General features: G+C 41.1%; 1 protein-coding gene and 1 pseudogene across 2 annotated transcripts; one reads left to right on the forward strand and one right to left on the reverse strand.

Annotated features, from left to right (window-relative positions):
* Positions 1–41,753: 41,753 nt before the first annotated feature.
* On the forward strand, positions 41,754–43,035 carry LOC311608912 (peptidyl-prolyl cis-trans isomerase A-like; annotated as a pseudogene). Its single transcript has one exon. The product of its transcript is annotated as a peptidyl-prolyl cis-trans isomerase A-like (transcript).
* A 17,725-nt stretch (positions 43,036–60,760) lies between these two features.
* Positions 60,761–121,657, reverse strand: IMPG2 (interphotoreceptor matrix proteoglycan 2; the record flags this gene model as incomplete). Its single annotated transcript, XM_084801564.1, has 19 exons — positions 121,505–121,657; positions 120,397–120,621; positions 109,224–109,390; positions 105,598–105,629; positions 105,480–105,503; positions 100,782–100,831; positions 99,386–99,453; positions 94,777–94,938; positions 90,240–90,298; positions 86,876–86,896; positions 80,061–80,305; positions 78,126–78,211; positions 73,799–74,099; positions 71,402–72,690; positions 70,272–70,491; positions 64,799–65,009; positions 62,691–62,879; positions 61,590–61,779; positions 60,761–60,844 (listed from the first exon to the last, which is right to left on the reverse strand). Exons 1-19 carry the CDS (start codon positions 121,587–121,589, stop codon positions 60,761–60,763), a joined length of 3,708 nt encoding a protein of 1,235 aa, XP_084657690.1. The 5' UTR covers positions 121,590–121,657.
* Positions 121,658–123,314: the final 1,657 nt, after the last annotated feature.

Below are 123,314 nucleotides of genomic sequence, written 5' to 3' on the forward strand. Positions count from 1 at the left end.
CACAGCTCTCAGACTTCAACTAAACAGGGCTCATAGGGGCTCACAGAGACTGAAGCTGTAATCACAAGCACAGAGCCTGCATGGGTCTGCACTAGTTGTCTGCATATGTTAGGATTGTTAGCTTAGGGGTTTTGTGAGACTCCTAGCAACAGGAGTGAGGCTGTCTCTGCCTCCTTTGTCTGCTCTTCAGACCCTTTTCCTCCTACTGGGATGCCTTACTGAGCTAGTCTTATTGTATCTTGTCTTGTCATGTTTGGTGGAGATCCCTGGGAGGCCAGACCTCTTCTGAAGAGAAATGGAGACGGGGTGGCTCCAGGGAAGAAGAGGGATGGGGTGGAGGGGAATGGAAAGAGTGGAGGGAGGGAAAACTATGGTCAGGATATGTAAAATAACTTTTACTCACCAGGTGTAATTGTCATATCAGAGGCTTACTGCTGAATAACTGGCCCTTTTCTAGTTCTTTCTGAACTCTGACTGGCTAGTTCAACTCAACTGTTTTGGCTCAAACTCGTCTTCGAGCTGACTGATTCGATGTGGCTTCTCTCGCCTTCTCACTCGAGTGCTCTGCTTGGAAAACTGGTCCTGAACTCCATGAACTGAACTACACTGCACTGAAGGGAACTCCCCTGCACTCTCTCCCAGCTGACTGTGCAACTCCATTCTACCACACTGAACTGACTGAACTACCCTGAACTGCCAAAACTGACTGAACTGACTGAACTGAACTCAGTTCTCCCAACTGGCTCTCCCTGTACTCTTAAACCACCTTTCCTGTCTGTCCTCACAAGTTGGGCACATCCTATTGTGCCAAATCTTTCTCTGATTGTCACTTTATCTGCACCTCAATTAGATGCCATTGTCTGGGATTAAAGGTGTGTACTAAGGGCATGTCTTGTATTCCAGCCAGAGGGATTAAAGGTGTGTGGCATGTCTGTGTTCCAGTTGCATCACACAGAAGGTCTTTGGATGTTGCTGGATTAAAACTCCTCTACACGAATGAATTGAAAACAAAAGAAAAAAATAAAATAAAAAGCAATGACAATGGTCTCAGAGGGTAGCATTCTACAACCCCTTCCTTAGGATTCAGACAAGAAGTCAGCATCTCTAACCACATCATAAAAGACTTAACATTAATCCCCCAACCTTTTGGGGGCCTCATTCTGTTTTACTCTGTACTTTGTGGCTCTGTCATTACCAGTCCCCACTCCTGTTTTCCTCGACAGAGAACCTCCGTCTAACAGGAGGTCTATGGCAGTGAATCGCCGACTACATTTAATCTACTCAGCATCTCCCAACCTTTCTTCTTTGCCTACTTCATCCCTGACTTCTTTGACTGTCATGTCCACAACCATACCGGGCAAAGCAAGGCTACGTTGTGTGCTCTGACACATCTTTACTGGCCAGTAGAAAACAAGTGTTTTGGGGAAGCGGGAGTATTCATTCTTCAGGCCACCTCCCCATTATTCATTAGTTAGAAATTAGTTTCCAGAACATCACATAATGATCCTTATAGTTCAAATACCCTTCCCTTATTCCACCTTTAAGGGCTTTCTGCAAACACAAATGTCACTCTGGGAGCTACTGGTCCTCTTACAACCTCCATTCTTTTTTAATTTATTTAATTTTATTTCATATGCATAGGTGTGAGGGTGTTAGATTCCCCCCTGAAACTGGAGTTACAGAAAGTTGTGAGTTACCATGTGGCTGCTGGGAATTGAACTCATGTTCTCTGGAAGAGCAGCCAGTGCTCTTAACCACCGAGCCATCTCTCCAGCCCTAAAGCCTCCATTTAAAATCTGTTTAGGAATATTCTGGGTGTGGGCATAGCCTGATGGGCAGGAATAGAAATGGACCATCTTAGCTTCCTATGGGAATGCACGGTAAAAATAAGGTTGAGGGAGAGAGACATGCCCTGTCTCTTGGCACCAACCTCAGAACCAAACCAATACCAAACACATGGAAACAGCGAGAACAGGAAAGTGAGATGGCAGCCTAGTAGCCAGCAAATTGGAGGGTTGTGGTCTTTGTTGGCCATAGCCAAAACATGCTGCACAATTTACCATCACTTCTTCATGTGGATCCCTTTTTGTCATTTTATGCTATCAACGAGTCAGCAAAATGGGCAACTGGTTTCAAGCAGGGTTGAGCAATGAAAGGGCAATGGCCTAGACTTCCTCGGGATTAAATACTAGAAACAGCTTCATAAAAATGGCCAGTTCTCTGTGGTTTGGATGAAGACAGTCAATGGAAAAGGCACAAAGAAAGTAATCTATAAATAATTAAACCAGAACCTCGAGGTCAGTGCTTGCTTTTAACAAAGTCTCCTCCAAATGAACAAGAAAAAGGCTATCTTCCTTTTAAAAAAAAATTAATCCATCAATATCCCAGGCTTTGCACAGCCCTGCTGTCTGTGCTTGTAGTCACAGCTTCCCAAGCAACAAACCAAACAGGAAAACAGCCATTGGCCAGGGTGGGAGCAGAGAGTAAAGGAGATGTCACTTGGTCCCCATCGATGACTGAGCCAGTTGACCATGCTCTTCATAGGGTGAGCCAGCGCACACTTCTCTCAGAGTGGGAACGCCTCCAGAGCAGGGGGAGTATATAGCTATGTCTGCCCAGATTTAGTAAAAGAATTCAGCAAGTTTGACACAGATGGGCCAAGTGGATTAAACAGTGTGCTAGAATCAAGGCAGTCTAAGAGGAAGAATTTTCCACTGACGTTGCTTATAACGGATCCCTAGGACTTAAAATCTCCTTTTCCGAAAGGCTGACTTCACATCACCTGCCTAACAAATAGTAAATGTGGTGAGTGAAATCATTCTGAATTATCTTGTTGATACCGGAGCTCTCTCTGTAAGAATATTCAACTCTCTAAGCTGGCTTTGCCAGGACTTTGAGTGAATTTTGTATTTCAAAAGAAAACTATGTCCCCGTAAGTGAGAAATTTTATGAGGTAGCCTCATACACAACAGCAAGAATGGGTGTCTGTGAGGCCATGGAGCAGTATGCTTAAAGGCAGTGGGCTTTAAGCAATCTGCTTGTCGTAATATTTTTAAAGAATTTCTATTACGTTTATTTAATGTGTATGCACACACGTTCTTCATTTATGGGATAAGGGATGTCGGGCATCGTAATCATATTGCTACTATCCTGCCCACAAACAGAAGGTTTTGTTTGTATTGTGAGAGCTTTTAAGACAAAAAGCTAGTGTTTTCAATGAAATCTCTTGTTTGGGGTTTTTTTGTTTTATTTGGCTTTTTGTTGTTGTTGTTGTTTTGGTTTTTGTTTGTTCGGTTGGTTGTTTTCTTTTCTAGATTTTGGTGTTCCTTTGTTTTGGTTTTTTGTTTGTTTTACATAAAGACAAAAACAAACAAAACAAAGCCATTGGTACATTTTATTTTTTTACTTTTATTTTATTAATTTATTCATATTACATCTCAAAGGTTATCCCATCCCTTGTATCCTCCCATTCCACCCTTCCTCCCATTTTCCCCTTACTCCCCTCCCCTATGACTGTAACTTAGGGGGACCTCCTCCCCCTGTATATGCGTATTTACCACACTGTATTTAGCTTCCACACACTGAAATTTCCTCCAAGTTCACAAGTCTGAGCAGGTATCATTGACTCAAGGTGTGAGCGGAGACAGAGGGGAGCTGTGTGTAAATCAATGTCTGCTCCCAGAAGGGAGAAAGCTCCTTCCTAGAGCAAGGATGGCTGGGGTGCTGAGGCAACTCTCAGCTCTGGGAGCTGGTGTACAGAGGCTTTTGCAGCCTGGCTTCTCTGTGCTTTGTACTATATTCACTTATTCATGTAAAATCTATCTATATATTGTATAATATTAGACATACATGTACACACATGCCACAAACATACACGTGCACATATCCATGGACATTAGAGGCTGGAGAGGTTGTTCAGCAGTTAACAGCACTTGCTGGCCCTGCAAAGGTGCCAGGTTTGGTTCCTAACACACACATTGTGGCTCACAACCACCTCTAACTCCAGTTCCAGGGAACCCGAGGCCCTCTTCTGACCTCTGTGGGCATTGTGTGCATGTGGTACACTTTGCCTACAAGCAGGCAAGACACCCATATACATAAAATAAAAATAAATTACTCTTAAAAAATAAGTAATTGGAGTTAAGCACTGTATTACATGATCGTTTAATATAATTACATTTTAATTCCAAAATATCAAAAATAATTTTTTAATTAAAGGTATTCTAATTAGCACACAGCAATTGTACACATCTATGGAATACACTATACATTCCAATACCTGCATAGATGTGCATGAGCGATGAAAATAACTGGCATATGCATGGCCTCAGACGTACCTTTTTTTTTCTGTTGAAATCATTCCAATGTTCTGCTAGCCATCTTGAATTACACAATTAATTGTTAACAACTACAATTAACTAACTGTGCTATGGACTCTGCTCAATGGTGCTAATATTAAACACAAACTGATATAATTTATAATCACAATTTTTATACTTGTTCTGAAAAGACTGTCTTATTTCTTTATTACAGTATGAAATGTATCCTTTTTGCAAAAAGAAGTACACTTTTATAGGACTTTCATGAAAACAATTACAATTTGTACTAAAAGTCTAAAGCATTACATGCTAACTGTTAAATTGATGACATCTCAGTTTCCACAGTTGGTCCCAAGCACCTATGCTCTCAGCTCCTCATCCTGACACACATGGTGAACTCTTCATGCCCCACTACATGTTTCCTGTAGAGCATTAACTAACCCAGGAAAATAGACTTCATAGGCAGGAAGTCACACCACAGCAAGTACTGATATGGATGAGCAAGTAAGTGTCAGTGACTCCCGGGTCTCAGAGTCATCAGCTACAGCAGAGTGAACAGGGTCCCACCTCATTCCCCTGTGGTGCTGCTCATAACTGAAATTTCAAAACCTTGACTTTTATCGTATTTATGAAATACGAAGGGGCCCACTGGAAGCTCACACCACACAAATGTTGCAGTAATTGCAATGCTGCCTTTGGGTTAAAGAGATAGCCAATAATAAATGAAAATAGCCTGAAGGAAAAAAAACCCTTAATCTTTTTATATGAATTATTTTCTCAGAGTCAAATGGCCTTGAATAAACATTTACAAATTACCTTGCCTTTTCTTCTTTCATTCCAACCAGTGGCTTTAGACAGACATTATCATTTATGTACTTTCTTGGCTGTATATTTTTAGGACTCTCAAGATGGAACCCATAACCTAAGTCCTCATAAAATATAAATGGGCCAAGGTCTTCGGCAGAGGACCAGCCATCAGAGATATCCTTAGGACAAGCCACACATCAGGGGCACCCCCCTCTGGCCTCTCTTGTTTGAAGAACATGAGCTGTGTATGAACTAAGTATGTGGGATTAGGACGGTACTATGGAAGACACATTAGACATGCTACTGAAACACAAAAATCTTCATGTAAGTTTCCCTCGCTGGGTCATTATTGAGCCAGGGTATCAATTACCTACCTCCTGCCATCAATAAAATCTCTTAAGATTCTCCAAGCCAACAAAGCACTGCACTCTCTAAGTTATCCTGGAATGCTGGGGGGAAATGGACACTAAGTTCTGTGGAAGTGAGAGGGGAGCTTCCTCATTTACCACAAAGACTAGCTAAGCGGGGTTCTACACCAAAGCTCCACACCTACCATAGGAAGACCTCTATAGTCCTTTTCTTCCCACCTGCCACAACCACTGGTGCTGAAAGGAGTCACAGGATTCCATTTTATGTCCCCGCCAAGGCACACTTCTGCAAAGTGAATTTGTTCCTATTTCACACAAGCAGAAATTAAGCCTCAAAAGACTCCCTTGTTCTTTCTCACTCACTGACATAAGTGTGCATAAACTTACACCATCTGTGTTTGGGAGACAGATTAACACTCCCTCAGTAAGTAATCAAGCACTGAAAAACTTTCCTAGAATAGAGGGGGAAACCAAGATGGAGTGCTGGCCTTTTTGTGTACAGATATGCACAGGTGCATCAAGCCACCTGCTGCATCTGAGAGTCGGACAGCACACGCAGGTGAGTGGGTGGGCACAGGGCTTCCTACCTGCGCCACTGTCACATCACTAGGTCTCCCAAGCCTTCCGGCAAGCTACCTCTCAAAGACTTGCAGGATGGTGGTTGTTGTTGTTTGGTTGTTGTTGTTTTATTTAGCCTCTATTGCCAACATTCCAGGCCTGCAACTAGTTTTGTACATTCCTGAATAGCAGCTCATAAATTGCAAAGCACTTGGGGACTGTTGTTTCAAAGCTGGGGCCTGGAATCACTTTCTTACCCAACTCTCCCAAGATTCTGGCTTAACCATCTGGGTAGTCGGGTCCCCCAGGTACTATAACATGTGGCGTAGATCGAGACAACCTGGAGGGAAGGGAGAGAAGGTCACAACGCCATTCCTCTTCTCAAATTGCACAGCAGTGTGTAAACCCCTATCTCTAATGAATTGGGGAAGAATTTGAGACACGAATTACTATTACTATTACTATAATTCTGCTCACCTATTATAATTGTTTACCTTTCAACTTCAGCCCAAACCACACTAAAACTTTTTTTTTTAACAATATATGTTCTTCTCCATGTACTGCTTTGGTAGGAAGGTGAATGACGGGGCAGTCACTGGGAAAGAGGAGAAGGTACCACCCTATGGACATCAGGATGTGTTCATCATACCTGTATCTCTAACTCCTGCTCCTTTTTTTCAAACCCAAAACAAGCATCCAAGCCTTGCGCAGCCTTGTGCTATTACAACTATAAACAAGTGTAGATAGTTAGGCTGAGAAGTTTTATTTTCTTTTAAAATAAGTAGTCATAACATTTCTCCTAAAAAAAAATATTAGTTAATAACACCCTGACTTGACACATTGTCATAACCCTGCTCCAAATGAGGACAAGGCCACTTTATCAGATTTTCCTCTGCCTCATAAAATGTTCCCCTCCTTCAGAGCCTGTGACTTAATTACAGAAACCATAAAACCATCCCTTGGAGTGCAGGAGGAAGAATTACCCGTCATCTTTATTTATGAGTGTTCTACACAGAGAGGCTGGCAAACATGGATATAGCCAAGGTCGGCCTGGGCACATGAACCACAGGGTAAATGTACTGACCTCCATCCTAATGCACTCTCCCAGAATTCCAGTGCCCTTATATATACTCAGAGAATCGTCTGACCCTCAAAAGGTCCATACCTTTGCCTGTGTTCGCCATTGCAGCTGTAGAGCACAGGAGAAATGGTGCTTCTTTCAGAAGAATCAAAGCTGTGGGCTGTCCCATCACCCTCTCTAGGCCAGCTCTGTGCCCTCAGGCAGTCTCTATAGCATAGAAGATGACATGTAGTCTATATCCCCAGAGCGGGTCGCCATGTCTGGGAGGCTATTTTCCTTGAAGACCCCTTACCCCAAAGCTGAACCGCGCATCTGAAAAGCATTTGTGCTCTGTAAAACTCATCCCTTCAATCATTCTTCTTTATCCTGGCGAGGTATCCCAGAATCAAGCATGTTCTCTGCATGTTCTTTGATGAAACATGTTGGAGACTTAAATTTCACTTATTCATATGGCCCCTGGGCTTCTAAATATATTTACTCATTCGTTCATGAACGGTGCTACATATTGAGACAACGGAATGTCCTAGACCAACACATGCCTCCTGCCACAGAGCAAAGGCAATGAAAAAGTGTCTTGTGGGGAAGCTCAGGGTGTGAGAGAGCCAGGGCAAGAGGGAGAGAGTACTGGAGGAATGAGTAAACCCACACAGAATGAAAGCCAGAGCCAAGGTGGGGCTAACCAATTCAACAATAAACATTTGCATCACAAATGTGTTAGCCTTCCACACCAAAAACTTGTAGACATGAGCAGTTATGGCTTGACTACCTTAATTCTTGATCTCCAGAGGTTTGAAGACAATTTTAATTCAGTAGAGACAAGCCCTGAGGGCAGTAAGCCAAATATTTTTAGTGTTGTCAGATTAAAAACACTCCATTAAACCTGAATTTACATAACTAATTATAACCTTACAGCACACATACGTCTTCAATATTGCATGGTATACACTTATGCTAAAACGTTTATCTGGAATTCTAATTTAACTAAGTGTACTATATTTTTATTTGCTAAATCTGGCAGCCCTGCATCATGAATATGACCACAAACTTGATCACTCTCACTGGAAAAGCAACTGGAAAAAGTAGAGATAAGATTACAAAAGCAGACATCAATGGTAAAAGCATAAAAATGCAACTCATAGGAAACAGAATTAAAAATAAATAAATAAAGACCACAACAGGCCAAGCCAAGTCCGTTGTCTGAATTCCAAATAGTAAAGCCCACAGAGACTGCTCTGTAACAGCAGACAGAAAGTTGAGAATGGCAGGGTAAGGGCTCCTAACACCGAGTCCTTGTGTAGCTAGCATCCATATGCTTGGGCAATGACCCTGACAGCAACAGAAAGGACCTCAGTAGTCATGGAGCCTCTGGGCCACCATTCCTGAACTCACACACAGTGAAGTGGCTCACTACATCTCAGTTCCTGAAATTTTTATAGTGAATTAAGAATTGTGTAAGCCTTCTAGGTCAGATGAGAGCGGGTGCAGTTAGGAACTCATTGGCACAGGAGACAACTTCTAGAACAGAACACTAATAGCTCACCCTCAGATCAACACTTAATAAATGGGACTTCATGAAGCTGAAAAGCTTCTGTAAGGCAAAGGACACTGTCAACAGAAAAAAAAAATGGCAGCCTAGAGAATGAGAGGACATCTTCAACAACCCTACATCTGACAAAGGGCTAATATCCAAAATATATAAGAAACTTAAGCCGGGCGGTGGTGGCGCACGCCTTTAATCCCAGCACTTGGGAGGCAGAGGCAGGTGGATCGCTGTGAGTTCGAAGCCAGCCTGGTCTACAAAGTGAGTCTAGGACAGCCAAGGCTACACAGAGAGACCCTGTCTCGAAAAACAAAAACAAAAACAAAAACAAAAACAAAAAAAGAAACTTAAGAAACTAAACACCAACAAACCAAATAACTCCAATTCAACCAACAAATCCAATTCAAAAATGGGGTCCAAAACTAAACAGAGAATTCTCAACAGAGGAATAGAAAATGTTTAAGAAACATCTAAAGAAATGCTCAATGTCCTTAATCAGCAGGGAAATGCAAATCAAAACAACTCTGAGATTCCATCTTACACCTATCAGAATGGCTAAGATCAAAAACTCAAGTGACAGAGCATGCTGATGAGGATGTAGAGAAAGAGGAACACTCCTCCATTGCTGTGGGAGTGCAAACTTGTACAACCCCTTTGGAAATCAATCTGACATTTTCTCAGAAAACTGGGAATAGCTTTACCTCAAGACCCAGCTATTACCACTGCTGGGCATATACCAAAAAAAAAAATGTTCCACCATACAATAAGAATATTTGCTTAACTATACTCAAGGCAGCTTTATTCATAACAGCCAGAACCTGGAAACAACCTAGATGTCCTTCAACCAAAGAATGGATACAGAAATGGTGGAACATTTATACAATGGAGTACACTACTCAGCTATCAAAAACAAGGAAATCATGAAATTTGCCAGCAAATGAATGGAACTACAAAAGATTATCCTGAGTGAGATAACCCAGACCCAGACAGACACACATGGCATATACTCACTTATAAGTGGATATTAGCCCAACATAGATACCCCCTGAAAGATTCCACCCAGCATGGGATTAGAACTGATTCTAACACTTACAACCAAATTCCAGGCAGTTGTATGAAAAAATGAGGGCATAGAAGGTCCCAGAGGGGACAGGAGCTCTACAAGGAGACCATCAAAGCCAACAAATCTGGACCTAGGGGGCCCTGCACAAACTGATGCACCAACCAAGGACAAGGCATGGAGAGAACCTAGAACCCCTGCTCAGATGTAGCCAATGGACAGCTCATTCTCCACGCGGATCCCCTAATAAGGGGAGCAGGGACTGCCTCTGACATGGACTCTGGTACCTGCAGTTTGATCACTTCCCCTTGGCAGGTCAGCCTTGAGGGGCCACAGAGGAAGAGGATGCAGGCAGTCCAGATGAGATCTGATAGGCTGAGGTCAGATGGTAGGGGAGGAGGGCCTCCGTCCTCCCAGTCAGAGGACTAGGGGAGGGGGAGGGGGACAAGAGGGAGGGAAGGTGTGAATGGGAGGAAACGAGCAAGGGGGTAACAACTGGGATATAATGTGAATAATTTTTGCAATCGTGAAAGCACACACAGGGCATTGTTGCCCTCTCCCATCACAGCACCTCTCTGTGCTCTTCTTTCCTAGGCCAAGTTCTGATGTTTTTTTAAAGTGGGTGAGATCAACTAAGATAGGGAAAGTAAGTTCACTGGAGACAAAACAAGCCAGGAATGGAGAGGGAGATCTTTGCTGTTCTCTCAATCTTGACCTGAAGAATGACAGTTGTTAATGAAGAAATTGAGGAGAAGATTTATAATTTGAATTTCTAAATAATATTGTAACTAATCCATTAATATTGCCATAGGTACATGAGTGCATGTGTGTGTGTGTGTGTGTGAGAGAGAGAGAGAGAGAGAGAGAGAGAGAGAGAGAGAGAGAGAGACAGACAGACAGAGAGAGAGAGAGAGAGAGAGGAGGAAGAGGAGGAGGAGGAGGAGGGGATGCTGGAAGAAAGAGAAAGCCTAAGATGTCAATATTATAAACAAAAGCAAAAGATTAAGGAAAGAATATTTTTATTATTCTGTTGCAAAATGCCATAAATTGTTGACCTTAAGTGGAAACACACTAAACTTGAGAGCAGATGAAAATAAAACCAATAAATTACCCAAGATTGTAGTGAATGCCAGATGTTAAAAGAAACAAAATTTTACAAAGCAGCCATCTGCTTCCAACTGCAAAAGAGGACAGACATATACAAAATACAAACCGCAAAAACAAGAAACCCTGGGAACAGTGATTCCATCCTCACACCCAAGTCCTCCAACCCAGACCGTTGGGCATCCACAATGGCCCACAGGGCTGAGTTCTTTGTACTCAAGCCAAACCCAAGGTTATGATTTGGCAGCTGTCTCTGAAACATTTAAAATTAAAATGCCCAGAAAACAACTGTATCTTGCTTTGTTTGGGCTACTATAACAAAACACCTCAGACTAAGTAACTTATTAAAATAGAAACTCAGTGTTCACAGCTTTGGGACCAGAGAAGTCCAAAAACAAGTAAATTTGGTATCTGGCAAGGGATCGTGTTCTAAAGATGAGAATTTTCACATGGTGGGAAAGGCAAAGAAGCTCTTGTAGATCTCTTTAGTTCTATTATTATTATTATTATTATTATTATTATTATTATTATTATTATTATTGTTATTGTTATTATGTTGTTGTTGTTGTTGTTGCTTATATGTTTTTTACTGGTATCATTGTAGAGTCTAGTGATCCTTCTGCCTCAGCCTCCCAAGTACTTGGATTTTCATCGCATAGTCCCATACCTGCCCTCTCTAGCTTTTTATAATGACACTAATCCCATTCATAAGGGCCCTATCCTCACCTTTTTATACTATTGTACTAGATATCTGGTGTCCATATATGAATTGGAGGAGACAAAGTATTCAGAACATTGCACCCCTTCCAATTTCTCACTGATTTCAATGATCCAGTTCTCTATGCATCCAATAAATGTAAGTCTATTGCCCCATTCCAGAATGAAAGCAGTCATTTCTTTCCCAGAGAACACAGAGCAACAAAATGGACCGTGCAGGTTGATCTTCCTACCTCATTCTTTATATCATATTAAAAAAGAGATTTTTTTTTTACACATGAGGTTCAAACGGTACCTGAACCTTTTGTGACTTTAGAGCATTTTCCCACATTATGTCGCAGAACTAGAGAATGATTGTATAGCCACAGGCTAGGCACAAATGTTTTTATTTTTTCAAGTATACAATCGTTTCTCCCTTTTATGGTTGAACATCTGAGGATGTTGAATGACTGAATATATATATATACATATATATATACACATATATATGTGTGTATACATGTATTTTAGATTTATGAGATTGTCTATGTACTGATTAAATAAAAGGGTTTTTTCCTATTCTATTTTTATTCCCTAAACAATGCAGTATATTTGCTTTGCATTTATATTATGTCAGATATTATGATTTGTTCATAAGAGTAGCAAATGTATAGTTATGAAGTAGCAGTGAAATAATTTTATGGCTGGAGGGTCACCACAACATGAGGGACTATATAAAAGGACCGCCATGTTAGGAAGGTTGAGAACCACTGCCTGGACGTATTTAGCCAAACCTCTCCCTTCGTTTTCTCTCTCTCTCGTCACTCTTACTCCCTTTCCCATGTCATCATAAACAATACAAAACATAACTCTGTGTTGAAGCTACATTTTTTTCTCTAGTTATTTCCTTTATATTCTAGAAATATACTGAGGCATGATAGGAAATATATTGCGGGTTTTTTTAACCCAGTGTTTCTGTTTCACTCCTAGCAATGTCTGGATATCAGCAAAAACTCTAGAGGGCTCCTCATTTCATTCCTCCAAGCAACAGATTGAGTTAATATTTAAAATCAGAGTTGTTGTTATCTCTCATGCTAGCAGCTCTGGTTACCTCCACATCACCAAAATTATACATTAAAATCAAGTCAATTCATAATAGCAATTTACAAAGTGAACCAAAGGGAGAAGTAATTTTTATTCCAAGTCGCATAGAGGGCTCTTTCAATACCCATAAGGACAATAAGCTGCAGGTACAGACTACACAATGAATGAATTTCACAGCCATTATGCAAAGCAGAAAAAAAGACCCAAGCTAAGCATAATGTCATTATGATTCCATTTATGTAAAATTCAAGAACAAGCTATAATAATCGAGAACAATGCAACAGCAGTTACCTACGGGGTCAGAGAGTATCATTAACTGCAAATCATCCTGAGAGAGGTTTCTGGGGTCCTGGAGATATTAAGCAATTAAATCACACTTAGAAATATGAATGTCACATATGTACATTCATTTGTGGATCGTATTTCTTATATAAATACACAAGATCATGTGTGTATACAAGGCATAAAACTAGAATCTGACTGCGGAAATGAAAGATTATTAACAGGAAGGGGAGAGAATGGAAAGGGAAAGGATGGAACGGGAGTATAGGAAAAATATATGCAAGGTACATTATGGAAAGTCTTTATGAAAGCCAGCACTATGTACAATGAAAATCCATCAATACAAACCCCAGAAATGCATAATGTAGGCATCCATGACTTACTGGGCCATGACATAAAAACACACCAGAAAACAGGCACTTTAAAAATAGTAGGAATCTATCTGAAGGCCAGAAGTCCAAAATCAAAGTACTAGCCCCCAAGGCCTCTAAACTCTGTAAGGAATTTCTCACTCACTCCTCACCTCCTGGCATTAGCTAGCAGTCTGTTTCTTAGTTGATAGCTGCATCACTGCAACCCTCGGTCTTCTCATGGCCTCACTCCTACGAGAACTCCAGTCAACACACCGGGTCATTGGGCCACCTTGTTTCCATAGGACATCAACTAATTCTGTGGCAGTAATAAGGCCACATTATAAAATACTGAGAGTTAGAGCTTTGTCATCTACTTTGGGGAAAGAGAATTCAATCCACAATATTTTATAATCGTGTTTCTAAGTTTTCTTTCCTCAAAACTTTGAATTCTACAAAGGAAACCAGAAAACAACACTTTTTTTTTCTTCCCATGCAGAATACAGACTTTAACAAATGGAGCATAACAGTAGAAGGGGTCGACTTGGGAAACAGGAAAGGGGCCAGTTGCAGCGGGGAGGGCGATGAGAAATGAAAAGTGGGGCTGACTAGGATCAAAGCCCATGATGCCCATCTGTGAAAAATCTCATCACTAAACTTATTTTGTGCAATAAATACATGCTAATAAAGAGGTTTAAAGAAAACCAAAAGCAAGAAAGTGGGATGTTGGGGAGGCTTTCAATAGGGTCCACACAGACTGGAGTGTACTTGCAAGGATTACCATCAAGACTACAGACTTGTCATTAGTTTTCAAGCCAGGATGCAGCAGAGGGAAGAAAGACACTCGGAAAAACTGAGGCAGCAGAATCTAACAGATAGTTCACTCGAACGACAGGCAAGGTGGCTCACGACTCTGAGACACTCGGCCACACCGTGCTTTCTGTTTTCCCATCATCAGACCAGTAGGCCACCTAAGGAGAGCTTTCAGCAGGGCAGAAAATAAAATTTAAAAATGATCCTCCTGACTTTTGTGTTCCAGGGTAGGAAGATGAGGGCTGTGGCCCCGATGTCTTGGGCACTGTTTGGAAGGAGACTATTACTTCTGTTGATTAAATGTAAGCAGGAGGCATTATACCACAGATGAATGGAAAACATCATGTGCTTCTTAATCTACAGCAGAGCTCCATGGGGAAGGGAGGCAATTGGAACCAAGAGGAATAGGGTGTCATGAGTTTTCCTGCATCAAAGACATGGCATGTGGCCATGCAGAGCATGTGGTGCTGCAGAGCCCACAGGAGCCACGGGGATAGCCAACAGCCACCTAAGCAGAAACCCAGAAGGAATGTGGCCCACATGAGCTCCTTACCCACTTCACAAACCAAAAGAGAAAACCTTGACTCATTACATTGATATAATCTGATACCAAAATGTTTGTCCCATTTATAAGGCATTTCAAATAAATACATGCACAAATCAAAAAATACAGCCTTTGTCAGAAAAGACATTCTATGTTTTGGGATCAAATATCATCATCCTTAAAAAAAAATATCCAACAAAAGAGAAAATACTAACCATAGTCTTAAGGACACCAAGTAGGGTCATATCTTAAGCCATTTTGTGCAGCTATAACAAAATGTCTGAAGCTGGATACTTTATAAAGAAAAAGGTTTGGTTAGGTCAAAGGTTCAGAGATCAAAAATTCAAAATGGAGCTTCTAACAAGCACTGGATGAGGCAGACATATGTAAACAACACACAAACTAATCCTGCCCTTTTTGACAGAGTTTCCTTGCAGCCATTTTTGTACTTAGATCTGCACCATTAAGTATGTCAGCACCACTAAATATTTCTGTTTCTCACCAGGCCTTTAAGAGTTGTGATAGAAAATTTGGGAAATCTGACCTGACAAGGAAGGCTTTCCTCCAGTTTGGGAGTGGATTCATGTCTGTGATATATGTTGAGAATGCGCATAACGAAGTGCAGTTGTGTCAGGCTTCGTTAAAGAGTTTCCATTCTACCGAGATGAACAGAGTTGGGCACAGTCTATAGACTCGAGGACACGTGGTCATCAGAGGACGTCGAGGCGGCTTCGGCAAGCCAGGACGCAGCAGTCATCTGGAAACTCCTTGCGTCTGGCAGCCCAGGAATCTGCTTCAGGAAAATTGATGGTTGTGCAAGTGCAGGTCTCTCATGAGCCAAGGAAGACCTAACTCATTGCCCATGATAATGAAAAGAGAGCGATTTCCCAGGCTGAGGAGAAGCATTTGCTGAGATCCAATTTCCTTTAACTGCCTTTCTTACAGGCCTGATCTGCTGTCAGCAGGTCCCAGCATCCTCTGCGCGGCCATCCCTGGCTTAAGCATACTTGTGCTATCCCCTGGATGTCAAGTTTCATTCCAAGAGACAACCTTTTTTTTTTTTTTCCGTGTTTGTTGATTCTGTTAGTTCCATCTCATACCGTGCATCTCAAATTAATGCATCAGCAGACAAACATTCTGGCCAGAGTAAGGAAGGGAATATTTTGTTTCTAAATAGCAGGAAAATCATTACAAAAAAATAAATAAACGTGATTTCCACTTGCTAATGACACTACACCACACTCCCAGTGCATTTAATCCCCACCCCCTATGCATTCAGTTTTTAAAATGGAAAATAAGCTGTGATCTCAGTTGAAAGTAGGTGCTTGGCCTCCATAACTTTGATTGAAGGTAAATAGTGAAAAAATCAATTGAAATTTATTCTTCTAAGGTTTGTTCAGGCAACCTGGCAGCATCTCATAAGATATGGATGCAGTAGAGGAAGAGGAGGGGGTGAATCATATCTATGTATGGACTTCTCAAGGAATCAACAGAAATATACTTTTTAAAAATTGCTTTCTGAGTTACATTTCATTTTTAACAACAGGCAACATGGTTTGGGGTGTGGCATAGCCTAAACTGTCTCCTCCCACGTTCGTGTGTTGAAACCTTTACTCCGTGCTACTATCTTTGGACACAGGGCTTTATGAGAAGTCAATAAAGCTAAATGATACTGTAAGGCCCTAGTCCTATACTCACGATAAAGATGACAGCCTCTGAGCTAAGAATGACCTCGCCAGAACATGTAATCGTTAACACATTGATCATGGACTCCCAGGCTCCATAGCTGGGGTGGGGGGAAGGAGGGAAGAAGTGGCCATTGTTGAAGACTTCCTATCCATGCTATTTTATTTTGACAGCCTGAGCAAACCCATACACAGTGATGGTTAATTTGTCCTGGAAGGAGACCTGGGGATTCTCTTGGAGAGCAATACCTTCATATGCCTTCATTTATAACTTCTTGAGCTCTACTTTAAAATTCATAGTCTTTGAGTTGAATATTTAGAGACCCAAAGTTGACTCTCAAAAAAAAAAAAAGAGTACATTCTGTACCCTTAAGAAACAGCCCCTCTACAGCCAACCATGCTACTGTCAGCACTTACCTCAGTGCCACCCACTACCTAGCTGATACAAAAGACAGCTGGGAGGAGCGATTTTCAAAGTCTGGCTCAGCCTGTAATAATTGATTTAGCTTTTTCTACCCCTTTGTGGGTGGGAAAATATCTTGAAGAAACCAACAATATTTATAATATGTAGATTTACTCTAGCATTTTGAAGTCTTTTATGCTGTGGTCTGGGGCATCCTGGGTATCTTCAAAACACTTTCCAGCAGTTCTAAGCATCAAAACTGGTTCCTTAGGACTCTTAAGGCATCATTTGCCTTCTGTCTGCACTGATATTTGTATTGAGGGTACATAATTAACAGAGAATAAAACTACCATGCCTGCTCACAAGAGCATAAAACTTACTAACAGTCACAGTGTTCTTCACGGCCCTGCTTGCTGGAAAAGGGGCGAAGGTCCCAAACAATGTCCTTTATGAATTAGTAAAAATAGTTCATTTCTGTTTATTCTGATTAGATGTCTATATTTCTGAAAGTTGGTCAATGAGAAAATGCATTCAAAGCCCTTCATAAGGCATTTGTGCTGTGTCTTGTAGTAAAGACCATGTTGTTATCAGGAAAAGGGCTTTATGTTTGGGTTAGGGTAGGAGTAGCTATTTTCAAGAAATACCATATCCCTTTATTGATATTGTAACAAACCAATGCAAACATGATGGCTTTTGGTGACACGACTTATTTTGAACACCTAATGGTCACAAGTCCAACATGAGTCCCATTAGGCTAATACTAAGCAGGACTGTGTTCCACTAAAGACCTCTGGAAAGAGTTTATCCCTTTGTGTTTTTATGTTCAGGAGGCTTCCTACGTTACCTTGGCTCATGGCTACTTCCTCTGCCTCCCAAGAGAACTACGACAAAGGAGAGGACATTCTAGTGGGATTCTAGATGAGAGAATCATGGGAGAAAGGCAAAGTAGAAGGACCCAGAGGGTCCAAGAAGCCTACAAGTAGAACATTATGATAGGCAGATTTGGGCACAGGGGTCCCGCTCAAACTAAGGCACCAGCCAAGGACAATACAGGCAGTAAACCTTAAGCCCCTACCCAGATCTAGCCAATGGACAGAATACTCTCCACAGTAGAGTGGAGAGTGGGATATTACTTTCTCACATACTCTGGTGCCTCACCTTTAACCATGTCCCCTGGACGGGGAGACCTGGTGGCAATCAGAGGAAGGACAGCAGGTTACCAAGAAGAGACTTGATACCCTATGATCATATAGAGGGGGAGGTAATCTCCCTCAGGAACAGTCATAGGGGAGGGGAATAAGGGGAAATTGGGAGGGAGGGAAGAATGAGAGGATACAAGGGATGGGATAACCATTGAGATGTAACAAGAATAAATTAATAAAGGAGGAAAAAAAAAGAGAGAAAGACATAACATCTTCAATTCCCCTGCCCCTTGTTTGAGTTATTATAAGCACTGCAGTGATCACAATGGACCAGCCAACCCTGTAACTTAAGATAATCTCATGCTCCTAAAATCCTTAGCTGAAGTTTAGCTTCCATGTCTCTTTTGCTGTATGAGAAAATAGTAGCAGGTCCCAGCTAGGACAGAGCCATTCCTTGGCTTACCGTAAACACCGTCTTTGCTTGAGAGAATGAATAACAGACAAAAACTAGTTATTCAGACTTAGGGTGTTGCCTTTTTTTTTTTCCTCAAAATCAACACCACTGTAACTTTTAGGAAGTCAGATCATAAATTTTGTTGTGAAAGATAAGATTCTAGTTTTGAAGTGAAAATTAGAACATCGGAAAATTTGTGTGACCGTAATGAAGTTGAGAGATTTCTCATCCTCAGAGACCTTCCTGGGAAGATTGTGGTGTAAAAATCTACAAATCATGGTGGAGGAATGAGATGTGTTCACATTCAGAGCATCTGAGCAACTAGATGAAGCAATATTTTCTGATACTGTTTGATGTTACAAAATCAGGCATGCATAGAAAATGACACAACATATAAAGCGGGCGAATGGGTTTAAGTGCAATTAGGAAAAGCTCACAATATGGTTTTATAGTCTACAGTACTACCAACCTTTAGAAACTATCACTTGTTCACCAGTTGTGCTATAAAATATCCATAATCCTTGTATCAGGGGAGTTTGGAGACAGTCTGAGCCACAGACAGAGAAAGCTGGAGAGGTTGGGAAATTAGTATCAACTTTATGGTATTGGCTTTACCTTCTTGCTTTTTATCCCAAAAGCTAGATTAAAATAATCCTTTGAAAAAATTAATAATAATAATAATAATAATAATAATAATAATAATAATAATAAAAACAATCCTTTGTGTGAAGTAGAGAATAAGGTGTGGTGAACCCTGGGAGGCTGTTTAAACACATGTCCTAGGAACAGAGCTATTTCTGTTGCTAATCTCTTATTAATAGTGTCAACAACGTATGGAATTTGTCACGAGCTTTCCACAAAGAAAGTTCTCTAGTGATGATGACTTCACAGTGTCTGCCTAGAGAATCCTACTGGGAATTCTGAAGCTACTCACTGGCTCTTTAGAAAGGTATGGCGATCTATCAGGAAGATCCGTCGATCCGTCATGGCTTAGGAGGAAACTAAGCCTTCCCGTCTCCCGCCTCTTGTTCTGATCTTACTATACTTACTGAGCTTGGCTCAGACTCTGATCTTTTCTTAACTTTTTAAGGTAATTATTCAGTTTATATCCTGCTCTTAGCCCTCTCCCTCCTTTGCTCTTTTTCCCACCCTCCCTTCCTCTTCCCCCATCCTCCTCTCCTATTCCACAGAAAAGGGGACCCCACCCACCCACCTCAACTCATCAAGTCCTATCAGGACTGAGCATGTCCTCTTCCTCTTTGGCCTGCTGAGGCAGCCCTGCCAGGGGGAAGTGACCAAATAGCAGGCAACCTAGTCTATGTCAGAGACAGACCCTGCTCTCCTACTAGGAGACCCACATGAAGCCTGAGCTGTTCATCTCCTATATCTGTGTAGGAGGCCTAGATCCAGTCCATGAATGGTCCTTGGTTGGTGTTTCAGTCTCCACAGGCCCCTCTAGGCCCTGGTAAGTTGGCTCTGTTGGTCTTCATTTGGAGCCCCTATTGCCTCCAGGTCCTTCGATCCATCATCCCACTTTTCCACAAGACTCCCTATGCTTCACCCAATGTTTGGCTGTGAGTCTCCCCATCTGTTTGGATCCACTGCTGGGTGTAGCCTCTCAGAGGACATCTATGCTAGGCTCCTGTCTGAGTACATAGCAGAATATTGTTAATAGTGTCAAGGGTTGGCTCTCTCCCATGGGGTGGGAATCAGGTTGGGCCAGGCATTGGTTGGACATTGCCTCAATCTCTGCTCTGTCTTTATCCCTGCATGTCTTGTAGGCAAGGCAAATTTGGGGTCAAAAGTTTTGTGTGTGGTTTGGTGTTCCCCTCCCTCCACTAGGAGCCCTGTCTAGTTAGAGGCTGTCCTCTTCAGTCTCCATGACCACTGCTACTAGGAGTCTCAGGTAAAGTCACCTCCATATGGGAAACTGGACCACTTAATACCTTCAAACTAAAGACCTCAACCTTTTATTCGTGTATCATTCGATGGCCAACCTATCAATCTCATTTAAAATTCTTTTTTAATTAATTTATTTATATTACATCTAAATTCTCAGCCCTTCCCTTGTTTCCTCCTATTCCTCCCTCCCTCCCACTTGCCCCCTTCTCCCCTCCCCTATGTCTATGATTGAGGGAGACCTACTCCCCCTATATATGCTCTTAGAGTATCAAATCTCTTCTTGGTAACTTGCTATCCTTCCTCTGAGTGCCACCAAACCTCCCCATCCAGGGGAAGTGATCAGAAAAGGGGCACCAGAGTTCGTGTGAGAGTCAGATCTCACTCTCCACTCACCAGTGGAGAATATCCTGTTCGTCGGCTAGGTCTTGGTAGGGGTTCGAAGTCTACTGCCTATATTCTCCTTGGCTGGTGCCTTAGTTTGAGGAGGACCCCAGGGCCCAGATCCATCTGTCATAAAGTTCTTCTTGTACGTTTCCAGGACCCTGTGGATCCTACTATTTCCCCATTCTTCCATGCTACTCTCACCTAAAGTCTCAATAGGATGTCCTCTCCTCTGACCCATTTTCCTGGTAAGTAAAGTTTTTCAGGGGATGTATCCCTTGGACAAGTGTCTCGATATAAGTGAGTATATACCATTTGTCTCTTTTTGCTTCTGGGTAAACTCACTCATTATGATCATTTCTAGTTCAATCCACTTGTCCACAAATTTCGGCAATTCCTTGTTTTTAATAGCTGAGTAGTATTCCATAGTGTAAGTGTACCACAGTTTCTTTATCCATTCTTCTACTGAGGGGCACTTAGGCTGTTTCCATGTTCTGGCTATTATGTATAAAGCAGCTATGGACATGGTTGAGCATATGTCCCTGTTGTGTGGTAGGGATTTCTGGGTATATTCCAAGGAGTGGGATAGCTGGGTCTTCAGGAAGCCCTATTCCCATTTTTCTGAGATAGCACCAGATAGCTTTCCAAAGCGGTTGGAGGAATCTCCATACCTGATCTCAAGCTGTACTACAGAGCAACAGTAATTAAAACAGCATGGTACTGGCAAAGGAATAGGCTGGTGGATCAATGGAATCGAATTGAAGACCCAGAGATGAATCCACACACATTTGCTCACTTGATTTTTGACAAAGAAGCCAAATCTATTCAATGGAAAAAGGATAGCATCTTCAACAAATGTGCTGGTCTAACTGGATGTCTACATGTAGAAAAATGCAATTAGACCCCTAGTTGTCACCATGCACAAAACTCAAGTCCAAGTGGATTAAAGACCTCAACTTAAAACCAGAGACATTAATTCAGTTAGAGGAAAAAGTGGGGAAAAGTCTGGGACACATAGGCACAGGAGACAACTTCCTGAACAGTATACCAACAGCCCAGGCCTTAATGTCAACAATTAATAAATGGGACATCATGAGGCTGAGAAGCTTCTGTAAGGCAGAAAACACTGTCAGTAGAACAAAGCGACAGCCTACCAACTGGGAAAAGATCTTCACCAACCCTTCATCTGACAAAGGTCTAATATCCAAAATATATAAAGAACTCAAGAAATTAAACACCACCAAACCAAATAACCCAATTGAGAAATGGGGCTTGGAACTAAACAGAGAATTCTCAACAGAGGAATATCAAATGGCTGAGAAACACTTAAAGAAATGCTCAACCTCCTTAGTCATCAGGGAAACGCAAATCAAAACAACTCTGAGATTCCATCTTACACCCATCAGGATGGCTAAGATCAAAAATTCAAGTGACACCACATGCTGGAGAGGATGTGGGGAGAGAGGAACACTCCTTCATTGCTGGTGGGAACGCAAACTAGTACAGCCACTTTGGAAATCTATCTGGTGCTGTCTCAGAAAACTGGGAATCGGGCCTCCGCAAGACCCAGCTATTCCACTCCTTGGAATATACCCAGAAGATGCTCCAGCACACAAGAAAATTTGCTCAACCATGTTCATAGCAGCCTTATTCAAAATAGCCAGAACATGGAAACAGCCTAAGTATCCCAGAAGAATGGATAAAGAAACTGTGGTACCATGCTGGCGAGGATGTGGGGAGAGAGGAACACTCCTTCATTGCTGGTGGGAATGCAAACTAGTACAACCACTTTGGAAATCTATCTGGTGCTATCTCAGAAAAATGGGAATAGGGCTTCCTCAGGACCCAGCTATTCCACTCCTTGGAATATACCCAGAAGATGCTCCAGCACACAGCAAGAAAATTTGCTCAACCATGTTCATAGCAGCCCTATTCATAATAGCCAGAACATGGAAACAGCCTAAGTGTCCCTCAGTAGAAGAATGGATAAAGAAACTGTGGTACATATACACTATGGAATACTATTCAGCTATTAAAAACAAGGAATTCCCAAAATTTGTGGATAAATGGATTGAGCTAGAAATGATCATAATGAGTGAGTTAACTCAGAAGCAGAAAGACTCAAATGGTATATACTCACTTATATCTGCATATTAGCCCAACGGGCATGTCCCACGAAAGCCTTCACTTACCAGGAAACAGAGACAGAGGAGAGGACATTCTAGTGGAACTCTAGATGTGAGATTCATGAGAGAAAGGCAAAGTAGAAGGACCCAGAGGGTCCTAGGAGCCTACAAGTAGAACATTATGATAGGCAGATTTGGGCACAGGGGTCCCACTCAAACTAGGCACCAGACAAGGACAATACAGGCGGTAAACCTTAAACCCCTACCCAGATCTAGACAATGGACAGAACACTCTCCACAGTAAAGTGGAGAGTGGGATATTACGTTCTCACACACTCTGGTGCCACACCTCTGACCATGTCCCCTGGATGGGGAGACCTGATGGCACTCAGAGGAAGGACAGCAGGTTACCAAGAAGAGACTTGATACCCTATGATCATATAGAGGGGGAGGTAATCCCCCTCAGGAACTGTCATAGGGGAGGGGAATAAGGGGAAAATGGGAGGGAGGGAAGAATGGGAGGATACAAGGGACGGGATAACCATTGAGATGTAACAAGAATAAATTAATAATAAAAAAAAAAAAAAAAAAAAAAAAGAAACTGTGGTACATTTACACTATGGAATACTACTCAGCTATTAAAAACAAGAAATTCCCGAAATTTGTGGACAAATGGATTGAACTAGAAATGATCATAATGAGTGAGTTAACCCAGAAGCAGAAAGACTCAAATGGGATATACTCACTTATATCTGCATGCTAGCCCAAGGGGCATGTCCCATGAAAGTCTTCACTAACCAGTTAGGAAACTGGGACAGAGGGGAGGACATCCTATTGGGACTCTAGATGAGAGAAGCATAGGAGAATGGCAAAATTGAAGGATCCAGAGGATCCTAGAAACTTACAAGAAGAACATTATGATAGACAGATTTGGGCCTAGGGGTCCCGCTCAAACTATGGCACCAGCCAAGGACAATACAGGCAGTAAACTTCAAACCCCTACCCAGATCTAGCCAATGGACAGGAGATTCTCCACAGTTGAGTGGGGTATGACTTTCACATGTACTCTGGTGCCTCATATTTGACCAAGTCCCCTGAACGGGGAGACCTGGTGGCACTCAGAGGAAGGATAGCAGGCTACCAAGAAGATACTTGATACCCTATGAGCATATACAGGGGAAGGAAGTCTCCCTCAGGCACAGTCATAGGCGAGGGGAGTAAGGGGAAAATGAGAGGGAGGGAGGAATGGGAGGATACAAGGGAGGGGATAATCACTGAGTTGTAATATGAATAAATTAATAAAATTTTTTTAAAAATAATAAAATTTTAAAAAAGAGAAACACTTAAAGAAATGCTCATCCTCATTAGTCATCAGAGAAATGCAAATCAAAACAACACTGAGATTCCACCTTACACCCATCAGAATGGCTAAGATCAAAAACTCAAATGACACCACATGTTGGCGAGGATGTGGAGAGAGAGGAACACTCCCTCATTTAAAATTCTCTTATGTATGCATATGAATGTTGATGTGTGTATATATGTTATATGCAAGTATGCATATATGTGTATGCTTGCATGTGTGGAAGCCAGGGTCATTTCTCAAACGTCATCCACCTTTTTTTTTTTAAGGCTGGGTCTCTTGCTAGTCTGGAACTTGCCACATAGGATGGATTGGCTGGCAAATGAGTCCTAGGGACCCATAGCTGTCTCTGTCTCCCACCACTGGGGTTGTAAGCACATACCAACATTCTTGGAGATGGTTGTTGTTGTTGTTTTCTAAGTGAGTGTGTAAACCAAATTCAGGTCCTTGTGTTTATAAGGAACTGTATCAACAGCTATCCTCTCGGCCTGAAAATTATCTCTTGACAGTACTGTTTAACTCCTAGTGACCCAGAGACCTCCCAGAATCTAGCAGTTGCCACTGGATCCACAGCAATTGTGACAATTGTTCCTTAACAGTTGTATTTCATGCCAGTTCCTCCCAATGTCCTAAGCACATGAAATCTCAAATAAAGAGATGACAGAAGACGACCACTCTAATCCTACTAACCCAGCAGAATTACTGTTCCAATCAAGATAACAATGACATCACCAGCAGTATCACTGTCACTAGTGAGTATATGCTATGTGCCAGATAGCATACCGGGCACTTTTAGAGTTTGTGGTAGCTCTACAATTTACAAGTAGTTGTCTGCCCTGTTACAGAGAAAGAAACTGAAAGGTGAAAAGGTTCAGTGACCTGCATAAAGTCAGCAGGATTGTAAGAGGTGAGTCTGGAGGGTCTTCTAAATAGACCATTAAAAAGGTACCACATACGGTATTGCTTTGTATTTTTAAAGGATTGTTTTTAAACAGATTATTTCTTCTGTTTTACAATAAGTCTATAGAAAGTATACTACATCTTGAACAGCTTAATAATGTTGATATTCCCATAATACCCAAAGGCTTTGGTAGCCTCCTTGAGGCACAAATACAATTTTTGAGAGAAACTGCATCAGATCATTGGATTTTGCTCCACTGAAAAGAAAAACTTCCTCAGTTTATTAGGTTATCTTCCATACAGGTTATCTATGTGCAAGACTGAACAATGGCAGACAGGGTTTTAAATAGAAAGAAGGGCTAGAATTCTAGGCAAAAAAGAGAAAAATTAACATAGATTGACAGCACTTCAAAATATTTCATTGCTCATTTCTCTAAGGAAATCAAAAATTACGATTATTAATTGTAAAAGGTCCATTTGGTGTGCTTCTGTATAAATAGTTGCTACAGCTTGCACATGTGGATTCTCTCTGAATTTCATGTAAAAACTTTGTAACAGCGTTAAGAAGTGGATCCCACAAGGGGTGACAAATCATAGGGAGCTTCTCACATGTGAATCAATTTAAAATCTCTCTAAAAGAGGCATCACACAACATTACAAAGCCTCTCTGCTTTCCACCATGTCCTTCAGAGGACACAGAAGGAAAATGTCATCTTGGTGCAGAGGGCAGCTCTCATCAGACAGCAAACTTCCCAGACCCCAGAACTGTAAGCAGATAAATGTCTATTACCTTAAAATTATATCATCTTGAGGATATTGTTAGAGCACTATACACAGACTAAGACAATGGTTCTGGAAATAAGTATATCTTTTAAAGCTTGATGCTCCACCTTTTCCAAATTCAAGTCCACAAGGTCATTTCCTGACATCAGTGACAGATTTTACTTCTAAATGTTTAGAAGTAAATGTTTGGCAGAAATTTATCAGATCAATAGAAACAATGCATCATATAGCAGGCAATACAAGCATAAGCATGACACAGCATACATCAGCAACATGTTCTATACTGAAGCCAAATTCAAGAGAAGCCAATTCTTTGTGGATAGCATATGATATATATATATATATATATATATATATATATATATATATATATATATCATATATTATGTGTGTGTGTATGTATTGACATATATCATGTGAAAAACATTGCATATTTCTAGCTATATATCACCTCCTAAGGTATGTAAGATTAATCTTCAATATTGATGCGTGACCTTCTGAAATGATGTAATTAATTCTTAACATATTGTGGGTGGGAAGTTGAGCCAGCCAATATAAACTCAAAACCTAAAGCATCTTTTTACTCAACATTGGCAGATGACATTCCATAGGCAAAATAACTGCCCAAACAAGTCATCTTAGTAAATTTTCCTGCTGCTGCAATAAAATATCCTGGAAAAAAAGCCACTTAAGGAAGAGAGAATTTACTTTCGCTCATAGTTGCAGAGCACACCGGTCATGGTGGGGAGGTCAAGGCAGTGGGAGCTTAAAGTAGCCAGTCACATTACACCCACAATTGGGAAGAAGAGAGAGATGAAAGTTTAGACTCATGTAAGAGGAGACTAAAATGGCACATAGAAAATCTGCTCCTAGCCTTTGATCAACTTTAGACGCCAGGCTTGAAGGCTAGCTAGCCATTGGCTTTACCCACTCACTTGTACTACTGCCTAAAGTGGCCAAGGCAAGCCACTGTTGAGGGAGAGGAAGAATAAGGAGAGACAACATCATTACTGACCAGGTCAGGCCCAGGCAGAAGTGTAAGTCTTCCAGCCAAGCCTTCTTTCAGGCCCTTCTATTACGCCTCTCCCCAGTGTTATTGACTAATCTCACTCTAACAGCCAACAACCATTTCTTGCCTACTTATATGTGACACGTTAGATGTGAGGGTCAACAAATAAAGTAGTATAGACTAGTATCACAAACAACAGAATTGTTTGTCCTACTATTTTTTGGAAGTAGAAGTCTAAAATTGAGCATTAGCACAATTGGTTCTTCTAGAAACCACGAAGGAACCTGCCTCACACCTCGCTCCTGTTTCTCATGGTTCAGCAGCCAATCTTAGCACTCCTTGGCTTGTAAATGTACCACTCAGAATCTGCTTTCATCCTCCCATGGCATCTCCCTGTGTGTGACGGTCCAAATTTACCTTTTTTATATGGACACCAGTCAAACTATACTAAACTTCAACCTTAATGATGCCATATTAACTTGATCATCTGATAGACCCTATTTCCAAATACTATTACTTAATTCAAATATACACAACTTTGTGCATAGGGGAAAAAGACAAAAACAGGAAGAAAAAAACACAATCGCTCCATCCAGTGTGTGATTCCAAAGTGGTTCCCTGGTTCCTTTTGCTACAAGTTGCCTATAGGACAGTTGCTGGAAATTAAAGGAATCTGGGAAGTACTGTTGTCAGTGAAAATGTTCTGATTCCAATGGGAATGTTGCCCTTGTGTAAGTGGGATACACTGCTTTATTGAAGATGCACACTGAAGTATCAACAATGATGGAGCACACATTCATCAACCTGCATTCTGTGCTGTACGTCCATCTTTACCATGAAGTTCGTGATTATTCAATTTTTTAAAAATCCTTTCTATGAGAACTTTGATTTCTATTTCCCTCTTCTGTGTGACTCCTGTCTTTTATTTGTTTATTTATTTACTTACTTACCTACTTTTTACTTAATAAGGCCTTGTACGCAGATGGCCTCTTTGTATCTTCTATAACAAACATAAGGGGATTGGCATGCAGATAGTTAACACCAAACTTACTGATTTAACCAATGTAAAAATCTTTACTCCGTTTTAACATATTGGAAACTTTGATGGGCAAAGGCATCTGCCCAATTGATTAAATACCATGTGATTAAAACACCATGGTCATTACTCCATCACTATGGGATGTAGTTGTACATGGACCAATAGTTTCATTTTAACCTTAGCAGCAATTTCATTTGCATTTGGCTACTAGAAATTGGATTATGGTCATCAGATTCCATTTTGTTCTTGTTGGCAATCCAGTGAGATAAGCAAGGTAGATGCTATACCTGTCCCGAAAATAAAGACAACCACTCTCAGTCAGGAGAGTCATCCCAAGCCACCTAGTTAGAAGGCGGTACACTTAGCTCCTCTGGTTTCAGACTTCCCCTGTCCTAGTTAGGGTTTAATTGCTGTGAAGAGACACCATGACCAAGGCAACTCTTATAAAGGAAAACATGTAAAGTGGAGCTGGCTTACCATTTCAAAGGTTCAATCCAACCATTATGATCATGGGACAAAGCATGACAGCATGCAGGTGACATGGTGCTGGAGGAGCCCAGAGTTCTACGTCTTGATCCTCAAGCAGCAACAGGAGACTGGCTGTGGTTCACACTGGCTGTAGCTTGAGCACTTAAGACCTCAAAGCCCTACCTCCACACTGGCACACTTCCTCTTAAAAGGCCACACCTCCTACTGATGCCACTCCCTATAGTTAAGCATTAAAGCACATGAATCTGGGGGAGGGCGGGGTTCATACCTATTTAAACCACCACATCAACCATACATCTTTGAGCCTAGAAAGAGGTAGAAATGGGGCGTGCCTATAAGGGGACTCACTCAGATACTTACACCAAAAGAGATAGATGTAAGTCAATGGCACAATCCCATCTATCTAGAGCCTTGTATCTACATAATTTATAGCAACTACATGCTAAAGTGAGTTCTTTCTCTAACACAGAGTTTGGCTATCAACTTAGCAACACACATTTAAAGGCCTCTAGGATAATGCAGGCAATGACACATTTATACATATCTGCACTATAAATATACACAGACATCAAAAGTGGAAATCTGGAATGATTTTTTTTTTGAGGAACTAAAAGACTTTTAGCCAACAAATGTTTTATAAATTAAAGGGGGACCAGATCAAGAAATATAAACACTATACTTGATAGTGAAAGATTGTGGCTACATAAATATTTATGTTTTGTTAAAAAATATGCAAGAGAATAAACACTTAGACTAAATTAGGTCCTGTTTGCATTTGGTGTGCTCTCCAAAGTTCTACAGGGAGTGTCTTCTATTTAACCAGTTGTTTTGTCACTGTGTTAGCAGGCATTCAAGCTTCATTTCTACTGCTGTGGTAAAATACACATCTTGGCAAAGAGCAACTTAGGAGGGAACCATTTTGTTTTAACTCACAATCCCAGGTTTTATATAGCCCATCATTTCAAGGAAGTCCAGGCAGCTGGTCACATCGACATCAACACATAGAACAGATGCTTGCATGTTTACTTATGCTCAGCCCTTCTCTACACCTATACAGCCCAAGCACTGGGAATGGTGCTTCCTAGAGTGGGCAATTCTCACTTCAGCTAAAGCAATGAAGGCAATTCCCCTCAGACGTGTCCACAGGCCAACCTGATCTAGACAGTTCCTCAGTAAGACTCTCGTCCCAAATAACCACAACCAAAATAAAAACCACAACAAAAATGCTCTCTCCCCAAGGAATTCCATATTGAATCAAATGGACAGCTAAAAGTAACCACCACACCAAGTCAACAGTTAATAAACAAATAAGAGTTTTTCAAAATAGAATAAACTAAAAATGTAAAGTCTAAGCCGGGCGTGGTGGTACACACCTTTAATTCCAGTACTCGGGAGGCAGAGGCAGGTGGGTTGCTGTGAGTTCAAGTGAAGCCTGGTCTACAAAGCAAGTCCAGGACAGCCAGAACTACACAGAGAAAGCCTGTCTCAAAAAAAAAAATTTATACTCTATGTGTAACACCATGTTTTAATTTCACATATTTTTCTTCATTTTTACAGTTTGAAAACCAATATTGGTTCAAACTATGACATTCTAATAAGCAATAGCAAAATTACTAAAGCTGTCATGTTAATATTTAATGTAACATTGAATACCTTTACTCAAATTTTAAAAGCAGTAAATAAAAATTTGATTAGTGATGGTTAATGAGTTCAGGTTCTAGATATCCAAATGTAGATATGAGAGCGAAGAGGGGGGAGTTATTTAGAGTAAGGTACCTACGTACTGCGCTCATCCTATTTCCTATTCTTTCCAGTGAAATCAAGACCATTTCCCAGAGCGTGTAGGTTCGATCTGGACCTCCGTGAGGTATTTCACAACCCACACAGTTCTCCAGTTCTGCAGCACTAAATCCAACAATAGGAAAAGGAACATGGAAGAAGAATGACATTTTCCTCTGGGATATATTTAGGCAGCAGGAGATATTTTACAACTCAGTCTGCTAGCTGCATTGGAAGGCAACAGAGAGTTCTGTAAGGCCATGTCATTCAGGCTTTCAGGTGGGAGGAGGTGGAATAAAGGGCTCATTTTCACGCATGTCCTTTAAGACCATATAAAAGAAAATGCTCTTCAATTAATGCAATAAACCATCGAACCAAACTCACATAGCTTTACACACACACACACACACACACACACACACACACACACAAGAGTGGAGACAGATTATGGGTAAACATTTTACCTATCAATCAGCTATCTTTTTTCTTCCACATTTAATGAACAAGATCAAATTAGTTATTAATCTTTATTATTGATATTTCTGGCGCTCATTAACCACCTATAAATCTCTGCTGCTCTCTGGTGGCAACAGGAAGCTGATGGACAATATTCCTGATGAGTTCAGTCCTGGGGAATTCAGGGTCCTGAAATTCCAAATTCTTTGGGACAGAAAAGAACTAAGTAAGAGTGAGCAAGAGTGTTTTCAAAATTAATAGACAGAATCACAAGAACCAAATCCCTAAAATGCTTCTAGAAATGGCTTCCTACCATCCTAAAATACTCCTTTCTCTTTCTATCTCACACACACAGTAGTTTTTGGTGATATTTGAAGGGGCTTGTTTTCTACACACGCCACAAAACAGGAACGCTATAATGGAGGAGCAATGCCTCGCTCAGAAAGGATCTATTTCTTCCAGAACTTTGGCGCAAGAAGATGAAACAGAGTCGGCAGAGATTGAGTGTCTACCTGGCAGCAGGCTGACAGCAAAAGAATTTCTAGTGCAAATTGCAATCCCAAGTGGTGTGTGCAAACAGAACATCAGGAGGTTTCACGTCTCCCATCAGTGGTGAAAAAAAAAAAAAAAAACCAACTTCCTCATCCTACTGCTTCCGTCACATCAAAGATTCAGGGAGCTTCAAGTTTGGTTTTCTCATCGCTGAAAGTAGCGCTCCAGGGAAGGACTGGCAACTGTCTTTTTACTGCTGGGGCTTGTCTCCTGATGCACACCAAACAAGGATAAGAGAGAGTCCAGAAACCAGAGCAAGAGAAGGAACTAGTGACATAGAATGAGCTCTCGGCCCAGGAGCCTTCTGCACTGTGATTCTTTTTGGCTCCCCGTGCAGAGGCCAGTTCCTTATAGAAACTCAGTAGGAACTCACTGTAAGATGGATAAAGCATGCAAACTAAACATTGGTGCTGATGAGAGAGATTTGAAAACTATACGGCACTCTAAAAATGGCCATTTTATTCATATTGGCAGTGTTGAAGCGGTCAACTTCAAATCAAAAGATAATGGACGGGAATGGAGTGTTTAACATGGGAAGAGATCTTTTTAAACTTGAAATTCCGTTATCTCCTTTCTTGGAGGCCACAGCATCACAGACCTTGCAGGTTGAAAGAGATTTTTAGGCTTCTCCCTAACTAAGAATCCATTAATTCAGAATTCTTCAATACCTGCTCAAATGATGGTAACCGACCTTTAGTCAAACAAGTCCAGAGACAAGGGACTCAGCATCTACGAAGACATTAGTCCTCTTAGAAGGAGTTGAGAAAAATGAGACTCTAACATGGTGCTGCCCTTAGGGCTGCCCCTAAGCTGCCCATGGCTATGAGCATTTGAACTGTATTTAGTCCTCACTGAGGTAGACTGTGACTCTGAAGACAATATAAAAAGAAAATGGGGTTATGAATATTCATTTTGATAATGATAACATGCCAAAATCTTAATATATTCACTAAGCTAAATAAAACGTAATTAAAATTGACAATACCTGTTTCTTTTCTTTTAATTGTGATTACTTGAGAAAAATATATGTATATATGAGCCTAACTTTGAAGAGCAAACCTGTAATCCTAGCACTTAGGAAGCTGAGAAAGGTAGATCATGAATTTTAGGTCTACCTGGCCTGGTAAATTCTGGACCAGCCTTGGACACAGGACAAGACCCTGCCTCAAAATCAAAACAAAACTTTATGATATCTTCCTAAAGAAGTGCTTTAGTCTAGAAAACATGTCTCTTTTTTTTTTTTCCTTCCCTCAAATTACCAAATCAAATCCAATGTCTTGAGGAGAAAGTGACTTAGGAACTCTGGTCTACGTTTGGAATGGAAAGCAACATGCTTTATAACTTGGATACTGTCTCCTCTACTTGGTGCTCTGTCTGTGCCTCTGTTCCTGGCTATGAAACAAAACTAATATTTTCTTCTCTCAACCAGCACAGAGAGCAACAGCCGCATTATGAATCGCTCATGAGAAGGACTCCTGCTGTCATGGAAACAGTGCATACACAAGGACAGCTCTTAGGGCTCAGGCATGGTCAGCTTGTTTGGATGTACCCCCCAGACAGCAGGCAAGCCCTACAACTTAGCTTATGTGTATCAATCACAAACAATAACTCTTGAATTGCAAGCTCCTAGGATATTTGGGACAAGCATATTCCTTAGATGACACAGTGACAATTCCATTCTTAAAAATATACCAGCGCATCATGTGACATTGTATCTGTCCTTGAAGAGTTTGAGCCTTTTTAACTGTTTGTTGAGCAATCGCTCTAAATTGTTTACTGTTTGACAGTTTTATATATTTATATAATAAATTTTAGCCATTTTCACGCCCTTTTTCCCTTCTCTCATATCATTCCTTTCCCACTAAAACCCTCTTCCTAACAAGTCCCATGTTACTTTCAAATCTCCTTTTCTGTGACCCACTGACTTTAATTGGAGTTTCTTGCCTGAGTGTGGGTTGAAGGTTATTAACTGGAGCAAAGGCAGCTTACCTGTAGTGACGTCACTGAAGTAAATAACAAAAGTCTCTGATCACTTGTCATCTTAAGAATGGAGTTTCTCTGAGTTCTTTTACATAAGAATCCAGCCACACAGTATCGAATTATTCCACTGGCCTGGAAATAATCTAGCTCAGTAGTTCTCAAGATTAACAAGGATTACAATTACCTAAACAACCACGCTAAATAGGGCTGGAGAAATGGCTCAGCCATTAAATGCTTGGCTCACAACCGAAAATATAAAATGCAAAATATTTGAGCCCATCACCTAGCTTCCAACTCTTAAGCCTTGAGTGAGATCTGGGACTATGTGTTTTGGGTGTAGACCTGGATGATGGGCGTGATGGTGATGATGATGATGGTGGTGGTGGTGAAAATGATGATGATGGTGGTGGTGGTGATGGTGGTAGTGGTGATCCAAGAATCACATGTGGTGGACCCTGATCTAGATGCAGATTGTTCCAACAGAGTTAAACACAAGCAGGAACTGTTCTTTCCAAATTTAACTTGTCTTCTCTCTTAAAATCTTTTTTAATTTTTTTGAGGAAATATGATCCTACTATTTCTTTCTCCTTCCCAACGCCCCCATATGCTTACCACAGTGCCCCCTCCCAACTTCATGTCTGTCTTGTTTTGTTGTTTGTTTTGTAACCCACTAGGTCCAGTTAGAGCTACTCATACATTCATGAGCGTAAGGCTATCCACTACAGCATGAGAAATCTCCCAGTGGCCACACCCTCAGTACAGAATGATCCTCTCTCCCCGACAGCTATGCACAGCCATTAGGGGCTAGAGCCTGGAGACTGTTTACCCCATTGCTGTTCAGGTAACCACAGCCACTGAGTTCACGGGGACAGTAGTCATGTCCTACCCAGCACGCATTGAGCAGCAACTGCTCCCATCCTATCCATCTTCTCCTCTACAGTGTTCCTTGAGCCTGAGTGAGGGGGACTCATCTCCAGAAAAGCTTTTCAAACAACTTAGTGGGGTTATTTTGCAATATGTTAAACTTAAACATATGGCTTGAGTTCAAAATGTCTCAGAAAGATGATGTGTCTCGGCCTAAATGGTTAAACTGCCAGTGTGAAGTGCAGCATTTGAAATACAGGCTTTGGCCATGGTGATCACTCCAGCTGGGAAAACCCTGGAAAGATGCACTCTGGTCCTCGCAATTAAAGCACTATAAAAACTAATTCCTGTTTAGTCATTCAGTGCTCTGTTGTTGTTGTTGTTGTTGTTGTTGTTGTTGTTCTCATAATAAATCTTAGACTTAATACTCTTATCTCTAAGTGACTATAAGAAAATAATGTTATAATATCAAATGTACCTAGAATTTATATTTAAAGTCTGATTAACCCAGAAAGCTAATGATTTCTTCTAAGTTTTGCAGTGATCCTTGGAACTAGAATTTGAAACATTTGTAAGGCTCTGAACTTAGGGCTTGTGACTTTTACTAGACTGGGTAATAAAGTTTTCAAGTCATGAACCCCCTAAAACATTTACATAGCATAAAATTGTGCTAAGGTTACTAATATCACAAAATAAGGCTCTAATTATGAAATAAGCCATCATTCTAAAATGATATTTGGAACACAGCATTTCCACAGCACATGGCCAAGGTCCTCTACCAGGAAAACATGACCCAACGTTCTTAAGGTTCTGTCTTGGAATGCTCTATTAACTAGAGCACAATGAAACATTCTTCCTGACCTCAGATGACCTGATACCAGAGGTTACATTGATGCCTCATGTTAGACACTAAAAACAATTGTAGTTTTCAGATGGTGAGATGGCTCAGCAGATAATGGTGCTTTCTGTGAAAGTCAGACCATACAAGTTTGGTCCCCAGAATACACATAAAAGTAGAAAGACAAAACAAACCAACCATACAAGGTTGCCCTTGACTGCCACAAATATACTGCAGCATGTGAAACACACACACACACACACACACACACACACACACACACACACACACACACACAACTAAGTAAAAAAAATTTTTTTATTACTTTATTCTTGTTACATCTCAATGGTTATCTCATCCCTTGTATCCTCCCATTCTTCCCTCCCTCCCATTTTCCCCTTATTCCCCTCCCCTATGACTGTTCCTGTGGGGAATTATCTCCCCCTGTATATGCTCATAGGGTATCAAGTCTCTTCTTGGTAACCTGCTGTCCTTCCTCTGAGTGCCACCAGGTCTCCCTCTCCAGGGGACATGGTCAAATGTGGGGCATCAGAGTACGTGAGAAAGTCGTATCCCACTCTCCACTCAACTGTGGAGAATGTTCTGACCATTGGCTAGATCTGGGTAGGGGTTTAAAGTTTACTGCCTGTATTGTCCTTGGCTAGTGCCTCAGTTTGAGCAGGACCCCTGGGCCCAAATCTGCCTATCATAATGTTCTACTTGTAGGTTTCTAGGACCCTCTGGATCCTTCTACTTTGCTATTCTCCCATGCTTCTCTCATCTAGAGTCCCAGTAGGATGTCCTCTCCTCTGTCCCAGTTTCCTGGTAAGTGAAGGTTTTCATGGGACATGCCCCTTGGGCTAGTATGCAGATATAAGTGAGTATATACCATTTGAGTCTTTCTGCTTCTGGCTTAACTCACTCATTATGATCATTTCTAGCTCAATTCTAAGTAAAAAATTTTAAGTACTGTACATAACCAACTTGAAAGAATGGAACATTTATTTTGACTCATGGTTTCAGATTTCTCTGTCAATGGATAATTGCCCGTTGCCTTTGGGCTCATGGCAAAACCATATATTATGGCAGGAGATAATGGTAGAGAAAGCTGCTTACCCCATAGATGCCAGGAAACAAAAGGCAAAGAAGGAAAGGGAAGGGCCAGGCATCAATATCCCCTTCAAAAGCATGCCATCAACCACCTAACTTCCTCTAAGCTGTACCTCCTAAAGACTCAGCCACTCACAGTAGCATCTTGTGACTAAAGGCCAAGTCTCCAATGACAGGTCTTTAGAAGCATTCACGATCCAAACTATAGCCAAGGATCAGGAGAAAGACTGCCTACAGCAACTGCTTAGAAACCTGCCTCCCCAGGGTAAACCCGCCACAGCTTCTAGCTGTACGTATTGTTTATTCTTTTCATTGTTGTGACAAAATATGATACTTAAGGAAGCAGTGGGTGGTTCTGGCTCACAATTTAAGGAGATACTGACCACCAAAGCAAGGAAGGCATAGCGATAGGTAGCTCCACCACTGTGTGAGCATGAGGCAGCTGCTTGCTTGTATCTCAGTGGCCCATAAAAAGCAGAGAGAGCACAGGAAAGAAGCCTTCAATATAAACCCCAAGACCCGTCCCCATGTAACCCAATGCCTCCTGCAAGGCTTCCCCCTAAAGATACTATGACCTCCCCAAACAGTCAACAACTAGGGACCAATGTATTAATTAATAGTTATGTTAGTTAAGCATATTTCTCCCAAATAGCCATAACTCGGGCATAAATGTACTAAGGACAAAACTTTAAAGATGTAAGACAGACCTGTGAGCTTCAGTGACAACAAACTAAGCAAGCCAGGAATATGACGCCAAGTGCTGCTCACAGGTACTTCTTTTCAGCTAGAGGATGTCACACCCTTTACTCATGCTACACAGACCAGGTCGGAGTGCTTGTCCACGTTAATTCAGTAAGCCACATCTTAGGAGCATCATCTATAAAGACAGGTTGTCCAAAATGGTGATTAGTTTGAAAGTACTGTTTCTGAGCTATTTGTAAGAGTTTTAAGTAAATGACTAACAAAGAGCTGAGTGTTGGACGTGAGGGTCACTAGACCCATGAGTGGCCACTTGTAATATCTGGAACAATTGAGAAAATGAAACTGAACTTTCTCTTTTTCTCTACAGATGTTGGAATAGGAACCCATGAGAGCATTAAGGAGAGTAAGAACACTCTTACTAGAAAAAAAAGATTAACTTTTTTCTAGTCATTTTAGAGATCTTAATTTAAACAAACTATTAACTTCTATGAGCTATAGGTCTTCATCTGAAAGGACATAGGAAATATTTACTGTTAGGAAAGGATCCAATAGGATAACAGGATCAGTAAGATGGCTTGGTGAGTTGAAAATCTGTGCTGCCACGCTTGATAATGTAATCAGCTGAGTTCAATCACCAGGACCCACATAGTGGAAGAAAAAAAAGCTAACTTGTGCAAGTTGTCCTCTGCCTTTCACATGCATTACAACATATATACACAGAAACAACACACACACACACACACCAATTATTAAATTTTTATTGAGATATCAGATTCAATAGCTTGACAACAAAGCCTAACAACAATTCAGATAACTTTAGTATAGGTTAATTTAATAGAAGTGCCTAAGAGGAATGGAGCTGGCATACTGTAAATAACCATCTTCCAAGTATGCTGTGGTATACTGTAGCAGAACCAGGTAGCCAATATGACCCTCCAAACTCAGAAAGTCTTGCTGTTGTTAAGTGCTTAACTTTCTCTCTTCCTTGTGCGTGCACTATCTGTTTTATACCATAATTGCAGAACTAGTCACACTTCGTCTTTACTTATGAATATTTCAGTCTCCCAAACACACTGGGATTTTGTGACATTTGAGCAAATCCGTGATCCCTGTACCTGAATGCCTCTGCTCAGCACAGGCTATGTCTTTGAGTTGAGGTACACGCACTCCACAGTACTGCTCTCAATTAGTTAAGTGCTACCTAACTACTTAAAATAAAGTAGTTCGATTCACAACCATAAAAGTCTGCATATACATCTTCTTTTTTCTGTTCCAGAAGCATTTAGATGCAAGTGCCATCTTGTAGTCCAGACATAGTATTCAAATACAAGACACCTGCTCTTCCACCATAAAAAAAAACATGCTCACATAATGACCAACCCAGATTCTTCCTATGTCTAAGTTCTTTCCTGGATAAAATTAAGGCATTTTTGAAATCCCCAGACATATTAACTTTTAATATGTTTGTTCAAGTGCTTAAAAAATATGAATTTCCCTTGGTCATTCAATAAATACTTGATGAATAACTACAAACATCCCAGTGACATAGCAGAGGTGGGAAGACGGCTTTCAGTGGTCCTTAAATTATAGCTATGAAGTAGTCAGTGCACTTAAGAGAAAGTGGTTCAACTATAATTCAATGCAGAAAATCGTTAATACTTTGTGCTCTGAGTTGAATCTGTTTTTAAAGAGCTAAACTCCTGACAGGCTTGGTACACCTATAATCCCAGCACTCAGGAGACAGAGGCAGGTGGATCAGTGTGAGTTTGAGGCCAGCCTGGTCTATGAAGTGAGACCAGTACAGCCAAAGCTACACAGAGAAACCCTGTCTCAAAAAACCAAAAAGAAAAAAAAAAGGAACCGAACTTGAACTACTTTAAAGTTAGATTGGAATGCGAATGAAAGCATCTGCCACTTGCCAATCCTCTTGAGTATAGTGTGCAGTCTTGTGACTCTAAACACACACAAGGCCTGTTCTGCACCAAGTGCCTCTGGAACACAGTGAAGGAAATATCTGAAAAGAGAGCCAGTCTTGGCAGAGACCTGAAGGTGTTCACATATTCCAAAGACGAGAGGCTTGGGAGCACTCAAGTCCTCAGCTCCGGTATGACGATAGTGGACTTTTGTGTACTTAAGAACACTTCCCCTTCAGTGTCCAGGAGTACGTGCAGCTCTGAGAACACTGAACCTACCCAAGCTGCAAAACAAGAAAGCACATGTTTTCCATCAGGACTAATCTCTGCAGCAACAACCTGAGATTTTTATGATTTTTTTTTTCTTAAAGTGCTCTCTCCCATGAACAATGCATAATATGGTGAGAATAAAGGATGTTTTCTGTAAGCCAGCTTCATCCACACCATTCCCTAATTGCCATTTGTGATGTTTGTCCCAATTGGGTTATTATCTACCCCTAGAATAATACATACACACACACACACCATGGGAGGTGGGGAGAGGGAAAAAGAGGGGGAGAGGGAAAGAGAGAGGGAGAGGGAGTCCATTAGCTTTGCAAAGAATGAATGAAAGGATTTCCAATACTTTAATTATTAAGAGGCTGCATGAGAAATGTGAGACATACCAGGATTCCTGCTGATTCTTGTTTATTCCTTGTTATTGGTGCATGCAGTGACTGGTGGTCAGTAGAACAATCATATATCCCTGTTCAGATACAGTAAATTTGAGCTAAGTAATCAGTACAAATATCTAATGGACTTGCTTGGACAACATTACTAATGAGTTATCTTGTACACCAAGTCCATCAATAGTGATATTTGTGATATCCCAAGAAAAAAAAGTCAAATGTTTTAGGCCTCAGAGAAATTAAATGGCAAGTCCTAAGATGAATACTACCTACAAAATCCAGGGGAGTTCTTTCAGTAGAGTGAACACCACGCAGGAGCAATAGAGCATTTGAAGACAAAGTATCAGAAGCCTACATCCAAACTGAACAAGGTCAACCCAATGCTCTCCTTACAAAGGCAAGCACATTTCAAGAAATTTCCCAAAGCATTATAGGAGGAAGGCTACACCCTCAAGATAAAGAAATGACATGGCATGATGGCTGTACACCTGTCCTACCAGCTACTGAAGGGCTGGGGCTAAAGGATCACAGGAGCGCATGAGTTCAAGATCAACCTGAACAACATACTGAGGCCATGTCAAAAAATATGTACATGTGTGTACATATACATAATATTTATGTGTGTAATAACATTTATTTATATATTGTATAATATATAGTTATTTTATAATTAATATAAAATATTTATTACATATTAAAATATGTATCTATCTGTAGATACAGATACAAGAGGAAAATTGTCAGCCTACTTTCTTTTCAACTTACTAAATTTTCTTTAAAACAACAAATTCAACTACAAAGCCCGATCATCAGTTTTGTTAGCTGATGCTCACACTGGCCATGCTGTCAACAAATAAAGGTGGTGAGCAACACTGAGGAAATGAGGTATACTCTGGGAGTGAGCCCCTTAGGTAGACCATGTTCCAATGCAGCAAATCTAGATTGTTCTTCTTGGGAATCACTGCAAAGCTTGGCCATTCCAGACAGATAACAAATAAGGGTGTTGTGTTGAATAAACAAACGCTTATTCTGTGAATTGGGTTCCCAGTCAAGGAATGCTTCACTGGGAAATTATTTTCCCCTTCAAAATCCCATTGCTTTGCACCAACCTTGTCTGTCGGGATTCTAAATCTACCAGTGAGTAAGCATTAAAATAGCATACTTGCAGTTTACACGGGTAAGGTTTGATATGCCATTATTCCCAATTAATAACAAAGACGTAGAGGCTCAGAGAAGTACATTATTTTCCCCAGCATAACATAGTCTATGAGGAAACTAGGATTTGAATTTGCCAATTTTTAGATTCTTCTGGTCTTTTCTTTACACTACATTGTTCTCATCAATGATAATATTTGGGGGGGGGGGCACTAGAGGGATGGCTCAGCGGTTATGAGCACTGGCTGCTCTTCCAGAGGACCCAGGTTCAGTTCCCAGTACCCATAAGACAGCTTACAGTCATCTCTAATTCTAGTACCAAGGGATTCAATGACCCCTCCTGACCTCCATGGGCACTAGGAATGCATGTTGCACATGGACATGCATGCAGACAAAACCCCCATGCACATAAAATATTAATAAAGGAAAAACATTTAAAAATTGTAAGGGTTTTTTTATTTGAAGCAAGCTAAAAATAGGCATACAATAGTTTTAAACGTGCTGAATGTGAGATCATAACTCAGATAACTGTATTCATTCGTTGGGGCAATTCAATAGTTTCTAGGCTTCTTGCCATTGCTTGATTTCCAGTGTGTGTCCTCTTCACAAACACTGTGCCTAATGGGGAAAGCTAGACAGACCTAGCCAGCCTCGGCCTCAGGACAGCTTCCAACCTGTCAAGTGATTTATTTTTAATTCAAATTCTGCACTAGCATTTTTAGCATGAAAATAAATTTCTACATCTTACCACTGGCATTTTATCTAATAATACTGGAATTGAGCTCAACTACAAAATCCCAGCTGTCATGAGCTGCTCATTCTTACTACTCATAAATAACATCTCATCTGAGGAAGAATTGCACTCAGATTGATGCAGCAGCTTCTGTGGCTATGATGGGAGGCAAGAATTTCCAAAATGATCCTAGTTTCAAATCTTGACAGTTCTCTCATTGAGCTGTCTGTAGATTTTTTTTATAACAGTAATCTATTCCCATCACTTTGTTACCTTGTGGACTGCCTTGGATAAACCTCACTCAGAGCCCATAGGTTTTTGCTTGCATATAAGCCCAGGCTGTCAGAACTGCTAGCTGCTGCCAACCACGTTGTCATAGGAAGCCCAGTCTCTGATGGACAGGCTTATGTAAGAGCCCTTTACAAGCTGATCATGGCTGGCTATCTCACATCCTAAGCTGAGTCTGGTTGGAGGAGTCCAGCAGAAACAGTGGTAGAGAGACTTATGCTGTTACAAGTAAGAAACACAACTCGTTTGTCCCTTAAGGGGAGACTCATGAAGAACTGCGCTGTTACATCTAGAGACCGGACATTGATTTCTATACAAAAAGACTCAATCACCCAGAAACACAAGGTCCCTCACTGTATTCTATGAAGGAGTTCATACAAGTTGGCAAGGTACATACATTCAAGAATGTGCTACTGGCTTGAAAAAGCCTCCCAGAGGGAGAAAATTTTTGTTGCTAGGACACCTTAAAACAGTTTGAAACATCCCTAACTTAACCTTGCAGAATTACGTAGCATAGCACAAGATTCTGAAATAAATGAGACTTTAGCACTTTGCTCAACCTCCTCCAGTGAATAGAGGTGAGATGGAATGCCATATTTTAGTTTTATAGACATTCCTCCTTTTCTTTGCCTTTTTGGTTTTTTTTTTTTTTTTTTTTTTTTTTTTGCTTTTTTTCATGGATAATTTCAAACATATTCACTGATGGCAAAATGAGCACCAGTCATACCAAATGAATTACCAAACTTCGAATTCCTTTATTTCCCATAAGGAATGCACAATCCCAAAAGGCAACCTAGCCATGATTAGTTGGGTTATTTTCTGGCTGATTCATGACTCTACAGCTGAAAATTTATTCTTAACTGCCCACTTTTCTCAAATAGTGCTTTTTTTTTTTCCTGCTCTGTCTCATGGTGTTCAGAAACTTCATTCAATCTGTCACTACTGTACAGTTCCACCATCTAAAGGGCAATTATGAATGAGTGGTGCAAAACACTGAGGACGTCCTGACAAAGACTGGAGAATGTTCTGCCAAGAACATTTTTCCAAACACTTTTCCATGCTTAGCAACAGAAAGTAGCTCTGCAGACACGTAGAAGGCTCCTAATTATGTTCTAAAGATGTGCAACACTGACCGAAATGTATGTTTTGGTTGGGTTTGTGTCTTTACCATTTTTTACTTACTTTTAAAAAGTAGATCAGGAGGCTTTGCAGATGCCACCGTCCCCTCTCACTGCTTGCTGCAGCCATGGTCAACTCCACTGCATCCTTCTTTTGAGCTCTTTGAAGACAAAGTTCCAAAGACAGCAGAAAATTTTCATTCTCTGAGCCTTGGAGAGAAAGAGTTGGGATATAAGGGTTCTTCCTTTCGCAGAATTATTCCAGGATTCATGTGCCAGGATAGTGATTTCACATGCCATAATGGCACTGGTGGCAGGTCCATCTATGGGGAGAAATTTGATGTTGAGATCTTCATCCTGAAGCAAATAGATCCTGGCATCTTGTCCATGGCAAATGCTGGTCCAAACACAAGTGGTTTCCAGCTTTTTATCTGCACTGCCAAGACTGAGTGGCTGGATGGCAAGCATGTGGTCAGGAAGGTGAAAGAAGGCATGAGTATCATGAAAGCCATGGGCACTTTGGGTCCAGGAATGGCAAGACAGCAAGATCACCATTTCTGACTGTGGACAACTCTAATTCTTTCACCTTGAGGGCATCTTACCCAGCGGACCATTCCTTCTGTATCTCAGGAGAGAGCCCCCACACCATCTGCTCTTAGTACCCTGTATACCCTGTAATCTCTGCCCTCACTGAAGTTCTTTGGGTTCCATATTGTCCTCATTCCCCTCCAAGTTTAGCTGGGTTGCAGAGTTAAGTTTATGATTATGAATAAAAAGTCAATAGGAAAAACATTAGATCAGGAACTATGAAAATAAATCAAAGCAGTTTCATATAACTAATAATTTAGGGATTTTTTTTTCAGTTTTATTGTCCATCCCATTTTCTACATCAAGCCAAACTATACAATGCAGAATTATTCAGCTAGCAGTCAAGAGCAAGTCATGGGCACCTCCTACTCCATAAACCTGAAGTCCTTTCTCTTTGTTCCAAACTGTACTCTTCTTCCGTTCTTAGTTCAGTCTGGTGTTCAACCTATATCTTGCTATCTGTACTCTGTGTAGTGGTGGTGTTACCGCTTTGATATCTTGGTTGCTTAAGGTACCAGCTTCTAGAGTTGGGGGATAGAAGGACCTGGAGGGGACTGGAGCTCCACAAGGAGACTAATGGAGCCAACAAATCTGGGCATGCAGGCGGGGGTGGGGGCGGGAGGGAGATGCTGCAGAAACTGATGCACCAACCAAGGACCATGCATAGTGAGACATAGACCCTCTGCTCGGATGTAATAGATAGGCAGCAAGGTCTCTTTATGGTTCCCACAATATGGGGAGCAGGAACTACTTCTGACATGGACTCTGGTGCCCACTCATTGGTCACTTCCCCCTTGCCAGGCCACAGGGGAAGAGGATACAGGCAGTCCAGATGAGACTTTGGAGGGAGGGAGTATAAAGTAGTAAAAGTAGGACCAGGAGGTGACAAGGGAGGGGGCTACAATCAGGATATAAAGTGAACAAATTAAAAAAAGAAAGAAAGAAAAGAAAAAAAGTACTAGCTTCTAGAAGCTTCCTTCCTTCTGCCTAGCTTTCATAACAATACCAGAAGTTGGTATGTAGAAAGCCGGAAGAAAAAGTTAACAGTAATCTTTCTCAGCTTTAGACTTTGCATGCTATAATACCAAATGCCAGAGAAGATAAGCCTACTGGAGTAATAATGGCATGGCTGTTCCTGGGATAGCCAGTTGATTGCTAATTGGCTCTGAGGGAGGGCTTCTCTACAGGAGAGAATCCATGCTTAGTACTGGGGACCTGATCAAAAGCCCCTGGCTAGAGAGGTGATAGACACCAAAGGAAACATACAACTTTTGTTCTGCTAAATGGTGATGTTGTCACAGACTAGTGCTGCCCATGACCTTAATGAATGAAACTTCTCATTACAGTGAATGGAAACAAATGAAGAGATTCATAGCTTGTCAAGACGCTGAGAAAAATTGGCTGTTGAATTTTCAACCTTAAATAGTACACCTCTTTACCATCTCTAGGGCTCAGGGAACATTTCAGAGAAGGGAGTGTAAAGAATATAAAAGCCACACTAAGAAGAGAGCTGTAAAATACTGTACTGTTCATATGACAAGGCTGTGGCACTCATGAATTCCCATCGGTTATGGTCACCTACACAGGGTTTCCACAAGACTGAGCTCATAAACTTGCATAAATGGACAAAGGACTTCCAGGGTCCAGCCTTCCCTAAGGAGTTATTGGCAGCCTCAGACTGCTGAGTACACAAAGTCATTGTCACCGGTGATGTAGTCACTGGTGTGTTACTCATACTCCGGTGGATAGGTCCACACCCATGCCCATCCAGGCAACACTAGCTAAACACAATGGGTCACAAGTCAAAAGCAAAACAAAACACAAAGACATGGGAGTGACATAGAGGTAGAGGGAGGGAAAGGGTTAGAGGGAATAAGAACGGATGAAGGAATGTGTATCACCAGAATGTATTGTATACATGCATAAAAACATAAAAGAAAAAGGAAGTAAACCAGCAGAGTGTTTTATCTCTGAAGATGAATAGGCATTATCTCATGACCCTCAGTCCTCACTCACTTGGCATTTGTTTGGACCTCAAACCCTCTCAGAGAGGAATTTATGAAGACATTATACATGGCCAAGGCTGCAGACAGACCAGCATGTGGCAGTGCCAAGTTTATAACCTGTGAAGTCATCACGCCCTCCCAGGGAAACTTGGCTGCCATTGCCAGTTAATGATGTGTTTACACTTAGGCTAAGCTCATTTGTCCATAAAAGAGAAAGAAACTGTCACTTCCCCCCCCCCCATTTCACAACTGCTGAAGGTAATAGAGGTAAGTGAGATATTGACGCCTCCTATACTCAATGATAACCTAGGAACAGTCCTGAAAAATGAATTCCATATGCTGATTAATAGAAATTGCTCTTATTATTCACCAAGGAATTAAAATCAATAGCTTTGTTCCTCTGAAGTGTATGCAATAGTATGCTACTATGGCTAAAGGTAATGCCATCCAGAATAAGGCCAACAGTAACAGTTTACACTTGCTTCCACAGCTATACCTACCTAAAACATGAAGAGACATGAACTTAATTCATTTTCAGTCATTTGTTATCTCTTCTTTGACATCTATTATTAAAGACTGCACTGGTCAATGAAGAAATAGTAAACATCCTAAAAACATATATTAATCTATTGTGGTCTCAGGAAGGCATGTGTATGCATGCTGGTGTGTTCTGGTACACATGTGCATATGTGCATGTTTTAGAAACACACTGATTTTTCTCATCCTATTCTCTCAAGCTCTTGATCCCCCACACCCCCACACCCCTGCATCAAAATCATGAATTGTAGACTGGTGAACTCTCAATTAGAAGCAAAGTCTTTTGTCAAAGAACAGCATAGGATAACTTATCCAGAAAAAAAAAAAAGAAAAGAAAAGAAACCGTGGTCTTTCTTTTAGGGACAGCATGCTAGCCAGCTAGACAACTGGGCCAAAACATAAATGGTTCATTAATCTTAAAATAAAACCTGAGATCCTTTGAAACTAAACCAGTATCCCATCATTCAACTCTCACCTCATTCATAAATTTTTGTCATCTAGCATCCAAAAATCAAGAAAATAAGCTGTGGCAGTAGAAATGGTTCAGCAACTGACAGTACTTCCTGCTCTTCCAGAGGACCTGAGTTCAGTTCTTAGAACCCATGTCATACCTCATAAACATCTGTAACTCAGATCCAGGGCATCTGATGACCTCTTATGGCCTCACAGGAATGCATACATATGGCATGCACATGTACGTTCCCAGAGAGAGAGAGAGAGAGAGAGAGAGAGAGAGAGAGAGAGAGAGAGAGAGAGAGAAGAGAAGAGAAGAGAAGAGAAGAGAAGAGGTGAGAGAGAGAGAGAGAGAGAGAGAGAGAGAGAGAGAGAGAGAGAACAGCATACACCCATACATGTAAATAAAAATCAGCACTATAGATATTTTCAATTACAATCAAAAACGACCCATGAAAAAGCAGAAAGCTCTTCTAAAACTAGACATACATCTTTCTGCCACAAGTTGAGGCCCCATCTAGGCTTCTGTTTCTTGCCGGACTCGTTCACGCTCTTTGGAGCCTCTAATGTGAGTTATTTATTTCCCTCGTCTCTTACTTCCAGCTACTTGTCTTCAAGTTCTGTCAGCTCCCCTCTTATAAAATTCCCTAAGTGCACTCTTGTCCCTAAAACCTTACACTTTCATGTCCTCAGCACATCATCCTTGGAACGAGGACATTAACTAGTGTCCCTGGTTCCATTCTGTCCTTATTCTAACACTGCAGGTCACCGCACCTATAAGGAAAAATAGGCAGTTCAAGCTCTGCCCATCAGCACGTTTCTAGCCAGCAAAACCTCCCCCTTACCTATAAGAGGAAGATGAAAGTGCTAGCTTGTGAAGGAAGGAGGAGGATCTGGGGACAGTGACGGAGCTGTGGGAGGAGGGGGACACAGAAGGTAAGGGGGGGGGTGAACATAGCAAAGCACCTGATGTGCATCTGTGAAGATGTTAATAATTATCTCTTATGCTCATGTTTTTGAGACAGCGTCTCTCTATGTAGTCCTGGCTATCCTGCAACTCCCTCTGTAGGCCGGGTTGACCTCGAACTCTCAGAGATCTGCCTGCCTCTGCCTCCCAGTGCTGATATTAAAGGCATGTGCCGCCACTTTGGACATTTGTGCTGATCTTAAAAATTAAACAAAAATAAAAATGCTTTATTGCTCCTCATCTGACAGCCATGTCTGTTCCTTCCTTGCTAACTAATCCCTGCCACCACGTTCCACCCTGTAAAATGAACACTCAGCCCAGATACCTGCAACAAACCACCGCTCCCTCCAGCTTACCTATAATGTCCATTAAAACCTAGGCTTAGGTGGAGAACCTGCCCTCTCATCCAACCTGTTGGCTCTCTTGAGCATGAGAGGCGGTCTATGTCCCCCTGATACATTACTTAGTTTTATTCTTGGAGTCATTTCACATATTGGACCCCTTAATCCCATCTAGATTACAAACCCTTGTTTTATTGTGTTTTTATTTTTGTATGTTTGTGCATGGACCTAAAGCAGGGAAGGAGCATGCATGTTGTTGCATGCACAAGGTGGTCAGAGAACAACTTTGTGAAGTTGGTTCTCTCGTCTACCTTCATGTGGGTCCCAGAGATAAACGCGAGGTCACACGGCTTGCACAACAAAGACTTCGCCCGTGGAGGCGTCTCATCAGCTCAAACTGTAAAGCCTTAGAGAGCAAGGATTGTGCTCCATCCATCTTTGACTTTTCAGCACAAGGTGCTGAGTTGGAATCGGGCTCTTTATAAACAATTCTTTATAAAATTATTTTCTCAAAGCAATGAGTTGGAAAAAAATTCTAAAGGAACACAAGATGTGAGCTATGACTAAATTAACAATGACAGAGACCTCCTCTATACAAATACATTTATAAATTATGGATAACTTTTCCTTTTTTTATAGTGTTTAAGAATGTCTGTTCAATGAGGGCTTAATTCAAATTGTAAAGGAGCTTCTAAGCTTTACGATCTCATCATACACTGAAACAAAACCCAAAACCTTACATTAAAACTAAGACTCTTTTAAAATAATTGAAGTAAAATTCATTTTGAAATGAAATTATATACAAGAGTAAATAAACATTGCAAAACTAATTTGTTCTAACTTACCTTTGATTTCAAAATGAGTTAAAGAAGGCTTAGGCCTCTCAAGTCACTGCCAAGAGCCCATCTATGCCAGGCAGGCCAGAGGCACTGCGTGGTTGACGCCTTTGCAGCGAGCCTGAGAGTCGCTTTACTGACATAGGCAGATTGGCCAGATGGAAAGAACAGTTTGAAGTGAAATTCAAATGTGTGGTAAGAAAAAAAACTAACCACAATAAACCTATTTACAAATCTTTCCTAAGGAAACATTCAGAGGTACTGTGGAATTTCCAACAATATTCACTTACAATTAAAAACTGTAAATAATATAATTCATAATAATGGAATAGAAAATATTACTTCTAGTACATCTCTCCCATAACTATCAAAACTATGCTACCAAGATCATACCTGTCACCTAGATATATAAAATGAGTGAGGTAACATGAAGTCTGATTGTAAAATACTGACAGGTAATTCAAATACTTGATGATACTTCAAAGGCCCAGCAAAATACGTCTATAGTCAGTATTTGGCCAACTTTCTACCATGTTCCCTGTGATAAAATGTTTTGAAAAATTATGAAAATGTTCTTTGATTGATAGTAACATAAAATGAATATAACTCTGATTTCTTAAAATATCTATGTGTATTTTAGTTTTGTTGTCACGTTGATAACCAAGCCTCTAATCTTTGGTTCCTCATGAAGAAGAAATAACAAGAGTAACTCTTTGTGGAAAAGTTAAATACTGGCCAGACGCTTTTTTCAGAATTTGAATATTCTTTGTTTTGTTCTCTTTTGTGCTTCTGGGGAGCTAACTTAAGACCTTGTATATGTGAGGCTGTGAAGTTGAAAATATTCCATTTCAAACCCCTCCACATCCAGAGACAGTGGGGAAATGCACCTACACTTTTCTCTGTGAGTCTGCCCCAGGCCTCACCCAGTGCTGTCCATCCATGCCCAGGCCCAACCAGGAACTACATTTGTACACTTTCCTGGTTAATACTAAATTGGAATCAAAGTCTTTCCTATCAAAAATTAACATTGAGTATTTGAAGGACTGACCTGCAGACTCCTCCTCTCTGAACTCAAATCAACAGAATTTGGGCAACAACAAAAATAGAGCCAAACGTCCACTCAGCAGAGGGATGATAAACTACTCTCATGTCAGACGCATCACCAGTTAGATAAGTCCACACACCCAAGCCTCATCACAAAAGCACAAACAATATGAAAAGGCAAAGAGCTCTACTCCTACAGAAATGTTCCCTGGTGAGAACTCCAGGATACAGAATTTAAAAGATTATATAATATCAAATATAATATAAATTATATATATAGATATAGATATAGATATACACAAATTCAAGAAGTTTAGGGAGAGCATGAACAAATAGCTGAATAATCTAAAAAAGGACAGGAATAAATCCCAGATTGAAGTTTAAAGGCACAATAGCTGAAATTTCACAAAAGTGAAATTATAAAGCCAATTCAAGATTTTAAAAGTGAATGGATGAAGAAAATATTTCAAGCAAATTGGACAAGGAAGCAAATAATGCCACAATCCTAAAATATGACAAAATAGACTTCAAACCATAATTAACCAAAGGACATAAATAAGGACCCTTCATTCTGATCAAGGGAACAGTTAGGCATATCCTCACAAGACTCTGGGGCAGCCAGTTTCATAAAAAGCATACTGTTGGACCTCATACCACAGATTAACCCCAATTCAATAATAGTGGGTGAAGTACCCCACCTTCTCAAATTGATCATTTGTCTGAACAAGAAATAAACAGAGAAGCACAAGAAATAAATGATATCACCTATCAAAATGGACCTAGCAGATATGAACTGAATGTTAAACTCCAAAGAAAATACACTCTCAGTAGCACATGAAAGTTTCTCTAAAATAGACCATATAAAATAGACCACATATTGAAATATAAAACAAACCTCGAAAACATGGAAATATTGAAATAACTCTCCTATCTGATCACAAAACAATAAAATTCGAAATCAATAGCAAACCCATGGAGATTAAAGAATACACTACTGAATAATGAGCAATTCGAAGAATAAATTTTTTCAAATCCTGGGAAGAAATGAAAATGAAAACAGAACATGCCAAAAGAAAAAACAAAAAACCAAAAACTCTTTTGAGTTGCATCAAAAGTAGTCTTTTGGGGGCCGTTGAGACAGAGTTTCTCTGTGTAGCCTTGACTGTCCTGAACTTGCTTTGTAGACCAGGCTGGCCTTGAACTCACATCGATCCACCTGCCTCTGCCTCCCAAGTGCTGGGATTAAAGGCGTGTGCCACCATGTCTGGATAAGTCTTAAGAGGGATGTTTATGTTGCAAAAGGTACAAAATTGACACTTAGATCTTGTGAATAACCAATAGCTGTCTAAGACTTAAGATTCACTCAATAGGAGAGAACTTATATCTGGAGAGATCACTGGCCCTAAATCAGAATCTACTACTGCTATTTTGCTGAACTAAATCAGTTTCCAGCTGTGCTTTCAATACTTGTTCTTATACACATGGAGAAGTGCAGCTCCCACTCTTCATCACAGAACTTCCTTCTGCAGCAAACAGAGGCTATTACAGAGGTCTACAACCGACCAGCGTGCAGAGGAATAAGTGACTGTCAGGTGTTCCAAACTAGCTGGGGCATCTACAGCAAAGCCTCTACACCCAAAACTCAGGGAGCATCACAGAAGATAAGGCAGAAATACTGTAATAGCCAGGGCACCAGGATGACTCCTGCTGGACAGTGACTTCTAGACATGATAGGAAAGCTGTGCCAAAAACTCCCAGCAGTGTGGTTGCCTAACAAGGCTATACTACTCACCGTGCTAACATAAACGAGGAAAACTTCAAAAGGCCTCACTCCTAAATGAGTAGCTAAGACAGTCAATAACTGCTGAGAGAAGGAGAAGCCATTATTTCAAGGGATATGTCCCCTCATAGGTTCTCAGCCCTGAGTGATCAACACTAAACACATGTGCATTGGGTAACACTAATTGGACTCAATAGGGTGTGTGTGTGTGTGTGTGTGTGTGTGTGTGTGTGTGTGTGTGTGTGTGTGTGTGTGTGTGTGTGTAACAATAGTTACAGAAGAGGTCATGTATTTGACAAGGGCAGGCCAATGGAAGAGTAGGAGGGAGAAGGAATATGCATGAGTACATGAAATTCTCAAAAAGTTAGAAAAGAATTTTTAAACTTTCCATTTCAAATCTTGGCACTACATATGGCCTCACCAATGATTAGCTTTGGGTACTAATTTAACTTAGCCGTCTATTTTAAATCAGGCAGTATCAAGGGCATAATTTTCAAAGACAGTTAAATGGAAAACAGTAAAGCAACCGAGTTTCAAGCCAATACACTTATCTCTGCAGGTGGATGATGAAGTGGGAAGCAACATGGCTAAGACATCCCACGTGGGGTCACTGTAGGCACTGACGTGAATGTGTCCTGAAGAACATGTTGTTCAATGTATCACAGCTCAGGAAATGATTAGGGGCAACCAGTTAGCATGACTCTTGCCTGGATACTGCAAAAATACTGGCAAAGCTACTGTTGAGCGTTACCATAGTCTGTTCGTGGATATATGATGCTTTCACCTTCTTTAGTAAGAGACAAGAGAGTTGTACAATTTGAGGAGAAACCACAGAGCCTTGCCCTCTCCAGCCTGGAGTAACATGCTGAGAACAATAACCTGGGCTTATACATCTGTCCAAATGGTCAGTTTTATCTTTCAAGGACCATCTTCAAAATCAAATAATGCTTCAATCTGCTATGGAAAGTCCACTTAAGCTTACAGCCTTTCCCCTCCAAGTTAAAGTCCGACTTTGAGACATCACTGGCAAGTCATTTACTGAAAGTAAAATGGGAAGACTGAAGCACTGGAAAATTCTCCCCCGGATCATGTGTCCAGCTGAAGGAATTTGCAACCTGCAACATGTGTTTTGGGGCTGTCTTCCGTCGGGGAAGAAAGGTCATTCCACTGCTGTGTCATGAAGACTGTTTCATAAAGAAACAGATTTCTCTAGAAGTGCACGATCTTTACTTCTACATTCGTAAAAGGCAACAGCAATGTTACCCACCACCTGCGAACCTTACAAATTACAACAACAACCTGCCAGGCAAGAGGGGCCCATAACCAATTGCTCTCTGATTGAAAGTGAGGCCTAATCTACAAGAGGTAGAAACCTGGTACTTTAAATCTGATCAAAAACACATGTCTGGGGAAGCCATAGTCTCTAAGAGGGGGAGGACTTATTACTGTTGTTTTGCTAAATTGACATAGCATGGAACATTGCTATGCTAAATGTCTATTTGCAACCACAGATAAATGCTATTCTTGCCGTTAATCAGAGAAGCCTTTCTGTGCAGTTAAGGGATATTGATAAATTCTGGTAGAAAAGGAGGTAACGTTTTCATCCCACACCCACTGAAGAGGCCATAAGTTTCTAGTGGGTAGTTCCAAGGCCCTGGGCACAGCAAAGAGCCCTAATTAAGCTCCATATCATAAAATAAAACGCATGAAGATGGAAAACGGACTTGTAGGGAGGAATCTAGATAGAGGAAAGAGATAATAGTGAGATAAGAGTAATCATCAGAGTGTGCTACATACATGCATGAAACTGTCAGTGAACAAATTTAGCTAATAAAATAATTAGTGGAAATATAAAAGTTGTATCTTTGACAAAAGAATAACAGTAGGGCAGGCTGGGCAACTAAACCAATTATCTCTAAAACCCTGTATTTGTAAGTAATTCTAACAGCATTTTTTCACACTGTGAAAAATTCTATATTTTTTTGTACCTTTCAGGAAAGAACCATTTATAGTCTGAGTCACTCATTATAGAAAACAGTGAACATCTGTCTCATCAAACAAGGTCTGACGCCTTCATAACAGGAGTTTTGCCCCTGTCTTAGGGTTACTACTGCTGCGATGAAACATCATGACCAAAGCAAGTTGGGAAGGAAAGGGATTGTTTGGCTTACACGTCTGTATCATGGTCCATCACTGAAGGAAGTCAGGAGAGGAACTCAAACGGGAACCTGGAGGAGGGAGCTCGTGGAGGAGTGCTGTTCATGGGCTTGTTCATCATGGCTTTCTCAGCCAGCCCTCTTATAGAACTCAAGACAGCTAGCCCAGCTATGGCACCACCCACACGAGCTGGCCCCTCCCACATTAATCATTAAGAAGATGCCCTATAGGCCAGCTGGATCTTATGGAGAAGTTTTCTCAATTGAGTCTCCCTCCTGTCTGATGACTTTAGCTTATGTCAAGTTGACATAAAACTAGCTAGGACCATCTTCGTTGGGATTTCCAAGAATCTAACATTGAGGCGAGCTAACACTTCTTTTCTAAGAAATGCAGAACAAAACAGATGTTTCCAAACACCTGAGTGGCAACAGGGGCAGTAAGTCCTGGAGGAAGCCAGCGTGAATGCCTCTCTCTTTAGAGTCTTCCCCTTGACAGAGCGGGATGCCAGTGATTCTGCACACATTCAGAGAACCAAGAATCCCCTCATGAAAACCTTATGGACCCAAACTAGCGGCTGCTATGTACAGTTCAACAAATTTCAGGCCATATTCACCCATATCCTTTCACTGACATCTGTTTTATTCTGCAAAACACAACAGAGACATTAAGATATAATCGCATCTTCTTAGAAAGAATTTTAAGATTAAGCAAGTGCCTTCTATGTGCATCATACAATTAATTTTATCACCACCTGTCCCCGTAGTGCCCCAAACTTTACCCCTCCCGTCTACAAGCATAACGCTGGGATCTTGGCCCTATTGCCCACACTAGTCATCTCTCCATCTCTATTTCCTTCTTCAGTCTGTGGCGAAGAAACACGGGAAGGTGAGTTACTTAATCTGGGTGTTATTGTCCAGGGCATTCTGTTAGATCTTCCTAAAATACCATGTGTAGGATTCATCCTTTCCCAGACCTACTTTATTTGGGGTTCTTTGATGCTTACACCTCCCTTCCAACCCACCTACCCTAGATAGGAGAGAAAAGAGGTTCTTGGGAACAGGAGAAGTAGTCCCTTTTGGACTCAGTTTCTGGGACCAATTCCCCACAGCCAGAACCCAGAGCCCCGAAGCATTCTCTGGCATGGTTCTCTCTAGGAGTGTTTCAAAGTGGAGAGATGAACAGCCAAATGAGCAAGAGAGCGCGAGAGAGAAAGAGAGAGAGAGAGAGAGAGAGAGAGAGAGAGAGAGAGAGAGAGAGAGAGAGAGAGAGGAGAGTCTGTACTAAGATGTGTGTCAGCTGACAAAAACCCAGCCCCCACACAAAGTGGTTCGTCTTCTAGTGGATAAACATCACCTGTTCTCTCACAAGCCCGTTCCCCATCCCACACTTGAGATCAAAACAAAAACAATAAAAATACAACAGATATAAATGTGTGAGTCTTAGTTATTAAAATATTTTTAAATCTCTGCGAACATGTTCTTTAAAGTGTCTTACAAACGAGATCATAGTTTATAAGAGAATCTGGTTCATAAATCATGACTCACCAGTGAGCTCCTTAACTACAAATTAGTAATTTGCTTGCTAGTCATAAAACGGGCATCTACATACGACAGACTATTTCAAGATCATTGAAATGATCCTTATGGTAGACCAGTTCTTCACCGAGTGCTCTCAAGTCTTCAAAATAAACAGTAAAAAAACATGACCACAATGTCAAAATGTTCTGTTTAGTGGGGAGCCAGTGGTGATAGCTGAAAGACCACAATATAGTCTTGATGAACAGTAAAAGATAAAGCATAAGAAAATCATAAGGCATCTAATAGCACACAAACATATGAAAGGAACTTGGGAAGCTTGTTGCTGGCTCACTGGAAGGTTTATGCACTAAAATTTCATGTTCTTCCCCACATTTGCCAAGATGAAGTACCATATTGACAAGGAATCTTGTCTTTTAGAATAATGAAAAATTTCCCAGACCCCCGCATGCAGTTTGGTATTGCTTGTAAAAGATTAATTCTTTCAGATCTATTATGTTACCATAGAGTAACTCATTCTAGTAAGAAAGAGGAGGAGGACATGATATAGGGTATAGGATGTTTTGGTGACAAGATAAGTTCAATGTTTTTTTTTTCCATGGGCCCAGTCGGCTGTGGACTAGCTTCAATGGGATATGACAGCATAAAACCCAGAAAGCCGGCCAGCTTGGTGAGGTGTGAGCTAAGAGCGATGGGCATTTCCAGGCCTTAATTGGAGCTTAAAGTCAGGCTATTATTCACTATTTCTCCTAAAAGTGGGTCACAACTTAATAAACCAGAGGATTGTTTATTGGGCCTATTTCTCTCATCTTGTGATTTTTCGACGTGGAGTTTGAACTGTAACCAAAACCACCTTCCCTCCTTTTTTTTAACATTTATTTAGAATTTTCTCGTGTCCTCATGCCAGCAAGACATTATGTAAATACAAAAGAGAAAAGGCCTGCAAGTTAAGGTTACTGATGGCCAGCACATTAGAAATTAACTGCCCATATAACTGTTAACTGATTCCCCCCACTTCCCACCCCCCAACCTCTCCCATGCAGCCATATTTGTGTCTCCTGCTCTCTTTAGATAGTTCACCAACTGCTCCTCTCCTTGAAAGACTGGTAGCTAGCCAGCCCACCTCATCTTTCTTTAATCATAAATCTTCATTCCATTGATGTTTTAAAGATGCAAGGAAAAACTGAAAGTGTTTAAAAGAGAGAAGAGAGGAGCCAAGGCATGACTCAGCATCATTAACTATCAACAAAACTCAGACAGTAATGATGCTCCATATTCGTGTCTGGTTCTCCTAATCTTCACTCCTCAAAGAATCATTTTCACTTCCACAGGGCATTCACACAATAGGTATCTTCAAGTGGTGCATGCAGTCCAGTTGTTGCTAAGAGACACCACTGTTTTTCTAATTGACAAACAAAAGGCAAGTTCTTGAAAGACATGTTTATTGCTAATGGACACATCACAGTTATATACATGATATTTAAAGGACCCTTATACATTTATAAAGACTTAAGTTTTATTTCTACTCAACTAATATTAAAACTAGAAATGTTTAAAAAAAATAGTACAGTAAATTGAATTTGTTTGATCCTATGTTGGATAAACTGCCATAAATAAAATAAAAAACAATAGAATGACATTAACAGTACTCCATATTCAGTATATTATTAGGATATGTACATTACTACTTCAGAACCATCAAGTAGTCCAGGCATATATTTATACCTCTTATCTCTTATACCCTGGTTTTCCCCAATTATGCCTTTAAAAAATTTCAGGATTAATAATCATTTGGCCTAGGCTGTAGTCGTAACTATGTAGTTGAGAGAAGTGTATTAGCCAGTGGCTTACTATGTGGGAGGATGGGGGGGGGGGTAAGGGGTCGGCGGGGGGTGGGGGATTGGGGAGGTGGGGGGTGGCTTTTCTTGTCTCTTACTGACTTATACAAACCGTCATTTTCAGGCAACTTTGTAACATCATCAACTGTTACAGCACCCTCCCGTCTTCCCCTCTCTAAGCAGAGTCCTTTGCAGTACACAATGCTCTCAATGTAAGGACTGTAACCTTTACATCACTTTTCTGTGTTGATTGCACACTAGGGAATAGGATGAGCTACATTCCTGGCTCGCTGCAGCTGAGTTACTAAAGAAGGCTGGCCCCACCTATTTCTACTGGGAAACATTTGGGAGGGGGAGGGGGGCTGACCCATATTTTTCTTGGCTAAAACCTCTCAATTTAGTAAAGATAAGTTAGTCTCCTAAATCACTGTTTTCTTCTACTAAGTTGTCCATTCTTCCTGCTCAAGTTTCTGCTGATCTCATAATTAGTGAAACTTAGCAATCTCCAATTTAAGAAAAATAAATGAACCAGGTGTTTTATCTTGTGGCCATTTTATACCTGGTCCAAAATAAATAAATAACTATAAGATGGCTTTTGCAAACATAAAGGTATCCTCATAAACTGCTTGAATTAACGACAATGCTCTGTTGCCTATGCACCTTTAAATTAATCATCATAATTAATTTGCCCAAATTATCCATTCAAAATAACCATAGGTAAAAAAAAAAAAAGAAAGAAAGAAAAAGTTTTCATTTCTAATTGCAATTTATAAAGTATGGATTTTTCCAACCTAGACAATTATAAAAATGTCTTGCTTTGTCCTGCTATGGTAGGTGGGATTTCATCTAGGCAACAAGCATTATACAAAGAAGCAAGAAATGAGCTCACTGACATTATGTGAGGTAGGTAAGTGCTGTTTTCCAAATCCATGCGGCAGGAACTATGGAAGGTCCTAGAATTGCCCAAGACACTGTCCCACCTCAGAAGCAGTGAGGGAACATATCTAAGTAATGACTTCGTCTGTCAGTCCATCTGCAGAGTGTCTGTTGTGGCATTTACCGAACACTCGCCCCTTCACGGCCTACACGATTACTTTAGAAACCAGCTAAACTTCATTCGTGGGAACTATTCCTGAAAGCTTAAAGGATATCATATCCATTTGCTTTCTCTGTTGCTGTCGTTAAACAGTGACCAAAAGCCACTTTGGGAAGGAAAGAGTTTGTTTGGCTTGTAGGTTACAGTCTACCACAGAAGGAAGCCCAGGCAGAAGCTTAAGAACAAGCCACAGAGGAAAGTGTTTTCGGGCTGCCTTCCTCTAGCTGCTAGGCGACCTTTCTCCTGCAGTTTACCTCCCCAGCCCCCTGCCCAGTGACGGTGGCACCCATAGTGGGCTGGGCCCTCATCCATCAATTCATAATCAAGAAAAAGCTCCACTGATACGCCCACAGGCCAGTCTCGTGGAAGCAACTTCTCAACTCCCTTCCTCTCACGTGTGTCAAGACGATGACAAAACTGTAGTGCATGCTGACAAAACTACGGTTGGGGTAGAAGGACCAAACATTACCAAGACGTACTAGACCTTAAGATCGCTTAACTCTGCAGTTTGTTCCAAAAGCCTACTTTTTATTTGGGTGACTATTTGACTTGAAGCTATATTAAAATTACTTCAAGCCTCCTCTGTCCCATTTGACTTTAACGAATATGTCACCACATAACAGTAGCTTACTAAGCGTGACTCTCTCTGTTCTCTTACTTTATGTTCCTACGAGGAAGCCTGGGCCACAGTTCTTAGGCTCTCAAAGAGGCAGAGGGAGGTACGGCAGCCCCAGCTCCTAGGTCCGGTGTTAGGCTTTTGGCTCGGTTCTGTTTTGTTTCTTTGCTTTTAGAACCGTTTGCTTTTACCAAATCAGAATTTACACCACCTTAAATTTCTTTAACTACATCTCTTGATCTTTGTAGAAATGAAATTTGTCACTTTTTTTCCCCCTACATTTTAAAACCTTAAGCTGCAGTGGGGATGAGAAGTGTGTCCAGAATTTATTCTTTATTCTTCAAACAAAAACAAAAACAAAACTCCTCTTCTGTCAGTGTTCAAACTCCACGTTAATTATATAGCAGAGGTAACAAGCCTTCATCATTGCCTCCGAGCTTCTAATTGGTGTCAAAAACCCAGGCATTCGGTTAAAGCTCCTCCCTGCCACGAGAAAATAAAGGGCATTTATTAGAGTAGCAATAAAGTACCAAGATATATCTCTACTGTAGTGCATCACCAAGCCACGTGACTAAAAATCCCCCGTGCTTGTTATGTTTTCTATAAAGGATTTTTTTTTACTCTGCTAATTTTTTTTTTAAACCTCTACAAATACCATGTTTTTACTGTATCCTAAATTAAACCCATTAACACTTTGTGGGACCACTTGGCAGCTAGGAACTCCTCAGTGGAGACTGGAATGCTGCTTTGATCATGTACCTGAATGTTTTCAATACTGCCTGCTCCCTGTAAGCAGCACTGCTTTGTTGTTTTTCTTAAATCTTTAACAATTTCTCATATTATGTAATGTGTTTTGATCATAGTCTCTTTCTCTTATGCATGCACCACTGAGTTGATCTACAATTCCTCACAAGAGCTCGTGTGGAAAATTATTTACTGGAATATGAGCAACGCACCAGTGGTTAGATCACTTAAGTGAATGACACCCCTCCTGTGGCAACTCTTCACTACCCATAATCCCTCAGAGGTGGGTGGGACTTCGTGAGACCTTCTTCCCAATTAAGGCTGTAGGGTCTGGATCTACTGCACTTTGCTTCAGAGGACATTCTTAGTAAAGGCTTTGTTTAACTAAAATTTAACACATAGATTTTTTTAAAAAATATACTTTAATGCTATGCAGTCCATCAGAAGAAAGCAAAGCATGCAGTCATAATTCTTAATTAGGATGAATCCTTTCTTGCACTATGTTGACCTAAATCTGATACATTTTATTCACTTATTTATGTATTATTTTTGGATAGGTCACAGTATGCAGCCTAGTCTTGCCTCAGACTTTAAACATCTTGCCTCCTTCTTGCAAGTGCTGGGATTACAGGCATGTATTTTCACAGCTTGAAGCGGTGCATTGTTTTTTTAATTCAGGAAACACACTCAAGCCAGCATCTCTGAAGGATTTACAAAGGGTCTTGGGAAACAACAAAGCAACATCCATATTCTTTCTACTGCTGCTACTAAAACAGAGTAATGAGCCTCGTTTTGGCTGGAGCTGCACAGATGAGCGGGTGCCCTAACTTAAAAGGCAACTGCTGGTACTGTTGGTGTGACAGCACTCAACGAGGTTGTCAGCACCTTCTCAGAGAGATTTTCAAAGGCATCTCTACAACAAACATGAAATTTAAGAACCATCTCACTCAGTTTCCTTGGTAGCAGTTTGTTCTAGCTATCAGAGAGAGGCTCTGAGTGATCCTGACCCTAATATTTTTTACAAAGACATATGAATTGCTCTGGCTTGGAACCCACCCATGAGGAACTAATAGAAGGACCAAACACCAACATCAAATTGCAGTGTCGCCCACCACAGCCAGCTCTTTAATGAGGACTCTTTGTGGGCTAGCTTATTTTTGTAATCTATTGTAAATCCTGGAGAACAAAACAAAAGAGAGAATGACAGGCACTTGCCCAAGATATATGATTAAAACGAGTGGAAAGAGGCAGAATGAAACTTGATAAATGCAAGGGACACGCACTCTAATAAAGCATGTGGTTCAAACCCTACTGAACATGTCTGTAAAGGTGAAAATGGAAGATTGTGTTGAAGTATGTGAGATTCATAGATAGGCCATAGAAACCCCCTCTGGAAGCTGCTTTATAGCATCAGATTACTGGTGTGGTCTATGGTGGCAAGAGATAAGTGATAACCTAGCCCAAGGCTCTGGGCCAACATCATCGTGTGTTGGTTTTTAATCATCTCTGCCACGTACTGTCAGTACCACCTCTTAAGTGAAAATCATCTCTCCAAGGTTTCTCTTTTTCACATAAAAAAGATGTATCTTATAATTGAAGACATAACTGGGATAATCTCTGTGGACAAGCATGCACTCTGAAGAATTTAATAAAGATTCGTCCCTAGCGAGACACACGATACATGGGCAGTAATTACTTGCTTAAACTGGCACCATTACTTTAAGGTGGGCTACTAAGGTTCAGCACTGGGCGCTGTTGCAATGCTTACATTTGATGCTCTCTCACAAAAGCTGCAAACTCAGGATCGTTAGCATACAGTTCCAAAATCCTCATTCTCTCTTGGATTTCCTTGAACGAAGAAGAAAAAGAGGCTACATACTGCATTAGAAAAACCACAGCAGGCCGGGCGTGGTGGCGCACACCTTTAATCCCAGCACTCGGGAGGCAGAGGTAGGCAGATTGCTGTGAGTTCGAGGCCAGCCTGGTCTGCAAAGTGAGTCCAGGACAGCCAAGGCTACACAGAGAAACCCTATCTCAAAAAACCAAAAAAGAAAAAAAAAAAAAGAAAAACCACAGCAGCCTTTTAAAGGGACTTTAACTATTATAAGGAATTGTGGGCTTCCAGGCTACCCAAGAAAAAGCTGTTTAGAACAAAAACAAAGGGAAAAAAAACCTTTAGCAAAACAAAAGGCTCTGCATATAGTGTACTGGATACCATATGGAATAAGCTGGTGACATAGCTCAGTAGTAAACCACTTGCTTAGCACGCACAAGGGCTTGGCTTCAAGTCCCAGCTCCACAAAAAAAGAAAACTATTTCTGCAAAGATATTGCATAAACTGTTCTGACTCTAGCATATATTCCTAAGAAAAGAATAAGAAACAGAGACTTTTCTAATAGTGGGGAAAGTCACTGGGTAGGGACTAAGGACCAGCTCAAAGTTTAAAATGCAATACCCTCTGCATACTCTGGGAGATATCACCAGACTGTAACTACTGTGCTGTTCCACACCCTCTCTCCTGAAACCCATGCATATGCACACATGCATGCTCACATAGACCAGCAATGCAGCCATGCAAAGGGAAGTCCCCTACCTCTTTGGAAAGGCCGCTGCTCTCATACATCTGTCTGATTTCTTCTCTGCTGAGACCACCAATCACGTCTTCACCAGCCGAGCTGTAGAAGGGGTGTTGGCTGTAGGGACCCCCATACTCCTCACATCCAGCCAAGCGGCTTTCGTACTTCATTGCGTTCTCAACAGACGACAGGCTGTCGGGCTGCCTGCTGGAGCCACGGGAAGAAATGCATGATTGATTAAGGATCTCCTCTGGATGCTGAACTCTGTGAAAAGCTATTTTTCTGGGACGAGGTTTCTGTTGGGGGAAAAGGAAGTGGACACAGATGGGGGGTCAGGGGCGCTCTGAGAAATGTCTAGGTTAGTCTGAGGTGTCATCGCTGTCCCCCTGTCTCATTCATCATAGGCCCCCACAGCACCTGAAACTCAATCAATGCTGGCAGGAAACTACGTCTGCCAGTGGATAGTATTTCATTAAATAAACACAGCTCCATCATTCCCAGACCAACACCTATGAAATAATCATGTGTAACCACATAGAAAATTTAAAAAAAAAAAAACTGGAAGACTGAAAGCCCTGGCCCTCAATTCTGGCCCATTTACTGAGCAGTGATTATGTACTGTGACTTCTATAATGCTGATGATGCAAAGAAGTTGCTGGACTCTGTCCTAAATAGGATCACAGCCTGTTGAGAAGTCAGTCGATGCTAAGCTGAAGAACAATGCAAGTGTGTCTTAGTGCTCTAGCACGGACCCCAGAAGGGCTGTCTCTTTAGCCAGGTCAGAGGTGGGGGAGACCGGGCAGTGTGCCTCCTTGACTTGGCTCATGTCCACTCATTGATTACCAAGAGACCCACCACCCCATGCAAATGGACTTTCTTCTCTCCCACTATGGCATGATCACCAAACTTTCAAGACCTCCTGACTCTGAAAAACCAAGTTCAATCCTCATGCAGGCCTTTTGGCATCTCCTTCACAGACTCCCTAGAGTTCTTCAAATGTGGCCTCAGTTTGAAGGTGTTTTCTTTCACAGATCTCTGCCTCCACCCAGCTCTTTGCCCCATAATAACCAACGAGTAGACAGGCATTCGGTGCCATTAGGAAGCTCCTTCCGATTTACCTGGTGGGCCTCTGCCTTTGTCTCCTGACATTCTGAGCTTGAAGTGTCTTCACGAGGAAGAAGACGACAGCAGAAGCGACAAGGAGAAGGCTAACCACAGAGGCTATGGTGATGCCTATGACAAAAGGCTCAGACACAAACTCCTCACAGTGTTGGCCTCGATACCACCAGTTTGAACCAACCCGGCATCTGGAAAAACAGTCACCAAACTCAGGATCTGAATCACTTGCTTCTAAATGACAGCAAACAGAACCTCTGGTGGAATGGGAAAGGTAGAGATAGAAATTCTGATCGTGTAAACCTTCACTAAAGACAAGAAGGGAGTACTGGGGCTGTAGCCAGTATTACAGTGCTTGCCTGGTACACATAAATCCCTGGGTTCCATTCCCAGCATAGCAGGAAAAGAAATAAACGCCTTGCCATACCAGTTAAATGAGCCCATGATTGACAGCTGTGCACCATGCCTGATCTTGAATGGCTGGTTAAAGTTTTAAAGGCTTAAAGAATTATTACATCCAACCTTTTCACTTACAGATAACAAAAGCACATGCCCAAGAAGAAAGGTAACTGCCACTTGGTCATCGTTCCTAACAGCTGCTTCCAGAACACAGCATGGATCACCTCACAGGTCATCTCACCACCCCCAAAGAGATCCCCAAAGCTCTGAGGCAGCAGACCTGTGCAAAAAGTGTCTTCAATCCCCAGAATGGTGAGGAAATCACTGATTTGCAAAATAATGTTAATTTCCCTGGACATAAAAAAGCTGTAGTTTTCTAGTTTAAACCTCATACCCGCCCCCCCCACCCATTGTTGTTATTGTTGTTTTGTTTTTTGCATAAGAGCATTTGGATTATCTCCATCTATGCTCTGTCTGGGGTATCTACGCTAATGTTTACACTCACACATTAACACCTTATCTCTGGCCCTCCTGGTGATGCCCAGCGTTTCCTTCTCTTTCAGTCATGCATCGGTGGCTGTGTGGCTGGGAAGTCAATATGAGTCTGTGTGTGTGTGTGTGTGTGTGTGTGTGTGTGTGTGTGTGTCTGTGTCTGTGTGTCTGTGTGTGTGTGTGTGTGTCTGTGTCTGTGTGTGTGTGTGTGTGTGTCTGTGTCTGTGTCTGTGTGTGTGTGTGTGTGTGTGTGTGCGTGTGTGTGTGTTTCTTTGAAGGCAGTGGTCAGAAAAGTGTGGTCAGTCTAACTGACTTGCATATCTGCAGTTTCCCCAGTGGTTCTGATTTTACAAATAGATATCTGACTTAGAGGAAAATACGTTTGCCATCACTTTGAAAGCCTCAGTGTTTGTGTTGCTTTAGTTTTGCATACTCAATATGATATAAGGAGCACAAAGCCGTTAAGAGTAAAACCAAAGAGATGGAAAGACGGCTGGCAAGCAATTAAGAATACTTGGCGCTCTGGTTGAGGACCAGTATTTGGTTCTAGAACTCGCATGTCAGTTCACAACACCTTCTAACTTCTGTGGGCAACAGACACGCACAAGGTGCAGATACTTAAATGTGGTTAAACATTCATACACATAAAATAAAGTAAATCTTAAAAAACAAATCTGCCAGTTAGTGGTGGTACATGCCTTCATTTTCACCACTAGGAAGGCAGAGGCAGGTGGGTCTCCTGAGTTTGAGGGCAATCTGGTCTACAGAGCAAGTTCTAAAGATAGCCAGGGTTACATGGAGAAACCATGTCTTAAAAACCAAAAGGAGAGGTGGGTAAAATCCAATGAGAACAATATATCCCCCTTTGTTTGCACTCTTATGTGTAAGCGCTGATCTTGCATATAAATCTCATGTGAATAGTAATGATCGTTACCCCACTGAACAACACATCACACAAAGATCTCCAGCTAACCCAAGTGTTCTCAGTAGGGCACATTCAGAAAGTTCATAGCTCCCCAACATCATAAAATAACTATAACGGGTATGTGATTCAGGCCTATTAAGTGGCCCAGTCTATAGTGACAATTAGACAGCATCCATCTAATTGCTGAGGCATAATAAACACTATTGTGACTGCCCTACAATTACACTGTCAGCCCATGTCCTTCGGAAGAAAAGTACATAATCCTGAAAGCCAAAATCCCCAGTAGTAGCATACCTACAAATGGCCCCGTGTCCCGGCATAATGTCGCACTTCCCATCGTTCAAGCAGAAGTCAGGCTGTAGGTCACAGAGACTTTGACAAGGCAGTTCTTCCACGCTCAGGTACCCAGGGTAGCATTTGCACTTTGCTTCTCCACTCCATGGATTTACCAAACACTCAGAAAACTGATTACAGGCCTGAAACTTGCAAGGGTTGGCATCATCACCTGAAGCATCAAACAAGCCAGAGAATGAGTCAAGGAAAGTCAAAGCACAGGCACTGAGAGAGGCCAAGAAAGCTCCTCCACCAAAGCACCATGGGAAAATCTCCATCCTAAATCTTGAAAATACAGCAACATCTGACTGGTACCACCCAAATTCCTGACTCCTCACAGATAAGCCTGTTCATGTTAGATTTCTCTGAAACTTGGATCCAAGTCATAAAAACCTGTGGCCTAGGCAAACCTCTATACAGAGAAGCTTTAAAACCATTACCAGGTAACTAGAGATCTAAATTAAACACAATCCTCATGAATTCTTCATTTCTACCAACCTGTTGAGCCAGAGGCCACCCCTGCTCTACACAGACTACTGCGCGTCTGCCTCATGTTGATAATATAGGATAAGAAGAGAGCCTATAAAAAATGGTGATCTCCTCATGGGTGGGGACATCCTAGAGTAGCTTTGGGAATGACCTGGATTTTCAGAAACTACTAGCAAAAAAGAAAACCATCTCTGTGCCATTCTGGACAATATTTTGTCTTCAGTAAATTACTGTTTCACTGGCAGGGCAAGAGAAAAAGACATTTTTTAAAAAACCGTAATTAGGGCAATAACAATCAAAAGTGGTGTAAGATATTAACTATGCATGGGTTTACCATGGTCCCACCATGTGTTCTTCCAAGGTGACTAGCAATGGGCAAACAGCAAATGGGAAAACAGTAGCAGAGATGTTGAAAATAGACTAATAGTTGTAAATGATCATAGATGGATGTAGGAGAAAGTATGAAATTTAGCTACAAATGGATTGAACTAGAAATGATCATAATGAGTGAGTTCATCCAGAAGCAGAAAGAGTCAAATGGTATATACTCACTTATATCTGGACACTAGCCCAAGGGGCATGTCCCATGAATGTCTTCACTTATCAGGAAAGTGGGACAGAGGGGAGGACATCCTATTGGGACTCTAGGTGAGAAAAGCATGGGAGAATGGGGAAATAGAAGGATCCAGAGGGTCCTAGAAACCTACAAGAAGAACATTATGGTGGGCAGATCTGGGCCCAGGGATTCTGCTCAAACTATGGCACCAGCCAAGAACAATACATGCAGGAAACTTTGAACCCCTACCCAGATCTACCCAATGAACAGGACATGCTCCACAGTTGAGTGGGGAGTAGGGTCTGACTTTCACATGAACTCTGGTACCCCATATTTGACCATGTCCCCTGGATGGGGAGGCCTGGTGGCACTCAGAGGAAGGATAGCAGGATACCAAGAAGAGACTTGATACCCTATGAGCATATACAGGGGGAGGAGGTCCCCCTCAGTCACAGTCATAGGGGAGGGGAGTAAGGGGAAAATGGGAGGGAGGGAGGAATGGGAGGATACAAGGAATGGGATAACAATTGTGATATAATATGAATAAATTAATAAAATATATTTTTTAAAAAGAAAAAAAAAGAAATTTAGCTAGAAAGAATAAAAAATTAGCAGTCTCTTTATTTCCAGAGTAATTAATAACTTTTTAAATCAGTAAATGTTTTCCATTGTTCTGGAGTTCCATGATGATATACGCTGTGCCCTTGCTGTCTCTGAGTCCTTTGACTACTCTGGGGACCCTTTTCCCCCCACTGGATTGCCTTGTCCAGCCTTAATATGAAGGGAGGTACCTAGTCTTATTGCAACTTGAGGTGCCATGGGTGGTTGATATCTCTGGGAGGCCTGTCCTTTTCTGAAGGGATGTGGGGTAAGGGGAGGTGGGGTGGATGGCCTTGGAGAAGTGGAAGGGGAGGAAACTGTGGTTGAAAGAAAAATATGAGAGAAAAATAAAATGTTTTAAATTAAATTAAATTTAGGAGGAAAATGTTTAAAAACAACTGCACCCTTGGAGTTCAGAGGACCCTGGCACTGCTCAGCCTATGTGGGAATGAGAGGACATATTAAGTTAAATGCTGTCTCCTAAATATCTATACCTACTCTGGGCCTCAGGATATGACCTTTCATGGAAAGAGAGACTTTACAGGTGTACGCAGGTTAAAAAGAGGTCACACTGGATTGGGCTGGGCCATTCATGACTTCTACCATTCTAAGTGGAAAGAGACTTGAATTCAGAGACACGAACAGAGACAAAGCCCACATACACTCAGAGGCAAATGCTGGACTGGCAAGCCAAGGAATGTCAGAGACTTTCAGAAAATATAAAAATTAAGAAAAAGTAAGAAAGCATCTTTGCTGGAACTCCCAAAGGAAGCATGGCCCCACCAGTCCTTGACTGTGGACGTCTGCCCTTAAGAACACTGAAAAGACAACTTTGCTGGGCATGGTGGCACACACCTTTAATCCCAGCACTCAGGAGACAGAGGCAGGTGGATCACTGTGAGTTTGAGGCCAGCCTGGTCTACAAAGCAAGTCCAAGACAGTCAAGGCTACACAGAGAAACCCTGTCTTGAAAAAAATAAAAAATAAAGTAAAATAAATTTTTAAAAAAGACAAATTTCTGCTGTTAAGAGCTACCCAGACTATGGTACTTTGCTAAATCAACCTTCAGAAGCCAGTGTAGGGGAAGAATGGCAAGGTGCTTGTACAACAGGGAGAGCAAGCCAGCGTGCTGACACACAGGCAGTTTCTATAAGGGACTGGGAAGGAGAATTGCAGTGTGCAGTTCGGGCTCTTTGCCTCATGTCCTACTTAATTACTTTGCAACTTTGTAATCATAAAATAGTCTAATCTTGACCCATAGTTAAACACAGGAGCATACATAATGGGAACTGCATAGATTCCCTTTATTACTGAAAGCAAAATATTTAGAGACGCTGAATGTGAAAAAAAAGCTAGGTAAAATGCAAGTGGTGCTTATTATAGACAATGTTGACATAAAACAGTAATAAAAATTTGAAATGTATGTGTAGTAGAGAAATTCTGTCTGCAAACTCTCCAGCTATGTGGCTACCCTATGGGAGTGTGGGGAAGAAGATAGTAGATGCTCTTCTCCACAGAGCAGACACTAGAAGGCAAATGTCTATCTACTTGAACCCTTCTTAAAAAGAAGGAGACCAGGAGCTAAAATCATAGCTCAGGGGCTGAACACCTGCCTAATGTGCTTGAGATCCTGGCTTTGAGCCACAGAACTTTGAAAGTAGATGGGAACGCCATGACAATAACAGCGACGGCCCATAACTGCTCACATCTGCAGACCTAGTCAAATGCTTTTGCATATTTGTTTAGTCCCGAGACTCACATTATTAAATATATAGGCCAGGCAACAGAACGCCCATAGAGTGTGGGAGCAGCCCAGAAATCCGATGGCTTGTTTTCTAAAGTCATGCAAATGATAAATGATAGCGTGGAAGCAAAACTCTTGGCTTCCAAATTATAATTAATTGCTCCTTCCACACACCACATGGCAAGGGATGTGCACACAGCCTCAGAGAGCTCACGTGACAAGAGATTTGGATATTGTGAGATTAGCTAAATCATTTTCCTCACTTGTGATGAATAACGGCCCTTTGAGGATTTCAAAGGAAAGAATGTTTGCTTTTTTTTTTCCCCCAGCTTGAAAAATAATCTCAGTTTCAAACCAGGTTGAGAACAAAAAGACTGTAGAAATATGACCCTAAACATTCTACCTGATGCCTCAAAACCACCAAGCCCTAGTATACGGGAGGAAAATTAAATTAAATTAAATTTCAGGCTCCAGTGGTATTCTCTGTATCCAGTTCTTCCAAAACAAACAAACAAATAAACAAAAAAATAACAACAAAAGAGCAATGGTTCCTTCTGTGCATGCACAGTATTTCCAAATACCATCTCAAGGACTTAGAGCAGCTCGCTACATTCTGCCTAAGTGCTTACTACAACAGTCACTCTCACACCCTATGAAAAGTTCAACTGGGAAACGGTTATTAAGCACTGTTCATACAATACTATAAATGGTGCTAAACTCTACAGAGGAAATTTACATAATGTTATAGAAAGACTAACATACCAGGACAGACCCAGTGTAGAGCAACATCCAAACCAAGGCCTGAACTAGCTGGTAAGGGGAAAGACTTTGGCAATGAGCACAGTGATGTGCAGAGCCTTTAAAGCCACAGAAAGATTTGGGTGTCTGAGAAACTAAAACACACAATTTGACTGGCATATGGTGAGCCAGATGGTTAGCTTCACTGGGTAATATTGGAAAAGATGTTGGCGTTCAGGCCTTGTGGCAATGGAACCAGGCAGCCATTGACACACAAAAAGCATCCAGGTAAAAATCATTTAAAACCTTATTAACAAAGAGTGTTAGGGCTGTTGTCCAGAGAACAGGCAGATGGAGGAGCCAGAGGGGAGGCAGTCCATATGAGACGTGGTGGTGTTTATTTGGATGCACTAGTATCCATGGCAACAGAGAGACGGGCCTAGATTTGGGATCTTTTAGAATTCAATATTAATATAAGTTTGGTGAGTTGTTTGGAAGTTAGGGTGACAGAAACTATAGACCTAAGAGTAGCTTTCCAGGTTTTCCTAGGTTTCTGGTTTTAGCAGCTGAAGAGATAAATATTCCATTGGTTGAGATGAAGAAGCATAAGTTAAGTGGAGAGTAGGAAGATGCACAAAGAGAGAGTTCATTCTTCAGTACTGTTGACTAAGGACACACGGAATGCACTCAACCAATTGCTGAGCAATTAAACAATACGTCTGGAGCTTAGAAGAAGAGCTGCATCAGCACAGGGACACACAGAGAGTGAAGTGAGACCTGGGAGTGTGAGGCTCAGGTCTGGGGTCCCAGTTCCTTGGAAGGATGAGGGAGGATTGCAGATTTAACAGACCTGTTGGTTCTGCAGAGGGAGTTTGGAGACAGCCTGGACGTCGGTGAGCCCGTCTCGAACATTAAGAAACAGATGTCTGAGGAGCAGGTCAGGGCTGGTTTGTCAAGCACATGGGAAGCCCTGAGTTCAGCAACCAGTACTACACACAAAAGCGCAGAGTGATAATTGCATAACGCTTAAAGGGAATCAATGTAGAAACTTAAAGTGTCTGCACACATACGCACATATCATCTTTTGGAAGAAGAAAGGACACATTTAGGATCATCACAACATAAAAACGAAGCAAAAGCAGGTCCAGTGGATAAGTGGAAAAGGTCAGGAAAGAATGTGTCTGACCCAGTACTTTTTTTTTTTTTTCATACAAGTATCAGACTGACTTTGACTCAGGCAAAGAGAGAACACACAGAATAGCAGCTAGACTCTGCTGAGAAGCCTCAGTGCTAGGCACTCTGGTTACCTGACTCCACATCCAGGGAGTACTTGTCAATATCCAGGTTCATGGTGTGGTAGGCAGTAGTACAAAAATCTTCCAGAATCGTATACATGGCATTATTGACGTCAGGAGGGACAGACTCGGCGAACTTCACGCGGCTGTTCACCACAATGCTGCCATTTCTGAAGTTCAGAATTTCTAAGTTCTGGAACCCTGACAGATTTGACTGGAGATAGGGAACCAGCTGCAAATGACAAAAAACGGTCAAGTTTGCTGGCAAGGCTTAACATTTTGTTGAATACATGCAAGAAAGACAATAAAACATACAAAGGCAAACAAAAAAGAGGGTTTGTTTGCTATTTTAGGTTTTTGCTTGTTTGTTTGCTTTTCTTTTTAGTATGTATTCAACAAAATGTAAAACCTCTGGTCCTTGCAAGACAATAATATATATTATTATGTATATGTATATACATACATATCATGTATAACTCTTCCCCATGATATATGTATATACAAATAAGATATCAAATCAGAAGAGGCCTATTTGGGAAGATGAAATGGACTAGTGGGAAGGTGATGTCGGACAGGGGCACGTAATATAGGACCGAATGTGAGCAAAGTATAATAACTCATATGTATAAATGCCACAATGAAAACCTTTGTTTTATACACCAACTGAAAAATAAAAATATAGGAATGGTTTGATTTCATAAATTAAAACTATCATGAGATTTTCATAGTGGTATCTAGAAACCTCATGGAACTCATAAACCTTTTTAGATGCTTAGAGTTCGTTCTCTCTGTCTCACTGCAGGGCCCCCCCCGACAATGAAGATGTGAGCATCAGCAGAAGATGGTTCTCACAGGGAGTTTGAGATTTCCTTCCCTATTTTATTCCAGGCCCAGAACTCCCGGCATATAATCTTCAGCATCTAACCTGTCACATCACCCTGATACCATGTTTTCTGTTTCCAATTCTTGAATTCACCTGTCTTATTCTTCTCCTATTACCCCAAAGCCATGATTCTACATGAGGATGATAGGAAATCAATACACATGGAAACCCCCTCTCTGGGCTCAGACTTGCTGCGCTGAGGGCGGGGAGGGAGTCGCACAGTATTCACCAATGTCCACGTTATACATCCTGTGCTTACCAATTCTAGAAATCTCTGCTCCAGGGCTTTATATTCCAAAGAGTTTTTATTGAATAGGTCTTCTGAAAACAACATGTTTGTCACTCGGAGGCTGAAGAAAACCACCAATGCTCCTGCTGCAGTCTGGGTGTGACTTGCGTCACCTCCTTCTGTGGGCTGAGCCGCAAAAGGCATCTCTGTGTAGTGAACATTCGTAGACATTTCCACATGGCTACCGACCTTACCGTTTTGCTCTTGGGTTAGCTCAGGCTGATGGTAATCTGTGCCTACCCAGTCTAGTTCTAATGAAATATCCTGTACGCCCATTATTACTTCATCCTCAGGCTGGGTGGAGCTGGTAGCTGGAGGCAATTCAGTAGACTGTGTCATGGGAGCTTTCAACCAGAGCCTGTCAGGGCTCTCTGGTGTACTTGCCAATGTGTCTCTGGATAATTTCCCTAAGGAAGAAGGTCTTGCCCAAACTATATCTGATTCTGGCAATATGGTCCACACAGGCTGCATATCTGGCTTTGCCACTGAAATCTCACTGTCAAGTCCTTTGCGGCTGGATGACTCTGTTTGTGCCTTATCTCCCGTCAGCAGGGTATTCACTTCATCTGTTTTCTTGGTGGATGCAGAGGTTGCTATAGCTTCTATTAAGGAGGTTGCTTTGGTGACTGAGTAAGAATCAGCACCTGGTACATCTGATGTGTGGTTGGGAAGAATTAGGGATGGAGACTGAGTTGCAGATTCTACGGAGATGGGTATAGCAGATCCAACAAGGGACTCTGCCTCCGTAAAATTTATGGACCTATCACCATGTCTGCGTTCTGGAGGTTCAGTCATTTGTTCTGTGGAATCTACTCTGCCATCTAGATGTAATTTTTCTATACGCTCGGTTGGCAGGATCGCATCCTCATCTTCAGGCCCTGTCTTTGACAGTGGTTCAGTGGTCTCCTCTAATGAAGTCTTACTCGGTGGCCAACTAATCAGATCCATGCTTTCCCCAGACCCAGAACCCAAGCCACTTTCAAAAATGAACTCCTTTTCCACAGAGGTGTCTGGAAACCATGAGCTCACTTCCAACTGTTCCGTGACTTTGGAAGCCACGGAGTCCAAGCCAGAAGGTGCTGTTGTGTCTTTAGCAAGGTCTTCTATAGCAGAAGAGGTCAGATGCGGTGAAGATGTCAAGAGACTCATGTCAGAGTCTTCCATGGGTGGTACTGTTGCTTTTGGCACAGGTTGCATTAATGAGCTTGAAGGCAATATGTCAACAGGAGCGTCTTCTGATTCTTCAGTATTGGCTAATCCTAAAACATAGAGTTTCCTGTTAGTTAATCCATAAAATGAAACCCCAGTTCTCCAATAAAACTAGCAACATCTATCTTCTTCAGTTACCAGGGACAACGGCTGATGTTAGTATCTACACTAGAGGAAGATAAGATCATAAATTCATAATGTGAGACAAGCATTCACGAATATAATCCACTTCTATGAGGTGAGGACTTGACTGTTGAAATAGTCCTCAAGCATTTGACTTTTTTTTTCCCAAAGAAAATAAAGAAGTAACCATATTGAAAAACACAGATTGAATCCACTGGAAATTTAGGGAGATTTGTTTAATGGAAATTGTGTTTCTCTTTCTCTCCTCTGTTTATTATCCATCATCCTTCAGATTTCCCCCACAAAATTCTAGACCCATTATTTATATCTTTATCATCTTCTCTTTCACACATACAGTCCATCCCACAACATCTAGAGTGAGAGTTCTCAACCTTCATAATGCTTTGACCCTTTACCTCAGTTTCTCATGCTGTGGTGACCCCCAACCACAAAATTATTTTCATTCTATCTCATAACTGTAATTTTGCTACTCTTATGAATCATATGAATAGTGTAAGTATCTGTGTTTTTTGACGTCTTTGGTGACGCCTGTGAAAGGGTTGTTCAACTCTCAAAGGGATCACAACCCATGGGTTGAGAACCACTGATCTAGAGGACCAATTATTTTATATCCATCTTTCTGTGGTTTTCATAGTTCATATTCTCCTCTTCTCAATATTACTTAGAGTTATAGTTACTCTTATTAAGATTTATTGGAATAATCATTTTTGATACAGTTCACTACATTCAAACAGATAATGGGCATAGTAATTTAATTATATATCCTTTGATATGGCCTCAAAATATATTTTAATTAATATCTACACCACTTCCCCATTTCTTAAGATACAATGATTTTTACTTTCCAATCTGGCTAATTAAATCTGATTTTTTTTTTTTCTTCTCTCACATAGATTTCCCAAGACATTTTCTCCCTAATGAATGCTATCATGTTTTCCTCTTCACTCTAAACTCTTCAAAGCCCTTGCCCTTGGGTTCGGTAAAGAATTATAAAAAGCAATTAAAGTTTCTCACCATCTTCTAATATGGAAGATCCAGAAGTCCTTCCCTCAGCAGCCACAGGCAAGCCAGTCTGAAGCACTGCTGGGGTAACAGAACGAAGAGTCAAGCTGTTACCCCCTAAAAACTCCGTGGAAGAACTGAGGACCACCTTCGAGGGAGAGGCTAGCTTAGATGTTGACGCTAAGTCACCCAAAGCACTTTCTGACCAGAGTTCCCTGCCAGTGGCTGAGGGAGGACCAGAGCTGAAATCAAATGGTGAAATGGTGGTGGTGGATTCATCTGCTGAGAGCCATTCAGTTTGGAGGGTATTATCCTGGGGAGGGAGAAAAAGGCTAAATCATATCATAGAGAAAAGAAACAGGTAGAATGTAATCATGGATGGGAGAGACACACGTGCTCTTAAAGCAAATAGTCTGCAATAAAAGCCTAGTTCAGCTAGGAACTAGTCTGAAAATCTTCTGAAAACCTGTGTAGCCTCTCAAAATTCACCTGTAAAGGGGCTGGATGGAATACTCAGAAAACTCTAAACAAAGTGAATGTGTGAAAGAAAATACTGTTTCTCTGCCTTTGGGTGTTTTGTTTTCTTTTATCTTTTGGTGTTAGATTACTTTATATACATAGAAGTTAACAATATATGCAACACTTTGGCAATGACCTAAGCACACTCCCCACAGCAGGAAGGAATAATTAACAGTTCTATCCATCATTTCTAAAGATGTTTAATTAGGGGCCTTTATCTTTATGGAAAGTGTCCCTGTGGTGCCCCCAATTTGATCATTTCCCCTTGGCGGAGAGGCCTGCTGGCACACAAAAGAAGGGGAAACAGGCTATCCAGATGAAACCTGATTGGCTGGGGTCATATGGTGGGGGAGGAGGTCCCCTTCTGTCACAGGTCTACTGGAGGGGAACAGGCAAAAGAGAAACAGAAGGTAGGAAAGGGAAGATACAAGCGAAGGGTTAACAATTTGGATGTAATCTGAACAAACAAAAAAAAAGGAAAAAAAAGAAAAATGTAACCATATCACAATGTGGTCTAGTTGTCAAAAAAAGAGAAGCCACACCTATGAAATTGTTGCATGCCTCAAAATATACTTTTCTCTTTCTCCCAACTTCATATTAATATAGCAATAATCTCACTTCAGCATTTGGTTTCAGAAATAGAAAGTAGACAGAAACACAACCCTTAACGTACTAGTTAGCTAATCTTATGAAAACTACTCTGTGTAAAAGAAATAAAATGATAATACTACTAGGTGAAAGCTGTTATGGCATTTGGTGGGAGTTTGCACATTTTAATCTATGCTGGACATTAGCCTGGTATATAATACTCTTCTTTTAAATTTCCCTTAGTTTTAGCTTTTATATATCAATGTTTTGCTTGCATACATGTAAGTGTATTGCATATATTCCTGGTGCCCACAGAGGCCAGGAGAAGGCGCTGGGTTCCCAGAACTGGGGTTAGAGATAGTTTTAAGGAGCCATGTGCATACTGGGAACTGAACTCAAGTTCCCTGCAAAAGTAGCAAGAGCTCTTAACTACTAACCCATCTCTCCTGCCCTTGGAGTCCAATAGTTTGTTGGAATAAAATGTAAGGTATGGAAAAATGCATGTGTGTAAAGGAGAAAACCAAACAGCAAATGAGCTAGTGAGCAAAATTTTGTGTGGGGTGGGGGAAACGACACAGACCACAGATGGTCAGAAGACAGATGGATGCCCTTTTGGGGAATCCGCAGCTAGGTGTGAACCTGGAGAGTAAGACTTGGCTCATGAGCCAGGCCAGTAGAGGGGATCTCATCAGGGAGACAACCTTAGCATCACAGGAGCCCCAAATCATTGGTACTACATTTAACCTTATATACCTGCACAGTGTAAGCAGCTTGCAATTGCTCACTCGTGTGCAGGGCACCCCTGTGTAACTTAGTACCATATAGACACACAACGCTGCCTTGGATCCAGTGTCTAAGTTATTCTGGATGGACTTGATGAAGAGAGTGAAGTTTAATTCATAAATAATAAAACAATGAATTGAAATTCTGCACATGGAGGAAAAAGGAAATCAAGAAACAATACTAACTTGTTAAAGGCTCTGTGACTTTACCAACCCATTCTTGAGGAATGGGAGGAGAGCAGAGCATACATATGCATGACAAGACAATAAAAGCATCCAATTCCAAACCGAGGAAGGCTCTAGAGAAACATGTCATCCAATCTGATCTCCTTGATGGAGAATCTCATGGAAAACTACCCAACTCTATTCTAAGAATCAAAGGTCAGGATGTTCTAGCCAACTTAGCCTAGCCTTTGTTAAAGCTCCTTGCTTCTGTGGACCCTCCTCCAGCTACCTGTTCATCTTAGCTCATGCTAAGTTCATGTGGAGACTTAGCTTCTGCTTAAACTGCTTGCTTCAAGCTGTTTACTCTGAGAAGCCCCCTGTAGCTGCCAAGCAGGATGCCTGGACAGGGTCTCTCTGCCTTTAAAATCCCTGTGTCCTAGACTGTTCTGGACACCTCAGAGCCACACCTGGGTCCCCAAACAGGCGGGTGTGGTCCTAGCTGGCTGGAATAAAGACTTTCAGTTGGCTATACACCGTGTCTGAGTGGTCATCTCTGGTGAGCTCCCCGCAACACTATGTCATCTTATTTGTTTAGAAATCTGTCTACTACCAGTCTGGAAACTTCTCATGGAGAGAACCACACCTTACACATCTTAGTTCCCCTGGTACTTGGCACATGAAAAGCACAAAATAAATATATTTCAGGGGAGAGGTAACCAAACACCAAATTAAAATGTCATCTGATGTCAGTATCCCAAACCATTCTTTCTCTAACACAGCACTCAATGAAAAGATTATTTCCAGTGACTACATGCTTCAAACTTAAGATGCTCAGTAAAACAGACTGCTGTATAGATCAGTGGTCAAATAAGTTTGCTTTCTAAATTTCCACTGTTGTCCTGAGAACATATACATACAAGTAACATCATATGGATTGAGCAAGTTGTATTTTGTGTGTGTGTTGTGTGTGTGTGTGTGTGTGTGTGTGTGTGTGTGTGTTGTGTGTGTGAGCAATTAAAGAAAAAGGCTATGAATGTGAAAGAGAACCAAGTTGGTGCATAGGAGGGTTTTGAAGGAAGAAAGCAAAGAAGGAACTTATATAATCTTAATCTCAAATAAAAATTAAAATATTTCCATTGCAGTGCTAATGCCAAGAAACAACTGGTATAAAGAAAAAAAAAAGTTTTAAGAAAGCAAGAATTAAATAAATAAATAAATAAATAAATAAATAAATAAAAAGCAAGAATGTGATCTGTGGATGCTGGATATGAAGAGAGTCCCCTCCTATGTCCCTGTCATTCATTGCAGAATCACTGAACCATCTGCACACAAGGAGTCCTAGCGTTGTCGCTGGGGATGCCATTGCTGCTTTGTCTACACTTGAAGAAGTATTGTCTTATCTCCTCAATATCTCCCTATAAGTGAAATGGCAAATGGTGACATGGAGGGGAAAGAGGAGGGTAAGACCAAAAGAGAAGATTCAATCTCTGTTGTTTATGGGCAAATGGAAATGCTTCGTCCTGCTTTAAAAAGAGGGCTCTGAGCAGGTGAGATGGCTCTGTAGGCAAAGATACCACTGCACAGCTGGTGACCTAAGTTCAATGACCTAAACCCACAAAAAGGTAGAAGGAAAGAACCAGTTCCCCGGGGTTGTCCTCTGACCCCTACACTTATGTCATGGAGTGTGCACCTAACACACACATACATTATGGGTAAACAAACATACAATGATAATAAACAATAAAATTTACTTAAAAGAAGAGCTAATTTTAGAGTTCCTTTTATTTTTCAGCTAGTCAATCCCTTCGCTCTTTCCCCTTCCATGCACTATTCTGTTGCCATAGCTCAACTTCCTTCAAGGATGCCCCTTGAAGTAAAAATGCCCTATTCTGTACTTGTGAACATCAATTTGTAGTCTTGGCTAAAAAAACAAAAACAAACAAAACACAAAACAAAACAAAAGTCTAGATCACTTAAAAACAACTCGGTGGGATCTCACAGCTTAATTATCCCCAAACAGGTATAAGCAACGAATAATTTCTCCACCACATGTGGTGCTTGGCAGTGCAGCCTTTATTCAACCACTGCCACTGTGGAAGGCTTAGGTTTTCTGAGTCAATGCTTGGTCCCCCTGAGCTGACCACTGTGAGTGAGGAACCAGGGACGTGCAAAAGAGGACTTGAAATGGGGGCAGCCTGGGACATTCACAATGCCAAAGAAAGCAGGAGAAGTGGCAAAGGAGAGAGGCTTGGGGCCTGGGGCTGGCCTAAGGCACAGAGGCTTACCAGAGTAGAGGACGTTGTCACCTGAAGACTCGAACTTTGGGTGTGCCAAACTATGTCTTCTTTCCGGGGGAGCAAAACTCCTCTCACTGAGGAAAGACAATATAAAGCATCATTTTTTTTTAAAACTCTGCTGTATTTGAGATCCACACACAGCAGCACACATACACACACTCAATTGCAGGAGGAGGCTGCCTGAAAGATGTTACAGCAAATTAATGTGCCTTAAGCAAACCGCTGTGCTCACAAAACTCGGTCCTTCCAACCCTAAGCCGCAGCCTAGTTGACTTAGTGTATAAACAAAATGAAAACCAAACTTAGAAACGTGTATCACAGAGCAGACTGTCAGCCAATCACAAATGTCGAGCTCCCATGAGGCCATGTTCAAGTAAGGCAACGGTTCTCAACCTTCCTAACGCTGTGACCCTTCAATGCAGTTCCTCATGTGGTGGTGACCTCCAATCTCAACACTTTTTGTTGCTACTTCATAACTGTAATTTTCCTACTCTTATGAATAGTAATGTAAGTATCTGTGCTTTCTGATGGTCTTAAGTGACCCCTGTGAAAGGGTTGCTCAACTCCCAAAGGGGTCATGACCTACAGGTTGAGAAACGCTAAAATAAGACAAAAGCTAGGTTTTGAACAATCAATCCTTCTCTGTACCTTAGACGTGTTTCTTAAGTGTCACTTTCATTTTCTATCTATATACGTTATCTAGCCGTACATCAATTCTGGAGTGTTGCAGAACATGCCCTGGGTCTCAGGGCTGCAAAACTCATAAATCCTTCTTTGATCAGTTAGAGAGTTGCATTTAATCTTTCTTAACCTCTTCCTCTAAAAATGAGTTGTTAAGGCTAGCAAGATGGCTGAGTGGGAAAGCCAGACAATCTGAGTTCAACCCCCAGAATCCAAATGGTATAAGAATAGATTCCCACAGACTGTCCTCTGACCTCCACAGATGCACGGTAGAGTGCACAAGCCCAGTAGATAGGTAGATAGATAGATAGATAGATAGATAGATAGATAGATAGATAGATAGATGAAAGGTCAAAGATAGATAGATTTAGAGATATCATTATAATTCTCACTTTCCACTTTAGTAACTGGTATTTTTCCTATTTTCTCACTTTAGTGAAGCACATCATGTTGGAAGTTTTAAAAGTTAAGAGGACCCATAAGTCAAAACATCATGGCAAAGCAAACAGAAAATAAGCAGCAACCGCAAATAAGTTAGCACTCTGCCTCTGATGAATTAAGATGCTGTAGGAACAAGACAATAAGCAAGCTTCTCCTGAGATGACTGGAAGACCATTCTCTCCTCCAAACCCACAGTGGTCCCCCCTCTCCTTTATGATCCCTGCTCCGTCTGCTCATTGTGACCCATGATATGATCTCAAAAGTTACAGCATCCAGCTCTCTCAGCCATCTTCCATCACCTTCCCTCTGTTCTTCTGTCTCTTCTGCTGCCTTGTGAGCTGTAAGCAACTGGCCTTTTTCTTTTTTAATATATTTTATTAATTTATTCATATTACATCTCAATTGTTATCCCATCCCTTGTATCCTCCCATTCCTCCCTCCCACTCGCCTTTTTCAACAGCTCCCACAATGGTTGCTTTGCAGTGCCACAGCCTGTTGTTATTCATATTTTCAGGCTCTACTTTCCTTTTTCTTACACTTTGTTCCCATCCCTTTACACTATTGCTAACTCCATCTGTTCCATTTCCCTGCTCTGTGACCTTCTATGGAGAAATAGTGCAGGAAACCCATGACTAATCTATCCCAAATGACTGTAGGGCCAAAGCTCCATTTAATGGGATAGGCACTGTCTTGTGCAGTCTAAGAAAGTGTAGCACCTTATAGATTAGCAAGGTTAGGCATCACCATACTGTATTGAGGAAGGACAGAAAACTACATGAGTGATTTTTTTTTTCAACTCACCATTGATAAGCTGGAGAGACTTCGGATCTGGATTCAAGGAGGAATTTCCCATCAAAAAGTTCTGGTGCAGCGTCTCAGCAATATAGTCTCTGAAGTTACTGATCGTATAGACAGCGGTGGGTTTATCATCCAGCTCTACAAGGCCATGGTTTTCCACCTTGTTGGAGTGGAGACTTATGAGGTCCCAGGTGGTATTGCTGATGGCCTCGCCATTGAAGGTAACCACATAGTGAACGTCAATCCCGCTGTAGTGACAGAACAGATAACAGCTAAGAGAGCACAAAGAAAGGAGCTTTGGGTCTATAGAGAGCACTGGGCCAAGGGAGGGAGTCTGAAAAGGCATGGATTCTATCAACATTCTCTGTGGACCCTGGGCAACCTGCTGGCACTTCCTCCCCTTCTCTTTAAGAATAGGACGAGAATTCTAAGGAAGCCACAGACGCATCCCTACCACATTGTCAGAGGCACTTCCTGGTCCATATTCTCAACCTCTTTCAAAGGCAACTCCTTTCTTTGCACTAACTCCCTTCCTTCTTCTTTCCCTATGATTACAAAGGTTCCTGGAGAGAAGACGTAACTGAAGAGGCTGGTGAGCTAGTTAGAACTTCAATAGTGTGGAAAGGTTGGGATGGTACAAGTGCAGAGCCAAATTAATAGCATTTACTACCCACCTCTGTGTGCAACCCAACACCCATGTTACTGTTAGAGAAATCCTTTGGAATGTACAAACTGACCCCCTATCTTCCACCAACCCCAAAGCTAAAATAATATCTGGGGCCTATAACAGAAATTTCCCCACTTTATTGTAATCCATGCACCTGATATTTTCACCACTGTATTTAACGTATATGTTAACTTATGACTTTCTTTGTTCTGATATTATGAAAACTTCATGAAACTACTGCTCTGTTGGAACATTGAACCTTGTGTAACTCAAATCCATGGTCCAAGGCAATGGATACATATCTGGCTCTAGAATGAGCTATCTCTTATCCTCTTGGAGAGATGCTTCTTGCATCAAGACCTATTACAATTTATACTTCCTGTTTTAAAAAGATATGCTGGTCAACTGAAATGGCTTAGCCAATGAAGGAACTTGCCACCAAACCTGATGACTTGAGTTCACTTTCTGGACCAAATAGTGTAAAGCAAAGACCAACTCCCACAATTCCCAAAAAAAGAAAACAACAAAAACAAAAACAAAACTCCACTCAAGCCAGATGTACAATGGAAGATACCTATTTCAGACATCCCATGGCAGCAAATGACTCCCAGTTCAAACCATAAAACAGGCAGCATCTTCCCATGAAATTACTTGAATAATCATGCGTACTTATGTATATATGTATATGAATATATACATACAAAATGGAGTGTGAGCCTACTTGGTTACATTTGTTGTGTGCTTGTAAAAAGATTTTTGTTATTGTGACTGCCTATCTCTCTCCTTAAGTTTGTAGCCCCAATATTCAGCTTTGCACCTCATACTGAGTGTTACCCAGTGTCTATTATGTGAGCAGAAATGTAGACTTGTCTGAATATAAAATCTTCAGAGTATTCAATGCTTACATATCTAAAGAAAAATTCCAACAGAAGGAAGATGGCATTACAGGTCCTGGGTGGAAGAAGCTGGCCAGTAATGCATGTTATTGTTCGGTGGAAAGTTCCTGATGAGGGAGAAACAAACTTCCCTGAATGAACTTCACCTTTACTGAACCTTCTGGTAAGCTGTTTAGCTGACTAGGACTTTAACGACAGAAAATGTTGGAACGTTGTAAAGCCAGAGGTAAGTTATCTTGGGCCATCTTTAGTCCTATTAATAGACTGTATTATCCTCTGTGTGTGACCGAGCATCTTTGTGACTATTAGGTAAACCCTTTGAACTGTACAAACACACCCCTTCCTTCTGTCACCCAAAAGGCTAACATTGCTGTCAGACATCACCTGAGGCCTATAGCTGGCATCTCCTGTTTTTCTGTACCCATTGTATTTAAAAAGGCTTCTGCCATTGTTTGTTCTGTAACTATAAGCCTCCATGAAACCTTTACCACATCACTACATGGAATTGTGGGTAACATGAGTCGGACTTCCTAGGGCATAGTTTGTAGCAGAATTTTTTAAAAGCCATTGCACCTGGCATGTCCTCTGGAGCATTGGCCACCTAGCCTTGAAGTGATCTCTTGCAGTAATCAGTGATTGTTATCTGAAATATATGGGTTTGCTTTTGGGGGGGAGTTTTAGACCCTTAGTATAATCTAGTCATAAGACACTCCTGTGTTTGCATGGGTAATAGTTCTATAATGCAACACTTAGATCTGATTTGCTAAATGTCCTTTTGTGTTACAACCAATGAAAAGGACTTCTATGAAGCTACTAGAATTCAGTCCACAGAGGCTGGGTCCTCCTGCTGCCAGCAAGGCGTTACCATCCTGCAGCGTCTCTGTTTCTCATCGACCCATGAGACTCAGAACACCGAGAATCGTAATGCATATTTGACTCCAGAATAAACTCTCTTATCCTCCTAGAGGCAAGAGCTTTCCTTTTGCACAAGCACCAGCATATTGAGGCTTCTTTAATGGTATCCTGTTGAGTAAAGACCAATATAACAAACTATCCTGATTTGATGCTAGTGGTCATCCAGATCACTCGACTTCCTCTGAGTTCGAGCTTGCAAAAGAAACTTTTGATTACAACTCTTCATGGGTTTTCCTACGGGGGGAAAAAAATACACAAGCCAGCCAATGCAAAAGATCACACAGTGGGCAGGTGCATCTCCCATGTTAAAAAGATTGGAAAGAACTATCTTTTGTGGTTTAGGAAGCAGATAGTGGTTTTAAGAAGAAGTCTTTCCTTCCTGTCCCCACTGGCTAGTGTGGACCTGTCCTATCTGCACAATGCAGGTGACACTCTGGTTTCTAGAAGATGCTTGGAAGCTACCAGATCTTTCCTACCTTCCATCCCCCATTAATATAGGAAAGCACTAATTGATTACATTGGGGTGACTTGGAGCTCATAAGAGTGATAGCTGACACTCCTGTAAGCAGACCCTCAGCCACACTCTAAATAAAGACGTCAAGGTAGAAGGAGAACTAGTTGAACAGAGAAAGAGGACTAGCGGGGAAAAAAAGGGGAGCAAGAGAGGATAAGGGGGTGAATATGATTGAAAGCCATTATGAGGTGTGAAAGTGTCATGTCCTCAATCCTTCAAGCAACTAAGGCCTTTTATGTTTTAACACTAAAATGTTAATCTGTATTTTTTTTTTATTTTATTCTATTTTTTAGTTTTTTGAGATAGGGTTTCTCTGTGTAGCCTTGGCTGTCCTGGACTCACTTTGTAGACCAGGCTGGCCTTGAACTCACAGAGATCCGCCTGCCTCTGCCTCCCAAGTCCTGGGATTACGTGCACCACCACGCCTGGCTCTTTAAGGAAAGAAATTGTGTGATGGTTCCAAGGCATAAAAAGGGAAGAGGGACACCTTCTGGTCTTAGCTTCCCACACCACACTCCCCATTGCTCTTTGAGCAACTCTGGTCCCTTGACATACTGACAGATGGCAGGTATCACGAACTTTCCAAGGCTCTGTGCATGTTCCCTTCCTTCTCTCTGATATGCCTACTTCTTCCCAATCCACACATCCCCACATGCTAATGAACACACATGCACATGCCTCCTCCACCTGTCATTTCAGCCTAGATGTCACCTCCTCAGGAAGTCTCTTTTTCACACTGACAACATGGATCGTGCGCTCTCTCTCCCACCACCTAGACAGACACAACTATTCCAAACACTGGAACAATGCCTACCTCACAATAACTCAATAAGTCCTTTTGAAAATAATAACAAAATGATAATAGAAACAGATAAGACAATTTTAATTTTTGCCATTTAAGTGGCAACTTGTCTCTTAATCTGAAGTATTTTCTTACCCTAAAATTAAAATGAAAAAATTTCCTCTGCAGAGCATTTCTGTTTTCTTCATACATTTGTATCATAATAGTCTTTTAAAGACACTGTTTCCAGGCCATCCACAACTTGATGAAGATGCCACATTCTTTGCAAGCCTGGTTAACCACCTCTGCATATCCAGAAAGTTGGGCTCTCTCTCAAGATATTTGTACAACCTATTATACTTTCTTGTAGTGTTAGCATGACTCTAAAACAGGAAACAATGGTAACAATGAAAGAGAAAGAGGAGGAGGAGGAAGAAGAAGAAGAAGAAGGAAGGAGGAAAGAGAGAAGGGGTCTATGCCTAACAGAACTCAAATGGCTGCCCCATTGCTCACTGGGTGAAAAATTGTGCAAGGATGGTCAAACATTTACTGAAAGCCTAAAATGTGCCTTGCATGGCTTTTAAATGTTAAGGAGGACAGATCATGAGAAATGTTCCTGGATGAGAAATCTATGCAAATCAGGAAGTCTGTGTTAGATTACAAACCTTGTCCTTTGCTGACAAAATATCATTTTGCCTCCCAGTGTTCACACTGGTTAGCTAAAGATAATGTCTACTATAACATGCTTTGTCTAGTAAAGATAAATTCATTAGGAAAGATATAATGACTCAAAAACATGCTGTAATTTATTATGTTTTTGTCTTGGAAGGAGAACTCAAAGAAATGCTTACAATACCAAGAAACCATGTATTCTTAAAGCCAACAGCTTCACCGTGACCCAGGAAAGCTGCATTCTGGCAATGACTGCTCAGGATGAGAGGATTTTTTTTTTTAAATCCAAGAGGCCAGGGAAGCCCATAGAAGGGTAGACAGGCATTTCTGATTGAAGAAAGCTGCGCTGGCCCCACAGTCAGTAACCTAGGGCAACCAACCACAGATGTGCCAGTGCGTTTTAATGTGAATCACCTGGGAATCCATCAGTTAGGCGTTAATCATATGCACGAAAGAGTCATCCTTATTCTCTCACCCCAGATGCCCCATTGGTGATTTGGATGTGCATATTTTTAAAGGGGAAAGTAGCAGTACTCCATGTATCATCATGCACGCTAAATAAGAGTATTTCAGAGATGTGTAGACATGGCTTTTCCTGTAATGTTTCTTCTGGGAAGAAAGTATACACTTACAATGCTTGGAGCAGACGTTAGGAAACACGTAAGCCAGCTCCATATACTATCTATTCCTTTCAGATGGGTTCCACTAAGTCTGTCTAATAGTAGGGATTGTACACAGTAAAAAGCAAATCAAAAATTTCACCTGCACCTAAATTGCTGGTGACAAAGGGGGACAGAGTGTGTATTCTTTGTTTCTGTTCCACACAGACATTCACACATAACTTGTGGTAATATATTCAATTTACAAATAAGTTCAATCAGTTGATACTTCCTGATAACGCTAAACAATTTCAAAAACTGTCCCTCGGTCAGCATTCTACCACAGTGTAGTGACATTATAGTTCATTGTTTTCTGGGTTCCTATATAGGTCAGATGGTTAGCACTTAGGAAATGGCTACTATCCTTTCAATACTAGGGGTGAGCTCAAGGTTTAGGCTTGTTTCGGCATTCTAATCACCATAAGAAGGAGTGCCTTTTGAATGGTACAGACCTTGGCACTACAACACTAATACACAGTGCAGAGGAGGTTACAGTCGCTGAAAATGCAGCAACCCAAACTCCACTGGTCAAGGTATCTCACATCTTCTAGTCCTATAACTTCCAACATGACTATGTCCCTCTAGAGCAAAATGTCCCACTAGCCAAGAGGAGTCAAATATGAATCTTCACTTTACTATCCCACAAAGGTACTAAGATAATAAAGCTTTTAAGAGGAGAGAGAGAAAGAAGGGACTATCAACCTATGCACTCCTAAAAGACAAAACCCAAAGGTTATTCATTTCTCTATGCGTGGAGTTTGCCCAACAATAACACATTTCATAAATGCCTGTCAGAATAATGCAAATGAGGTCAGAAAGGCCTTCTCAAAGCAAGATACTCTTGTCAATCTTAGGTGTTTCTTGGGGTTGGCTCGGTGACCTCCATCAATTCATGCATGCCAAATTCCATGATGTCTAAGCCCCTTGAATGAGGTGGTGTAGTCACTACACACATTCTCCAACTTACTTTAAATCAGTGGATCTTAACCTTCCTTAACGCTTTAACACAGTTCCTCGTGAGGTGACCCCAAGCACAAAATTATTTCACTGATACTGTAATTTCAATAATTATGAATCCTAATGTGAATATATGATACGCAGAGCATCTGATATGTGACCCACCACCAAAGGGGTCGTGACCTGAAGATTGAGAATCGCTGCTTTAAATAATCTCTTAGAATGCTTCTTAATGTAAATGCTATATAAACATGTTTTATTATCTGGAGCATAATGGTAACCGGAAAAGCCTGTATACATTCACTACAGACAAAGAGATCTTCATTATCATATGTTTGCTAATGAGTTTTATTCCTATTTTAAATTAATTCAATGTTAAAGTGCTAATTAATTCAATGTTAAAGTGCTAGCCAGTCAGCATCAACTATAGTCTATGAGTGAACTTCAGTGTAACGTCTATGGAACTCTTATTTGGGTGTTCATAAAACAGCTTTTGTCTTGGCAAGTTTGTTTTGTTTTCACAGAGCATTTCATTGTGCAGTCCATACCTAGTGAACAAATAAAGCTCCACTGGAGAACAGCTGTGCTCTTTACCTTACAATGCATTGCCGGTGCCTCCCTTCATCCAATAACTTCTGATCTATAAGGAATGGCACAATGAGACTGGGAGAGGCTGGCAAACTGAGCTGTGCATCTCTGTACCCTAGCACTAGATGCTGACAGTGGACAACACAGAAAGTACCAGAAAGGACTTTACCTGCCATTTTCCCCGGGGGGCCTGAAATAAAACAAAAGTTATCCATTAGAGTTGAATTGTCTTTATAATTGTCACATAGTTGCATCACTTTACACATTATCATATCTTCAGATTTTATTTTAAATGCCTTCTTAAAATACTTACACCAAATCAGATCTACTGCATGATAGAAATATAAATAAATAAATAAATAAATAAATAAATAAATAAATAAATAAATTTTGATATCAGCCTGTTTTATATAGCAAGATCCAGGACAGCAAGGCCTACATAGAAAGACCTATCTCAAAAAAGCAGAGGTGGGGATGAACACAAAGAAAGAAGACGAACCAATGATTTTTACAGGTTTTGTTTTAAATTTACCCTAAAAATACTTCTTAAATGTGTGATTTATCTCTTTGTTATTCAACTTTTCAGTAGACCATCAGAGAACTTTGGTTGTGCACTGGAGACCCTCTTACTGCAAAGACAGACTTTGTGACATCATTTCTGTGTAGAGAGAAGTCAGTTCAGATTGTGTTCTGTTTTTAAAACGTGTGAATAAGAACATTGTCAGTGCCTATATCCACAAACATCCTTCCTTCAGAAGGAATCAAAGACATAATCAAAGGAAATCAATTGAAATACATTTTAAGTAGACTCCACAATGATTTTAGGTGATATTAAAGGCTGCAACATTATGAAACACACTCTTAGCAGCCTGAGTTTGTGTCTTTCAAGCAGCATCATGATAGGAGCTTTTACTTGCTTTTACATTCATAAGCTCAATTCAAAAAACTGTATGAATACTCTCAAAAAAGAGAATTTTCCTATATATATATTCTAGTGTTTTCATAGACTATCTGTAAAGATATAAGGGGCTGGTAACAGTAGTTGCTTGTAAAAGGAGAACTGGTTATACTTTTTGATATCCATCATTTTGTTTTCTCTTTGATTAATATGTATTATACATTTAAATTCCATTCATGAAAAGAAAACAGTAAGATGCATTCCTATTTTTAAAAAATAGCAAGTCATATAAGTCCTATACCAGCAATTCTGGTTCTAGCAATGTATCCTACAGATTTACCAGCATCATGTTTTAGTTTTTAAAAAATGACCTAAATATTCAGCTGTAAGAAAATGAGAGTAAGCCGGGCGGTGGTGGCAGCACTCGGGAGGCAGAGGCAGGTGGATTGCTGTTGAGTTTGAGGCCAGCCTGGTCTACAAAGAAAATCCAGGATAGCCAAGGCTACAACAGAGAAACTCTATTTTGAAACAACCCCCCCCAAAAAGACTTACAATTATATAATGTACAATTACAATTATGTGATATAATTGTAATAACTTGTACAAAAGTATTAAGAGAGCCAGTAAGGGTCAGACCAGCTAGCCTGCGGGACATTGCACAGGTTTCAGTGCTTGCCTATTTAACATAACAGGCATCAAATAGAACTCTTTGGGCCGCAGAGATGCTCAGCAGTGAAGAGGACGCAGAGATGCTCAGCAGTGAAGAGGACGCAGAGATGCTCAGCAGTGAAGAGGACGCAGAGGTGCTCAGCAGTGAAGAGGACGCAGAGATGCTCAGCAGTGAAGAGGACGCAGAGATGCTCAGCAGTGAAGAGGACGCAGAGATGCTCAGCAGTGAAGAGGATGCAGAGATGCTCAGCAGTGAAGAGGACGCAGAGGTGCTCAGCAGTGAAGAGGACGCAGAGATGCTCAGCAGTGAAGAGGACGCAGAGATGCTCAGCAGTGAAGAGGACGCAGAGATGCTCAGCAGTGAAGAGGACGCAGAGATGCTCAGCAGTGAAGAGGACGCAGAGATGCTCAGCAGTGAAGAGGACACAGAGATGCTCAGCAGTGAAGAAGACACAGAGATGCTCAGCAGTGAAGAGGACGCAGAGATGCTCAGCAGTGAAGAGGACGCAGAGATGCAGTGAAGAGGACTGGCTGCTTCACCAGAGGACCCTGGTTGGATCCCCAGCACCCACATGCTGGGTCACTACTGTCTGTAACTCTAGTCCCAGGAGATCTGACACCCTCTTCTCGTGTCTGGGTGGAACTGTGCACATACGGTGCACAGACATGTAAGTAAAACACCCATATAAAAAAACTTTTTAAAAATTTCAAAAATAGATCTTTTCCTATGCCTGAAACTATGCTAAACATTTTACAAAAATTAATTCTCATTAAGATTCATTAGGGACTACTAATAGCCAATTTGGATATAAAGAGACTATGGAACAAAGACACTAGTAATCTACTCGAAGCATCACCTAAGTATTTGTACTAAAGCAGGACTCACAGGTAAATTTATTTTATACAGATGAAAAGTGGAAGTCTAGTGATCCACTCAAAACTATCCAGCACAAGGTACATCGGCAACATTCCCAGCCAGACAAGATGAGCAAGATGTCTTCAGAGCCATATTGTGCCATAGGCTACCAAATGAGTGCGCTCTTCAAAAGCCTTCATTCTGGTCAACATGGAGGAGCTTACATGAAAACTGCAGACTCAGCTGGAAATGCTGTTGTGGCATGCAGTCAAGTAGGTAGTTTAACAGGCAGGGCCTCTCTGCACTAAGTAAATGTGTGTCCTCTGGTTAATGGTTTCATTTTCTCTGTTCTGGTTTCTTTATCAGAAAAAAGCTGGGAGACACACACACACACACACACAGGCACACTATAAGTGCTACATAGAAACTAGCTCAGGATTGTTGCCACTACAAATCCTACTGAAAACATTCAGAATAGCCCCAACCTGTGTCCCTGTATCCAATAGTTGGGCAACAGCTATCACCAGCACACACACACACACACACACACACATACACACACACACACACACACACACACACACACACACACACACACACCATCCCAGGTGGAAGACTCCCACATGGAGGTTAAGAGCAAGTGCTGAAATATGAGCTATTTCATTTCAAAGTCCCTCCTCCACCCTCAGGTGAGAGCTGCTTGTCCACAGTGGGCTAGTGCATTCCTTTAACCCTGTTTCTTCGTCTGGAAGAGGAGGGTTGGCAGTGTCTGCCCTGAGGATTGACAGTCACCTCACTACAACATTGAGAAGCTTCAGAAAAAGCCTGAAGTCATCTCTAATCTGATTCCTGGGTCCAGTGTCAAATGAGAGCTGTGTAAGTTGTCAGCACAAAGCCTAAGCTCTTCCTGTGGTCCAACTACAGCCCGAGCACATCTCTTCTTGACTCAGTTTTACCTGTATAGAACTAGTGGTAAAATAGTAATTTACTACAAATAACATTAATATAGCACTCCAATCACATGTTAGAATATATATGGTGAACACCGGGCTTTTCCACTCAGACAAAGAGCAGCACTGCCAACATGCATTTTAGGATAAATCTCTTTACCTGAATTCAAGAACACGGATGTCCTTGTACCCTGGTAACCCCTCGAAGGCATTTTCAACCTGTCAAGAGAATACGAATAAAGATGATAACTATGTAGAATGTGCTAAAGTATATTTCAAATGCTTTGAAGAGCAGAATAAAAAGTACACTCTCGCAATTATCAGAGCTTGTACACATAGATTAAAAAAAGTTACGATTACAATGTTAGAAATTGTGCTTACCACAATAATGTCATAATTTCTTTTTCATTTTTGTCTTTCATGATTTTAATGTGCTTTAATTTTATTTTTTAATCTATAAAAAAGCATACTTATCAGTTAAATCAACATTTTCCTCCTTTTGCATAAACTATTAAAAGACATTCATTTCAAAAGAAGCTATAATAGTACTTGTATAACAGTATTTTTAAATTTTACTGGTCCAGCTGGAAATCTGGGTCCAGCAAGCACCCTGGCAGAGTCAAGTATCTGTTTTCTCTAAGTGTAAATGTGCCTGACAGTGTCTATTTCCCATCCCCATATCACAAGAGAACTAGGAATACACTCAGTATTAAAATAAAGAAAAAAGTCTGCAAGGTGCATAGTAGAGGCACATTGTAGACTGGTCATCACAAAATAGGTTAAGAAGCAGTGGTCAGATAACGCTGCTGGTTAAAATATCAATTTACAAGCATCACATCCACAAGAGCTGGTTTTAATACCAAGCCTTTAAAGTGCCACCACATCTTTCCATAACAGCCCAGTAACTGGAGAGAGAAAAAGAATGTCAGACCAGGGATTTAAAAACAACCTAATTATATAAAAAAAAATGTGTATTTAAAGAAAACTTAATATTTAATCCATACTAATTCCAAAGGTGGCTCACCAAATGGATAGCTTTAGGGCCCACACAAAAAAAGTGGAAATATTCGAGACCATAGAGACTTCTCTGGGAAGATTTTTTTCACTTTATACCCTGATGGCAACCTCCCCTCCTTTCCTCCGAGCTCACCCCTCACACACTCCGCCCCCCCCCCCTTCCCTCTCTCCCTCACCCCTACTCTCCTCTTCTCCTCGGAGAAGGGAGGGGTCCTCCATTGTACCAACCCACCCTGGCACATCAAGTTGCTGCAGGACTAGGCTCTGGGAAGATTCTTTTAACCACACCCTCACAGTATCAGGGGAGTAGACCTTTTTAAAATCTCCATTTGCTACAAATCTTGGTTTAAAAATAAAGGATTCTAGGGGCTGCAGAGATGGCTCAGTCAATAAAGTGCTTGCCATGCCAGCCTGGAGGCCTGAGTCTGACTCCCAGCACTCGTATGAAAATGCCTGTAACTCCAGTGCCAGCAAGGGAGAGACAGGTCTCTAAGGCTTGCTGGCTACTGTACAGGGATCCAGTGCAAGAAACCATTTCACTTTATTGACACCCATGGAAGAAACAGGAACAACTTACTGAGTGATCACTGTATCCGGTGCTCTCCAGCTTTCCTTCTAACCCTTGAGACACTACCAAAGCGTACATATTATATCCTGATCTTATTAGTGAGAAAACTGAGACACTGGGCTCTCAGCTTATTTGGCCAGAATCATGTAGATGCTTCTAACCAGTTCCTCCTAACACTAGGGAATAGAATTTTTTTAAATCTTGGTTCTCTGGAGATCTTCCTGTTTTAAGCATAAGGCATTCAAGGATGGATGGCTGAGTGAAAGTGCACCAACTTTCCTCCACAGAACAAATGCACAACCTTAGACTTATGAGTCTATGGTGTCCCTCTGCCCTTTTCCCAACACTGCCATCCATATTCTGCCCATTGAATTACATTGCCCTTTCCTGTACCTCCTGCCTCGTGATACATTTGAAAGTGAGAAACTCATAGTTTCTAAAGGACTCTCTTACAGGACAAAAGAAGGACCACTTTGAGAGGCAAACGGATGGCTGGGGAGATGGCTCAATGGGTAAGGTGTTTGCCATGCGATTATGAGGACACAGATTCAAATCCTCCAGAAACTGGTGTCAAGCCTGATGCCTTAAAGAGCATCTGTGATCCCAGGGCTCTAGGTGGGAGGCAGAGACAAGAGAATTTCTGGAAGTTTTCAGGCCAGACAGCCTGATGCCCACATCAGCAAACAACAGAGGCCTTGTCTCAAACAAGGTGTAAAGCAAGGACGGAGCACTGAGGTTGCCCTCTGACCTTCTACACGCAGGTTGAACCACACACATGCCCTCGAGAGCACACACACACACACACACACTCATCACTCACTCACAGGTATGCATGCACATGCACACACATACACAGGTACACACATACTCACAGGCATACACACGCACAGACACACACATATACACACACACAGTCAGAAGGACACCTGAATTTACATTCTGCTCACGAAGAAATAACCATGAACCAGTTCCTGCCTTTGAGCCTCACCTAAAAGGTGAAGATGAAGACATTTGTCTGCATCACAACAAGCAAACAGCTGACAGCAGCCTGTAACAGCTCTGGAGAGACACTACCTTGGCACTGTGCCTGCCTTCCTCAGAGCCGCCCATATTTATCAAGCATCCCAGGCCCTTTGTCATACTTGGTATGGCCTCAGGTTTACCACGCTCTCTCTTGTACCCTCATGAAGAAGAGTTGTGGTGTCTGAACCTCCGCCACTACAAGCAGGCTCCCACTGCCCTGTTTTCCAATGTTATTTAGGAGCCAACACAAGGGAACAACCTGTGTGACTGTAGCAAGAAAGGAGAGCACTGAAGTGGCAGATTTAGTCTGTACACACACACACACACACACACACACACACACACACACACAGAGAGAGAGAGAGAGAGAGAGAGACAGAGACAGAGACAGAGACACAGAGAGACACAGAGAGAGAGAGACACAAAGAGAGAGAGAGAGAGAGAGAGAGAGAGAGAACTATCCACACAAAGCAATAGTTATTAAAAGACACGTCACTGCAGGTTAGAAGGTGACGGTGGGAAAGAGAAGAGGGTGGCTCACGGTTGCCAGACGATTCATCACCCTCAAAGCACCTCAGCTCAGTGGCCACATAGCTCATAAATTCATTACGGAGGGGACACCTTTCAGAGTATCTATTAGATTTTCTCTAAATCTCCAGACTTTCCTGCAGTTGTTTACTGAAACACTGAGGCTTATTAAAGTTCCCTTAATCCAGGCAGGAAAGCCAGACAGCCGGCTCAAGACAGTGTCCGATGCCAGGTGGCCACTGGCCTGGCTGACATTTCCTCCACATACCATACAGCCTTGCAACTTGGCCCCATGCTTAGGAAAACGAATTGTCTGGCCTACACTCCACCCCCACCCCAGCCCACCCCCCCTCCCCCGTCTGATGGCCGCAATGATGCTATTTGGCTGACGGATGCATATTTGTATTTCCCATCTGGACACAGCGACTGTGGAAAGAAACTAAGCTAAGGTAATAGAATTAACAAACTTGGTCAAAGGAGAAGCCAATCAGGAAGGAATGGAAAAGAAATAAACAGGAAGAAATGGCGTGCATAGTTATCACATAGAAGAGCAGATGGCGTGCCGAGCCCAGCTACGTAAGAGCAAAGGCGCGCAAGGAGGGTACCAGGTATGGATGATGTTTAATGAGAATTCTGAGTTCAAAATCTATGCAGAATTCTTTCAGAAGGTAAGTAATGGCACGGCTTACACATTTCTATTTAGAAAGACCCCTTTAAAAAAAATCCTCTCAGCAAAGCCAGAGGATGGAGAAGAAGGGATTTATTTCCCGCATTCCTTCAGTGTGTCTCAATTTTACGCACCTGTGCATTAACTACGTTAAAGTGTAGAAACTAAGAAAAAAAGAGCAGAGCAGGGGTGGTAGGGGTGGCTCAGGCCTGTAGTCCCAGCACTCAGGAGGCAGAGGCAGCGGCAGCGGCAGCGGCAGGTGGGTCTCTGAGTTGGAGGCCAGCCTGCTCTACAGAGCTCATTCCAGGAGAGCCAGGGCTACACAGAGAAATCCTGGGGAGGGAGGGGGAGAGAGAGAGAGAGAAAAGAAGAAGAAGGAGGAGGAGGAGGAGGAGAAGGAAAAGAAGGAGGAGGAGGAAGAGAGGGAGGCAGGCAGAGACAGAGAGGCAGAGAGTAAAGATTAAATTTAATCTAATGTTCTCTCCAGAAAAGAAAAAAAAATAACTAGTACGTAGTTGTTCAGAGACATCCAATTCACCAAACATTGACAGAATGAAATTAGAATTTAGAAATCATTTTTCTTTGGCTGTGGTGAGTTACAAAAAGCATTTACTTGTCAATGGGTGGGAAGATATTTACCTTTATCTGAACTTTTCACAAACTTTTCTGAAATGGCTAAGCTGCAACCCTAGGAACCTAGTATTTGGTCAGCTTGAACCCTTAACTTACCTGTAAACAGCTTTGTGGTTATGAGAAACTTAATCCCCCAAAACAAACATGTTACCCCATTCAAATGAAACTCCCACATGGGTGATTTTTGTGTCCTATAGTCCACATGTTAAAAATAAATAAAAAAAGCTTCTTCTAAAAGCTTAAAAAAAAAAAATCACCCACCTCAGAAATAAACTCTTCCACCAGGAGCCGGTAGAGGGCGCTGGAGGGATCCTGCAGTTCTTCGCTATATCGCTTCCCCAGAAGATGGATGCTGAATTCCGCTACCTGTTCCTCAGCTAGCTGAGTGGGCTCCTCTGTCACATTCTCAATTTCATTGCTGATCTGAATTTAGAAAAAAAATAACAAACACCAGTATTTGTACTGATTACCCTCAAAGTTGTAGACATCACATCTAATGATGACTTTTCATGCAATATTCAGTTTTACAATAAAGTGAATAACCTTTAGGATATCAATGACTGTAATAATCACTGTACATTTGCATATTCTTTCAGTACACACTGACAAGGAAGAGCAAAAACCTTCCATAGAAAACTATCAAGGTGAGTAAAAAAAATTTTTAAAGTTGAATATTCTGTAATCAGAATATGGCTTTAGAGAGATGTTTCTCAAACATTTTGGTCCAAAAATCCCTTTAGACTCTTGAAAATAATTCAACAACTCAAAGAAGTGTTATTAACATGTATTAAAACTGTGAATATTTACCAACAAAAATTTCAAAAATAAATTCGAAAAATACATACTAATTCATTTAAAATAATAGAGTAGTGACTTTAGTTCCAGCATTAGAAAGCAGAGGCAGGCAGGTCTCTGCGAGTTCAAGGACAGCCTGTGCGGTAATATGGATTAAAATGGTCCCCATAGGCTCATAAAAAGCTCACTATTAGGAGGCGTGGCCTTGTTGGAGGAAGTGTGTCACTGGGGGTGGGCTTTGAGATTTCAGAAGTTTGAGCTAGGCCCAGTGTCTCTCTCTTCCTGCTGCCTGTGGATTCATATGTAGAACTTTTAACTACCTTTCTAGCAGCATGTCTCCCTGAATGCCACCATGCCACCACGATAACTCTGAACCTTAATCCACACCCAATTAAATTGTTTCTTTTATAAAAGTTGTCTTCATCATGATGTCATCTCACAGCAAAAGAAAACCTGTCTAAATTAAAGACAGTCTGATTATACACAGAGAGCTCCAGACCAGCCAAAGCCACATAGTGACACACTGTATCAAAAAATAGTAAAAATAAAGAATAACAAAGTAAGCAAGTTTCATGAAAAAGTCAACAACAGATGCTGTGGAGCTGAAACAGTGGGAAGAGTGATGTTGTTTATATTTTTGCAAATTCTTGAATGTCTGGCTTAATACAAGATGGCTGGGTTCTCATGTTTATTTCTGTGTTCAATTAATCACAATATTCTATTTTAATAGACCCAACATGAAAGAAATCTAGCCACATAAAATATGTACTCAGGAAGAAGAAATAGAACAATAGTATTTTCAGATAACTTGGAATATTCTGTAGTTACACCAGCTTTAAAGGAGGCCGTTTCTTAAACAGTAGCTACCATTGGTCAAAACCACAACAAACTTTTTGCTGCCCTCCATAACATTAAAACAAACCTAAGTCTCGGCTGCCGGGCACATGGCTAGTGTGTTCAAGGCCCTGGGTTCAATGCCAGAAGCTAGACACATACACACATGCACACACACACACACATGCATGCACACACACACACGCACACACACACTTATACGCACAGAGTTGGAGTTATTAGAGGATGTACAAGAGTTCAAAGTCAGCCTGGGCTACATAGTGAGTTCCAAGACTGCCTGAGCTGTAGAGTGAAAGCCCAAGGTGCTCTCTCAAAAAGAAAAAAAGAAAAAGAAATAGTTCAGGTCTTCCAGAGACCTTATCTGATATAACTTGGGCAACAAAGTTAATATTGGGTTATAACCCAAATAACTAACCATAAATCCACTCATATGAACAAATGAATGTAGTAATCATTTCTTCCATAAGTTTACTTACTAAGTCTAGAAGGAATGAGGGAATTCTGCCATTACTGCTAGAACACAACAGTAACAGCTGCAGCACATTTAAATGAGCACATGTAAGCCAAGTGCCTCCATTGTACTTACAGAACCATGGGAAGAACTGAGAATACCACACTGGTGTCTTGTCTTTTCACTGTACCACTTTTCATCTTATGGCTCATATAACAGAAACCTACACCATTTCGAAACCTACTTCACGAAGTAACCTTGGAGATTTCCCCCACTCCTTCCGCTGCTTGAGTTCTCTCTGCAGTATCCCTGACAAAAGGCTGCTCACCTCGGATGAAAGAGCGGTCATAAGAAACAGACATGCTTTTCAGAGCAGGCTCTTATGCTTCCAAAAAGCTGTCACGCTTGGGAAAGTCTTATCATTAAACCCAAACTGCCTTCTTCTAAGTTCCATTATTGATACAAATCCCTGGATCACAAGTAAAAGGACCTTTCACAGATGCCAGAAAGCCACCAAGTTTCCTCTGACTTTTCACGGGCTCCTCTTCCAGTGACACTTCCAGTGATCTTAAGTTTACCTCAGAATGTGGTACCCATGCATGAGTCACAATTAAGAGATGGTAAAAACTACCACCTGCTTAAAGTAGATTCTATATTTTTATAATGCAATCTAATATTAAATTATTATGTTACTTTATAGTATTACCATTTATTACGTTGGGTATGTTTCCAGTGAGAACATTATGCTGCTCAATAATACTAAGACTACTAGTAACAAGAACTCTTCATTATATGGAATTTATTCAAGACTGCCTTTTTGTTTATTAAATTTTATCATAGGGCTGGAGAGAAGGATCCGCAATTAAGAGCACTTGCTGCTCTTGCAGGGGAGTGAGGTTGGTTGCCAGCACCCATGTTAAGCAGCTTGCACTCGTAAGTCCAGTCCCGGGGACCTGATGCCTTGTTCTGGCTTCACAGGCACCTTCACGTACATGAACATAGAATGCACACACACAAACACACATGCACATATTATTTCTACCATTCTTGTTAACTGGTCGGGAAAGGAGGGAGGCAAAATGGAATTTCCCCACCTGATTTCACATTAGTTATAACGTCCTCACTAAGAAAGGAGGATATAAAGGGAGCAAATCTTACCTTTCTGAACAATGTCTCATGATACAATGAGCCCTTAAATTCTTTTTAAGTTCAGAATTTTAGAAAAAAAGGGGTGTGTGTGTGTGTGTGTGTGTGTGTGTGTGTGTGTGTGTGTGTATGGGTGGGGTACATGCATGTATGTATACAGGTTTGCATATGCATGTGTAGAGAGGCCAGAGGTTGATGGCAGGTGTCTTCCTCAACTGTTCTCCACTTTCCTTACTGAGGCAGAGTTTTTGACCAAAGCCAGAACTGATGGATTCAACTACTCCAGCTCACCAGCTTGTGCTACAGAGCCAGCTCTGAGATACAGCTGGGCTGCCTAGCTGCCTGCTTTTCTGTGATGGTGGTACATGAGGGCTACTGTGCCTGCCTGGCTTGCTATGGGGGTGATGAAGGCAGGTTTCCATGGCTACCTCACTATAGGCTTTCTATGGGGGTGACAAAGGCAGCCTTCCATGGCTACCTCACTACAGATGAGAGTTCATGATACAGGCAGGCTGCCATGCCTCCCTGAATATAGATGATAGTGGTGCAGGTGGGCTGTGGTGGCTGCCTGGCTTCCTATGTGGGTGATACAGGAAGGCTACCATGCCCACCCAGCTATAGATGAGAGTGATCGACAACCTGCCATGCTTGTGTGGCTTTCTATGTGGGTGCTGGAAATTTGAACCCTGTTTCTTGCTCCTCCATCTCTAGTGTTCCATCCACTGTGCCATCTCCCAGCCTATAATTTAACATGATTTTTATTAAATGTTTCCATCTGCCTGGGAATGGTGTAATTCTGTACTTGACCTGCAATTTTTAGTTGTGGACCCTCATCTGTAGAATTTAGTGCTATTTAGTAATCAGGTTCCTGTTAATAATTGTGTGCGTCAAACTGTTCAACCAACCAAAAACAATGCATGCATTAGAGCTAGACCCTCCTGTTCAGATCTAGCCAATGGACAGCTCATTCTCCATGGTTTTACTGCCTCCCACATGACCTCTGGTGCTCCCCCCCTCCCCCAATTTGATCACTTCCCCTTAGTTGGGAGGCCCAGTGGGCACACAGAGGAAGGGGATGGCACACAGAGGAAGAGGAAGCAGGCTATCCAGATGAGACCTGATAGGCTGTTATCAGATGGTGGGGAAGGAGGTCCCCTTCTGTCAGCGGTCTGGGGGAGGGGAACAGGGTGGAAGAGGGATGGGGAAGAGGGAACCAGAAGATACAAGCGAAGTGATAACAATAGAGATGTAATCTGAATACATTACAATTTTTAAAAATAATAATTGTGTGTTTAAAAGGTGTGATCCATTTTTTAATTTTTAAACTATGTAAGATCTATTTCCTTTCTCTCTAAAGAAGTTAAGACCCAATCTACTGAGGGTTAGAAGATCAGGGTTTATCACCAAAAGAGCTTCCAAGAAATACTCTACCAGCAGCTTACCACTACAACAGACCTATCCACTCTTCACAGGGGATCAGATTTCTGAATGTACTGGATTTAAAATCCATAATATTTTCTGAGCAGGGCACTGTGTGAAGTCCTGTGCAGTCTAGAGATGGACTGTGAGCCCTGTTCACCCCATCCTGCAGGTCAGAAAGCAACAAAACAGAGCAGGGCTTACACTCTCCTCGGCCAACGCCACGCTGCTCTCCGAGGCCGCCCCTGGATATGAAGCACTGGGAACAGCACCTAAGCAGAAAACAAAACACGTGTGCCATTAGTCCTTGCATACGCCAGAGCTCGTGTCTGGAGTCAAAGCCTCACTTCAGAAACCATTCTGACAAGCCCTTTGCTGTTTTATACCGAAGACTTTTTTAGTTATAAACTCAAGAGACATTTGTAGAGACTTTCTAGAATCTCGGTAACTATGACTCACTGAGCAAGTGGCGGTTGTGTTGTGTTGTTTGTTTGTTTGTTTGTTTTGAGCATGACAGGCTCTAATGTAGGTCCTAGGATACAAAAAGAAAGTTTCGATTTCTAGGGACCTGGGTAGTGAAGGAACAGATACTGAAGGGCACAGCTAGACTGGACTTGAGAAACTGCAGCTTGGCCATTATTTAACAGTCATTGAAATGGGGCCACGTACATGCTCAAATGTTCTAACACAAAGAATGTTATGCTTTTTATTAAAATTAACACGGGCTTGGTATATAGCCCTTGGTAGAGAACCTCCCTAGCCTGGAAGATGCCTTTGGGTTCATCCCCTAAGAAAAGGAAAGAAGAATGGAGCAAGAGAGGGGTGAGAGAGGAGAAGGAAGAGATGGGGTTGGAGAATGAGACTGAGTTACAGCAAATACAGAACTAGGGGCTGGAGAGATGTGTCAACAGTTAGGAGTGCTTCCTGCTCTTCCAGAGGACCCTAGTTTAGTTCCTAGTGCTCACATCAGACAGCCTGTCACTTCAACTCCAGGGGACCTGACACCATCTTTAGTATGATGCCTTATTTGAGCCTCCCCAGGCACATACATACACATGGCATACACACACACACACACACACACACACACACACACACATGAGAGGTGGGGAGAAACAAATGAAAATCTTTCCAACTTAATATATATATATATATATATATATATATATATATATATATATATATATATTGTGTGTATATATATATACACACATACATACATACACAAAGCTCAAAGGAACACCTTCTACACCCCAGGATGTGTCAAAAACCCCTTATACTGGGAAAGTCTCAGTTCAGTAACATAAGGTGACACACATAGAGGTTCTACCCACAACCTCAGTGTCTGTCTTAAAGTAATTCACTGTGTCACACCTATGTTTTTGGCTGTGTTCTATTTTTAAAGTACTCACAGCACACTATTATAAACCCAGTGGAAAATAATTATTTTGTTTCTGAAATAATATACAAATACAAAAAAACACTATTTTTAAAATATGAGCTGATAACTTGTACTTGCTTGAAAATTTGTCTTAAATCTTCAATGACTAAAAAATAGAAGTAAATAAAGGCAAAAAAAAAAAAAAAAAAAAACCCTTACCTCCCAATGTTGAGGTATCACCAATAGGAACTGGAGATGACAACTCAAGCCTAGAAGAAAAAAAAAACATGCAGCTATTAAAAATTACAGAAACCTAGGCAAGTATTATAAAAATTTGGAACAGGTTCCCAAAGGAACTCCTTAGACAACCAAATAAAGGTTTCCAAGCTAACATGTCAAGTTGTAAACTCAAAAAAATTATAACTTCATACTTTATTTATCTAGAATCTATTGATGTCTCATCACCATAGCCACCCTATATAAAGAGCCTTCCTAGTTATAGCTCATCACCCATTTTCTTTCTCTTCAGTTCAAATCATTATGTGAAACTATTTTATCTGCCTACCTTATCTCTGTCCCCACCCCCTTAATCCCTTAGAATGTATTATCAGTACAGAAGCATTGAACAGTCCGATATTTCATTTATTGAAACTAAACAGCTGGAAACTGTGTTCCTTATTCAGAGTCACCGAACTCTAGCTACTCAGCGTGCACATGTGGCCAACGGCCGTCGGACTGGACAGGACAATGAAGAGGAGCATTGGCAGCAGGACAGAGGGTCTGTTTGCCCGACAGAATCACATTAGGAATCTAGTCTCCCCGCTGAGAGGGTGGTTCCATGGACGAGCGTATGCCTAGCATGTACGCGGCCCCAGCCTTGACGCTGATCTCTCCAACCAGAGGGAAAGGGGGAAAGGATAGCAATGATGAACTGCATGAAATTAAGGATTTGCCTGCCATCTCCCTCTCTAGTTCCAATGTCTAAGAACTTTAAAAAGACATTTGTTTTTCAGGACTGGAGATGAAGTCTAATTGGTAGAGTGCTTGCCTAGCGTGCGTAAGTCCTTGGCTCACTGTCCAGCACTGCACTAACCAGGTACAGTGGTTCCTGCGGGCAATCGCAGCACTCAGTGTGAGACTTAAAGGACCATTAAGATCTACCATGACAAAAAAAGACATTTGTGATCGAAGCTAGACCAGGAAGGTACAGCAAAGGCACATTCTCTACACGCCCAGGCTTGGTAGAAAAATCAGATAAACAGATTTTTTTAAATTTTTTAATTTAATTTTATTAATTTATTCTTATTACATCTCAATGGTTATCCCCTCCCTTGTATCCTCCCATTCCTCCCTCCCTCCCATTTTCCCCTTACTCTCCTCCCCTATGACTGTGACTGAGGGGGACTTCCTCCCCCATATATGCTCATAGGGTATCAAGTCTCTTCTTGGTAGATTGCTATCCCTCCTCTGAGTGCCACCAGGTCTCCCCATCCAGGGGACATGGTCAAATATGAGGCACCAGAGTATGTGTGAAAGTCATACCCCACTCTCCACTCAACTGTGGAGAATGTCCTGTCCATTGGCTAGATCTGGGTAGGGGTTTAAAGTTTACCACCTGTATTGTCCTGGCTGGCTGTATTGTCCTGTCCTGGCTGTATTGGCTGGTGCCATAGTTTGAGCGGGAACCCTGGGCCCAAATCTGCCTATCATAATGTTCTTCTTGTAGGTTTCTAGGACCCTCTGGATCCTTCTACTTTGCTATTCTCCCATGCTTCTCTCATCTAGAGTCCCAATAGGATGTCCTCCCCTCTGTCCCAGTTTCCTGGTAACTGAAGACTTTCATGGGACATGCCCCTTGGGCTAGTGTGCAGATATAAGTGAGTATATACCATTTGACTCTTTCTGCTTCTGAGTTAATTCACTCATTATGGTCATTTCTAGTTCATTCCATTTGTCCACAATTTTGGGGATTCCTTGTTTTTAATAGCTGAGTAGTATTCCATTTACACTACATACAAAATTCCATTCCATTTTTTTTTAATATCACGCTAAAAGGTTCTTCCAGTTTAAACAGCTAAAAAGAGTAACTCATTAAATCATTATACCCAATCTATCCTGATTGGTTGTTTAGAACATTTCTGTATGACATTACTTTCTAAGGAGCAATCGCTAGAAGAACTTAAGTCATCTAACATCTGGACAAGTCATTTAGATAAGTACAGAAAGGCCTTCGTAGTTTAAAAAAAAAAAAAAAACCAAGGGGCATCTCAGGTTACAGGATGTGAGGGAAAAATAAAATCAGATTCAGATGCACTTAGAATACATACTAGCATAAGCAAACCTGAGCAGGTACATCAGTTATGCATAGACAATACCTTCTCAGTTACCTTCATGCCAGACAGAATAAATAATGATTAATAATTGTTAATTATTATAATAATAATGCATGAGACAAATTCCCCAAAGTCAGACTGAAGTGCCTCACCACGGGAGGCAGATGTGTGTGCTAAGGTGAGCAATGCCAGTGTTGCACCTGTTGTTGTCTTTCTCTTCAAAAAAAAATTTGATAATGACAAGATGAGATGGAGATTGATTTACATTCAGAATTTTAGATGCAACAAGATAGGACAGATGTTTTCTTCAAGGCTGTCAAATACAAATAGCTAAAACACTAAGAATGTAACATTTATATAATTCCTGATTATATCATGGTTCTTCTTGCTGTATGTAGTTTATTGTATATATGTGGAATAATATAAACACATATGTAAATAAATAAATAAATAAATAAATAAATAAATAAAAGAATCTGAAAAAATGTCGGGGGGAGGGGGGGACTGTGAAAGAGAGAATGAGAGTATTTGTTTCTCGCTGGCACGAACAGGGTGGGGCAGTAGTCCGCAGAGCACAAGTAACAGGGTGATGAGACCAAGCTGGGCCAGGCCAAATGAAACCGATTCCACTTCGGCCAGCTCACAGGCTTCTACTCAGTGGTCCCCAACCTTCCTAATGCTGCAACCCTTTAATACAGTTCCTCATGCTGCGGCCACAACAATAAAATTATACTGTTGCTACTTCCTAACAATAATTTTGCTACCGTTATGAATCATTATGTAAATATCTGATACGCAGGATGTCTGATATGTATCCCCACCCCTGAAAGGGGTCATGACGTACAGGTTGAGAACCAGTGCAATTTCTCCCATGTCTAGTCCACTCCTAAGGTACTATAATCAAGAATTTCTCAGCGTGTGGTGTTTATAAAAAAAAAAGAAAAGAAAAGAAATCTCCTCCCAGTATGGATGCTGAAATCTAACAATGTCTGAAATGTAGTTGGGGGAGCACAGTGACACAGAACTAAATTGAGGTAAAATGTGTGTTGTTAATACCCATGTGTAATTAATACAGAAACTGTGACCTTTGCAAAATGCATGGTGTGGAGTGCTTGAACACACCACAAATCAGAATTAATAAAATATAATGATAGTTACCCTGGGAAGTTAATTTATCTTCCTTTGCTCTGTGTGCACTTGTGAATACATTCACACACACACACACACACACACACACACACACACACAGCACAGCACAAATGATGATTTTGGTCTGGTTGATTAAACAAAATCAACAAAACACATGCTGGGCATATTGAGAAGGCTGGTGTTAGGTAATGGAGAGGTTACAAGAAATTGTAAAATAAGTCCTCCTCCCTCAGGGTTGTCTGTGAGGTTACAGAAATGAGTCAGGCCCATTCCTGCTTCAGGTGCTGAGATCCTTCAGGAGGCAGAGGCGGGCTTTAGGTAACCAACGAAACTGCATTCTTCATATGGAAGCCCCCCCGCCCCCGGGGGTTAGTATTGTCAAATCTAGTTTGTGTTGCTGCTGTGGTAACTAAATGGTAGAGTAAATACTTTACACAGTGAAAGGCAGCTTTACCAAAGATGATTATAATCTGATTCTTGAGCCTCTCAGATGCCTGTGGGTATAAATCCTAACTGCACTCCATACTCAGCTGGGTTTTGTAGTGTTATGTGAACTGTTTGTATAATGTTTAAAATATATAGTAAACACTCATAATTTGGAGAAAGGGCTTGAGCTAGAGACTTATGCACAGGCCTGATTTTGAAGACTCGTGTGACTCAGCTTCATCTTGGTCTTTTAAGAGCAACAAGGAACTGGTCCCTTGGCTCGCAAAGGGAGGAACGTGGTCCAATTTTTTTCTATTCTGAAAGCTCCTTGGCCATAATCATAAAGTCAAGAAAGTAATCCAAACAACCACCTACTCAAATTTGTGCCCATGGCATCATAAGACATGCGAATGGCCAAGGCCATGGAATTCCACTCTCTTCCTGTCTGCTCACATTCTATCCAAAAGCTCCTGTGGAGCACTCTCCAACTATGTCTGGTCTTTGTCATGGAGGCCGGATGTCTGGATACTAGACTGTTTAGGTAGTTTTTGAATCTACCGGTGATGTCTTATATAGTCTCCTACATCCTATGTATACAATTGATAGTCTGAGGGTGGGTAGAGTTCAGACTTTAGCCACTATTCCTCACCTTTTGAAATCTGCTTTATATCACTACTGCTTAGAAGCCAGAAGTCATCTTGGGTCTATGCCTAAAACGGCCAGCCAAGGTGCATACCAGCAGATGAATCAAGGGTGTATTGTTCTTGTTTCAAGACCATGGTCATAAGTCAAGAAAGCAGTCCAAACAACCACCCATCGTTTAGCAACCTAGCCCCCTCTAAGATAATCCCGTTCAGCTTTATCGTTAGCTTTTAACCTCTGTCACAGTACATTGTTCTTGCATAAGGCAGACATGTCCTCTGGTAAGGTCAGTGGGAGTAAGCACACTGGGCATGGTGGTGATTGGAGGAGAGAGATGCCCTCACGAGAAACAGCATTGTGGACTTACCCACAGGCCTGGTCCTTGCAGGAGCTGAGAGAAAATAGAAAGGAGGACACCAGGGTAAGCGTTGGGAATGCGTGTGGCACATCTATGTTGCCAAATTGAATGTGGAGGGAAGCCATACCTGCTTGCAGCTTCTTTTGTGTAAGCCAGTTTCTAAGGAAAGCAAAGACACAATGACTGAGTTAATAACAGTGATTACACAGCATACAACATTTAGTCCACAGAGGTCACCAACGCCCTCACACGGCAGAAGCTAGGCCACTATACTCTAAGGACAAGCAGATAATAAAAGCAGGAGTGAATGGTGCCAAGTTTGTTCCACAACTGTGTGTGCATCTAGCGTTCTGTGTCTCTTATGTGCCCTGATGCTCCTGTGAACTCTTGTTTCAAAAAGCAAACAAAAAGATGCACAAAATACTAAAGTTAACTCGGAAGTCTAGTTTCAAGTTGCCATTTCTCCTCTTAGCTATAAACACAAACCCTCGTCCTTTCTGATGCCAGGGATCGGTTTTCTCGTCTGTTGAATGGAAAGAAAATCATTCATCTAAGTCACTCAGACATCATTAAATAATTTGCTGCTGCTTTCCTTACTCTGTGGTCTCTCTCCCCAAATAGCCTGTCGCCTTCATACTTTCAGTTGCTAATTCAAAGCTGGTGACTACTTCTATAATTAAAACCCAGACCACCCTCCTTCACTTCTTACCAAAATACCAAACAATTCACATTTCTCACAAGCCGCTCAAATGAACACTTTAAAAGTGAATCCATCCTTCTTGCCTCGTCTGCAAATTAGCTTTACTGACTGAGCTCCTGACTTCTGCTAGAAACTAGCAGGCTTCCAGCACGCTCACGCCTCCCTGTCCCCATCCAGTCTGTCGGAGCCCCCACAAACCCTGCTTCTTAACTTTTGTCCCGTCATCCTCCCTTTCTCTGTCCGGTGGTCTGAGACACTGAGGAGCCTGGTCCTCTCAGGCGTGAAAGGCTCAGTGGCTTCCTCCCTGGCCTCTCTCTCTCTCTCTGTCAACTGACTCTCTGTAACCTTCCCGGGTGTGTGTAAAATCATAACGACCTTTAAGAGTTTAACACTGGGCCAGGGAGATGGCTCCACAGGGAAAGGCACGTCCCACCATGTCTTATGATTGCCTGCGATCCGATCTCGGCAGCCTACAGAGTGGAAGGAGAGAACTGCCTCCCACAGGTTGTCCCCCCCACCTCCTCCCCTCCCCCCCCCCCCGCGTAGTATCCCCTCCCTCTCTCTTTTCCTTTCTCCTCCTCTCACTCTCCCCTGCTCTCACACTCACAGTAAATAAATGTAAATTTTTAATTCCAAAGCTTTTAAGCCAGCTCCCTCGTCTTATCCCCTTACAACCCTAACATTTCCCGTCATCCACAGAGCCAGATCCAAGCCTCTTAACACTTTCCCCTTCTCGTGTCTGATGAGCCTGTCCCTCCAGTACATTGGCCCAAACCATTCGCTACAAACACAGCTCATGTGGGTCCCTCCTTCCGCCTTTTCCCTCCTCTTCTTCTCAGCCAATTCACATTCATCATTTTAGACTCAAGCCAGACAGCACACCACCTGTTTAACCTGTGAGCTATAAATAATCGTTAACGCTTATTTCCTAGTTAAAACTAAAGTCCCACTTGTAACACATTTAATGTAACATCACAAGATTCTTATTAAGTTAATAATGCCTGTATATATTTCTTGTTTTAATAGTTGATCCAATATTGGAGAAACAACTTGAAATATTGTGATTCTTTTCTTCATTGCAATTTTTTAAAACTTTTTTCATTTGTTTGTTTTTGTTTTTGTTTCTCGAGACAGGGTTTCTCTGTGTAGCCTTGCCTGTCCTGGAACTTACTCTATAGACCAGGCCGGTCTCAAACTCAGAGATCTACCTGCCACTTTGGAAGTGCAGGGAATAAAGGCAAGCACCACCACCAACCGGCCTTCATTGCAATTTTAAAAATCAATACTGGAAGTCCCATAACACAGGAGGAAACATGCTTTGAGTGTTTGTTTTGGCTTTGCAGTACTGCTGATCAAATAGAGGGCCTTGCACATGCTACCAGCTCTGTACTGCTGAGCAACATCCACACCCAAGAACATAAATTTTGGAAAAGAGAACTGGTCCTGTATTTAAAGATTCATTTTAATATAGGATAAGCAATTTATTTATCATCTTTATTTGCACCTTATAATAGATACAAGATATGGTAGGCATAGACTATGTGGTGTTTATTATCACAATTGCTAAAATGGAGCAGTTAAAACTATGACAGAGAAAAGGCTGATGCAGTGTCTTGACTTGAACTGTGACACGTCATAATAATGAGATAAGTTCATTTTAAACACAGAAAAGTCTGCACCTCTATAGTGGCTAATCTTGGTTGTCAACTTGGCTATGTCTGGAATTAGCTAAAACCCAAGCAGCTGGGCACACCTGTCAAGGAATTTTCTTAATTAGAAAACTTCAGTTGGGAAAGCCACCCTTAAATCTGGATCATTTGAGGTTAGAAAATACACCCTAGAAGAGCTGGAGAGATGGCTCAGAGATTAAGAGCATGGGCTGCTCTTCCAGAGGTCCTGAGTTCAATTCCCAGAAACCACATGGTGGCTCATAACCATCTATAATGAGATCTGGTGCCCTCTTCTGGCCTGCACTTGTACATGCAGGCAGAGCACTGTATACATAATAAATAAATCTTTAAAAAAGAAAGTCCACTCTAAACCTGGGCCACACCTACAGCCCCTATAAAAAAGACATGAAAAAAGGAAGCTCTTGGGTTTTGCCTGTTTGCCCTCACTCTTGCTGGCAAGTTCATCTCCTGATGCTGAAGCATTCTTTCACTGCTTTTAGAAACTACTTCTTTGGGATTCCAACATAGAGGCCAGCTGGGACATCCACCCTCATGGCCTGAACAACTGAAGCATTCCTGGGCTTTCTGATAGGAGACAACACTGTTGGATGAGTCAGACCACAGCCTCCAAGCCACTCTAATAAATACTAAATCCTCTCTTAATTTACAGATCCATTCTAGTATTTCTGTTCTTCTAGAAAACTTTGACTAATACCGAGCTCATGTTTTAAAAGCCACATGCAGTGGTGTGCATCTGTAACTCCAACATTCCTAAGGTAGGATAAGAGACAAAACAGGAGAATCAGCCAGAAGCTCACATAGTTTGTGCAGAAGCAAAAATTAAAACAGAGAACTTGCCTCAAAAACAAAGCAGAAGGAGAACATTGACTCTCAAGAAGATGTACTCTGCCAGCCTCATGTATGCAATGGCACACACACGCATGTGCGCACACACACACACATACAAACACATACACACAAGCACACACACACACAAATAAATAAACACAAACTTGAATTAAAAGCACATTTTTCACTTCACTAAATGTGCTAACTATATCCTCTAACGTAATTACAGTGGCTGGGATCCACTCTGAGTGAATATATAAATGAATTTGACAATAATGTTTAACTCACGCAGATGCTTATCTATAAATTTTTGCATAATATTATTGTGATACACTGACAGCTATAAACAAGACTGAGGTTATTTGTGGATTAGCAGTGTTAATTGTGAAAGGCCAGGGCTAGGGGATAGCAACCTAACCTATAACCTAGGGCCACTCAGGAAACCTCAACTCACTCTCTCTTCCTTTAACCTTTAGCCACGCACAATCGCACCTACAACAATGCAACAATTCCTTCTCTCCTTGTGACATTTACCTTCATGATTAAGCTCCTGTGCTCCACAGACTGACTAAAATGTGTGCCCATTTCAAACACACTTGTGCCTCCATTCTCACACAAGTTCATCCAGTACTGATACTCTTCACGCCTAGGAAGTCGATCCCAAAACGTCCTGAAGGCTTCCCAGATGGCTTCCTGGCACACTGGAAAGTAAAGAGAGACGTGTTTAGGATGCTCTGTGGGTCTCATGATGGAACAACTCTTTCCCATTCCTCTGAGACACTTGGACCGCACTGTCATTGAACTATTGGATTATATTCTGGTCTGAGGCAGGTAGGGCCTGATAACCTGAATTCTACTTCACCTTATAATCAAAATGGAGACTTGAAGGCAAAATGGCTTCTTACATGCTAAAGGCAACAGCCGGTGTTAACAGAGGAGCTACAGTTATGCTAAGAATTAAAGTAGGCCTCAACAATGGAAGGGGCTATAGAGTGTAAGCGGGCTTAGCAGGTTACAACAAATACCATTCTCATGGCCCTGCTTAGAATAGAACAATAGATGATAAACGCATGTTCTACTTGAATTAAAGACAAATGGATGTTCTGTTAGCGTAAAGACCACAACATCCTGCTATGTTCCCTTTCTCCCAGAACAATGGAGAACTGGGAAGTCCTCAAGCCTATATCCTTAAAATACTTTGTATAGCTATCTAGATACAATACAGTTGGAAATGCTTTGTTTAACTGGCCAAAATGATGTAATGCTGCCCCATCCCCTGCCTCACTTGCTATACCTGGTTACCTGGTCATTACCTGGTTACAGTTGGTGGTAGTGGTGGTGGTTGTTTTAATAAAAAGCCTGCCTTAGGAACAGACAGCAGCATAGTCTTGCTCCTGAGCCCAGATTATGTCCCTGACCAATCAGTTTTTGTTCAGCATTAAACAAACATCCACCAATCTGAGTCTGGTGTTTGAGTGGTCAGTGTGTGGCTATTCCTGAACCCACAACAGTATTCACTTGAAAACATCCTGTTCAAACTATTACAGTCTGGGGGAAAAAAATGAAACAAAACATTGTACTCCCTTAACTCTTCTTTTACAAGGGGCATTAACTCACTTCTTTTGTTTGTTTTTGTTTTGTTTTTTGAGACAGGGTTTATCTGTGTAATATACCTGGCTCTCCTACACTCACTTTGTAGACCAGGCTGGACTTGAACTCACGGGGATTCATCTATCTCTGCCTCCCAAGTCCTGGGATTAAAAGAACACACTACCACTTCATAGCGAATTTGTGCCTTATTTTTTTTAATTCCATTTTTATATCTAATGCAAATGTAACTTATATTGAATATGTTATGTTGATATGTTTATTAATCAACACAATAATGTTAAGTTTTTTTATTTTTTATTTTACTGAAGTTATAACTTTAAAGGACAACTTGTCAGCTTTTTAAAAGATAAGGACAAACTAGGACACAGCAGTAAAATGACTCCTAAAGACTTAATGCTATACACATTGGTCAGCCCTCATCAGAAAAGCTTCTTCTTGCAATAGACAATAATTAATACAGAAACCCACAACTGGTCAACACACAGAGAATAAGAGGCATCAGAACACTCAGCTTTAAATGGGATGTCAACATCACATCCCTCCCCACGAGGTATAAGACCTATGCAGAAGAGATGGTCAACTTCAAGGACACTGTTTCCAAGACACAACATAGATGCACATATGACATGACAGACCGGAACAGCATGCACAAGACCTGCACAAGCACAAGCCACCCAGAACCCCAGTGTGGAGGAGGGGAGGTCGGCACAGTCTCACAGCTAGCTGCAGAGCTCTAGGCATTTAGTTGCTGCTGGGGAAGGGGAATCAGTTTCCTTCAATAGAATGACAGCTGCTGTATCAACCACACTCCAGGACAGGCCTCATGGCCAGGAGTAGTGAACTTGAGAGGATTTTGAGTTTGCTATTTAAGAGAGAGAAAATAAGTAGAGAAGTGGGAGGGGTGGAATCTGTGAGAGTTGAGGGGGAAGAATAGAGGTTCTCAAAGAAAAAATAAGAGCTTTAAAAAATAAAAAAGAGCCAAGCCCACCACTCAGAAGGCAGAGGCAGGTAGATCTCTGAGTTTGAGACCAGCCTAATCTACAGAGAGAAGAGTTCTTGGATGGCCAGGGCTACATAGAGAAACCATGTCAAAAGAAAGAAAGAAAGAGAGAGAGAGAAAGAAAGAAAGAAAGAAAGAAAGAAAGAAAGAGAGAGAGAGAGAGAAAGAAAGAAAGAAAGAAAGAAAGAAAGAAAGAAAGAAAGAAAGAAAGAAAAACTTCAAAAAGAGAGAATGACATTTTTAAAGAACCTAGAGATTTTGGGGGGTCAAAATGTAGAAATCAAATAAATGGAATCTATTCTTTAGAAGACTTATCAGACATTGACTTTAAAAAGAAGCATTTGAAACTCAACTCATCTAAGTTGAAGAAAATTTGTAAACCAGGGAGAGAATGTTCACTTTGGGTTGTTACTCTGCAACAACTACAGTTCATGCCTGAAAACAGGAGATAATGTCATTCATTCTTATATAAAAAGAAAAAACAAATTCAGTTCAGCCAAACTCCATGAAATCTGCACAAACAAAGAAAAAATTATGATTACACAAGAACTTGTACAAAAGTGTTTGAAATGGCTTTATTTCTACTTGCCAAAGCCTGGAGGTGGTAAAGATGGCCCTCAACAATGAATGGAAAATAAACTCCGGTAAATCCACACAATGGAACATTATGCGATCATTATTTCAAAATGAGTTTTCAAAAGCATTAAAACTATGCATACTTCCAACTTATAAGCCTATTGCCAAATTTTAAAAAATCTGTATGACTCCAATAAAAATATTTTTAAAAACAAGCATATGGGGACTATAGAAAGATGAGTGTTTGTCAGGGTTTGAGATGGAAGGGGGATGAATAGGTTGTTCGGTATAATGCTGTAATAGTTGATAAACATCACTATACATTCACTAAAGCCCAATGACTACACAGCGCAGTGAACTTCAGTGTAAACCATGAGCTTGTTAATAACGCATGTTGTTATAATTGATATGTAGGCATATCAATTATAGCAAATGTACTGCACAAATGTAAGATGCTGATGCTGGGGAGCTTAAGAAACTTAGTAATAACTTTATGGACATCCTGCTCAATTTTTCTCTGGACCTAAAATTGCTCTAAAAATAAATTCTATTGATTTTTAGAAACATTTAAAACCATAAATAAAAATTATATTTTGGAAACTGGAGACAGCTTAGCCATTAAAAGCACTGACTGCTCTTACAGAAGAATGTAATTTGGCTGCCAGCACCCACATGGTACCCACAGCCACATGTAATTCCATTTCCAGGGGATTCAAGGCCTTTTTCTTGTCTCCAAGGATACTAAACACACATGCTCTTGTGCATAGAGGCATAAAAACACTAATACACATAAGATAAAAATAAGCACTTTCTTTAAAAAGCACTTGCTGCTCTTGCAGAAGGCCAGAGTAGCATTCCCAGCACCCACATTTGGCAGCTCACAACTACCTAGAACGCTAGCTTTATAGAGAATCAAACACTCTCTTCTGGATACTGCATGCATCCTCACACATGACACACACACACACATACACACACACATACACACACACACACACACAAATACACATGCATACAATTTTTTAAACTTTAGATGATATATGTAAAGCTTTGCTGTGTGAAAATAAAAACCAATTGACTATACCTGCCAACCATCACAAAGCATCAAATCTGAAAGTCTGCTAACCAGGATATAGATGTTGCTTTTGCATCACTGTGAGCAGAGTACCTTTAAGGGAGGACATATTGACACTAGGTCAAGATTCCCGAGCATTTCAGTGCATCATTGGTGGAGGCATGGTGGAGTGAACATATACAGTCATAGAAAGTCTTATGTTCAATGCCTATACAGATATATTCAAGATAACTTAGAAATTAAAACGATCCCAGTACTCATTGATATAAAATGAAGGGGGAACAGCCATACAATTAAGTCAAAAGGAGATTTATTCTTCTAAGTCAATGTTTTATGTCTAAGAATCTATTTACATACAATATCCAGAGTTTTGTGTCCGGTGTCAGAAGCCATAAAACTATACAAAATCGCTCTCAATTAAAATAGGCCAAAGACACTTTAAAGACAATTGTGAACAGCCTCTGAGGAAAGTCTTGGGTGGGACCATACAACAAGTGAAGACACATTTGCTCAAGAAATTCAAAAAAGAATTGATGAGCAAAGTGAGCCCTCAGCTGTGAACAGGAAGAAAAGGAAATGGCAGACATCTAAACTGCAAGGAAGTAAAGCTTCCTTCATCTACAGATAAATATGAGCTTGTTTTCGGGAAGTCCTGTGGAAGCCACTTTAAGACGATCCAGACTAAGAAGCAATTACAACTAGGCTTCAGGATAGAAATACATATAAAAAAAAATCAGTTACATGTCTGTCTATGTCCTGCACATCAACCAACTAAAACTACACATTGAATAATTCACCAAATCCCATTCACCAAAAATAAATAAAAATAAATAAATAAACCAAACAGACAGCATAAAAAAGTAAAAACATAAGAATAAATCTAAAAAAAGGCGCAACCTGGCTTGGTCTCTTGGTGCTGTCATAAACACCATGACCAAAAGCAACGTGAGGAGGAGAGGTTTATTTGGGTTAACATCCCTATTGCAACTCATCAGCAGGGGAAGTCAGGGCAGGAAGTATGAAAGGGCAGAGGCGGGAACTGTGGAAGAATGAAGCTTTCTGGCTTATTTGCTTTCATGACTTAGCTTGTTTTCTTTCCCTTTTTTATTTAAAGAGGCTTTTTTTTTAAAAGATGTATTTTTTTTATTATGTATACAGTGCTCTGCCTGCATGTACACCTGCAGGACAGAAGAGGGCGTCAGATTGGATTGTAGATGGCTGTGAACCACCATGTGGTTGCTGAGCATTGAACTCAGGACCTCTGGAAGAGCAGTCAGTGCCCTTACACTCTGAGCCATTTCTCCAGCCCTTAGCTTATTTTCTTAAACAACCCAGGACGACCTGCCCAGGGGTGACACTACCCATAGTGGCCTGGACCCTCACACATCAACCACTAGTCATGCAAAATGCCTCACATACTTGTCTACAGGCCAGTCTGATGGAGTCAGTTCCTCTACTGGGATCCCTTCTTCCCAGGTGACTCTAGTGTGTACAAAGTTGATGGAATTTAACCAACACAAAAAGTATTAAAATTATATTTGGAAACCAAAACAAACAAATCAAAGAAATTTTTAAAAAAACAAAATAAAGGAATCAAAATGAAGACCTAGAAATAAATTCACACACCTATGGACAACTGATTTTTGACAAAGAAGCCAAATCTATACAGTGGAAAAAAGTTATTATCTTCAATAAATGATGCTGGTCTAACTGGATGTCTACACGCAGAAAAATGCAAGTAGATCCATGTTTATCACCCTGTGCAAAACTAGAGTCCAAGTGGATTAAAAGCCTCAACATAAAACCAGACACACTAAATCTGTTAGAAGAAAAAGTGGGGAAGAGCCTTGAGATCATTGGCACAGGGGACAACTTCCTGATCAGAACACCAATAGCTCAGAATCTAAGATCAACAAATAATAAATGGGACCTCATGAAACTGAAAAGATTCTGTAAGGCCAAGGGCACTGTCAACAAAATGAAAGCCTACAGACTGGGAAAAGATCTTCACCAACCTTACATCTGACAAAGGGCTAATATCCAAAACATATAAAGAACTCAAATTAAACAGCAACAAACCAAATAATCCAATTAAGAAATGGGGTTCACAGCTAAATAGAGAATTCTCAATAGAAGAATATCAAATGGTTGAAAACATTTTTTTTAATGTTCAACATCCTTAGTCATAAGGGAAATACAAATTAAAACAATGCTGATATTCCATCTTACACCCATCAGGATGGCTAAGATCAAAAACTCAGGTGACAGCACATGCTGGTGAGGATGTGGAGAAAGGGGAACACTCCTCCATTGCTGATGGGAGTACAAACTTGTACAACCACTTTGGGAATCAATCTGACGCTTTCTCAGAAAATTGGGAATAGTGCTACCTCAAGACCCAGCTATTCGGCTCCTGTGCATATACCCAAAAGATGTTCCACAACTCAACAGGGACATTTGCTCAACTATGTTTGTAGCAGCCTTAGTTGTAATAGCCAGAATCTGGAAACAACCTAGATGTCCCTCAAATGAAGAATGGATAATGAAACTGTGGTACATTTACACTATGGAGTACTACTCAGCTATTAAAAACAAGGAAACCTTGAAACTTGCAGGTAAATCAATGGAACCAGAAATGATCATCCTGAGTGAGATAACCCAGACCTAGAAAGGCACAAGGGGTATATACTCACTCACAAGTGGATATTAGGCCAACATAGCTGCCCTCTGAGAGTCTCCACTCAGCAGGGGATGGGAACAGATGCTGGGACTTGCTGCTGGACTCCAGGTGAGAGTGGTATGGAAGAACAGGATGCGGGAAGGGCGTGGGAGGGGGCAGCGACAGGATGGAAGGACACAAAGGGCTCAGGAGACCATCAAGGCTGGCAAATCTAGACACTAGGGGTCCTGCACAAACTTTTGCATCAAGCAAGGACAATGCCTGCAGTAAACCTAGACCCCCTGTTCAGATCTAAGCAATGGATAGCTTATTCTCCACAGATGTGGGGAGAACAGGGCCTGCCTCTGACATGAACTCTGGTGCTTCCAATTTGATCATTTACCCTTGGTGGGGTGGCCTGGAGGGCAAACAGAGGAAGGGGAAGCAGGCTCTGGTCATATAGTGGGGGAGGAGGTCCCCTTCTGTCAGAGGTCTAGGGGATGGGAATAGGGTGAAAGAGGGAAGGAGGGCAGGAATGGGAAGATACAAGTGAGGAAATAACTATGGGGATGTAATCTCAGTAAATTATAATTAAAAAATAGAAGAACTTACCATTACTATACATTTAATATAATCCTATCAGAATAACTACACATTTAATATAATCTTACCAGAATAATGGTTGATGTCTTTGTGCATACTACAAGTTGATTGTAAAATTTATTTTTATTATGAGGAACTCAAAATTGCCACCAAAAAAAAAAGTGTATTCTAAGGTAAAATCTTTGGAATTCTCGCTTCACGGTTTCATATGAAATTTTTATTGTTATCTACATTTATCTCATAAAATGTGTACAAAATCTATATAACATTAAACAAAATAGTAGCAATATACTCTACCTATTCAGTCAGCAATGTCATTTTCTTAGGATTTTCACTGGCCCTACAAGTCTTAGTGTTTACTAACATTGATAAAGATATTGTTAGTAATAAAATCACTCCTATTTCTTTGGTAACAAAATGGAAGTTTGTTGCACTTAGTGGCTCACGCAGTAATCCCAGGACCTGGGATGTGAAGGCTGGAGGACTGTCACAATTTAAAGGCCATCCTGACGTACATGGTGAGTTCCAGGTCATCCTGTTATTAAAATGATATTTTAAAGTTTTTCTAAATAGTTTAATTTTCCTGAGGGCTGTAGAGATGACTCAATGATTAAGAGTTTTGGTTTTCAGCACCCATACACTGGCTCACAACTGTCTATAATTCAAATTCCACGAGATCTGATGTCTGCCTTTGGCCTCTGTACGCATCAATCACACAGGCGGCACACATAATTAATTACATGCAAGCAAAACACTTAAAGTGTGTGTGTGTGTGTGTGTGTGTGTGTGTGTGTGTGTGTGTGTGTATTTGGGGAAAAAAAGAATTACTTTCCTAGAGACACAGAGCCAAATCAAATATTGTATGGGGCCTATTGACAATAAAAAAAAAATCATTTGTTGTTTAAGTGAAATTCAAGTTTTAACTGACTGCCCTACATTTTTATTTACTAAGTCTGGCAGCTCTGTACATACTTCACGGAAGAGTTAGAGATGGACTCATCCATCCCAAATTGCCCCTGCAATATAAACTCTAAACAGATGGAACTGCACTCAGCCTTTGTGTTCCCAGGCCCTCCAGGATCACTGGAAAATGTCAACTTCTTCACAATAGGCATGGATGGCTTGTCTATGTATTCCCTACATATGTAACAAAGGTAGTATAGAACTACCTTTGCAGCATCCCAAGTGCTCTGATAATAAGTTGTGCTTTCATTTCCCTTCATTCTAATTTACAGAGATCTGCCTGCCTCTGCCTCCCAAATGCTGGAACTAAAGACCTGTACCACTTTGCCCAGTGGAGTTATTTGATTTCTTGTTTAACATTTGAGTTCTTTGTATACTTTAGATCCTAATCCTTTGTTAGATATGTAACTAGCAAAGATTCTCTCCCATTCTGTCTTTACTTGAATAAAACGTTCCTTGGCACTGGGAACAGTGGCTCATACCTGTAATCCCAGCACTAGGGGAGGCAGAGGCAGGAGGATCTCTGTAAGTTCAAGACCAGCCTGGTCTACAAACCAAGACCAGAACAGCCAAGGCTACACAGAGAAACCCTGTCTCAAAAAAATGAAGAAGAAGAAGAAGAAGAAGAAGAAGAAGAAGAAGAAGAAGAAGAAGAAGAAGAAGAAGAAAAAAGAAGAAGAAAGAATTTCATAGCACTCTGCAGTGTTTTATTCTCTGTTCCTTGTCAATTGTAGGTCTCTGTGTTAGTCACCACCTTCTGTAAATAGAAGCTGTCAGATGAAGGTTGAGAGATGCACTAATGTATTGGAATAGTGTTAAGTCATTAGGAATTGATTTGATACTGTGCCCTCTGAGTAGTATAATAACAGCAGGTTCTTCCTGGGAGCCTATGGCCTGACCAGCCATAGGTTCTTGGCCTGGTGATGGTACCAGGTATGAGTTTTATCTTGTGGGGTGGAATTTAAATTCCAATAGAAAAATCGTTGGCTGCTTCCATAATGTTCATGCCAATAGTGCACTAGTGAGCATGTCTTGACAGGCCAATATTTTTAGCTTGTAAGGTCCCCAGCAACGTAAGATTTACCACGACCTCCCTAGTAACCACTGCCCAGCAAGTGAAGTCGAATTCACGATTCAACAGAACAAGGAGACTCCATGGAGACCAGAAGAGGGCAGCAGATCTCACAGGATTGGAGTTACACCTGAGTATGAGCCACTACACACGTGCTGGAAATCAAAACCTGGTCCTCTGGAAGAGCAGTCTGTGCTCTTAACCACTGAGCCACATCCTTCAAGCCTTCCCCAATTTTCAAAACCATAACAGTTTAGGTATTATTTTCTACTATGGTCATAACAACAACCATGGCTGTGTCAACCATTTACTTTTCTGAGGTCCCTGCTCTTTCTAATTTTTTAATTATTATTTTTGTATTGTTTTGGTTTTTGTTGTTGTTGTTTGTTTGTTTGTTTTGTTTTGTTTTGTTTTTGAAACAGGGTTTCTCTGTGCAGCCTTGACTGTTCTGGACTCATTTTGTAGACCAGGCTGGCCTCAAACTCTCAAAAATCTGTCTGCCTCTGCCTCCCAAGTGCTGGGATTACAGACGTGCGCCATGGCACCCAGCTTCTTCTATTTTTTTTTTTTTGAAATTACAATATAATTATTGTTTCTTCTCTTTACTTCCTCCAAACCCTCCCATGTACCCTTCCTTTACTTTCTTCCAAGTTCATGGCCTCTTTCTTTCATTGTACATACATACACTATATATACATGTGTGTGTGTGTGTGTGTGTGTTTATGTATATGTATATATACATATATATTCCTGAATACACAAGTACAATCTATTTAGTATGTATGATGTTACTTGTATGTATATTTTCAGGGTCTCTTTTCAATAACTCCCTCACATCATCCGTATCTTTTAATTATTTCAAAATGTTTTATTTTTCCTTTTGTTGGCTTCTTTTTTAGCAGTATCTCTTGAATTTATGAAAAAATAAGAGCAAAACAATCACAAAACAGAAGCAGGTTCCTTGATGGTTGGCCCTTTCCTTTTCACTGTGAAACGAACAGCTGAGACCACTGACCATTCTGATCTATTTAAAGTTAAAATCCAAGCAGTGTAAAGAATCTCATTACCTTACCCACTGTCATTGTCCACCACTGTTAGGTCCTTCATGTCCTCCGTCAGCTTGTAATGTCACTTCCAACTTAAGGTTCTACATAAAAATACTAGGTCGGACTGTGCCAAACTGTGACCCCCTTTTAAAAGTCTTTTTCATAGGGCCTATTTCTGAGTACCATTTGATAGTTCTCAAATATAATCAAGACTCTAACATTCATAAAAGAGTTAACAACTCACTGTACCCTGTTAGAGAAACATAAAACATTACATGTATAAAATGCCTTATCTGATAGTAAGCCCTTAGTTTAAAAACTTTAGTGCAGAAGAGAAGGTCAAGGAACAGAAACAAAATAATGAAGTGGCAGCCAAGAAAGACAATCAACAACCCAATGCCAGGAAAAATATCAAGTACTCAATAAGCATTTGCTGAACAGGACAGTCCTGATCACTTCATCATCAATATCTAGCTTACTAACATTATATTCACACAACGGCACTTTTTACTGGCTGCTGAACACATAAAAAGCAAAATTTGAAAATCCTTTCAACGTCTAAAGTTTATATACAATGCTTAATTAAGCAATGTTAGTAAATGTAAGAAGCATAGTGTAAATTCACACAGCAGAAGATATGAATCCGAGGATAATATTCTTAATCAAAACTAAGACAAAAGCCACACGAGACTACTGAGAGAAGGGTTCTAACTTGTAACATTAAAATTTTGTGTCCCAATCAGACAGCTATCTGCATGACTCTATGGTGTGTCCAAAGTATACAATAAAGAAACTCATTACATTTTCATCTATAAAATAAGCAGGAAAGCACATGAGTCTTTGTTTATAAATATGTGTTATGGGTATAGATAGGCAAATTACCATAATGAAAAACAAAAGTGATGTTTAATATATCCAATCACACAATAGTGTTTTAATACTTCAAAAAAAGTAAAATATTTTCTTCTACAATAATGTACAACTTACATTAATATGATTAAGTCATTTTCTCACTAGTATTTGGCTTACTTCTATCTAAAGTACACAACAAATATGACGGTTTGAGTTTCATAAAGAAGCCCAAGGGTGGAGGCCTGCTTACCTCGGGCTTTAAAATATGTCACATGATTTGCCACCGCCTCTGCAACACTTTCATTGGGGCAAATTTTTACTCCATTTGGGAACAGAATCGATCTCCGCCTCCTAAGCAGCCACCTCCTCCCAGCCTCTGGGGGGTCCAAAAGCTGTCTCCTTCTGGTAGGCAGAGAAGAGTCCATTAACTTCTCGGGCAGGAGGATAGAGACGGCACGCGTGGGTTGTCTCCCTTCTGCAGAAAAGATGGTCTGTTACTACAGAGAACCGAATGGGACCATGACCAGGCTTCCCGGGAAGTGGACATGCAAACAGGCAGCAAGTAGAGAAAAGCTGATTTTGCATAGAAGGACATAGAGGGTCCTAGAAACCTACAAGAAGAACATCATGATGGGTGGATCAGGGCCCAGGGGGCTCTGCTCAAACTATTGCACAAACCAAGGACAATATAATAGTAAACATTGAACCCCTACTCTGATCTAGCCAATGGTCAGGACATTCTCCACAGTTATGTGGAGAGCAGAGACCCACTCTGACATGAACTCTGGCGCCCCATATTTGACCACCTCCTCTAGGTGGGGAGGCCTGGTGGCATTTAAAGAAAGAATAAACAGGCTTCCAAGATGAGACTTGATACCCTATGACCATATAGTGGGGGAGGAGGTCATAGACCTAGGGGAGGGAAATAGGGTGAAAGTGGGAGGGAGGGAGGAATGGGAGGATACAAGTGATGAGATAACAATTGAGTTGTAATCTGAATAAATGAATAAAATATTTTTTAAATTTTTTTTAAAAAGAAAATTTAACGACAGTGCTCAAAACATGCATGCACATAGAAGGAAGAGATAGTCTAGCCTTTTCCCATTTATTTGTCAATCCTTCAAGATTGTTTTTAGAATCAAATATATGCCAAATTTCAACCCAGGGATGTAAGGTTTGAACCAGGAATTGCAACTGAGGAAGGGATACCCAAATCATGGGCGATATTCCAAAGCCGCTCAATAAAGCCCTAGCAAAGACTCATGGTCATATTGTCAGACAGCAACCACGTCAAATGTTACTATTCGAAGACTATACCAAAAGTCCCCCAAAATCTCACAACATCAGCTTCTAATTACCTGAGAGTGACACGAGGTTTCCTCTTGTCAGGAAAAATATCAAAATACACAGAGAAATCCTTCCCAAAGAAAGAAACATAATCATCTGGGCCAAAACCGAAGAAACAAGATGATAAAATCCTTAAGTGAGCATCTGGAGTTTTGAAATTTCCACTAACAAACTTTTACCAAAAAAGGATTTGCAGTTAAAAGTTTACGTCTGGGAGTGGGCAACCACTCTAAAACCATTGTCAACTAGGATAAATAAAAACTCGTCCTTCCAGAGTAGCACCAGCTTCGTTTCTGACTTAGGAGGGACACTATGGTAGCCAGGAGGTAAGCTAATTAGGACAGATGGGCAGGGAGAATTCTATTCTAATCTAGCTAAGCTCCTTACCAGCCCTCACCTCTCCTTAATAAGCAGTTCATTTACAAGCAGTATGTTTCACAAGTGTTTTTTCCTCCATGTGCTCAGACTCCACAGGTCAAATGTGGTAGATTTGTAGATTTGCATCTTCTCTGTGTTTCCCTATAACTAGGGTGTAGCAGCCTAAAGTCCTCCTGTTCCCAGATAAAAAATCTGCTCTTTTTAACCACTTATCGTGTCTTCCTCCTTGTGTACAGTGAAAGAATAAAGGAAGCCCATGGCAGAGCTGTGTGAGAATTAACAGATAACTCACTTCGTCCACACAAGATGGCTTTAAATAGTACATGACAAATATTAAGCATGTAATATAAATGTTTTATAAAAACAACTGTGCTGCCAAGTTGTCTACCAAATGTGAAGCTCATGCCATCTAAGATGGCAGTGACATCCCAGCGAAAGAACTCACCAAGAGAGAAAAAGACACAAATAGTTTTTTGGAAGCAGTATGGAAAAGCCAACATCAGCTTGATAACAGAGACAAAGTATCTACCAAGAAACATTCAAAGTATTCCATAGTGGAAATGTACCACAGCTTCTTTATCCATTCTTCTGCTGAGGGACATTTAGGCTGTTTCCAGGTTCTAGCTATTATGAATAAGGCTGCTATGAACATGGTTGAGCATATGTCCTTGTTGTGTGCTGGAGCTGAATGTATTCCATGGAGTGTAATAGCTGGGTCTTGAGGAAGCCCTATTCCCAGTTTTCTGAGATAGTGCCAGATAGATTTCCAAAGTGCTTGGACAACTTTGTATTCCCATCAGCAATGAAGGACTGTTCCGCTTTCTCCACATCCTCACCAGCATGTGCTGTCACTTGAGTTTTTTATCTTAGCCATTCTGATAGGTGTAAGATGGAATCTCAGAGTCATTTTGATTTGCATTTCTCTGATGACTAAAGACGTTGAGCATTTCTTTAAGTGTTTCTCAGCCATTCGATATTCCTCTGTCGAGAATTCACTATGGAATACTACTCAGCTATTAAAAACAAGGAAATCCCAAAATTTGTGGACAAATGGATGGAACTAGAAATGATCATACTGAGTGAGTTAATCCAGAAGCAGGCGCACATGTTATATACTCACTTATAATTAGGCACTAGCCCAAGAGGCATGTCCCATGAAAGTCTTCACTTACCAAGAGATTGAGATAGTTGTGAGGACATCCTATTGGGACTCTAGGTGAAAGAAGTATGGGAGAATGGGGAAATAGGAGGATCCAGAGGGTCCTAGAAACCTACAAGAATAACATCATAATGGGTGGATTTAGGCCCAGGGGTTCTGGTCAAACTACTGCACCGACCAAGGACAATACATGCAGTAAACACCGAACCTGCTCTCAAACCTAGCCAATGGACAGGACATTCTCCACAGTTATGTGGAGAGTGAGGACTGACTCAGACATGAAC

The sequence above is a fragment of the Acomys minous genome (assembly GCF_964271855.1).
Source record: "Acomys minous genome assembly, chromosome: 11".
NCBI classification, from domain to species: domain Eukaryota; kingdom Metazoa; phylum Chordata; class Mammalia; order Rodentia; family Muridae; genus Acomys; species Acomys minous.